Genomic DNA, 144,179 nt, shown 5'->3' on the forward strand with positions numbered 1-144,179 from the left:
TGTTATATAATGCAAACCAAAGGAAATAAACCTTCCTTGAAGCTGTAAAGGAATTACAAATACCTGCAGTCCATGTTCATTACTGGTTTGCAGGACATGTAAAGACTTGTAGTCAAAAACAGCTTAAAGGTATCCAGCATGATTGACGGGGAATACTATATGTAATGTCATATCAGCTTGGAGCCTCAGCCACAGGCTCTGCACAGAGCTCCACCTGCCTACCCCTTTTTGAATGACTAATTGCTGTATCACTTACCCCTGATTGTCCTATGGGAATATCTGTTTCTTTTACCAACACGTGTACAGCTCGCTCCTGGTGCGGCAACAGTACATTGCAAGTTATGAAGTTGGACAGTGTATATGTTAAGTGATTGGTGTACAGTAGTTCACTGTGCAATCGCTTTTGCATTGTAAAGATGCAGCTGATACAGTATCGTCGCCATAGTGTGTTTACCACATACTATGATGCAGTTGTAACAAAAAAAATTGTTTCTACTCAGTGTTTACTGTTTTTTTTTATTAATTGAAGTGACACAACTTGCTTAATAGGATGTGTTTGTTTAGCTAATTAATGTTGTAGAGTTAGTTTAGGTCACTCAGCTGAAGGTGGTCATACACTGCTCCGACTTCTTGGAGGAGTGTATGACCATCCGATCCCCCTTGAGCTGCCCGGGAAGGAGCACGTGGTCTTTTCACATCTGATGTATTGCATGTGAATGGTATTGCACAGCGCCGGCATCGGATCGATGTCAAAACACATCCGATTTGGCCAATTTCCATCCGATCTGTTGGCCCTATCTGCCGGATTGGATGAAAACAGGTCAAATCGGACCTGTGTATGGGGACCTTTAAGTACTGATTATTCTCTGGGTTAATTTTTTTTTTGTTTATATTTTTTCTGATCAGGTTCAGCCAGCCAAAGACATACACCAAAGCCAGAAATAAGGCTTCCAGCAATATAATGCCAAATATTACTGCAGAAGTAATAGGATTTAGAAATATACAGAACATACTAATACACAGGTTATAGGGTTTGTAAATATTAAGGACATATGGCCTTATTCTAGTTCACTCTTAGAGGCAAATTCCTTCTCAGATGAACAAAACCATGTGCACTGCAGGTGGGCAGATGTAACAGGTGCAGATAGAATTAGATTTGGGTGAGTTATTCTTTTCTGTGCAGGGAAAATACTGGCTGCTTTATTTTTACACTGCAATATAGTTCTCACTTTGAAGAAAGACCCCACCCAAATCTAATTCTATCTGCACAAGTAACATCTTCCTCAACTGCAGTGCACATGGTTTTGTCCATTTGAGAAGGAATTTGCCTGTAAGAGTGAACTAGAATAAGGCCCATAGTTATAAACCTTTGCAGATGGAAGTACAAACTAGATCATGTTCCTAATATACTCCAATTGTATTTGTATTTGCCAATTCTCATCTTTACGATGCCACAATTATTTTTGCAAGAGAATGCCCATTATGGCTACTGCAAATGTTATTCAACAATTAAGACGTAGTAAATTTACTGATATTGCCCATAGTAACCAATCAGATTCTATCTGTCATTTTTCTGTATCTGACTGGTTATCAGATATAGGGTGGGATGCGTCAAGCATTGCATTTTGCATTTAATGCATCTCGCCACTCTCCGCATGTATATCAGCGTCTATTAGGCATGAATATTTTCGCGAAGGACACCTCTTATGATAAGCGCTGCCCTTTGCGATGTTTATGAACTGGAGTACTAAATGGCATGCGTCTAGTGGTGCTGGAAGGGTTCAGATGTAGAAGTTATACAAAATGCTCACTGTTCACATATGTTGTCACAATTCTGGTAAGAAGAGGGATGTATAATATACTGTTTTTTTTTTAAATCCTTAAAATTGCAACATACATGAAATCAGAAGTGAAACAGCTGTCAGATATTATGCCTGATTCAGTGATAGATGCAAATTTGGTCAGTGCTTTATGGTTGCAGCGTACAGAGGTGTCCTCGCTCTTATATTGTTCCTGCGTTTAGAACCTTTATATAGTGGGCAGTGGCGGCTTATCTTACTTTGTTGGCAAGAGGGGCTGCTGAGATGCCGGGCCCCCTCCCTCCGGTGCCGCCGCTGCTGGTCCCTGCAGCCGCTGCTTATCCTGATCACCGTCGTGGGACCGGCGCATGTGCAGTAGCCTCTTCGGTAGTGCGCATGCGCTGGCCCCAGCCTCTATGGGGCTGCTTCGGGAGCAGACCCATAGAATTGTATTGACAGTCGCAGGTCCAGTGTATACGCAGTATCGTTCGCAGTACTGCACATGTTCCCTCTCTGCAGCTGCCCCTGAGGGAGGGAACACCTCCCAATGGGACTGGCTTGAGTGATTGGCAGGTCGGACTTCCAATAGGAAGTCACTGCTAGTCACAGTAAAGCCAGAGCAGTCTCGCAGACTACATCTGGCTTCACACATTGGCGGATTTTACCTGAGGGGGCTGCAGCCCTGTAGCCCATAGGTAAAAACCACCACTGATAGTGGGTATACTACGCTTTATTGCACCCGTCAGTTGGCCCATTGTATACCTCTCAACATTTGGGCTGCTGGACCTGCGACTCCTGTGCAGTGAAGGCTCCAAAAAGGGGCATGGTTTCACAAAAGGGGCAGGCCCCATCTCCTGCTGTCATCACTATGGGGGCATGCCCAATGCTCTGTGAGCTGCTCTCCATGCCCCTGCCCTTCTGTCTCCCTGAATAGATTTATTTATTTTATTATTTTATTTACAGTTTCTTATATAGCGCAGCAAATTCTTTTGTGCTTTACAATAGTAGACAGTGATAAAACAAACTGGGTAACAACAGACTGACTTGGAGGTTAGAGGGCCCTGCTGCAAAATGGGTTTAGGCATCTCTAGATGCGGGAGCACACTTGAGAACAGCTGAACGGCACACTGGTTGAAAAACACTGATCTATAGGAATATAGGAGGGAAACACAAGGACAGGCACCAGTAATAGCATAGCTCAGTGGTTCCCAAACTGTGCGCCTAGGCTCCCTGGGGTGCCTCGGAGCACTTACTGGGGTTCCTCAGGTTGGTTGTCCAGAACCAATTCAAATTATTTATGGCCAATGAAACAGGTAAAATCAGTGCTTGGGGCTCCCAATTATAAAATATGTGGGGAAACTGAAGTGAATCGTGTTACTCAGCACATAACTGGACCTAAGGATGACATTTAAGCACAACTTATTTCATTTAAAAAAATATATATATTCTTGGTGACAAACTTTGGCCTAGGGGTGCCCTGAAAATATTCTGATACTTTAGGGTGCCGTGATTCAAAAAGTTTGTGAACCTCTGGCATAGCTTGTAGGTCCAGAAGGGAAGCTATATAATACATAAGTGCCTCAGAGGGTTATGCGTGTAGAACTTAAATATGATGGGCTTGCCTGGAGAGGTGAGTTTTCAGGGAACACTTGAAAGTTTGGAGGCTAGTGGAGAGTCTTATTGTGCGTGGAAGGGCATTCCATAGGGTGGGAGCAGCCCGATGAAAGTCCTGTAATAGTGAATGGGAGAAGAGAGATGGTGCAGAACAGAGTGATCGAGATGGGAGATATTTTGTGATAAGTGCAGAGATATATGCTGGTGCAGTATGGTTAATAGCTTTATATGCAAGTAGAAGTGTTTTATATTGAATACGGTAATATACAGGCAACCAGTGGAGGGACTGGCAGAGTGGATCAGCAGACGATGAGCGTCTTGCAAGGAAGATCAGCCTAGCAGCAGCATTTAAAATGGATTGCAGTGGGGAGAGTCTGTTCTTGAGAAGACCAGTAAGGAGACTATTACAATAATGAATGTGGGATATAATGAGTGCATGGATAAGAGATTTAGTAGTGTCTTGTGTGAGATACGGTCGTATTATGGATATGTTTTTTAGATGCATGTAACATGATTTGGAGACAGATTGAATGTGAGGTATAAAGGACAGTTCAGAGTCGAGGATGACCACTAAGCAACAAGCTTGTGGGGTAGGGTAGATTGTCGAGTTGTCAACAGCGATGGAGACTGCTCACTGTACGGAGGACCCGGAGGGAGGGAGGCACTTATTAGTACAGTGATTAGCACAGTGTCTCCGTCAGTCTCTCTCCGGCTCACACACTGTGATGAGCGCAGGGAGGATCTGCGCGCCACTCAGCTGCTGGGTACACAGCAGCCAATAGACTGTGTGTGTGTGTGTAGAGTAGCCAATGGGCGGGAGCCGGCAGCAGTGAGCTTGAGCCATTTCCGGAAGCGCAGTGGGACCGTCGGACCCAGCCACTAAGCGGTGATGTAATGTGCATGGCAGAGTGGGTGGGCAGTGGCGGGTAACGAGCGGCGCTGCTGCTGACATATGATAATTCATGTCTGCAGCAGTGGTGCTCATCACTCGCCGCTGCCTACCCGCTGTGCCATTTAAAATAATTTCAGCCTGACTGCCGCCCTTAATTGGTGCCGCCCTGAGGCCGGTGCCTCACGGGCCTAGGCACAAATCCGGCCCTGGGTCCCGCAGTGGTAGGGGGTCCCAGCTGTCTCCCACCACCATGGAACACTGCTAGCCACTGGCGGGACAGGTGGACAGTCACAAAAAAGTGACTGTCACATGGAAATGGTGACAGTTGTTGTACTCGTGCTCTTTGCTATGACTGCTGGGACAGCAACAATAGTTGGTACTTAGAAGATATACAAATGCCACAAATGTCTTTTGTAAAGACGCCCAGACAAGGCAAAACCATGCCTTGTAAACGATTGTCCCTATAAAGGAAACACCTGTGTTCGGCCAGCCCATGTTGTGTTCTAGACACAAAGGGCCAAATGTAATAGGGTGAGAGTTTCAGAAAGTGAAAGATTTTGGGAGCGTTTTCCCATGTTTTTTAAAGCAGCAATCAATTACATGGCAAAATCAAATAGGGAAAAGGTTAATTCAAACACAGAAACTTAAATGGCATATATGATTACATGTGGCGGTTACTCCGCGTGCATTACCAGGTGCCACAGTGTAAACGGTAAATGAACCTGTGCTGCCCGGATCATGAAAACATTAGAGATAATCAAATACTGTATATCTTAAATAACTGAAATAAAACAGAAATATAATCAACAGTGTCTAGGTGGACAGTCAAAAGGTCAATCAGTATTGGTCAACAGCCAGAAGTGCGCATACAGAAACCCTGACAATCTGAATCTGACTCTGCCTTGAGGAAGGGAATTATGTCACAAAAAGCATTGTCAGCAGGTGACAGGGGTGCTAAGCTATACCCATATTAATGGAAAACTTTGATTCTGGAGGCAAGCAGTGCCCAGAGACTGGATCCAGAGCCTGTGTCATCAATAACAACTGTTGAGCCTACTTTTCACCAGATTAAATCCTCTGCTATGCACAATTGTATTGTTAAATCATGTTGCTATACTGTGTTTATGGAAAAAAAGAAATTGTTGTTTTGGATAACATTATGTTCTGCTATTGATTGTGTCTCTGTACAGTATGTCACAGATTTCCGGATGTGGGTATGGTGAGAAGACACGAAACAACAGCATTACTGATACAATAAAGGGAAGTGGTAATTATTTATTTATTCATTTTTTATGTTCTATATGAACTCTGGGTCCTGACCCCAAAGTGGGTCCCGACCTTCTCAGCATGGGGTCGCGACTCCATGTTGCTGGCCATCAGGCTGATGACTTTTCTTATCTCAGTCAGTGATTCAAGGAGTCCGAAAAATCTGTTGAATTGTCTGTTATGTTAGACTCCTCCCATCACTCTGTGCCTCCACAATGCTCTTGCGATAAGAGCTGTCACTTGCGATGCGGTGCCGGTGCTGGACTTCCGGGTCTGTGACCCGGGAGTCCATCTGCGCATGTGCAGAGTGATGTGCCGGCCGCAGGGCATGCTGGGAGGTATCCGTGACGGATCCCTCAAACAGCGCTGCGGTAAGAAGCCCATAGGCTTCTGCAGGGATTCACCAGCTTTTGCTGTAAAAACCCCGATAACTGGGTTTTTACTGCATTTCTGTGATAGAGAATCGCCCCCTATATGGTTAATGATGCACGCACCTGTGGGTCATTATCAAAACCTTCTTTGACTGTGCATACTGTATAATCCTGACTATATTGTCAACAAATGCATGTGCCTGGATGTGGCTACTGGAGGATATCATAAACGATATTGTTTAATGTATATAATTTATTTAGCTATTACCAGTTATTTATACAGCGCACACATATTCTGCAGCCCTTTACAGAGAATATTTTGAACATTCACCTCAGTCCCTGCCCCAGTGGACCTTACAATCTACACAAGTCACAGAACACACACAAGGACAGAGCACACACTGCATGCCGTAAGACTCCAGTCACAGAGAACACACAAGACAGGGACAGAGCACACACTGCATGCCGGAAGACTCCAGTCACAGAGAACACACAAGATAGGAACAAAGCACACACTGCATGCCGGAAGACTCCAGTCACAGAGAACACACAAGACAGGGACAGAGCACACACTGCATGCCGGAAGACTCCAGTCACAGAGAACACACAAGACAGGGGCAGAGCACACACTGCATGCCGGAAGACTCCAGTCACAGAGAACACACAAGATAGGAACAAAGCACACACTGCATGCCGGAAGATTCCAGTCACAGAGAAAACACAAGACAGGGACAGAGCACACACTGCATTCCAGAAAACTCCAGTCACAGGGAAAAATCAAGACAGGGACAGAGCGTGCTATGCATCCCAGAAAACTCCAGTCACAGGGAAAACAGAAGACAGGGACAGAGCACACACTGCATTCCAGAAAACTCCAGTCACAGAGACAGGGACAGAGTGCACTATGCATACCAGAAGACTACAGTCACAGGGAAATTTGTTGTTACACAACCATACAGTATGTTACTTACAATCATTATTAATGCATTTTTTTCTTAATAATTATTTGTCTTCATTCATTATCATTGTGACAAATGAAAGTGAAATAAGACAAAAGAAGCATTGTGTGGGCAAAGCAAAAAAACTGGTTTCTCAACAGCTTGGAGTCTTCAGAATGAATTATCTGCATAACAAATTTTCTAGGTTTGAAAAAAATGTTAAGGTGCCTAGAGAATTATGCTGTTTTATCTTATACCTTTATCTAACACTTAAGCCTAGAAATAACTGACGCTGACACCTTAACACTATAAATAAGACACAGACACCAACTGCGTAAGTTTAAAGGTCATCTAGAATATTTATTGAAAAGATGGTATGACCCTAATTGTTTAGGGATGGCTAGAAGAAGCACTTGAGACCAGCACCCTCACGCGGATGTCACTCATGGCGGCGACCAGGTCGCCCCACTCGCTGACATCACTTAACAACATGTGCGTACAGCCTGCTCCGCAGCGGCATGCCACGCCCCTCCTAGGGCCAGACGCGGGCACTTCCAGAAAGTGTCCAGCGCCCCACCGCGTTGAGTCGGGACTCGCCTACCTTCTTGGCAGAGGGGCGGGCCATACCCCACGAAGACCACCTGACACCACACCTGAGTGCTGGTCGAGAGCGCTCAACCGCCGATTGTAATAAAATCTAAAATCAAATTTGGTGAAGGCTCGAAAGCCAAATAGCACGTAGAAAGGGAAGGGAGGGTGGGAATCCAGACTCAAAGAGGAAGTTCTTCCTGTCTGCTTGCCTATAAGTACCCCTCTCTAAGCTGCCGCCCCCCAGCCACCTGATAGGGCAGACCTAACTGCCGCTCACTATTTCCTTTCGGCCTTATCATATTCTCTATAGCTTTATTTAACCCTGCAAATTCACAGGCTCTTAATTACACTCAGGCCTATGCGGGCTTTGTTACATCTTCCTCCGGTTTGCTCATGTACACTACCATTTACATGTCTATATGGACTGTATTCTGGTTGATATGCAGCGATGCAAAGTTCGCAGTACTGCGTGTCTTTTTAAGCGCTCCTGCCGCCTACAGGGATGCCCGCCCCACCCCCTCGCATGTTGCAATCCCCGGATGTTTTGTATAATCATCCATTCACATCATTTAAGGCAGGCATGTCCAACGTTGGCCCTCCAGATGTTTTGAAACTACACATCCCAGCATGCTTTGCAATAGTTTTAGCATTCTCTAATAGCAAAACTGTGGCAAAGCATGCTGGGATGTGTAGTTTCACAACATCTGGAGGGCCAACGTTGGACATGCCTGATTTAAGGGGAGGACCATATTATTCGATGGTCACCGGCCATCAAATTATGTGGAACATGCATGAAAATCTAAGACACTCTCAGGTGCCTTAGGTTTGCGTGCACCCTGTGCGAGGACGGGGCGGTCAGCTGACATGCCCACCCCCAACAGCTGTGTCACTGCCTCATTACTATGGGAACGGCCAGTGTTTTCATGGGAACACCCTTGAAACGCTGGGTATTCCCATGTGCAGTGTTCCCTCTAAGCTGTGCGCGCGTGCGCGCGCACACAACTTGACGAGTGTGCGCACAGACATTACAACAGAGCGTACAAAGCAGCAGTGGTCCCTTTTTGCAGTTGTGGACTCAATTCATGAGTGTTTCACCCATTAAATGCATTGTGTGCTGTGTTTTGAATGTTCAAATGTTTAATATTATTTTGAAGTAAAGTTACCACAAATGCTGAACGTCATTTTCCAGTTATATATAAGTGACGCACAAAAATTTAAATTTCCTTCCAAAGTTGCACAGCCAAAATCTTTTGCCGCACACAGCCTTCTCAAAATTAGAGGGAACATTGCCCATGTGTGCGTCTATCTGCTACCGCCCCACACCCTCCACCCGTCCTGTTGCAGACAGAAAAAAGGCACTATGTCTGGAGCAGGCGCACATGCAGGGGGGTTTTCTGAGTACCTAGAAACCCCCTCCCCTGTCCGTCAAGCGGTCACTTGTTACAGCAGTTACAGCAGGGGAACCTAGCTGCAGTGGCAGTATGCAGCTCCTCCAGCGGCGTAACTAGATTTTCGGCGCCCCCCTGCCGACAATGCAGGAGGCGCCCCCGGTAAAAAAAAACGGAGCGGAGGGGAGCCGTGGTACGGCGGTGGGGAGGGGGGGGTTTGTGTTTCTGTGTGTGTGTGTTTGTATGTATGTGTGACGTGTTTGTGTGTATGTGTGTGTGCGTTACCTCTGGCCGGCGTGGCCGCATCCGTCTGCGCCGGGTCCCGGGCGGCTCTCCCGTTACTGCTGCTAATGAAAAAGTGACACTTGGAAAATGGCTGCTCCCATACTGCAGACGAAAAACTGTCTGCGGTATGGGGGCAGCCATTTTCCATGTGTCACCTTTTTGTATTAGAACAGCGCTGCGGCTGCCGGGACTCGGGAGAGCTGGGACCCGGTGGTGCACTTAAAACCACCGGTCCGGCGGCAGAAGGCAACTATCATCCCGCAGCCCCCCCGGCGCCCACATACCCTCAGCGCCTCCCCGCCACCGCGGGGGCTGCGGGACGATAGTTACGCCACTGAGCTCCTCCCAGTCAGTCAGTGCTCCATGTGGCTATGTGAGAGCGAGCCGGGGGAGGCTGGGATTTGTCCACAGCAGCTAAACATGTACATTCCTCTGATGCATGAAGGAGTGACTGGGGGAGCGGGTTGTATGTTGTGTGTGTTTTTGTGGCTATGAGGGGTTATTCTGGTCTGTTCACACGGGGACTGATGTTTGGCGAATGCGCAGCTGCATTTTTGCCCATGTGCATACACCAGGTGCATGCACCCAACATTGCGGGCGGGGTGCATAGGGCGGCGGCGGATAGTCACCCCTATATGAACGCACAGCGTTTCATGGGCATTCCCATGGAAATTGCCCGGTGACGTGGGCGCTAGACATCACCGGACGTCAACTGCCTGCCCACTTCCTTCCGAATGCCCACGCACATCTAAGGTTACCTCAGAGAAACCTAAGATGTGCGTGTGCCTTCCACTTTATTCAATGGTTGGTGATAATCCATTGATATGGGTATTCCCCCACAGCCTGCAAATTTATATTTATGTAAATCAACCGTTTGAAGCCCGTGCGAGCGTACGCGGTGGTTCCGATTTGACCCGGCATTCGCACGGCGGCGTTTGGTGGACTCACAAGGCAAATCGCAGCCTTGCAAATCAACCAGAATAAGGTCCATGGTGTATGTGTGCATGTATGCTGTTGATGTGTGTGTATGTATGTACAATGTTTGTTTGTTCATTCTATGTGTATGTACAGTATGCTGTGTGTGTGTGTGTGTGTGTGTCTGTGTACCTGTCATGTGTATGTATGCTACTGAATGTTTGCATGTGTTTATATATGCTATGTGTGATTGTGGGTACATGCTTTCTGTATGCAATGTGTGTGAATGTATGCTGTGTGTTTTTGTGTCTGCAGTGTGTATGCATGCTATATGTGTGTGTGTGTACAGATGAATGTGCGTATGTGAAGGGGCTTAGGGAGGGCGGAGCACGAGCTCCGGGGGCTGAAAGATCACAGGGCGCCGGAGCCATACACCGCAAACTGTGCCGCTGGCTACCCTGCCCACTCCCCCACCCTCTCCCCGCTTCTCAGCGGGGAGCGGGCGGGGGGCTGCAGTCCCCCTTGGCAATGAGCTATTTAGTCCCCCTTGGCAACCAGCTATTAAGTCCCCATTGGCAACAAGCTATTTAGACCCCTTTGGCAACAAGCTATTTTAGTCCCCCTTGGCAACAAGCAATATTAGTCCTCCTTGGCAACAAGCTATTTCAGTCCCCCTTGGCAACAAGCTATTTCAGTCCCCCTTGGCAGTGAGCATGAAGTTCCTAATAATGAGCATGTTTATGTAAGTGGCACTTATGTGTTATATGTGTAATGGGCATTACGGTTTGTTATATAGTATGTAATGGGCAGAAGGTGTGGCCTTATGTGTAACTGGCATTACGGCATGTGGCATTGGAATAACAGAATGATTGAGGACAATGCAGGTAATGAGTATGGTGGGCTGTCTGTCATGTGGGGCTATGTCAACAAACGAAACAGACCTCCTCGATATATCAACCCACAGGGAATCTTCCCTGGTGGCTCTATGGCCAATCTGCCCCTGCATTCTGTATAACACGTATACCAGAAGTTGCTGTACAATGTACACTTATACAGTGGTGTTACCGAGCATCACTATCTGATGGGGTGACACTAAAATTCTGACCAGGAATTCCTGTCACTGGAGGGGAAACCAGCATTGTAGGAATAGTTGCTGAGGGCAGCCAAGCATTTCCAGGGGTGCTAGGAATGCTTTAAGAGCAGTGTCGTATTTATAAAGGGGGTAATTCTTACCGCTCAGGAGTTCCGCAATGACGGCATCACTAGCAGCATGGAAATCAATGAAAAAAATGGCTCTGCAACATTTTCCTGGAAATCTGCGCAGGGCCGGTGCTAGGGTGTCCGGCGCCCTCCTGCAAACCATAAATTTTGCGCCCTTTCACACTGCCATTGCAACAAGCTGCAGCCCGATTGTGGGAGCGTACGCAACATACGATCCTATGGAGGATCTCGGGTGCATGTACATGTATGCATACACCGTCTCAGTGCTGTATTCGCAAAATGTTGCAGGCACTAAAGATGCCCATACACGCTGTGAGAATCGCATACGTTATGGGCTAAATCGCATCGCACGGCATGCATGCAATGTGTGTGCGATGCGATCCAAAAGCAGTACAAAAAGTATGTTCAGCACATACTTTTTGTACTGTGCAATGCGATGCCCGCGAGAGCGTACATCGCATCGCACGCTGCTATTGCAACGTGTATGGCCACCTTTAGGCACATAACCCAGCCCATTATTAAAAAAGTGTCTAAATTAGTATAAAAAAATCTACAATTATTACAAAAATTGTTATAAACATGTATAATAAAAGACTTACTGTTCTTTTGCTGTTTAACTCTTGTGCAGTCTCTCCTCTTCTATCTGCGTAGGCAGGGCGCTGAGGATGCCATTACACCCCTCTCGTGACTGAGGGGGAAAGGAGGGGAGAGAAGGAGGAGATGGAAGAAGAGGAGAGGAGATAGAGGGGGGCGGAGTGTTGAGGACTGGCAATGGCACTGGCACAGCTCACTGAGAAGAGGGAAGGAAGGGCGGCGCTGCTGCCTGTTTGTTCGTCATTTGATTGACAGCTGACAGGCGCAGGAAGCAATGGGTAGGGGGCGGATCCGGACATGACAGGTCATCCAGGCATTCACATACATGCCTCAGCGCAAGTGTCCGTGAGTAAGAGGGGGCAGGTCACAGGAGGAGGACAGTGTGTGCGCGGTGCAGGGAGCTGCTCAGCCTCTCCATACTGCCGTCCACTATCAGACAGGCACTGCGGGCGGCATGCAGGCTGTGTGCACTTGCAGTGCAGGGAGCAGCTCTTTATACTGCCTCCCGGCCGCTGTCAGACAGGCGCTGTGGGCGGCGTGCAGGAGGCAGTGACAGTGAGGGCTGAGGCAGCTTTAGCAGAGCAGGAAGGGAGACAGCGCCTTTTCAGCTTGGCGCCTCCCTGCTTTGCAGGAGCTGCTGAGTGGGTAGCGCCGGCCCTGAATCTGCACATGCTCATTAGAGTCTGGGCCCTCTAGCACTCAGCATCTAATGTGCAACATTGTGCGGCTGCTGTCAGAGACTGCACACGGGCCTGCTCCTCTCTTAAAACTCCCCTGTTCCCCTGAGTGATGAAAATGAGGGAGTTCAACGAGGTCACGCCCCTGACCTTGTGATGCCACTCCCCCTATATGCCTGGAGAAGGGGTGGGCAGGGGTCCTGGGGAAGTGGAGACCCCCCGAAAGAAGGGGTCCCCCCCCCTCCAGAACTTACCTGCCCATGCTAAAGCCCGGGGCTGTCCTCGATGCCCATGGGCGGTGGGCATCAAACTGATTATAGTGTCAAAAAAACAATATACCATTGTGTATTGCTGTGGCATTACAAGTCCCAGCAAGCCAGCACCACATGCAGGGACTTGGAGAACCACAAGTCCCAGCATGCGGGGCAATAAAGGGCCCGCTGGGACTAATAGTGCCCCAGCAGTACAAATAGTTAAAAAAAAAAAACTTTATCGTGCTTTTTGCAGCGAATTCGCATCTCATTAACTATGCGGATTACAAGGGGAAAATGCGATTTTAAAAAGTGCGAGGTGCGGCGAAATGGAAAAGTGTGATAAAATCGCATTCTATTAAATGTCACCCTTTATGTCAGAAAACCTCTAATACAGTAGTTTTTAAAGTTCTAGGGTGATCAGTAGCAAAGATGAATACGGTGCCTCATGTCATGGTTTCCACTGCATTATCCAAAAAATAACCTGTTATTTACCAACATACTGTATTACACAGCACTGTAGTCAACTACATTGCAAAAAAAATATATTTTAAAACCTTTTTGGCAGGCACTGCTAGTCTGAGACATATATCGTTGTCAGGAAACATTTGGCAGGAGCTACAGTGGCAATGACTACTCAACTTGTTGATGTGTCATAACGGGCCGTTGTGATGTTGGCATGGTAGTTTGAGATAATAGTATTATCTACTAGCATCACCTGTGGACACATATGCATATTCCCAATGTGATGTCGGTTGATTGGTTACACATGCAAGGCAAAATAGATAAGTAAAACACTGGGTCAACTGAGTGCAAATATTCATATATGTTAATAAGCATCTTTCAGAAGCATTGGTCTGTCAATACACTTAGGGAGAATAGAATGACTTGGTTGATCTCTATATACAGGATTGCCATACTTAAACTTATTGTGCCTTTGCTAGACCTTTGCTGTCTTCTGCACCTTTGCTACAGTATCTACCAGAATGTCACTGAATGTCACTGGAAAGATGGCACCTCCAGCAGTAGGTTACTGGAAAAGTCCAATGTGGGTGTGCTTCTAAGTATGGTAAGTATGTACTGTATGTTGGGAAACAAATGGGCACTGTATATTCTGGTTCATCAAAATGACAGAATAACAGTAATGTCAGTGCCAAAGGCAGTGCGCCCCAAGAGTGTGACACTTAAATTGCTCTGTCAGGCACCATCTAGAGCAGGGATGGGGAACGTTTGGCCCTCCAGCTGTTGCTGAACTACACATTCCAGCATGCACTGCTACAGTTTTGCTATTTGGCCATGCTAGAACTGTAGCAATGCATTTTGGGGATGAGTAGTTCAACAACAGCTGAAGGGCCAAAGGTTCCCCATCCCTGATCTAGAGGCTGCTGTTGCGCAAAACACTTGGGGCCAAATGTAATAGGGTGAGAGTTTCAGAAAGTGAGAGATTTTGGGAGAGTTTTCCCATGTTTTTAAAGCAGCAATCAATTACATGGATAAATCAACGTGGTTTTGGAGTGTAATTGATTGCTGCTTTAAAAAACATGGGAAAACTCTCCCAAAATCTCTCACTTTCTGAAACTCTCACCCTATTACATTTGGCCCTCAAATTCTGTCCATATAGGTGAGGAGCATTATTATCCTTTCATTATATAGGATTATTGCAAAATATTTTAATTTTTATCATACTGTAATTGTCCTCAATCTCAATAACCCAGAAAATTTACCAACAATTTTGTAGCTGCAAATAGTCTCACTGAAAGAACTGTAAAACTGCTGATAACTTTCCTTTATTTGGACGGTATATCCTTGGAAGTTTAGGTGGTAGCGATGTGCTGTATTTCAGACTTTAATGTTCCCCGTCTCCAGCATGTGTTTAAAAGCTCATCATATTCACACAGGGAAATATACATTGACCTAGAGAATGGAAGGAAATGACCTGCCTTTTTTCCTTTTGCGAATATCAGACGGAGGGCAGGAGTAATAAATGGCGTTCATTTAGGATGTAACGTGTAACAAAAGCAGCAGAAAGACATCTCGTCTGCTTGTCAGTTTGGGATGCAGATAAAACATCATTATCATCTCTCCTTATGGGATTCAGTGGAATGTGGGAAGCTAATATGATAATGACTTGGATTACAACATGCCAAAGAATGTATAAAAATTACACATTAAAAACAGCCAATGCATGGATAACACAAAAATGTTACTTAACATGATAATACAAAAAAAAATGAAAGTTTGTGTGAATTCCATTTGTATATTTCAGGTTTTAAAAAAGATAAATATTTATTGAAATATAAAGCCCAAATACCTTGTAGCAAAACTGCCAATCGGGATCGCCGTCCCTAGAATAGAGACTTAGGGCTAGGGCCCCATAAAAAAAAAAAAATATATATATATATATATATATATATATATGTATATATATATATATATATATATATATATAAACCCGTCCTCATTGCCAATCGCAGCGCTATTTGTCTATAACTCCTCTCAATGAGTAGCAGGAGGGTAGGGGTGGAGAGTATACGGAAAGGGGAAAAAAGCAGAAGGGATATAGAGTAAGGCCAAGAGACAGAGCTGCAACACTGCATTGTGTGCATAGTTACCTACGCTCCTGCACTGGCAATAAAACACAAACACAATGATCCCACAATGAAGGCTACATGCATTCCTTGTGGCTATTTATATGAAACAATCCCTGATACGTACCAGTGACTTTTCTTTAGCAAGTATAGTAGCTCTTACTAACTGCTTTAGGGCTCATCCACATTTGGATAGAAGTCATTAAAAAGATTCCTCTCAGATGCAGCAGTCCACACCCACGCTTCTAGGTGCCACGTTCACAATCTCTTTTCACAATCTCTCCACATATGGAACTAGACACGCCCTTTGGGTGGAGCATGACATGCCCCCACAGTGGGGCGCTGTGTAAAATTCTACTACCAACTATAATCTCCCGGAAACTAGTTTTCAAAAGTAGGCAAGTATGATTATGGGTAATATAATAGATGTCAGCTACATGCTGGGACATTACAATTAGCCTTCACAGTTGGATGTCAGGATTACCTGGAGAGTTTGGACATTCACAATGACCAGAAAATTGCAGACACTGCTTATTGTTAAATACAAAGCCCATACTATTTGCATGGATGGCAATTTACAGCCAATCACTGTTTGCCGAATTAAAATATAACAAACTCTGGTATCTTGCTTAATAGATGCTGGAAGGGTGATTGTGCATCTTTTACTATAAGGAAAAAGTGATAAAATGCTATTCAGTCATTGTGAGACTCAAAATCAATAATGAGTGATAGGGCGGGATGTATTAATATACATGGCCGCCCTTCGCATGGCAGCCGCCGCAATGCTGCCGCATATGTACTAACGGCTAGTATCAGGTTGCGGTGACGGAGACTCCCGCGATACCTTTGATGTGGTCTGCGGGGGTCTCCATCACATCCCAGCTGCTGCCAGTGTCCCCCTGCGTCTCCTCCTCCCCCCTGCAGCTGGCTGTGACACCTGCTGGGGGAGGAGGAGATCAGGAGGACGGAAGGGGGGGGGGGGCGTGCGGACGGCGGGCGGCGATAGAAGCCCATAGGCTTCTATGGCGATGACCTGCCAAGCGAAAACGGGGCGGACGGGTGATGGTAAATAGGAAAATGCGGTAAAACCCCTGTTTTACCGCATTTTCCCATTAGTACATCCCGCCCAAGGAGGGACCTTATGTTCTGCCTCCATGGCTCAGCTTATTTGTGCCCTCTTTGTACTGCGCATGCACATTAAAAAAAAAGCTCTCTCCCCCAGCCATCTCACTGGGCACGCACGAGATCTCGCTATTATTGTGAGATCTTGTGCCTGAGCTGGCGAAGTGGCTGGGGTGACTAAATGGGCATTATATACCTGACAGCCAGTCATACATTGCCTGAGCTGTAAAATGCAGGGGGTTTGAAGGGGACAGCCGTGCTGAGCATTAATTGGCGGGTTGTCCTTAGTGCACGCTAAGTCCACTTTTCATACATTTAAAAAAATTTTAAACTCCCCTCCTCCCACCCCCAGACAACCAGTGTTAAGTGCAGCATTTGCACTTAATGCTGGTTAATGCATCTACCCTATGTTATTATTAACATTTACCTTTAAAAGTACTATACCACTGGATATTTGTGTTAATTTGAAATAATGTTTGACATATTGTTTGACATATTGTCTGTGTATGAAAAAACATATTAGAGCGGATGGTAGGTTGGTTAATCAATGCTAACCTTGTATGGTTAACTGCCAAAGAGAAAGTACAAATGGGGCAGGCTACATCCTGGCTGGTGGATCGCCAGAACGTCCCCGCTGGCGATCTCCAGCAGCCTCGCCATCCATCAGACTGAGACACGCGTGCGTCTCACGCGCACGCGCGTCTCATTCTCTGGCGACGGGGCGACGGAAACCTTGTCCATCTCCGCCTCAGGGAGATGGACAGGGTTAGGGGGGGTGCGGGCAGGAGGCGGGGACCCTGGGTGACCGCCGACAAGCCGGCGGTGACCCGGGGGAAGCGATGGAAGCGCCGTCGGAAGGGGACGCACGCGCCTCTCGTGCGTGCACGTCCCCTTCCTGCCATCGATATGGCTCTGGTGGGGGATGGCGGCTGGTGTCACCAGCGCCATCCCCTGCCAAGATGGGACCTGCCCCATCTGTAGTGTTGTTATTATTTTTGTGTGGACTACAAAGCTTACATGTGTTTAGTGTATTTGTAGAGTTAGGGATTAGGGAAACTGAATTTACCAGATCTCTGAGGAATCATGCGACTCCTCTGGAACGGATGGTCACATGACTGTCAGGACCTGGAAGCAGCCACTGGAGATGTCCTTACAGTAACCATGATCATGTAAGTGACCTCCAAGCCACCCAGGACGATACGATGTTCTATCATGTCAATATTTCTTTAGTGTTGAGATGGTCATGTCAACATTATTAATGTCGATATATTTTACCGAAACCATTGCTTACTGAATACCATTTGTTTGAAACATAAAAGGAAGCTACACATTATTAACTTTGTGATATAAATTGGGTATTTAATGCAATATCACACCACACTTAATAAATACATGGTTGTAGTGATGGTGGTTAGAAGGCTCGATGCATGAGTAATGTGAAAAGGGTTTAAAGAGGTGTTTGGATTGGAGAATGGGGCTTGGGGAATGGAAAAAACATTGCAATCATAAGATTGTGGATATGCCATGGTGGATTGCTAAAAGGATAGTTTGACAGTGTCAACAGCTCTTTATTTCAGCAGTATTTTTGAGGCAATCATGGGGAATATTTGGGTTTTCATCAACTGTTTCACTTTCTGGGAGAGTTTTTAAGGGCCATTCATTTCATTACTGTGCCTGTACTGAGGCTGCAGTCAACAGTAAGTAGGGTATTCAATCCCCGCCTCTATTTTCAACGTGGGAAATAGGGGCAGGCGCCTATTCAATAATGACTTGACCGACAGCATTGAAGAGGCAGATAGACAGAACTGGCCCGGCTTTAAAAGCTGTCGGGCCCTTTTTGCCGAGAACGGCAGTGAATTGTCGCGATCATGGCCAGATCTCGACAATCCATGGCTGGAACGTACCGACAGTCGTGACCTGGGATTGAATACCCCCCTAAGAACCACAAAGTACAGTATTTGTTGGTGGTGAAAAAAATGAATACTGTATGCACGCATTTCCTTTTTGGTTCATTTTCTCGTTATTTCAATAACAAATCACTTTTCTTTTGTGTGTGTTTTTGTGCTATTCTGGATACATTTCCTTTGACGTATAAAGAGATAAAAAATTAATTTTCTGAAAAATCTAAGAGCAGGATGCATCAGTCATCACATTTTCAATGCAATGCATCCCACCACTCAAAGCATGCATATTGGTGTTTACTAATGCCATATGCATGATTAAAAATCACAAAAGATAGCTCTCGGAAAAGTTATCATTGGCAATGATAGGAGTTACGAGTTTATGACCCGGTGTCCTATCTGCACATGAGTTGAATGATGTATTTGCCAGGGATGCGGTCATTCGTCAGAATGCATTTAGGTCTACAGTCATTAGGTCGACCCCACTAGGTCGACTGGCAGGAAGGTCGACCTGACTTAAGGTCGACATGGGCCAAGGTCGACATGACTTAAGGTCGAATTTGCATAAAGGTCGACATGAGGAAGGTCGACTGGTCATAAGGTCGACATGGGTTTTTCACTGTTTTTTGAGCCGACATGTGCCGACAGGCGGTATTTCATGCCCTACCATCCACTAGGGCGTGGTGGGAGAATAAAATAGTGTGCCGAGCGCAGCGAGGCACCGTGCCCGAAGCATCGCGAGCGAAGCGAGCGATGCGAGGGTCCGATTCTCATTGCCAACTGTGTCCATGTCGACTGTGTCGACATTCGGATCAAAAAACAGTGAAAAACCCATGTCGACCTTATGACCAGTCGACCTTCCTCATGTCGACCTTTATGCAAATTCGACCTTAAGTCATGTCGACCTTGGCCCATGTCGACCTTAAGCCAGGTCGACCTTCCTGCCAGTCGACCTAGTGGGGTCGACCTAATGACTGTAGACCTAGAATCATTCTGACGAATGATCCCAACCCATTTGCCAAAAGGGGTGCTGGCTAAAAGCCGATGCCTCTCAGTGAGGGATAAGAATCTCATTGGCTTCAATAGACCAATGCCATCTGAACATTGTGTTGCCCATCGCTTCCAGGCCCCAGGAATATTGCATTCCATTGCATTCCATGGCTTGGTACAAACAAGGTAAGTGGCCAAACATTCAGAAACAGCATTTCTGCCTAAATGGTAGATTTAATAAAGCTTCTAAGAGTGAATAATTGTGTTGTTCCCCTAGGCAACCAATCATATTCTAGTTATCATTTGTCTATTGATTAATGGAAAATGCTAGTCATTGGTTGCTATAGGCAATACCATCACTTAGAATTTGGTACTTGTGTATTATCACAAATTGCTTAGTGGGCGATTCTGTGTAAGAAAATCGCATCGCATGCGTTTTTTTGCGTGCGATGCGATCACATGCGATGCGATTTCCCTATGTAATTTACTCACTGCTCTCTGCCCGCCGGTGGTGCGATATCGCATTGCACGCAAAATCGCACCGCATGCTAAATCACATAAGATTGCATGTGATTTTATAGGGTGCGATGCCATTTACTTTACTATACACTTCTATGAGATGCAATGAGATTCTAGGCATCCCCCCACTGTCCACACCACCCCGAAGTGTGGCGAGCGCAGTGAGCCCCGTGAGGGGCGGTGGAGGGATGCGGTCATTTGGTCTACTGCATTATGGTAGACAGTCATTAGGTCGAATCCATTAGGTCGACATGCTAAAAGGTCGACATGACTCTAGGTCGACATCGGAAAAGGTCGACATGATTCTAGTTCGAAAGGTCATTAGTTCGACAGGTCATTAGTTCGACAAGGTCATTAGTTCGACATTGTCTATGTCGACATTCACAAGGTCGACATGGAGTTTTTCACTGTTTTTTGAGCCAACATGTGCCGACAGGCGGTATTTCATGCCCTACCATCCACTAGGGCGTGGTGGGAGAATAAAATAGTGTGCCGAGCGTAGCGAGGCACCGTGCCCGACGCATAGCGAGCGCAGCGAGCGATGCGAGGGGATGCAGTGCACTTTAAACTGTGTCCATGTCGACTGTGTTGACATTCAGGTAAAAAAAACAGTGAAAACCCCCATGTCGACCTTGTGAATGTCGACTTAGACAATGTCGAACTAATGACCTTGTCGAACTAATGACCTGTCGAACTAATGACCTTTCGACCTAGAATCATGTCGACCTTTTCCCACGTCGACCTAGAATCATGTCGACCTTTTAGCATGTCGACCTAATGGATTCGACCTAATGACTTTCTACCATAATGCAATAGACCAAATGATCCCAACCCCCTACGGAACACGTCCTCCCGAGCTTTTCATATCCCCAATATCTACGTTGGTGTGGAGTTGATTTTATATAGTGTGGCGAGCGCAGTGAGGCGAGCGCAGTGAGCCCTGCGAGGGGACGTGGAATACATGTCACGTAATCAGCATCCCCTCGCGGGCGCTGTGCTCGCCATGCTTCAGGCTCGGTGGCTCGCTGCACTCACCACACTATAAAGAATCAACTCCACGCTGACGTGGATAGTGGGGGTATGAAAAGGTCGGAGGACACGTTTAGCCACCCCTCGCGGGGCTTGCTGCGCTGCCTACAATCTCATTGCATCTCATAGAAGTGTATAGTAAAGTAATTGGCATCGCACCCTATAAAATTGCATGTGATCGCATACGATCTAGCGTGTGGTGCGATCGCGTACAATGCGATATCGCATTGCACCGCCGGCGGGCAGAGAGCAGTGAATAAATTACATAGGGAAATCGCATCGCACGCAAAAAAATACATGTGATGCGAATTCCGTACGGTGCCGTACGTATGCAAATAGGGCACAAGTACCTAGAATTTTTTACTATTTGATTCAATCTACCCTTAAGTATTGTCTAAAATAAAACAGGTCAAAAATGGGTACTGAGCAAAAATATTACTGATATTGATGTTGGAATTTAACTAGACAGACAAAGCTAAAAAGACAGAGGATAAATTGTTGCAACATCAAAGTAGGTAATACATTTACTGCCATTAAAGTTGCCAGAAATGTTTAGTATCTAATACTACTGTACTTTAAAATAAGCACCCAACACTGCAGAAGATGTGGTGGCATTAAAAAGCACATGTTAATATCTACCCCCCCTCCACATTTTTTTGTGTTAGATATGTAAGTGTAATAAATGTTTACCATATTGACACTGCAGTGCAAAGTCACGATGGGGCTTCATATTGTATTTTACCTTCATACCTCTTATGTGGAAATGTAAATTTTGTATTTAATTGCCCTTCAGTGCATGTCAATTTTAAGTTTAACACCCTAGGCCACTTTTGCTGCACCATAGTACCCAAAATAGTATCAATTCACATTACACCACACAATAGATAGTGTCCGCTATTCACATTACACCACACAATAGTACCTCTTCAGTAGCGCACGCAGGGGGGTTTCTGAGTACCCAGAAACCCCCCCCAGGAGTCCAATTGCCCTAGGATGAAAGCTGAGGTTCCCCTATTTCCATGGGTATAAGAATTTTTAAAATCGGCCCATGGGAACCGGAGATATCTGACTTCAAAGCAGTGGCCCCCATCCAAGCCTGTTAATTGCTCTTCCCAGTCAGATATTTCAAGTTTTGTGTGACTTAGGGCCTTATTTTGGTTCATTCTTTCTGACAAAATCCTTCTTAGATGGGCAAAACCATGTGCACTGCAGGTGGGGCAGATGTAACATGTGCAGAGAGACAGGGCCGTTTCTAGAGGCGGACAAGCCGTGCAGCAGCCCGGGGCGCCGCACGGCTTGTCCGCCTCTGTTAACAGCCGGGGCGCCCGTCAGCTCCCCCCAACGCTGCTGCCTCCCTTCTTCCCCCTCTCCCCGGCCGCCACAAGCGCCGCTCAAGCGCCCAGCTGATTTCCCAGGGAAGGGGAGCGCATCACGCGCCTCTCCTTCCCCTCGCTCACTGGGCTGTCAGCCAATCAGTGAGCTCGCGGGCCGGCAGCCAATCAGGAGCCAGCCCGCGAGCTATGAATGTCTGACGGCTCAGCTACACACAGTGAAGGAGAGGCGTGCGATGCGCTCCGCTCCCCTCCCCTCCCCAGGAAAGCAAAGCAGCAGCAGCAACAACAACGATGGCAGCGGAGGGGGAGACCCAGTCAGTGAGTTGTGCTGCTTCTAGCACTTTGGGGCATATGTGTGACACTGTGGGGGCATATGTGTGGCACTTTGGGGGAATATGTGGCACTGTGGGGGCATATGTGTGGCACTGTTGGGGCGTATCCGTGGCACTGTGGGGGCATATCCGTGGCACCGTGGGGGCATATCTGTGGCACCGTGGGGGCATATGTGTGCCACTGTGGGGGCATATGTGTGCCACTGTGGGGGCATATTTGGCACTGTGGGGCATATATGTGTGGCACTGTGGGGGCATATGTGTATGGCACTGTGGGGGCATATATGTATGGCACTGTGTGGGCATATATGTATGGCACTGTGGGGGCATATCTGGCACTTGGGGCATATTAGTAAACGGCATCTGTTGTGCGGCAGCGGCGCGTGGGTCAGAATGTGTAATAGGCATTACGGTGTGGGGAGTAATTGTTTAATTGCCATCACAGTGTGGGGTCTAATGGGCATCATGGTGTGCGACATAATGTGTAATTGTCATCACGGTGTGTGTGACATAATGTGTAATTGTCATCATGGTGTGCGACATAATTTGTAATTGTCATCACGGTGTGCGACATAATGTGTAATTGTCAACACGGTATGCGGCGTCATGTGTAATTGGCATCATGGATAAATAGTGTATAATGATTTAAGTAGCCTGTCATTGTTTGGCCTTGATCTGTGAAGCGTACTAGGGGCGGGATGTACTAATGGGAAAATGCGGTAAAGCACCCGTTTTACCGTATTTTCCTATGTATCAATACCCGTCCGCCCCGTTTTCGCTAGGCACGGTATCGCCACCCTCTGGGTGGCGATACCCTATAGAAGCCTATTGGTGTCTTTCGCCGCCCGCCGTCTGCCGTCCGCGCGCCCCCCCCCCCGTCCTCCTTTGATCTCCTCCCCCAGGTGTCACAGCCGGCAGGACATCCGGCTGCAGGGGGGAGGAGGAGACGCAGGGGGACACTGGCAGCCGCCGGGATGTGACGGAGACCCCCGCAGACCACATCACAGGTATCGCGGGGGTCTCTGTCACCGCAACCCGATGTTAGCCGCATATGTGTACCTATGCGGCAGCATCGCGGCGGCTGCCAGGCGAAGGGCGGCGATGTATATTAATACATCCCGCCCTACGTCACTGTATGGGCCTTTATATTTTTATGTCACTGTGTGGCCTTCAGCCCGCCAACTTAAGTGCGGGAGGACAATGACAATTCCTGCGGTAACCAATGTCGGGACATGCAGGTTGCAAAAGTGAGATGTAAGGTAATAGTTTTCCTGCTAGACCACGACCCTTATATTAAACCACACCACTTTTAAAATAAACCACACCCCCTACTCCGACGCGCGCGCCGTAGGCGTGTGCAATTTCTTCTATGTCATGTTATGTATTTGGGGGGGGGGGCGCATTTTTCTTTCTTTGCCCTGGGAGCTAAATTGTCTAGAAACGGCCCTGCAGAGAGAATTAGATTTGGGTGGGGTTTTACTTCAAAGTGAGATCTATATTGCAGTGTAAAAATAAAGCAGTCAGTATTTTCCCTGCACAGAAACAAAATTACTCACCCAAATCTAATTCTCTCTGCACATGTTACATCTGCCCCCCTGCAGTGCACATGGTTTTGTCCATCTAAGAAGGATTTTGTCAGAAAGAATGAACCAAAATAAGGCCCTTAGAGTTTTTCTGAGGATATATTCCAAAAGCAGGGACTCTCCCCCTTTGAAGCTTGTCTCTACTGTTCCCAGAACCGGAGATATCAGCCTTCCAGGAGCTGGTTACTGCTCCAGCTCCACACAACTTGTATGTAGTTTTATATACTAGTTGTCGGATTGCTCTGCCTCCCGAATTCTGATCCCCTAGACCCCAGTATCATTTGGTAGGTGGGATTCTCTAGTTTTTAATTCCATTAAAATCTAAGAAATCTGTTTCTGGAAACTCTAGATATCTGCAGTCAAGCAAGCTGTCCTCCCACCAAAAAATTATGAATAATAAGCCCACTCCACAATACACCCCTCCGCTGCATATTAAACATCCTCTATCACCATGGAAGTTATGTATCAGGACCCCTTCATTTAGCCCAATGCCCCCTTCTCCCACCATCTGTGTGGTTGATATAATACCCCCTACCACTTGCGGGACATCAAATCCTCCGCTCATAGCACCCCCCACCCCTACCGCTGGAGGATCGGTAGGGGCCCCAATACATTGCTATTCCCAGGGGTCTACACTGCTGTATGTGTGTGTGTGTGTGTATATATATATATATATAAACGCAGGTGGCCGCACTCCCAATAAGTAGTCAGGAAACAGGTCTCAAGTGGAATAACGTTTCAAGGTCTTTAATGCCTCTTCATCAGACTCAAATAAGCAATAACAAGTAAGTGATATTTATACTCACAATCCCATACAGCACGACCCACCGGGCGCGGGAGCAACTGCCAGCGTCTTCCGCAACCGTCATCACTGAGCGCCGTGTGACGTCACCGCGCTCAGGCGTAGAGGCGGTCCGACGGACCGGCGGCTCCGTTGCCACGGAGATCTATAAACAAAAACACAGCACACATATTAAATCACCAAAGTGACAATGAAAAAGGTACAAAAAGGTACAGAACAGATTAAAAACAGCTAGCATGATGAAAACAGAGTTGAATAGCTCAAGAGACAATAGCGGCATAAAGTAATGTTGATATAATCAGAATATGCCATTAGCGCTAAATGCTGTTCGCGCTATGTAACTCTAAAATCTACTCAAAATAAATCAAATATCAAAGAAAGCAGCGGAGACCAGAATGCTCATTAAGTCCACGTGGGGACAGAGTCCCCAAACGGTGGATCCAAGCGGTTTCACACCTCAGTAGTTTAAGGGACCTGTCACCCCGTCTGATAGTTGCTGGAATATGGTCTATTAGAATAAAACGGAGTGCAGAGACCCCATGGGAGGCCTGCAAAAAGTGGCGAGCCACCGGCTGGTCACTAACCTTACTCTCAATCGCATTTTTGATTGAGTGCCGGTGGGTGGCCATTCGATCCTTAATGGTACGGTCCGTCTTGCCGACGTAACCGTACCCACACGGGCAGGTCAAAAGGTACACCACGTATTTAGTAGTACATGTTAGCCTGTGTTTGATAAAAAACTTTTTACCAGAAAAAGGATGTATATTTGGATGCATTGATCCAACCATGTATTACTGCTTCTCCTGGACATATCAGGGACACCACTGCATTTCTTAATTTGCTTGCCTCTATTGATCTTGTACCCACAGGTAGTGTGCTTGTGAGCTTGGATATCACAAGCTTGTATACCGTCATTCCAAATGCTGATGGGTTACATGCCATGGATAAATTATTGAGGGGCAATCCCTTGTACTGTGGTCCTCCTTTAGAGCTTGTCTTGGAGTTGTTAGACTTGTTACTTACTCATAACTACTTCATTTTTGACGGGGAATTCTACCTGCAGCTGTCGGGGTGTGCGATGGGGTCCAATGTGGCCCCATCGTACGCTAACTCCTACATGCTGCAGGCGGAACGTGGAATTTTCCTTGATGTGCCTGGCGTACGTGAAAACATCATGGCGTACGCCAGGTACATCGATGACTTGTTTTTTATCTGGTCAGGGCCAGTGCTGGCACTTGAGACACATCTGAAAGAACATAATATGTCTGGCAGTCCGGTCAAGCTTACACACTGTATACATCCATCTAGTGTAAATTTCTTGGACGTACAGGTGTCTGTACTTGATGGCCATATTTCCACTGATCTGTTTACTAAGACCACAGATCGCAACACCATACTTCATGCAAATAGTTTCCATCCCAAACCGCTGAAGTATGGGTTGCCCTACTCGCAATTTTTGCGAGTCAGAAGGATTTGTAGCTTTGACCGTGCTGCCATTATTCAAATGGACAAAATGTCATTAAAATTTGAGGAACGTGGCTATGAAAGATCGTTGATTCATGCTGCTAGAGAAAAAGCCATGTCCAAGAGTAGAGATGACTTACTCACAGTACACCCCCGTAAGACCACCGGTGATCGTTTACCTTGGGTCAACCACTATAACACTCAAAGCAATGAGATCAGTAAAAAATCTAAGAGATGGTGGCCCATTGTTACAAATGACTCTAAAACAGGCCTTGCCGAACAAAAATTGATGCCATGTTATCAAAGGGGCAGAAATATTTTTGATTGGGTGGTCCACACAGATATCTCGGGGGTTACCAGCAGCCAGGCCCATTCTGGTAATTTTCTGTCCCGCAAGAATGGTTGCTACAGGTGTTTGGGGTGCCTCACCTGTAGATCCATGACAGCTTCCCAATTTTTTTGTCATCCTTTTTCTGGTAAAAAGTTTTTTATCAAACACAGGCTAACATGTACTACTAAATACGTGGTGTACCTTTTGACCTGCCCGTGTGGGTACGGTTACGTCGGCAAGACGGACCGTACCATTAAGGATCGAATGGCCACCCACCGGCACTCAATCAAAAATGCGATTGAGAGTAAGGTTAGTGACCAGCCGGTGGCTCGCCACTTCTTGCAGGCCTCCCATGGGGTCTCTGCACTCCGTTTTATTCTAATAGACCATATTCCAGCAACTATCAGATGGGGTGACAGGTCCCTTAAACTACTGAGGTGTGAAACCGCTTGGATCCACCGTTTGGGGACTCTGTCCCCACGTGGACTTAATGAGCATTCTGGTCTCCGCTGCTTTCTTTGATATTTGATTTATTTTGAGTAGATTTTAGAGTTACATAGCACGAACAGCATTTAGCGCTAATGGCATATTCTGATTATATCAACATTACTTTATGCCGCTATTGTCTCTTGAGCTATTCAACTCTGTTTTCATCATGCTAGCTGTTTTTAATCTGTTCTGTACCTTTTTGTACCTTTTTCATTGTCACTTTGGTGATTTAATATGTGTGCTGTGTTTTTGTTTATAGATCTCCGTGGCAACGGAGCCGCCGGTCCGTCGGACCGCCTCTACGCCTGAGCGCGGTGACGTCACACGGCGCTCAGTGATGACGGTTGCGGAAGACGCTGGCAGTTGCTCCCGCGCCCGGTGGGTCGTGCTGTATGGGATTGTGAGTATAAATATCACTTACTTGTTATTGCTTATTTGAGTCTGATGAAGAGGCATTAAAGACCTCGAAACGTTATTCCACTTGAGACCTGTTTCCTGACTACTTATTGGGAGTGCGGCCACCTGCGTTTATTATTGGGATCCAACATTGTGGAGTCTCTGGACCGGCACCCTTACAGTTATAAGTTTGGCGGAGGTGCTGCTTCTAAACAACGATTACTATTTTGGATTTCTGATATACAGGCATCAGTATCCTGGAGCTTGAGCACCCGCATTTTGAACTAACCCTTCTATCAGCACTTCCCTTTTGTGAACCAGCATGGATACCCAAGAATCTTCTGGAGGTGACATGCTGGGATCTGTAAATTTGGCATTACAGACACACGGGTTAACCCTCTCTATCACAGCTGAGCATGCTGATTCAGTGTTGTTCACTGAGAGACTTATGGATGAGGCTGAAGCCCGTCCATTGGAATATCTGTACAAAGACTGGCAGAAGTTGAAACAGAGGGAAATTGACTTCCTATACCACGGGATCACGCTCAGTGATTATCTTAAAGAAAAGCGTATTCCTAGAGGATTCCGTATAAGGAATGCTCCCACCATTGGCAGACATAATGTGGTGTTCTGCCGCAAATGGATTTCTGTATTAAATAAATGCAGTTTTGATTTAATTCTTCTAGTCATAGAGGAATCTGGACGGGAGTTGGCGATTGTCCGAAGTAAAATTGCAGAGTTTGAACTGCAGCACAAACAGTCATGTGAAACGGACACCAACTCTAATTGGATTGAAAAGCTATCCCAACAGATGTCTGCATATAAAAGGGATCTAATTTCTTTTAAAAAACAGAAGCTACAGAAGGTGAACAATGATTATGAAAATAATCAGGTTTACAATTGGGTGCATGGTGGACGCCCTGATGTATCGTTCAGGAACCGTGAGAGGGGCTCAAACAGGAGACGTTGGAAACCCCCCCAGGACCATGGCTCATCCTATGAAGCTATAACCTCCAGTGACTCTGATGCCGCACCAATGTCACGTAACATCCGCGGTCAGTCCCCTTTAGGGGTACAGACCTCCCAGTCGGGGGTCACCGCAGACGCAGGTATACCCGCCGTGGCGGCTACAGGCAAAGGCAGAGGTCGAGGCAAAGTGGGACGTCCACCTCTCAACCGCAACAGGCGTCCACGGTGATAAATTTATCATCACACATTTTATCTGAAGCAGAGTCCAGGGTCCTCAATCGGGGTTTATCGTATGTTCCCTCCACTTGTCTCAATGAGCTCAAATGGGAAGTCGAGAAATATCGGCTACAGCGACAACTTAAACTTAAGGAATATTTCTTCAACAACCCCCAACCTCCTGAGATCAATCCTTTGCCCACTCAATTAAAAAAAGTCATACCACGGTCGACATTCGACCCAGTGTCGTACAATACTTCGATTAAGTCCTTTAGTAACATGCTTGACAATGACATCCATCCCCAACCAATGCAACATACATCTGGGAACCTGAGCACAGCTGAATTCCAAGCACTTCGTGATTTGTCATCATATAACAATCTTGTCATACGCCCCGCTGATAAAGGCGGGGCGATAGTACTACAGGACATTGATCAGTACAAGAGTGAAATTGTACGCCAGCTTTCGGATACAAAGGTCTACTGTAAGCTATCAAGGGACTCGACTGATCAATTCAGTAAGAAGTTGCAGGACATTCTAACTACCGCTGTAGCATCGGGCAGCATTGACCAGAAATTGGCTGAGGCGTTGCTCCCTAAAATCCCTGTGGTTGCGATTTTGTATACCCTTCCAAAGGTGCACAAGAGCCTGGTAGACCCTCCTGGCAGGCCTATAATATCTGCCAGGGGGTCGCTCTTTCAGGCCTTGTCAGTATATTTGGATGCATTGATCCAACCATGTATTACTGCTTCTCCTGGACATATCAGGGACACCACTGCATTTCTTAATTTGCTTGCCTCTATTGATCTTGTACCCACAGGTAGTGTGCTTGTGAGCTTGGATATCACAAGCTTGTATACCGTCATTCCAAATGCTGATGGGTTACATGCCATGGATAAATTATTGAGGGGCAATCCCTTGTACTGTGGTCCTCCTTTAGAGCTTGTCTTGGAGTTGTTAGACTTGTTACTTACTCATAACTACTTCATTTTTGACGGGGAATTCTACCTGCAGCTGTCGGGGTGTGCGATGGGGTCCAATGTGGCCCCATCGTACGCTAACTCCTACATGCTGCAGGCGGAACGTGGAATTTTCCTTGATGTGCCTGGCGTACGTGAAAACATCATGGCGTACGCCAGGTACATCGATGACTTGTTTTTTATCTGGTCAGGGCCAGTGCTGGCACTTGAGACACATCTGAAAGAACATAATATGTCTGGCAGTCCGGTCAAGCTTACACACTGTATACATCCATCTAGTGTAAATTTCTTGGACGTACAGGTGTCTGTACTTGATGGCCATATTTCCACTGATCTGTTTACTAAGACCACAGATCGCAACACCATACTTCATGCAAATAGTTTCCATCCCAAACCGCTGAAGTATGGGTTGCCCTACTCGCAATTTTTGCGAGTCAGAAGGATTTGTAGCTCTGACCGTGCTGCCATTATTCAAATGGACAAAATGTCATTAAAATTTGAGGAACGTGGCTATGAAAGATCGTTGATTCATGCTGCTAGAGAAAAAGCCATGTCCAAGAGTAGAGATGACTTACTCACAGTACACCCCCGTAAGACCACCGGTGATCGTTTACCTTGGGTCAACCACTATAACACTCAAAGCAATGAGATCAGTAAAAAATCTAAGAGATGGTGGCCCATTGTTACAAATGACTCTAAAATAGGCCTTGCCGAACAAAAATTGATGCCATGTTATCAAAGGGGCAGAAATATTTTTGATTGGGTGGTCCACACAGATATCTCGGGGGTTACCAGCAGCCAGGCCCATTCTGGTAATTTTCTGTCCTGCAAGAATGGTTGCTACAGGTGTTTGGGGTGCCTCACCTGTAGATCCATGACAGCTTCCCAATTTTTTTGTCATCCTTTTTCTGGTAAAAAGTTTTTTATCAAACACAGGCTAACATGTACTACTAAATACGTGGTGTACCTTTTGACCTGCCCGTGTGGGTACGGTTACGTCGGCAAGACGGACCGTACCATTAAGGATCGAATGGCCACCCACCGGCACTCAATCAAAAATGCGATTGAGAGTAAGGTTAGTGACCAGCCGGTGGCTCGCCACTTCTTGCAGGCCTCCCATGGGGTCTCTGCACTCCGTTTTATTCTAATAGACCATATTCCAGCAACTATCAGACGGGGTGACAGGTCCCTTAAACTACTGAGGTGTGAAACCGCTTGGATCCACCGTTTGGGGACTCTGTCCCCACGTGGACTTAATGAGCATTCTGGTCTCCGCTGCTTTCTTTGATATTTGATTTATTTTGAGTAGATGAGTTACATAGCGCGAACAGCATTTAGCGCTATTGGCATATTCTGATTATATCAACATTACTTTATGCCGCTATTGTCTCTTGAGCTATTCAACTCTGTTTTCATCATGCTAGCTGTTTTTAATCTGTTCTGTACCTTTTTGTACCTTTTTCATTGTCACTTTGGTGATTTAATATGTGTGCTGTGTTTTTGTTTATAGATCTCCGTGGCAACGGAGCCGCCGGTCCGTCGGACCGCCTCTACGCCTGAGCGCGGTGACGTCACACGGCGCTCAGTGATGACGGTTTCGGAAGACGCTGGCAGTTGCTCCCGCGCCCGGTGGGTCGTGCTGTATGGGATTGTGAGTATAAATATCACTTACTTGTTATTGCTTATTTGAGTCTGATGAAGAGGCATTAAAGACCTCGAAACGGCCACCTGCGTTTATTATTGGGATCCAACATTGTGGAGTCTCTGGACCGGCACCCTTACAGTTATAAGTTTGGCGGAGGTGCTGCTTCTAAACAACGATTACTATATATATATATATATATATATATATATATTTTTTTTATTGTTGTTATTATTATTATTTATATACATTTGGTCTACCTATAATACTTTAACTGACCCGGCATATACTGGGTCACCTAAGCGTCCATCTCCGTGCTTTGCTCCGCCCGTCTGGAAACCCCCTTCTGAAAATCCTGCGTTTGCCCCTGCTCTTATACACGTTATGCCACACAATAGTGTCCCTTATACAATTTTCACCACAATAAAGCTGCTCCTCCTCATTCCTACTCAACTTATTCCTCCTCATTCCTACTACTTTGCATTTCTCCTCCTCATTCCTCATCACCCCCAGCAGCTGCGTATGATCATCATGCTTCTGCATTATTATTCCTCCTACACATTGCTCCTTCTATTCATCATCCAAATCCTCATTCCTCAATACCAATTCTACTCATTTAAACACAACATTCCTTCTGGTGATTCCTGCACCCCAGCTGCTATGACTCATCATCATTCCTCCTGATCATTGCTTCTTCTCCTCCTCATCATTCCTCTTTTCACAACCATCCTTCCTTCTCAAGGGAGCTGCTATTCTGCTTACAGTACCTTTGATGTTGCGCCAGATCCTGAAGCATTTTCACTGTCCACTATTGCCGGCAGCCATTACTATCACTGTAGGCTGTAGAATGTATCATAACAATTCTCCCATCCGACTGTGAGAGCTGAGGGGAGACGGGTCATACACAGCCCAGCCAGGTCTGCCACAAAGAGATTGTGGCAGCTTGTTCATCCACACAGCCACTACACTCTGCAGGGCCTGCCACCCCACCGAAAATCCCCCCCCTCCAACGTTTCCACACGCAACCATGAGAAACTGTACTGAAAACACATTCCCTCGCATGCCGCCACTGCAGAAGAAATCATTCAATGGTCCCCGACCATTGAATGATTTCTCCTGCCATCGCAAATAAAAGTCAGTCTGAACTGACTTTTATTGTGGGCGTCGGAACGTATACAGGGCGGGCGGCTGACATCATGTCACGTCAGCCACCCGCATCCGATATGCATTGGCTCACCTGAATACCCATGGGAAAACCCATAAACCGCTGGGTGTTTCCATGGCCCAGTGACACCACCACCTGTGTCCGCCCCTGGCCCTCCCTCCTCTCTGTGATCTGCCTGACGAGTGAGCAACTCCTTGCAGCCATTTGCAGTCTGGGTTTTGCACATGCGCAGGAATGTGCATGCGCAAACCCCGACCATCGGAGCAGGGGCCGAATTCGGATCACTATGTGTGATCCAGAATCGGCCCAAACATCTGAACCATTAGGGTACCTTTAGAACCACATTTGGAAACCTCTGCACTTGAGGTAGACTACAGGCTCTGTAATTCTATTTTCTCAGTCCCAAACTAATGTAGGTTTTTCAAAAATCCAGACCAACAGCAAGGTTAATATTGTGAAATGTTGTGTTCTCTGAGGTAACAAGGATCCTTTGGAATGGTTAATGTGATGTTAACACAGAAAAATTGTGATTTGGCTTATTTCCTAAAAAAATAAATATACTGTGTGATGAATGATGACAATGTGAAAGGACAGATAAAGTCGCTCACCTATTAATGCTGAGATCATGCCACTAATAAAATAACAACATCTTCCAGCTGTGCCTTGTTCTGTTGCCTTCTACAGTGCTGTGACTTCTTAATTGCTTCCATAAAATGTACGAGCATGAAAGTAATGGTTGGTGGTGATTTGAACACTACTGAAATCCGAATCACAGACTCAAACTGCGCTCACTGAAAAAAAAATGCAACTGCAGACATATATAGTTTCAACTATAGTGCGATGCATGCAACAGTAATGTATGGATCACATACAGTACAACTGTTTTTCACAATTTGCTTTGCATGCAGTATAAAGATGTGTGCTACTAGGTTGTTGCTGAACATAGCAGCATTCTGCAGTGGGACAACATTTTGTACGAGTCGTGGCATGCCATTGCTCATGCAGTGATAGCCAGCACTCATTATGAATGGGCCATGGATGCATGCGCCCACGGTCTTCCATTCAAGTCAATGCATAGCATCTGCCCTACTCTGTGGCTTGTTGTATGGCAGCAGCACATGAGGACACTTTAATGAAACTTAAAATAAAACTGTCCCACACTTCTAGGGTTTATGTTCCAAACTGTGAACTAGAATTATACATGTGTTGCAAAGAACTGTGATATATTTTTTTAAAGTGCATTGCTGTTCTGTTTCTTTACAAAGCATGCATTGGCAGTATTCATTATATATTTATTAAAAGGCCTGGACCATGTAGTAGTGGATTTACCGCTCTGCAACCAAAGCGGTCCCTTACGGCCTGGCAGATCCCAAGGTCCTGCTGGTAGGGCTGAATCTAAGGCGGCCAATAGAATCATTCTCAGGAGAGGCGCGGAAGATGAAACATCTCTTAACATTAGGAAGGGCCCCTGGGCAACCTAGTTCACTGGACCCCCCCCCACCACAAATTAGTTTGCCCACAGTCACCTCCCCAACCCTCACCTCTCTGGCTCCGTGCGGCAGCCAGTCAGCTTCCGGCGGCCGGGGATCCGATCATCTTCGCTGGGGGATCCGGGCAGCGGGATCAGGGCAGCGGCGGTAGCTAGGAGCCTGCCCTGAAGTGGCAAAGCGCTATTAACTGGCGGGGCGGGAAGCGCTGTTGCATTTGAAAAGACTGGCCAGACGCTGATTGGCTGAATTCAGCCAATCAGCGTTCGGACAGTCTTTTCAAATGCAGCAGCGCTTCCCGCCCCACCGACAAATAGCGCTAATGGGAAAGATGGTGGCCGGGTGGCGGGGATCCGACCATCCTCGCTGGGGAAGGGGATCAGGGCGGCGGTGGCGGTAGCTAGGAGCCCGAAGCGGCGAAGCACTATTTGTCGGCGGGGGCGGGAAGCGCTGTTGAATTTGAAAAGACTGGCCGGATGCTGATTGGCTGAATTCAGCCAATCAACATTCAGCCAGTCATTTTAAATGCAGCAGCGCTTCTCGCCCCCCCTGCCGGCAAATAGCGCTTCGCCGCTTCGGGCTCCTAGCTACCGCCACCGATGCCCTGATCCCCCTGCCGGATCACCCAGTGAGGGTGATCAGAACCCCGGCACACGGACCCCCCCGAAATTAAATTCACTGCTAGCTAGGAGGTGAAGCGCTATTTGCCGGCGGGGTGGGAAGCGCTGTTGCCTTTTCAAAGACTGGCCGGATGCTGATTTTCTGAATTCAGCCAATCAGCGTCCGGCCAGTCTATTCAAATGCAAATTCAAATTCGCCGAATTAGGCTTCTAGCTACCGCCACCGCCCTGATCCCCCTGCCCGGATCCCCCAGCGAGGGTGAGCGGATTCCCGGACCCCGGCCACCATCTTTCCCATTGGGCTGGGCCCGGGGGCCCCTAGGTCCTAGGGCCCCCGGGCAACTGCCCATCGTGCCCAATGGGAAAGACGGCACTGTCTCCAGTCCGTGAGCGGGTACCAGCCGGGAACAGCGCGTCTGCTGGAGAAGATGCCGAGGTCATCGCCGGGGACCAGGTGAGTAGGATTTCCTACCTTAGGTTCCCCTTTTGGACTACTTCGGATCCTGGACCCCGGAGACATCAGCCCTGGAGCCCAGGACCCCGGACCAGCCCCGGAACCAGGACCAAGGCCCCGGAACCGGACTCTTCTGCCCTGGAGCCCCGGACCCCGGACCAGCCCCGGAACCAGGACCAAGGCCCCGGAACCGGACTCTCTGCCCTGGAGCCCCGGAACCAGGACCAAGGCCCCAGAACCGAACTCTACTGCCCTGGAGCCCAGGACCCCGGACCAGCCCCGGAACCAGGACCAAGGCCCCGGAACCGGACTCTTCTGCCCTGGAGCCCCGGACCCAGGATCCAGGGACCGACCTACGGGCTCAAGGTAGGTAAGTATCAGTATGTGTGTGTTATGTATGTATTAAACTTTTATTTTTCAGGATGTCAGTTTGTTTTATTTAACTATTTTTTGTACTGTAGAACTACAAGTGCCAGCGGGCCCTTTAATGCCCCGCATGCTGGGACTTGTGGTTCTCCAAGTCCCAGTATGCGGGGTAGGCTTGCTGGGACTCCGCCCCTCCCGCAGCACCATCAGCCTGCGGGCGGCCCCCTTTAACCCCCGGCAGTGAACAGGAGCTGGATGGCCAGAGCCCAGCAGAGCGACGGTTCCCCCCTCGCAGCACCATTAACCCCAGAGACAGCGGTGGTCTGGCCTAGCAGAGGCCCTAGCGGAGGCCCCACACAGACACCGGAAATGCGGCATCCAGGCTCCCGGCGACCATCGGAGGGAGAGGTGAGGGGAAGCTGCATGAGGGCCCCAGTGGTAGCCCCCACTGCTCAGCGCTGGCAGGATCATGTGCTCCAGCTCTCATCCCCAGGAGAGAGACTCCAGTCTCGGCCCAGGGCCCAACTCCATCCCCCAGGCCTCACTGACCCTGCCCAGGCCCCACTGACTCTCTCCCCCCCCCCCTCCAACTCCAGCCCCAGTCCTGACTGACTCTGCCCAGGCTTTGGTGACTCTCTCTCTTCCCCCAACCCCCCATCGCCGCCACCACCATCCATGCCGCCCACAGCTCTCCCTACAGGAAGATTCAAGATGGCGCCGCAATGGCTGCCTAGGAACTGTGCACTCAGCCATATGTATCCTGTCTCTCCTTTGTGTTAACTGTACTGTCTCTGTTACAACTGTGCTGTCTTTGCTCATACTGTTACCTCACACAGTTACTCACCTGGCTGCTGCAACGACCAGTGGCGCCGCTGATGGCTGCCTAGGCGCTGTGCAGCTCGGCAGGTATGTGTTCCCTGTGTGATAACTGTACTGTCCCTGCTTATATTGCTACCTACCTGGCTGCTGCAACGACCAGTGGCGCCGCTGATGGCTGCCTAGGCGCTGTGCAGCTTGGCGGGCATGTGTTCCCTGTGTGATAAATGTACTGTCCCTGCTTATATTGCTACCTACCTGGCTGCTGCAACGACCAGTGGCGCCGCCGATGGCTGCCTAGGCGCTGTACAGCTCGGCGGGTTCATGTCCCTTATGTGATAAATGTACTGTCCCTGCTTATATTGCTACCTACCTGGCTGCTGCAACGACCAGTGGCGCCGCTGATGGCTGCCTAGGCGCTGTGCAGCTTGGCAGGCATGTGATTCCCGCAAGTGATGTCTTAATGCTCTCAATGTAATGCGTTTAATGTCTCAATGGAATGTGTAAAATGTCTCAATGGTATGCATGTAATGTGTCGTCGTCGTCCCCCCCCCCCCCCATATTTCATCCCTGCTTGATGCTGCACTGTAATCCACAAAAAAATCCTAGTGTGCGCAAGCACACATGGCCAATAAAGTTGATTCTATTCTCTATTCTATTCTAATAGTTTTTATTCTTTTTTTTACACTTTGCATCAGCCCGATGCCCACCGCCCAGGGGCATCGGGGACAGCCCCGGACTTTCAGCATGGGCTGGTAAGTCCTGGAGGGGGAGGACCCCTTCATTGTGGGGGTCCCCACTTCCCCAGGACCCCTGCCCATGCTGACCAGCCACGGGGATAATGCTTTGGCCGCGGGACCTTATATAATAAGTGTCCCCCGGCTGTGGCATTACCCTGCTGGCTGGTTGGGTCTGGTGCTGGTTCTTAAAATATGGTGGACCCCTAGTCATTTTGTCCCCCGTATTTTGGGAACCACGCTGGACCTTGAGCCTGGTGCTGGTTTCATTAAATCAAGGGAACCCCTATTTGTTTGTCCCTCTGATTTTATGATACCAGCACCGGCTTTTTGAGCCCGAGGCTGGTTATGCTTAGGAGGCCGCACGCCGTTTTTTTTCTTTTTTTTTTTTTTTTTCAACACAGCGCACTGTACTCAAAATGTGCCGATTTTCATGACTGAAAATCGCACATTTTCAGGACTTAAAAAGCGCCCGATATCGCACCATATCGCACTTTTTTGCCGCAAATTCGCATCTCATTACATATGCGAATTCGCAGCAAAAAACTCGATTTTTAAAGGTGCGATTTGGTGCGATTTTTTTCGTACCAAAAAAATCGCACCCTATTACATTTCGCCCAGGGAGTTTACATCTAGAGTCAGGAAAGAGTAATTTTCTTTCCAAATAACAGTTTGAATTTTATTTAGTAAATCCGTAGTGTCCTTTATGTAGGACTTAAGGAGCGGAACATAGGGTTGCAAATAAAAATCAACATATTGTGATAAATTAGCTGTGAGGGAAGTGTTGTAAGTGACTTGTGAATTTTGGGGAGAAAATAAAAAGTGGGTGTGATGGGATGTGTGGGTGAAAGAAATTTGTATTCGTCCCTTGACGTAACCCCCGAGACCAGGGCTCTTTTCAATAATTTGTTGAGCTCACATAAGAAATCTTTTGTTGGATCTTTTGTTAACACCATATAAAAGTTTTTATCCAATAATTGTCTATATGCTTCTGACAGACAGTATTCCCTTTTCAAAAGGACAACCCCCCCCCCCCCTTTATCGGCTTCCTTAATTATAAATTGTTCATCTTTTTGTAAATCCTTCAATGCCTCCTTCTCTTTTCTAGTTAAGTTGGATGGTTTAAAGGATTTATTTTGTTCTTTGGTACTTGTTTCCTAGCACGGCCACAATCGTAACTAATCGTGTCCCTTAATTAAGGGACACGATTAGCCCGATGGACCCGATTTCCTTTGAAATCAGGTCCATTTTGCCGGCTAGGAAACAAAAATCGGGGGCATCGCGTCGGTCGGGACCATTAACATTGGTCCCGACGCGACCGACGCGATGCCCCCGATATTTGCATTGACTTCAATGTTAAAAAAAATTTTAACATTGAAATCTTGTCGGGAACTGTAAAATATCGGGGGCATCGCGTCGGTCGGGACCATTAACATTGGTCCCGACGCGATGCGACGCGATGCACCCGATTTTTACATAGGATTCAATGTAAAAAAAATTTTTAACATTGAAATGGTGTAAAAATGTTAAAAAATGTGAAATGGGTCAATATGACCCATTTCACATTAAAAATGTCCCCGTCGTCGCCCCACGATAGACGGCAACCCGAAGCGTGGCGAGCGCAGCGAGCCCGCGAGGGGCGGCGGTACGCGTCCTCCGACCTTTTCATGCCCTACTATCCACTAGGGCGTGGAGTGAGAATAGAATAGTGTGGCGAGCGCAGCGAGCCACCGAGCCCGAAGCGTGGCGAGCGCAGCGAGCCCCGCGAGGGAACGCGGATACCTTCACAGGTAAACGCGTCCCTTCGCGGGCTTCACAGGTGTCCGTGGCGACGCCGACAACTGTGAAGCCCGCGAAGGGACGCGATTACCTGTGAAGGTATCCGCGTCCCCTCGCGGGGCTCGCTGCGCTCGCCACGCTTCGGGCTCGGTGGCTCGCTGCGCTCGCCACACTATTCTATTCTCACTCCACGCCCTAGTGGATAGTAGGGCATGAAAAGGTCGGAGGACGCGTACCGCCGCCCCTCGCGGGCTCGCTGCGCTCGCCACGCTTCGGGTTGCCGTCTATCGTGGGGCGCTGTGTACACGCTTCAATTTGGGGGGGTTTGGAATTTTTTTCATTCAATCCAATGTAAAATTGGGTCCCAGGGACCCAATTTACATTGGATTTAATGAAAAAATCGGGTCAAAAATCGGTCGGATCGGTCGGTCGCATCGCATGCGACCAAATCGCATGCGATGCGACCGACCGATTTTTTTCAGCACGACCACCCCGATCTTAATCGGTGTGGCCGTGCTAGGAAACAAGTACCTGTTCTTTTAAGCATAGCAACTTGAAGTCTTCTAGTGTAATCTTATACAAAGACTGGGAAGAATTTATAAAGTTTGAGGTATGGGGTCCCCTTAGGTCAAAAATTGTTTTTTCGGGACTAGCGGAGTGGGTATGGTTTTGTGCCCATAATGTTTCTAAATCGGACAATAGAATTTCGTCAGTTTGATCAAGAATAATTGGTATTGCGCAGTGGCGGAACTTGTGAGTGGTGGGCCCAGGTGCAAAAGAACAATTTAGGCCCCACACCAGTGGGTGACAGGGGTACAAGCTTCTGGTCTAGACAGCAATGGGCCCCTTAGTCCTCAGGGGCCCCGGTGCAATGCACCTGCTGCACCAATGGTAGTTCCGCCTCTGGTATTGCGTCATCTTCTTTCTTGTTAAGATGCTTAGTTGCGAAATACCGTTTACGGCACAGAGTTCGCACAAAGCGGTTTAGCTTGACAAACATTCGAAAATATTGGGTTCACTCATAGGGCAAAATTTAAGACCCTTCTGAAGAACAGAAAGGTGGTTTTCATCCAATTTTTTATCTGACAAATTGAACACACATGGAATTTTTTGGGGCTTATTATACTCTTTAATTTCTTTTTGAGGCATTTGCCTCCTCTACTTCCCCGATACTTCCTTCTCTTCTTCTTTTGGGGGAGTCCCTGTTGTATTGGGAGTAGCTTAGGTCCCATCTGGATGTTTTGGGGCGGGCCCCCCAAAAAGAAAAAGAGGGGTCTCGATGATCCCGTTGTTCAGGGATCGATTGTCTGTGGTCATATTGTCGACCCTAATCTTGATTGTGGGAATTATTATTTTTTCTATAATGGGGGGTATCTCTAGGTGTTGTCCCATCCTGATATGATTTAGAAGAATTAGGTTTATTGTTATATGAATTACGTGGAGAAAATTGGTTCCTATCTTTAAACCTATTCTGTTCTTTCCTAATTGGACGATGTCTCATTTCTGTCTCATTTCTAGTATTATCTACATGGTTTTTAAATGATCTGACTCTCATTTTGATAATCATATAGGTCACGTTTAAATTTCTTCTGTTTGGTAACCACCAGATCTTTTTCAAATTTAAGCACTCTGTCGTTAATTGATTTATCCTTTTCAATGAAGTTTTCTTCTGTTTTAAATTTGTCAAGGGATCTTTTCAGGTCTTCAATATTTTTTTCTAGCTGATTGACCTTATTCATCCTATATTTGACCAATAATTTCATGAGTGAAAAGGAACACGAGTCCAGAATTTGATCCCATTCTGACTGAAAGTCAGAATCATTTTGGAAAATAGAATTTTTGAAAATCTACGGAAAGAGGAATGACCACGACCCATTTACCAGAGGACACACCCCCTTTACTCATGGCCACACCCCCTTTCTGGGTGTGTACTGATTTCCACCCTTCAGATGTTGGAGGGTATGAGACTGAGTGCACAAATGTGCAGTGCATTACTGGGAGTTGACTGTCTCACTATACTTTGCACAAGACATTAAAGACTTAGAGCAGTGATTTTCAACCTTTTTACCTTGCGGCACACTAAATAGGACTTTAAAATTGCAGAGGCACACCGTAAGATCCCCACAGGCCAAAACACATTGGCCACCACAGGAAAAAAACAAACCTATTGGCCCCCACATTAAAAACAATCACACTGATCCCCACAGGTAACAAAAATAAAATACATTGGCCCTTTAGATAAAAAGAAGAGACCAGTAAATAAGATTTGAACTGGTGGTATCTGTAAATGGGTTTGGGCATCTCTAGATCTGGGGGCACACTTGAGAACAGCTCAAGGCACACTAGTGTGCCACGGCACACTGGTTGAAAAACACTGACTTAGAGGCTTGCGCTGAGTTCTGATTGGTGGAGTTCATCACATGCTTTTTTAATCAGAGGCACTGCTGAGCCTGTGTGGTATCCTACAGATCTAGGTTCAGAGGGACAAACAAATGCTTTTCATGTGGTGTGTATATATATATATATATATATATATATATATATATATATATATATATATATATATTTCTCCCCCCCCCTGCAGTTACCCATTGACCATTGATCCTTTGAACTGAGCCCCTTATAGGCACTTCCCCATTAGTGCTTTCAGATTATCAGTCTGTTGTACATTCTAGATCATGCAAGACATTTAGTACCAGCAGGTTTTTATGTACTCTCACATTTCATTTTTCCCTATTCTTTCTGACCACCTCCAGATGTAGACCACACATATTATGGTTACAACTCTCTGATAATCCAGAGGCCCTGACTAGAATGCTTACCCATGCAGTTTACATGTACTCTCTTAGCGCAATGTTCCTACCTTTGCTATATAACATGTCCCTACATTTGAACTAGTCAGTAACATTATACATACAGTATCTATGATCTACATGCAAAGCTTTGCTGCTAATATTGCCAGTTATCTGCTATTTTAGCGACTCTATGGACTGCCTTTACTCTGTGTTTTGACAGTGTAATATTCTCCCATGCAGTTTGCGGCGAGTAATGACAGGAGGGAGAGGGCCCCCTCTCTAAAGTGACCCGGGCCCCCCGAAGGCTTAATCCGGCCCTGCACACCACTGTTGGGATGTTACATTTTAGGGCTCCAATATTTCTTAAGTAGAACTATAGGACATGTGACATTACATTTGCACAGACCAGGAAATACACACATGCTTTCTAATTCTGTTAATATAAGTGTATCCAAGATCTTACTTGTAAGATAACAACTATTCTAATTTGTATATTATGTTCAGATGTTAAAGCACTCCAGTGAAAATTTTGGGGGAGATTTGGATTCTCCCCTAGTGTTGGCTACAACATTTATTTATATATCTGTATATTTGATTTATATGCACATTAAAGTGCATTAACTTTGCCTTTTGTTGCAGCATTTTCTTAATTGATTTGTGTATTTTAAGGCAGAATATACAAAAAAAAGTAGTTTACTTCTCTGTAGTTTGTTATGTTAGTAATAAAACACCTCTGTCTAAGTGACTGAACAAGCTCCCATGCCATCTGTCGGGTCCCAATGACATAATCAACGTGCACTCTTTAGCATGGCTGAACAGTCTGGTGGTCGCCTACTATCCAAAATCCAACATTGTTGAAGTGCAATGCAAAGCAGCACTAGAAATGTGGAAAAGTTGCTAATTCATATCAATACAGGGGCATAACTCAGTATGGGTTGTAGTTTTGCAAATTATCGCAAAACTACAACCTGTGGCATTTCGATTTGATTTCAATTAAATTTTGCTTATATAAGCAAAATCAAATAGAAAAATAGACCACATTGAACCATGTGTACGGGGCAACAGACAGCCAATAACCCTTTTCAGGTCACAGACACCACAAGTAAGTATATGTATTGTATGTATTAATAACAGTCCTCTTACACTGATGGTACTTTGATGGTGTGATAATAAATGCTGCTAAAGACGATTTTCTCTTGCTCAGCTCACCAGTGTCAAATGGGGCTTGTGGTCATGTGGGAAGAACTAAAATAGAACCCAAAACACTACTCCGAGAACATGACTTTTTCACCAGATTCTGGGATCCGAGAGTTGTGGGAAGAACCAGTGTTCTAAACTGTGCATATTTGTGCGTGCACCCAAGTTGCAGATTTTAAAAAAATCCAAACCCTACATCTCTAATATACAGATGGAGCCTTCTTCAACTAGCCTTCTCTAGAGAGCCATGGCTCACCAAGGCTTATTATCATCTATTGTTCTCAGCTGCAGTGCAATGCATAGAATGATACAGTAGGGGATTAGAAAAGGATTAGATTTGACAGCTCGGGATTACTTAATCCTAAATCCTATCTGGAACCGTCCCCCCAAAAAATGGGATGGTACTGTGAAAAGCAGGACAGTTGGGAGGTATGATTTATCAAGCACCTGGGCAACATCTACAGTTCTAAAAACCTGCACCTTAGTAAATATACCCCTAACAGTGCATGTTTTCCATATCTTCTTACTGTAACACAGGTGTTCTTTTCCATGCTTGATACTCACCTACATTTATGGATTAAGAAGCAACTATGCTGTCAAGAATTATATTAAAAAAAAAAACCTTTCCTTCATTTCATGTTTATTTAGATGCACTGCAGTTTTGTATATTGCTTTGAATGTGTAAAAATGGAAATGGAAATGTGTAAATGTCTACGCTTTGGATATGTGTGTGTGTCTTGCTCTAAGTAGCTCTCTACTATGCTTTAAAAATTTTTTAGGACATTTCAGTAACTTACAGTATATAAAAGAGTGTAATTTTGTGCTTAATAAAGCACTAGAAATAAAATTGTATTTATGTAATAAAATAACATGTGCATTGCATAAAAACAATACTCTGTATAAAAATATATAAAATAAAGATTATAATAAACACACAACACAGTGGTAATGTTCACAGCTCTCTTCGGAATGATGATGCGGAGATGACAATGTCGGGAACTGATGGGACTTGCAAGATTGCACGGCCCAGGTTTGTGGCACTATAGGAGGTTGGCAGGCTATCTTTCTCTATTCTGTCCCTAACTAACCTCTGGCTCGCAATCCTGGTGCCAGATAAGATAGTCCTTCTTCCGTCTGCGGCGGCGTGTTTACTCTGTGACTGAAAGTTTGGGTGGTAACTTCCAGTGAGCACGAGCATGTAAGGTTTGGGGCATTCCCCTCAATCTAAAGCGTTTTGAGGCACTTGGCCTCTTTGTAATGGATATTGTTGGTTCTTCTGGCTTCTATTTTTATAGTGGTCCATTGCAGAAAAACTTTTCAAAAACGTTATTGTCCAAAACAGAAATGTCTAAAAATGTGGCGGCATGCACATGTTAAGTATGTCTATAGGGAAATGTACTGTAAGATTATTTTTTAAATGCTGCACATTTTGAAATATATATTTAGACCTGTAGGTAGTTGTTCTTAATTCATATATCCATTTGGATTCTCTTTTCTTTAATGATATTATTGACTTTCCTTCCCTCCAGTTTGCGGTGATTTTTTCAATGGTTCAATTGTTTATGGTTAGAAGGTTTGAATTTTTGTTATGTTGTGAAGCAAAGTGTTCTGACTAGCTGTGAGTTTGTAAACCTTTCTTGATGTATTAGATGTGTTACACTGGTCTTACTTTCGTTTGGCCCACACACTGTAGACTGCAAGGACATTCGAGTAAGTAAATTACTCCTTTTGTTTCACAGGTGAGTTTCTTCTGTTGAAATTCTTTTAAATTCTGATTGGATCTGATAGAAGTCATTGGTTTTGTACTTTTTTTTCCCAGTAGTTTTACAGCTGATACATTTTAGGTATGGTTTGAATACCGCAGTTTGTATTAGCTTTGTCTTTTTTTCTCCTCCATGGGGATATAAATATGAGGCAATTGTTGTTTTAGAATCTTTACACATTTAAAAATGATTATGGGTTTTGGTTGTATGATGGTTTTAAGTTCATTGATAAGCATATGAACTGGCACAGTAGAACTTGTGGTCTACAGTATGTGGGCCAAACGAAAAGTTGTCTGAAAGTAAGAACAATGGAAAAGAATAGTAAGTAAGTAAGAACAGTGAAAACATACAGTAGTTTTCAAAGTCCTATGTAATAACGTCAGCACAGTCTTTGCTAGTTTCTACTTGTGATGGACAAATTACAGCAGCTGAACTTTTACTCCCAACTCAGACTCTCCAAGAGCACTAAGCAAAGAGAAAATGTCTTATACCTGCTGTTAAGTGATGCACATAAAGTTGCTTGAATCTAAGGAAGCAACACAACTAGACAGAAATGATTACATTTGTTTCCCGCTCTCTGTGTAAGTGCTCTGGAAATAGAACTACAATCAGTGGAACAAATACTGGAATTTAATCCTCAAACTGAACAAGAGGCGGAACATGCAGACTCATTCCTGAAGGTACCAAGTCATTACAGATTTTATTTCTTTCAATTGGAGCCATTGATGTCCAAGTATAATGTAGCATAGAACTATTTGTATATAGACTACTTTTCTTTCTATCTCGTCTGAGATCCCAATAACAGACATCAGTACACTATAGTTACTTTAAGTGGAAATATTATTGGTCTGTTTATCATCCAAATAGGGTGTCATACAGGGTTTATTTAACAAACTGTCAAGTTACATGCTTTGTTTGAAAAATGACAGTTATGAACTGATTGTCTGGTGTGTTATCACTTTTCACTTCTTCAGGCTTAATACATCTGCTGCTGTGCTTGAAAAAATTAGTTAGGAACTGATTGGTTGATAGTTTATCTCTCATCATGAGGATTCTCCCTAATCTCTATAGCAGTCACACTAGAGACCTTGAGGGTGGCCCACCCCTTCCCTTCTATAACTGGTTGCCAGCTGTGCCAAGCTTCAAAAAGTTATAAAGTGGAGTGTGATAAGCAATCAGCTCCTACAGGTGCCCATACACGGTGCGATGATCGCACCCATTATGGGCTGGATCGCATTGCAACGCATGTGTTTTGCATGCAATTTGCATGCAATTTGATCAGGAGGCAGTACAAAAAGTATGTGCAGCACATTGCATTGCACAGTGCAAACGCACTGTGTATGGGCACCTTACCACTTTAATCACTTTTTGAAGCTTGGTGCATCTGGCCCTGGATGCCTGCACACAGCCTAACTTCTCCCAACTGACACTGTAGGGAAGGAAATGAGGACAAGTATGAGTTGTGGGGTTAGTTATTTAAAAATATGGAAGATAGTGGAAGAAAGAGGAGTAAAGGAAAAAGGTCAGGGAAAGAACACAAAACAATCAAGCCACCCAAAGGAGCCCATATATCTTTGCGCTCAATCCTGTGAAAGCCAGAACCACCGTTCTGCTGACCGTATGCACTGATCGGTCGGCTTCAATGATTGGCAATCCGTCTACGGATCTGGGACATTAAGCATGTTATAAAAAGTCCAGATTCTGGGATCCTCCCTGGGATTGGGGAATGTGGACTTTTAAGCATGTTTAATATCCCCAATCCCCCAGCGTGACTGTTAGGGGATGGGGGAAGTGCCCCCACGGAACACAGTATTAATCCCTACTGCACTCAATTCATATTATTCCTACTGGATGGTGTGCTTGATATTGTCACGGCCTGGACTATCTGTGTTCCCGGCACTGACCTGGGTGCGCCAGTGAAGGACGCAGAGAACCGGAAGTGGGGAGGCTTGAGGTAGCTGGAGCTCATGCACGGAGGATAGCTGTGAATGACCTGCCGGGGACACAGAGGATTGGCTGAGACCTAAAGCAGAGGCGCGGGGTCTAAGCCGTCAGCGGTGTTCACCAGGGACCCCCGCAAGGGGATATGGACTTATCTACAACTGCCGACCAGGTCGCGGCCCTCTGCCCAGGTTCCTCTGTGACTTTGGCAGGATTTGATACTCTGGAATCTCTAGAGCAATGATGTTTGTTGCGGTACTAAAACCATTGATGGGGATCGATGGCACTGAATGCTTGGAAGCAACACGGAGGGCACAGAGGATTATGAGTAGCAGGATGTACACAGTATTGGGGACTGAGTACCGTGAGATGCGGCCTGGGAGCCGGTCGATGGTATTCGATAGTGATCACTGGGGATCACTGGAGATCACTGGGGATCGCTGGGGCAGCCTGAAAGCCAAGAGGTATCGGGCATGGGAACCCACTAGTATCCGGACGCTGAGGAGATAACCTGGGCTGCACAGAGAAGGCTGGATCACACGGCAGATGGAACTCGTGGAGGCTTCTGGCAGGAGTGGAATAACCAGGGACGCTGAGGATGGAACAGGCAACAGCGGACTCAGGTAACCGGACCTCTGGAGCAAGTGGGGAGTCTTGACAGTAGCTGAAGCTGGAAAACTCTCAGGGGAAACTGACGAGTTGCTCAAGACTGGGAGGAGACTGTGAGACAGGCTTTAATCCCTCCAGGTAATGAGGGAATCAGACGCAGGTGTGGGAATTAGCCGCAGCAGCAGCACACAGACCAGGAAGTGAGTTGGAGCTTATCTGGATCATGTGAACCACAATCTGATCAGGGAATACACCTGGAGCTCTAAGTGACGCAGGGGATGACTTGGAAGCAGGAAACATCACGCCAGGGATTACAGACTGTACCGGCAGCAGATCTGTGGAGTATATTACCCCAGCGTGCCGGTAAGGGGCGCACGCGAACGGCATGAGAACCGGGGTTCCTGACAGATATAATACATACAGATGTAGCGGGATTCATCTTTGCAAGCGTCGCCATCGCCATCCCCTGCCCCGCCGCCATCTGTATGCCGGAAGGGGACGCGGTGCGCGCGCGTCCCCTTCCGACGGTACTGCCCTCGGTCGCCCCGTGCCCACACCGGGCGACCGCACCCCCCCCCCCCCGCAGTGCCCTCGGGTCCCCCCCAGCCCCCTCGAGCGGGAGGCGGACAGTTTTGCGTCCGCCTCGCCGCCCCGCCGCTCATATACTGAGACGCGCGTGCGTGGGGGACGCATGCGCGTCTCACTCAGATGGAGCGCCGTGTTGCTGGCAGATCGCCAGCAGCATGCTGCTGGCGGTTCGCCAGCAAAGATAAAACCGGCCCCATCTGTATGCAACTTACTGCACTGCTATAGCACCATCTTTTCCTCCGCAGGTGCAGAAAATTAGGTCACAAAGTGAAGGGATTGGCACTGCCACTCACTTAGTGAGTCGTATATTAACACCTATGTCTAACAGTAGGGTGCACACCCTGAAACCTATATGCAAATGCTTAAGCAGAGAGAAGAGAAGTTGTGTTTCCAGAGAAAGTAACTATAGTCTTAGTCTGTTGGAGTGAAATTGTTCCTTGCAACATACACATCTGATGAAATGTTTGCACCGGAGCTGGCAGAGATTGACTCTGTATAAGATTTCTACTGTAAAAGCAGACACATTTTTTTGTTACTTAAACTTGGATATTCTTTTATTTTTCTATAACCTCTTCTCTATACTTGATCTGCTGGAAGGAGCAGTTACTGGAGGAACTTATCACTTGTACTTTGTGCAACAACATTCTCTAATACCAGGAGTGGCCCTTGGTATAGTCATCCTAGAGTTGGCACATGCCTTTGATGATCAAGCTCCAGGGGGGTACATCGGGTTTCCATTCATCCAGGATTACTCTGGACAGTCCGTAATCTAACAGACTGTCCCATTGGGGACACATTTGTCCCTGGTATTTAGAGCAGGCACTGGATTCCAGTACCAATGGAGGAGCTGCTCCTTCTTTTGAAAGTTAGCACCAGCTGTAAGCCATTCATGGCTTGAGAAACAGCAGTCAGCTAAGAGTTGCCATGGTGAAACCATTGAAGATTGCAGCATCCTCACTCCACCTACTGACTTGTTTTTTTTAGGGGGTTATTCAGACCAGATCACAGGGCTGAGAATTCACAGGCCGGGGAATAATCGAAAGACTGTGCTTGTGTAGTAATATGCATGCGCGAGGCCATCCTGTGATAAGATCCGGACACTCTTTTAGTACTGGCCATATGCAAGGTGATTGACAAGAAGTCGGCATTTGGCAATGGTAACCAGCCGTTTTATGGGAGTGTCTGGGAAAATGCAGCCATGCCCAGGCATTTGAATGTAAGTTGTTTGACATCAGCTCTGGCCCTGATCAGCCTGTTCCTATCCCAGCCACTGAGTAAGTCTTGGGCTACGCCCAAACTGCACACACTGAAAATGTTGAGCGATTGCGAATGGATGTTCTGCTAATCCCAGGGCTGCAGTATTTTCACAAACTTTGCACATCAATTTGCAGGCTTGCACAGAGAGAGATATCACTCTGGCATGGCAGTGATTACCTGAATTAACAGCCAAGCGATCAGGTCTGAATGACCCCCTTTTTCAGTAAGATAGGAAAGGGAGTTTAGAGGAGCTCCCGAAAAGGCGCAGAAGATGCTGGATAGAACAGGATTCCAGTAGGAAAATCTGAAAGGTGCCAGAAGACCAGGAAAAGGAAGTCAAGAAGCCATTGCCAAGAAGCAAGAGCAGATCTGGTGCTTGTTCAGCTAAGTAGGGTGTAATGACTGATGCAGAGGGTACGACTCTGTGCCTCTGAAAGATGTTTGCCTTATTATTCCTGTGCTGAAATAGACATGTTTTAAGAGCCAGCAAAGTACAGTATATGGAGAGTCTCCTTGTTCAGGTTAACATGACATGATGGTACAGATGAAACATTTCAGTGTGGACACGGACACACAAACGGGAGTGCTGGCAACAAGTATTTTGCTGTCACAAAATGTTCACACAGGCCATGAAACTGCACAAGCATACAGAGCTGCATTACTATGTACCTGTGTACCTCATAATCTATATCTGTAAAGGGCAGAGCCCCAGAGCAGTCAGTAGGTTATGTGGCTGTGCGGCTATTCTAATCACACAGCTTATTAAGTGGCAATGTACAATGTGTCTCTTATTGCTATTCAGCACATTTGTATAGCTACTGTATACTTTTATTTATAAATAAAGTTTCTGTAAAATCTGTAAAAAAAGAAGCTCTGTAGTAGAAGCATAAATGGATCTAACTTCTGCCCTTCGGTTTGTTTTGTTAAAATGACTGCGGAACAGTAAGCATCATACTGTACAGGGGATGTTCATACAAGATGCTGGCAAAGGTTCTCAACTCTGATCTCCTAGATAAATGCCCCAGACAGGCTTTTATATTGGGATATGGTCATTGGGTCACCAGCATGTCGGTCGACAATCATTAGGTCGACACCATTAGGTCAACATAACTTAAGGTCAACATGCAGGAAGGTCGAAATGACTTAAGGACGACATGGGTTAGGTCGACAGGGTCATTAGGTTGACAGGGTCATTAGGTCGACATGGGTAAGGGCGACAGGGTCATTAGTTCTACATGTTTTTTTTTACTGTTTTTTTGTGCCAAAATGTGACAACAAGCTTTATTTCATGCCCTGGCGATGTCAGCTGGCCGTCACCCGCAACCACGTCATTGGGGCATTTGGATGAGAACGCCCACCCGCTACATCCATGATCTCATTACATCTTTTAAAATATCTTTCATATTTAAAAATCCGTGGTACAGTATATATTGTATAAAGATAATATAATATATACAGATATCACTTCACCAATGAAAAACACTAGGAGACAAGTTTTTAAACTCAATCTTTATTTTATTTTCACATCTGTACTTTCTAGTTGTATTCCACTAATTTCTTCTATGCAATACATTATAATAGTAATTATTTAGAATATATAATAATTTTATTTTCTGAAACAATAAGGGTCCGGTTTTAACTATAAAAGATACTTATGTATACCAGTTCTGGATTTCTTTCTTCTTCTAATGTAAAAAAACTGAGGGGAATATCCAATCCCGGGTAACGACTGTTGGCCGGCCCGACAGCCGTGACCCGGTCCCATTCTCAGCTGGCTCGACTGCAGCTCGGTAGGTGGGATTCAACGTTCCGCCTGCCAAGCGTTGAAAAGGGGGCGTGGTTGGGAGATACACTGTGGCCGGGAGCTTGACAATTCCTAACCATTGTTGGCAGAACGGGTTGTAAAGTCAGGCCCATTCTGCTCAGATCCCTGTTCAATGCTGTCGGGTAGGACAGCATTGAATAGGGCCCCGCTGCTGTTTCCCCAATGGGGAATAGTGGAGGAGGATCGAATAACCCCCGAGTGTCCCTCAAGAATAGGTGAGTTACCTATATTAATGTTATCTAATGTTATTTATAGAGAAGGTGGATGTATTATTGTTATGTGAAGAAGGTGGGTGTATTCATGCTATACTGTATATCATAATTTCCTACCCTATTTAACCTGGTAAAGTCATAAGCAGTGATAAAGTAGAAAGTGATAACGCAATAGCCAATCAGCTGTGTTTGAAAATAGACAGTAAGGAGTTGATTGGCTGGTGCGTTATCACTTTCCACTTTATTACCGCTCTTATATAACTTTACAAGGCTAAATACATCTCCCCCAGTGTTCCCTATGCTACATGCATTTTAAGTATGGTTTCTCATGGTCACTTATATGGAACCATAGGTGCCGATTTATGTTTTTGCTGGTGGATGCTCAAGCTAAAACTATAGGGGAGTGGCTTAATGGAGGAGGGGCATGGCCACACAATAATACCTGTTATTAGTCATAAAGCCAGATTCCATAGAACAAAAATATCTTTAGCAACAGTTATCTGTGCATCATTTCTCACCCTAAGACTCAGGATGAGAAATTTTGCACATATAGTTGTTGCTAAAGATATTTTTGTTCTATAGAATGATGATTCATTGATCAAATTCAGCAGCTGCAGTAGTAGTACTAAGGCGATCAGCGGGACTCAGGGGGGGGGGGGGGGGCGGCCAGTGGGTGCTCATGAATTTCAGTGGGTGCTCAAGCCCTTGAGCACCCACGGAATCGGCGCCTATGTATGGAACCACTTGTAAAACACAATACACGAACAAGCCCTGCTATTTTCTTCAACAAACACAGTAGGTCTTACTAACTGCTTTGGGGCTCGTCTACATTTGGATGTAAGTCCTCTTATGACATGCCTCTTAGATGTAGCAGCACATATCCACGCTTCTAGGTGCCACCTTAACAATCTCCCTGCAGCGCTTTTTCAAAATAAATAAAATAAGATTGTGCGCTAATGTTTAAACTCTCTTGAGTGGTTATTTTGTAGGAGGCAGCAGTCCAGAGTATGTCGCTAACTGTGCTAGTCTGGCCCGGGCATCTAACCTGGTAACAGGGGAAGGCAGCGGCGTATCGCCGGTCTGTGTCTTCCGTGTGCGGCGGGCGGCTTCCGGTGACGTCACCTTCGTACGGGACTTGCGGCATGTAGCTGGGGGTGAGCGGTAAGGCACCCCTTGATAGCTGTCCTGCTCCTCTTCCAATCCAACAGGATGCTTTTTCAAGGATGGTCTGGTTAAAAATGATTTTTTTATTTATAGAGACTTTATTGATAAAAACGGAAGTTGTCACTGACAGGTGACTTCCGTTATGGTGGCAACCTCATGGTTTGGATAATCCATTGGAAATGGGGTATTTTTGTTATTCCCATTTTTGCACATAAAAATAAATAAAGAAATTAAAAATAAATATATAGATAAAAAGTAAAATATAGCTGAAAAAAATATAAATAAAATAAAAATAAACAAAAATTTTTTTTTTTTTGAAGATAAGATATAAGTATAAGATTTGAAAAGTAGAGTTTATTTGCTCAGAGTGGCAAGGGATTGCTGAAGATGGATGGGAAATGGGGAAGGGCGGCTGAATGTTTTTTCTTTTTTCTTTTACAGGAAGACTTTTAGTGCAATGTCTATATTGAGTCCTTTTGGCTCTAGGGTGTCCAACAGGAACATCCATTTTGTTTCTGATTTTTTTAAGGATGTGACTAGGTCTTCTCCTCTCCAGTGTGGTTTGACGTTTTTTGTATTCCCATAAAGATGAGACCTTTTGGGTCTTTGTTGTGTCTTTCTGCGAAGTGGGCTGACACGCTGTGTGTTTTCAATCCCTTTTTTATATTGTAGAGATGTTGATGTGGAATATTGTTTTTCCATTGATGGTGATGGTTACTGTTGTGGGCCAACATGTTGTTGCCATTTACATTCTTAATGTGAGATCGTGTGTTGATCTTGTTTCCTTTGATATATATTTCTAGGTCGAGGAAGACCACCATATCTTTACTGTCAGTTGTTGTGAATTCTAGATTCAAATGATTGTTGTTCATGTGGTTTTTGAAGTCTAGCAGTTCTTCTTGTGTTCCGTCCCATATAAAGAATAGGTCATCTATATAACGTTTACAGCATTTGATTTTTGTCAGGTATTGATTATTAGTCCATATATTGGTATCTTCCCACCATGATACAAACAGATTCGCATAGCTTGGTGCGAAAGATGTTCCCATGGCGGTCCCCTGTTCCTGGTTGAAGAATTTGCCATTGTACCAGAAGTAGTTGTGTCTTAGAATGAAATCAATGCTGTCCATGAGAAAATGTATTTGACTGTTTGAGATATTGGATTGTTCGGTGAGGTAATGTCTTGTCGCTTCACAGCCTGCTTCATGGTTTATCACTGTGTAGAGGGATTTGATGTAACTGGTGCAGAGTATGTATGTTTCCTTCCATTAGGTCTGTTCTAGGGTTTGTAGGATGCTCATGGTGTCCTTCAGAAAACTTTTTTGTTCTTTTACCAGGGGTTGGAGGAAATGATCAATGTATTTTGAAAGGTTTGATGTTAGGGATCCAATTCCTGACACAATTGGTCGACCGGGTGGGTTATTTTTGTCTTTATGAATTTTGGGTAGATGGTAAAAGGTAGGTATTTTCGGAAAGTCTGTAAAGATGTAGTCATATTCTTTTTGAGTGATGATGCCTATTTCTAGGCCTTCTTGAAGTTGTTCCTGTAATAGTTTCTGATATGTAAAGGTTGGGTCTTGATCCAGTTTTTTGTAGGTATTGATGTCGAAGAGGAGTTTTTCTGCCTCTTTTTCATAGTTTTCTCTATCCTGGATCACCACGCCTCCTCCCTTATCGGCAGACTTTATTACTATTTTTGTATCTTGTTGGAGATTTTTCAACGCCTTCTGTTCTTCTTTTGTGAAATTGTAGTTTATTTTTGTTTTTTTGTTGATATTGTTGATGTCCTTTTCTATTAACTTCTGGAAGGTTGAAATGTGTGGTCCATTTATATGATTTGGAAAGAAGACTGATGTTGGCTTGAAGTTCGTATGTTGGAATTCCGTAGTTTGGTTTTCTATTGTTTGTTCTTCTTTGGTTGCAAAAAAATTTTTAATACAAAGTTTGCGGATTCATTTTTGAGTATATATATATATATATATAAATATATAGTTCGAATTCATCTATTTTCGAGTGGGGCGCAAATTTTAGTCCTTTTTTAAGAACTTGTAGTTCTATTGGATTTAGAGTTCTCTTGCTTATATTGAAGACTGTTTCTGTCTTGTCTTCTGGTACTGTTTCTGTCTTGTCTTCTGGTACTGTTATTTTTTGTTTTCTTTTTTTGATTCCTCCCCTTGTTCCTCTTTTCGTTTTTCTTATGGGTTGTTTTTTCTCCTTTTCTGTGCTGACTGTACAAAATCTGGGGGTTGTTCGTTCTGCCAGATTACCACTAAAAAAGCCGCATCTGCTTCTTCATCATCTTCATATTCCCCATCAGTTTCGATTTCCTCAGTGTAGTTTCTTTTTCGTGAGTGTTTTCTTCCTTCATTTTTGTTTTTTTTCGATGTGGACAGCATTGATTTCATTCTAAGACACAACTACTTCTGGTACAATGGCAAATTCTTCAACCAGGAACAGGGGACCGCCATGGGAACATCTTTCGCACCAAGCTATGCGAATCTGTTTATATCATGGTGGGAAGATACCAATATATGGACTAATAATCAATACCTGACAAAAATCAAATGCTGGAAACGTTATATAGACGACCTATTCTTTATATGGGACGGAACACAAGAAGAACTGCTAGACTTCAAAAACCACATGAACAACAATCATTTAGAATTCACCACAACTGACAGTAAAGAGATGGTGGTCTTCCTCGACCTAGAAATATATATCAAAGGAAACAAGATCAACACACGAACTCACATTAAGAACGTAAATGGCAACAACATGTTGGCCCACAACAGTAACCATCACCATCAATGGAAAAACAATATTCCAGGTGGCCAATTTCGACGCCTAAGACGAAACTGTACTGAAGACCAGATATTTGAAATACAGAGCAAAGACCTAGAAACAAAATTCCTACAGAAAGGATATAAAGAAAATTTCCTAAAAAAAACAAATCGACAAAACAAAAACACTAGACAGAAAATAACTCATCACATACAAAACAAAAATGGAAAAAGAAATGCCAGTGACCTTCATCACGAAATACAGTAGCAATCACAAGAACCTGGAGAATATACTAATCCAACACTGGCATATCCTGATGCTTGATGAACAACTCAGCCAAATACTACCGACAAAACCGAAAATTGTATACCGGAAAGCAAAGAACTTGAAACAAACACTAACGAATAGCTACATTCCAGTTGAATAGAAAGAGAAGAAAAAAACAACAAAAGGCTTCTTTCACTGCATGCAATGCAAGGGATGCAAGAACCAAAAAACAAATACCAAACCAATAAAAAGCTTTGTGTCAAACCAGAACAAAACAAGATTTCAAATAAAAAGTAACTTTTCTTGCGAAACAGAAGGAGCCATATATCTCCTGGAGTGCCCATGTGGGCTCCAGTACGTCAGCCAAACAAAAAGGAAACTGAAAATCCGAATTGCAGAACATCTCTACAATATAAAAAAGGGATTGAAAACACACAGCGTGTCAGCCCACTTTGCAGAAAGACACAACAAAGACCCAAAAGGTCTCATCTTTATGTGAATACAAAACGTCAAACCACACTAGAGAGGAGAAGACCTAGTCACATCCTTAAAAAAATCAGAAACAAAATGGATGTTCCTGTTGGACACCCTATAGCCAAAAGGACTCAATATAGACATTGAACTAAAAGTCTTCCTGTAAAAGAAAAAAGAAAAAACATTCAGCCGCCCTTCCCCATTTCCCATCCATCTTCAGCAATCCCTTGCCACTCTGAGCAAATAAACTCCACTTTTCAAATCTTATACTTATATCTTAAAAAAAAATTTTTTTGTTTATTTTTATTTATATTTTTTCAGCTATATTTTACTTTTTATCTTTATATTTATTTTTAATTTCTTTATTTATTTTTATGTGCAAAAATGGGAATAACAAAAATACCCCATTTCCAATGGATTATCCAAACCATGAGGTTGCCGCCATAACGGAAGTCACCTGTCAGTGACAACTTCCGTTTTTATCAATAAAGTCTCTATAAATAAAAAAATCATTTTTAACCAGAACACAATCTTATTTTATTTATTTTTATTTTTTTTTTATTTATTTTTTTTACTTTTATTTTTATTGTTATTTTTATTTTACTTTTATATATTTGTTATTTTATTTATTCAATTTCTTTTATTCAATCTTCTGTTCTCAAACTTTATTCCCTTTACTCTCAGTCCATTAACTCCTTTACCTACCCTCTCCCCTCCCCCTCCCTTCAAGCGCCCAGTAATTTCTTGCCTCACAGCAAACACCTCCGCAGTAACTATCCACTACTACAGGGCTGCTCAAACATACTAGCGCAATATCGTTCTTTGGAATTTTTTTCCAAAAACCCCCCACATTGTGACATCTGTTGAAGGGACCGTGACAATTTCTGTGTTACAATTTCTGGGGTGTTTCTGGGCTGCACTGGGGATGGTGGGGATATTTGTGATATTCATGGAATTCTGGTAATGAGTTATTTGTCTGCTTGTAGGAGGTTTTGGGGTCTGTGTTCAGTCTCAGTGGGGGGAGGCGGGGTAGTATGTGAAATGTGGAGGTTTCTGGTTTGGTCACTGCAGCTCAAATGTCTAGTCGGCTACTAGACTGCCACGGCTTTCACACAGGTATAGTGAAGGATTAATCCCGCCTCTTTGGTGTTAGTCCCACCTACATTTTATTTGGTGCCGCCCATGTGAGGCCACTTCTAGAAATTTGTCCAGGGCCACTATTATTTCCCATTCCACCCCTTAGTCAGTGCAAGTGTCTTGGCAGCTTCATAAAATGTTTTATTGTGCAGCCCACTTGACATTGTGATGTCACTTTGCTAAACGGAAGATTACTCTTTATTAAGACACCAATTCTAAAGAAACTATATTAATGAAACAGCTGAAATTAGCAAATACAGTTTAATAACACAACATTGTTTAATTGTTTCTCTAGAACTACTTATGCCCTGGGTGTTATAATGTTATCCGGGCAGAGATAGGATGTATTAATGTTATCTTTTTTTTTTACTTCTCCTTTCCTTACTTCCTATATTACTGGAAGCTGTTAGATCTCTTGGATCAATTTCCAGTTTCACTAAAGCCACATACACACTAGACGAGATAGTAAAAGATATCTCTCAGAAGATGAGCGATATCTTTTACTATCTTCTCTAGTGGGTACACTCAATAAACTTAACAACGTGGGTGACTAGTGAGGCTTGGTATATATCTGCCATTACAAAGTGTCTTTAAACCCTGCACTGACAGTGTCCACTATGGAGAATACAGTGATGGGTCGTCACCAGCAAGATTACCTGCTCTATAATGCTGTGCTGAAGCTCAGGCATCAGAGGGCCCAGCGTAGGAGAGGAAGATCATGCTGGACAAAGTAGTGGCTACTGAGTCATCAGACTCGGTCTCACATACCACTGCCCAGGGATATCAGGGAAAATAACCCAGATGACTACAAGAATTTTTTGCAGATGGATGACGCCACCTTCCAGGAATTGCTGCGTCTGGTTACTCCCCACATCGAGAAGCCGTATACCAAGTTTCGCATGGCCATCCCTGCTGAGGAACAGCTGGCGGTGACTCTGAGGTTTCTGGCGACAGGACGGTCTTTTACTGAACTGAATTTTGGATGCCTCATCTCCCCGCAAGCTTTGGGCCTCATCATCCCGGAGATCTGCAAAGCCATTGTGAAGGTACTACAGTACCAGTATTGCAAGTTAAGGAGGAAAAATACACTGTACACTTTATTGTGCAAACAAAACTGTTTTATTGATAATTTAGGCCTAGGCCCATAATTCTGAAACTTTGGTTAAAAATGTAACAACCTGCCCACTGTCACCTAGCTCTGTTTCTGTCTCTTTTAGAGCCAAGTGCCTACAATCTCCACTACCAACATCTCCATTGTCAGTATCCTCATTCATAAGCGCAAAGGAATATGCTGTGCTATGTAAGAAACCGTAAATAAATAAATGTTCAGAGTTGTCCTGCATCCAATTTAATAAGCACTACTGCTGCTGCTGGGAGCAGATCTTCATCCCAGATGGGGACCAGGAAGAAAACAATTTACTGTTAAACAGTCCTTTACAAGGGAACCAAGTATGACAGCAGTCACCCAGTTGCACAGCAGATTACTGATGCCATAACAGCTACAGTATGCTTGTATTAGATGGTATTAATGCAGTGGGTTTTAAACAATTAACTGAGGTCATTTGTCCCCATGGGCAGATTTAGGGGGGGGGCATCCGGGCACATGTCCCCTCTGTCAGAGACAGCCGTGCCGCTGCCAGGATGGACTGTATGCATAATGCTCTGACAGCCGGGCAGACAGAGACCCGGGGGCTGCCCCGCTGTATTCAAACAGTGCTGCACATCCCGGACTCCCGGCTATTTCGAATCTCGTGCTGCGGCAGTGTGAGATTGTGGGATGTGCAGCACTGTGAATACAGCCGGGCAGCCCCCGGCTCTCTGTCTGCCCGGCTGTCAGTGCATTATGCATACAGTCAGAGGCAGAACTCTGGGAGGCAATGGAGTCATGTGCCGCCGGGCTCCTGCTCCCAAGGGGGCACCTCTCCTCTCCTACAAGCTTAAATCAGTTAACTGAAAACCATCAATATCTTTTTCATAATGGAGCTCTGAAAAATGTGTTTTTTTTCTCTCTCTCTCTAAATGTATAGGTATAATACATACAGATGTAGCCCCTGTCATCGTTGGCCGGGACTCGCCAGAGCCCCCCCTCTGGCGAGCGCTGGCAGACAGGGGCTACACTGAACTGCAGTGTACACTTATCATGTAAAATTTAAGGATGTGTGTGTGTGGAGGCACCATTATTTATCTTGCCTCCGGGCAACAGGAACAAAGTTACGCCACTGCATACAGTCCTTCCCGGTGGCGGCTGTCCCTGTTGGGGGGGGGGGGGAAAGGTGGGATGTCAGAAATAATGGGGGGGGGGGATTTGGATTAGAGGACTGCAGCCCTGTGAATACAGCCGGGCAGCCCCTGGCTCTCTGCCCAGCTGTCAGTGTATACAGTTCTTTCTTGAGGCAGCGGCTGTCCCCCATTACTGGGAGCATATATTCCCCCATGGCAATGAGCATTTATTTATTCCCACATGGCAATGGCCATTTAACTCCCATGGCAACAATGGAGATGACCATCTCTGGGCTCCAAGCCCTGAAGGGGCACCTGCATATACAGCAGCACCTGTGTGGTTCACAGCTGGATCCAAGTGTGACCACTGCTCTTCCAATGGAGCTTTGTGAAGCACCCACTGCTGTGACAGCCATGTAAACACCTCGAATAGGTAACTTTCAGCTGGCACTGCAGAAAGAAACGGTGAACCTTGCGCTACTGCTAGACTGTAAGATTACAAGTATAACTCAGACCCACCATTGGTTGCAAACCTTTTTTAAGGGGAGGGGGCACCAAATTCCTTCTTGACTCCAAGGAATGGGATGAACTTATATCTCTGCTAGGGATGCAGTTAGTATCCCGGCGGTCGGAATCCCGGCGGTCGAAATCCCGACCGCCGAAATCCTGGCACTTTGTCCCTCTATGGGTGTCCACAACACCCATAGAGGGAGAATGAATTAGTGTGGCGAGCGTAGCGAGGCACCAGACCCGCTGCGTGGCGAGTGCAGCATCCCCCCCCCCCCCTTGTCGGAATTTTTACTGCCGGGAATTTTAAAACCCCATGTCGACCTTTTGACTGTCGACCTAGCCCATGTCAACCTAATGCTTGTGTCGACATAATGTCATGTTGACCTAGACCCATGTCGACCTTGGTCCATGTCGACATTGACCCATGTCGACCTTAAACCATGTCGACCTTGCTGCATGTCGACATAGTGGTGTTGACCCAACGATCCCAACCCGCACTCATTATATCATGCATTGACAGAGCGGTTGATCCGCCTGTATAGTACTGTATTCAATATCAAATACTTCTACTTACAAAACCATTACTCTGACTACACCGACTTATATCTCTTCACTTATCTCAAAATATATCCCCACCCGACCTCTCCGCTTTGCACAAGATCTGTGTCTCTCATCCACACTCATTACTTGCTCCCACTTACACTTACAGGATTTTTTCGGGCAGTACCCACCCTATGGAATGCCCTTCCAGGCACATTAAGACTCTCCTCTAGCCTACAAACTTTCAAGCATCCCCTGAAAACTCCTCTTTAGGCAAGCCTATCATATTCAGGAACAGCCACATAACCTCCAGTAGCATTTATATCTAATTGCATCCCATCAGGATTGTGTTATAATCTGGTAGGACTGCCATGCTATGGAATTCTATCCTAATGTATCCCTCCTATTATCCATATAGATTGTAAGCTTGCAAGCAGGGCCCTCCTACCTCTATTACCCCTTTCACACTCGCAGAGTCGGGTCATACCCGGGAATGTGTTCCCGGATGCTTCCCGGGACTCTACCCGGTAATGTACCCTTTCACACTGCACTCAGACCTGGGATCGACCCGGGACAGCCCCACTCACACTGATCCTGGGAAATCCCTGCAAATACATTTGCATGTCATTAGAAATGGACTCCAGGGCTCTGAAAGATGACATCAGCATTTGTGAGCCCAAGAAAGCTCCAATCAGCAGATTTTTTAAAGTCCCATGTACCCAATCCCGGGTACGGGACTATTCACACTGACATCGATTCCGGAATCTACCCAGGTCAGGATCTGGGTAGAAATCCCGGGATGTTCATCCCGGGATAGTCTTTCAAGACACTTTCACACTGAGCTAAATCCCGGGTTGATGCGCGTTCATGTGCAAAAACCCGGGATATTTTTGCAAGTGTGAAAGGGGTATAAGTCGGTTTGTTTCTACCCAGTTTGTTTAATCACTGTTGTTTCCACTTAAAAAGCGCAACAGAATATGCTGAGCTATATAAGAAACTGTAAATAAATAAATAAAATCCATGCTTGTATAGCGATCCTGTAATCAGAGGATGACTGCTATAAACCTTGGCTGTCACAAAGCCTCACCCAGACTTGGAGATATACTGTAAATGCTAGATTTAAGAAGTGAGGGTATTTGCAAGCTTGGTACTTGGCGTTTTTGACCTTGAAATGCCAAACTAAAAAAATAATTAGAGCAAGACATCCTATGCTTTAAATTTCGAGGGCAAACCATCAGAGTAACAGTCAACATCATAACTTCAGTCCCCTGTATCCATGTATTTATACATTGCATTTAATTTATAGATCAGAGAAAATTCACAGAATTTTTTGCAGAATAAGAAAAATAACAATGACATTACTGATTTCAAATAAAATCAATGACAGGATTGTAAAATAATAGTCTGTAAATGGACAGCAACTGTGTAAGAAAATCGAAAGGCAGAATACAGAGCTGGATGCTTTGAATCTGCAAAGAACATTTCTCCTGCTGTGCGCTCATCCCTGAACACAATACAGTGTAATTGGATGCAGCAATTTAAATCAAGTGGGTCTGCATAGGACTTTAACAAGCTGACATTATCTATAGAATGCTGTGTTCCAGTCACATGACTTTAGTGAGCAATATCCCATCTATAGCGTAATAAAGAGTAAGAAATTAAATACCAGGGCTAGGGTTGGATAAGAAGAGACAGAGGCAGAGGAAAACATATGGGCTGCTATTGATAGAAGATAATAAAATATTTAACCCATCAAGCAAACAAATAAGAAAATTGCTAATGTTTACTAGATCAGTACTGATTCTGGAGGCTAGTAAACTCTGTATTCTCCAAGAATACATTGCGGACACAGAGGGAGGCATTCTGGAGTCTTATGTTTCCTGCTGGCAATGAATGCTGCAGTGTCTCTTCCTCTGTAGTCCAGCAGCTCTTGCCATTAAGTCTAGAAGTTCAGTAGTGCCTGGAGCAGTCATAAACAATTTGTAGAAAGCACCTGACATATTAATGGGCATATGTATCAATTATTGGGTTTTGGTTCAGATTATTGCAACTTTTTATTGCAAAAATAAGAAATGACAATTCTCCCCAATGAACTGTATTTTAAAGTCACATGCATGGATAGCAGGTGACTTTAAGCAGTCAGTAGGCCGACTTTGGAATCCTGACTGGTAAAATCCTGACAGTCGGGATCCCGACAGGGGCAATCTCCCTCATGGGGGTCAACTACAATGTAGGCTTCAAATCTAGGATCGAGCAAGGTGGCCAAAATTTGGTATTCTGATTTCAACAGAATGACCACCCTTGAATGCGGACAAAGAGAAGGAAGGCACAATTCACAAGTCTCACATACTTAGCGGCATCGCTGCGTTTTATCTCCTTCACTTTCTCAAAGCCTGATGAGTGGAATGACCTATGTCAAGCTGGCAGTGTCTGAACTGACTTCATGTGTGGCAGGTTGGAAGGGTTGGAGAACTTTTCACAACACCGAAATCATTCTCCACTGTGCTTGAGTCACATCCATTTGCAAGCCACTGGTTTGGTGGACTTGCAAGGCTGCAATTTCCCAGCCTTGCGAATCAACCAGAATAAACCCCTATGTCTATTAACTTCAAGAAGGAGCTACTGTAACTAAATAATTCGATTCTGATTGGTTGCCTATAGCAATATCTGAAATATTACTCCCATCTTAGTAAATAAACCCTTATCAGTTCATCTGTTTGTCCAAGTGCTACAAATCAGAGTAGATAATAGAGCACTTAACAATAACATACTTTATCAGAGGTAAAAGCATTTATGTCTGGGATTCCTGTAAGTACCTGTAAGTACATTTTGCCACTTCCCCACAAATATTGCCATTGCTCAGGAAATACTCTCCCCACGTTGCAATACGCTTTCATCCATTTTAACAATTATGTTTTCTCCACCAATTTTTTTCTCTGTGGCATTTTTACCAGAGATGACGCACAGACATCTCTCAGATAGTTATTCTCATCCATGACTGGAAGTTGAGAAACAGCTGGTGTCTGGAAGTCGATCTTTTTAGATGTCCTTAATGAGCGTCCATCTTACAGTACTTGAGTCTTTATTTTCTGTGGGGCAAATATGTAATTAGTGTTCGACCAGAAAAATATGCTGTATATATTGAATATATAATGAACATATATCAACATAAAAACTGTTTCTATGGATATATGCCAAAGATAACCGGATTAGCATAAAAAATAAATGTATAAAGATGACAAAATTAAAAAGAAAATATGAAAATAATATAATTATAAAAATTAATATAAAAAATAAAAATAAATGAATATAGATGTGTCCATACAGTATGTGGTTTTATTATTGGTAACTGTTGTTATAGAAACCATTTAAGTTCTGATAGAGTCCATGGGGTGCAAGCAGTGTCGGCTCTTACTGTTTTGGAGAGGGGGGGGGGCTGCCGCAATTCTGCCCCCCCCCCCCCCCCTCCGCTGCCACTGCCACGCTCCCAGTCTGCTCCCAGTCTCTGGCTGTAGGTGTGTGCTGCTGCTCGGGAGAGACGGAGGGGGAAGTGGGGGGAGTCGGACCAGAGCCCCCGCCAGGCCCCTCCAGCAAGCCTGGGCCCAGGTAATTAGTACCCGCTCCCCCCCTCTCGGCTGCCCCGTGCACAAGACTGCACAGTCCATAAAATGCCCACATCCTTCTACAATGCCGAAAAAATGGATGAGTAACAATATGGCTAGATGTCTTTCCCAGGATGATTTTAAAGTAGCATGGGGGCAGTACGGACAGTGTAATGGTTAGCATTACTGCCTCACAGTACTGAGGTCATGGGTTCAATTCCCACCATGACCCTAAATGTGCGAAGTTTGTATATACTCCCCGTGCTTGCTTGGGCTTCCTCCGGGTACTCTGGTTTTCTCCTAGATTCCAAAAATATACTGGTAGGTTAATTTTCTCCCAACAAAATTAACCCTAGAATGAATGTGTATGCATGTACATGTGTTAGGGAACAAGGCCGGACTGTCAAATGTACTGTCAAATGCCAGCGGGGCCGATGGCCAGGTGGGCCAATTTCCTTTTGCAAGGTGGAGGCTTCGGCTCCTGATTGGCGCACAGAGAGAGCTGCTGGAGTCACGGTGGGTCGGGTGTCTCTCTCTGTGTGCCACTGATGTACAGGAGAGAAGGGGGCATCACACGCCACTATTCCACTCTCTCCTGCAAGTCGGGAGAGGCAGCACATGCATGCTCGGTGCACAAATACAAGGTCCGATTCGGTAGTCCAGTCTGTCGCTGGTAGGGAACTTAGATTGTAAGCTCCACTGGGGCAGGGACTGATATGAATGTTCCAATATTCTCTGTAAAGTGCTGTGGAATATTTCATAAAATAGATCAGCTCATTATTTATTTCCTGTCCTATATATAAAATAAAGTTTCAAAATCATTGTTATCTTATTACTGACTTTTAGTAAAAATAAAGAAGTCACTTGTGTTCTTTCCACACAACTTCTTTCTGCAACTGTGTTCAGTCTGATTTTATCAAGCGAGTCTGAAGGGTAATCTTGGATTTTACATCCACTTCCCTTCTACAAGCTCTGACTCATCTATTAGAGTGAAACATGGTATCTCAACATTTGAAATTCATTAAATCTCTTTGGTGTTTACAGTAACACAGTCAATGCATCCTTTAAGCCTTACACAGGCAGATGCATCCACACATCATTCATGCCAGCTTAACTAAAATAACGACTTGGTCAACTGAATTAGCGTGAAAGGTATCAGCTATTTATATGAGGAAGGCCTATTTGAAGTAACTCTGCTAAAAACATTTCCCTCCTCAAAACTATGGTGGTGTGTAGAAGATATAAGGTTTCATTATAAAAATACACCATTCAATTTTCAAAGGTAAAAATAAAAATCACCAAAGGGCCCTCTGCCCTAATGCCCTAATGGATAAAAATTGTTGCGACTATCCTTAACCAAGACTCAAATCGCATTGCAAGATTAAAGCTCATCACCCCACCCTTACGGCGACTTGATATAAATCCAAAGAGGGCAACATGGATGTGACAGCACTGGGCATATCTGTGCCCCTTCATGTCATCCTGTGAACTACTGTAACTCTGACCAAAAAGAAAACAAACAAAATGGCCAATCCTGCATCCATTGCAGTCAGGCCTGCACAACTGCTGGTCACAAAAGATGATACGTCTGTGTGGAATTGCAATCCATCCTCCTGACAAATTGCCCTGAAAATCACAGAATTAAACATCCCACGCACCAAAGTAACTGCACCCAGCCCAACTGAGCTCAAAGGATGAACTAATGTGAATAGGTTATCTCAACCACAAGCTTAAAGCAAAACTTAACAAACCTGACCAGAGATGAGAAGGGAATCTGGGTCTCCCATCTTGACTTGAGGCAAAACCTGAAAAACTTCCAGCAGCCGGTAGAAACTTGTTATGAATTTAGCTGTGAACCTACAGCTGTGACCGCTGTTTAGAATGGCCACAGAGAACCATACTCTGCCTCTGCTGCTGACCTTTCCTGAAGGATCGCTAGTACTTGCAAAAACGAGAACTTTAATAACCACGTTTGAAGGGGCAAATTAGGTCTGCCCTAACTCCGGTGCCACCAGGTCACCAGGGTAAGGAAATGGTCAAAAGGTGAAACTGTCTAAAGGAACCTAACTGAATAAACAACTAACCATAGGCAATCTTCCCACTTCAGGGTGAAAGACGAAAAAATGTATGATCGACTTTGTTGCATACCTAGTCACAAGCATAAGAAAAATAACACCACACAAAAGCACAATATTACACCACACAAAAGCGCAGCAAAACCACACAAAGGTATGGTAAAAGTACCATATACAGGAAATAACTCTGCTGGAGTTGACATAAACAAATGGCGGAGCCGCAGATTTGTGGCAAATTCTGGAGATCCCAGAGGTACAATAAGTAGTATGGACTTAGAGAAGAAAAAAGAGAACACTGTCCACAACATTGCAAAAGTATTAATGCCAAAGAAAAATAACATCTGGGCTCCAACATGGAGCACTTATGGTATACCAGCAGTTTCACTGGACTGGATTTCAACTGCAGTATCAATGGACTTTATGGCAATACCAATGGACTTTAACGGCAATATCACTGGACTTTAATGGCTGTATCACTGGACTTTAAAAGCAGTACCAATGGACTTTAATGACAGTACCACTGAACTTTATTCGCAATACCACTGGACTTTACTTATGCAGCAGTATCACTGGACTGGACTTATGCAGAAGTATAACTGCAATTTAACGGCAATATCACTGGACTTTACAACAGTAATACCAATGGACTTTAACGGCAGTACCACTGCACTTTAACAATAGGACACTGGACTTTAATGGCAGTACCACTGGACTGGATCTTTGCAGAAGTATCACTGGACTGGACTTTAACGGCAGTACCACTGCACTTTAACAACAGGACACTGGACTTTAATGGCAGTACCACTGGACTGGATCTTTGCAGCAGTATCACTGGACTGGACTTTAATGGCAGTACCACTGGACTGGATTTATATACAGTAGCCCTATCACTGGACTGGAACTCAGCAGTATCACTGAACTGGACTTATATAGCACTATCACTGGACTGGAACTGCAGCAGTATCACTGGACTAACGGCAGGATCGCTGGACTAGAGTTATGCAGCAGTAGTATCACTGGAATGGACTTTAATGGCAGCAGTATCACTGGACTGGACTGAACAGGAAACTACCACAGCACAGAACACCCACAAATGGCGCCGGACGCTCGCATATATATATATATATATAGAGTCCTGATCTCGCAATGTCCCTAGACTCACACTCCAAGCCTGGGTGGGAAATCCGAGCCGAATCCACAAATAATAACATATAATCCACAAATAATGTACAGTTTAAATTTTAAATTCACAGTTTAGATTTCAGTTTGCTTGCATCTTATACAAATCTATATATCTATGAACATTTTAAATCTGCCCCATGTGCAGCTTAATATGGCTTTTCGAAGCATTATTAGCTCTTGCATTATTTGCTCTTGTTTACTTAGCCCCAACTCAGAATGCGCCCCAATGTACAGTATTTCATGTTTTGAGACTGGCATTCAAAACTAAGGCCATCATGCTGGTTGACTCGGTAAGCTGCAAAGCTTGCAGCTTACCAAGTCCCAGAGGGGCCGCTCTGGCGAATCACCACTCCCTGCTGCCATATCTGAACGCAACCACGTGAGGGGATACGAAAAACACATCCCCTCGCATGTCACGCTGGTGGAGAAATCATTTGATGGTCGCCGACCAACGAATGATTGCTCCAAATATAAGTCAGTGGAGACTGACTTATTTTTGCGGCCATCCAGCCGAAGCGTTACGCCACAATTTGCATGGGAACGCACATGAAACGGTGGACATTGGTCACCTGTGCGAATGCATGTGGGGGGGGGGGGGCGATTAAACAAGAATGCGGGCCTAAAACTCATATATCAAAGTGTGTATGTACTTACAGGATACTAGGGTAAAAGCCATAGCAGTATTTTCATGCAGAAAGCAACATCCGCATTCAGAGATTGCTTTGATGACTACATGTTTACAGAAAAGAGAAGATAAGTGGCAAATGAACGCTTTCTAGACAGTTTAATCCGTTTGTTAACTCAAAACTCTGGAGAGAAATATAGCAGATTGGGCTGTCCTATGTCAATGGTCATGGCTTCCATCACACACTTGGAACTACGGTAGTTGTGAACATGTGTCCATATGAGTTTCTGTCACAGGGTTCTGTGAATTTATCATCTTGTGGCTCATTTTTCTTTTTTGAATTAAATAAAATGTACTGTAATTTAGCCGAATAACTGAAGTATTTATTTTAATTTTTTACATATTTGGGATCTGCCTGCTGATTACCCAGATATTTAAATCCAATATGACATCATTTTGAACTAACTTTTAGCCATTAATAATAGATATACGTTGGTTAAGGGGTATGTAAACATTCAGAATGTCAACACTGTAATATCAAATGTTTCAGAATGTTAACATATGTCAACATATTCCATCAGATTACCGACATGTTCATAATGTCAACCGTATGCATATCTATACTATGAACATACTGTATGAGCATTAGGGTTACTTTAGGACAGTGATGTGCCAGTATACATCATACAGTACTTGCCCAGAGCATAAAAAGCAAGTTGGCATGGACAGGGCTGGGCTTAACATGCTGTGTAGGCCTGGCCCCTCATGATTAGCTTATTATTAACATAGAATTGTGTCGGAGAAAGAAACGGTATGAACGGGATCTGCCATTTCCGGCCCGAAAACACGAATGGAGAATACGGAAAATTAAGAAGCTGCTGTATTCTCCAGATTCATAATTTTTTTTTTATATTTTAGCAGTTAGACGTTCGTATATGGCCACCAAATCCGTACCATGCCCGGGACTGTCCCGATGCCCCTCGGTGGTGAACTCCGGGTTGATAACCAACACTAAGTAAAAAATAGATCTTGAAACTATTGTGTTAAGCTGTGGAACTACAAGTCATGCAAGCCTCCCCTGCATGCAGGGACTTGGATAACCACAAGTCCCAGCATACAGGGCATTAAAGGGCTCTCTGGTACTTGTAATTATACAACTTATCCAATAGTCTCATAGAAACACAAAGAAAAACAAAACTTTAATACATTCTACATTCACTCATACTTACCTATAGGTTCCAACATAGGCCAGTCCTCTTCTCCATGTAGAATCAATAGGTGTACCTGTGGAAATAAATTATTCTCACCATCCAACCCCGCATACATTGTGTCCTCTTCGGTCCATGTAGGCATCCAGGGGTTAAAAAAAAAACTGCTGAACTGATACCATTACGAACTGGAGAAACCCAAAGTGTAAACTGGGTGAGCTCCGTGGCTGATTGGCTCTTTGCAGCTCTATAGAAGCCCATGTTAGACGCTCATGTTAAATATTTTTTATTCAGTTTTTTTTCTATTTTTTTACACTTGGAAGCCTGCATGGAGGCTTCAGTCAACTACAAATAAAAAAAATCATGGTCTATTTGACATTCAAATTTACTGGTGAATTTGTATTCAAATTCACCTGCAAAAATTATGATAAATCTGTCGATCAGATAGAACACTATGGCTGCATACGGCCGCGTTCTATCGATATCATAGCCGTTCGTAACAACCGAATAGATATTACATACGGCTGATTGTAAATCATCTGGTCCCAAGGACCCGGCCGTATGTAACATCGGATGGGTACGAATAAGTGCATTTGTACCCATCCAATCTTAGTAAATTTACCCCTTAATTACTTTGACATACTGTAGGGATACTTGGTAGAGAAGAATCATGTACTATTGGCTGGCTTACACCCTTATGGACCATACCATTTGCATACCCCTTTGTGTTACAGTCCAGCACTATAAGGATACAGTCTGGGTAAGGGTAAAATAGTACTACTAACATACAGTAAACAAGGTTTACTGAGTAATTATAGACTGTGATTGAGGAATTAATTTAGGTACATTACTGTAAATGTTTTGCAAGATATTTTTGTCTAAATGGCGTCAGAGCATCATTGCAGCTTTCGAGCACCTGCAATTGTATCATACAGTAAATGTAGCCCATTCTACAGAATTCTCTGTGAGTTTATGTTGTGGTATAGAGTAGAAAGATCCTAATAGCAATAATTTCTTATTTTGTAAAACATGCCATCCTCGTTACATTCTTATTTACAGTATACTGGCTTCTTGCCAATAACCACTATTTCTAAAATTCTAAATACAGAACTTACACAAGTTCCGTCATATTTACCATGGCAACCAATTGCACCACAAGTGAGAGCAATCATTTCAACTTAAAGTTTATAAATATATATGGTATATGTACTATATATATATATATATATATATATATATATATATATATATATATATATATATATATATATATATATATATATATATATATATATATATGAAAGAAGAAGTCAGACAGATGAAACATATTGAAAAACCTACAGCCTACTACTGAAAAGATAAGCTATTGCTACACTTGTCCTCTGATTGATTCATGTTTTTATCTATCATAATATACACAGATAATCTGGCACTCAGGTCTGCTCAATGGGAGCTTAATAATGCAGAGAGGACAACTGCTGCGGTGCCTTCCTATGTAGGTCCTGGATGGGGCCTCCAAACACAAGTACAAGAAACGAGGCGGCACTCAGCAGGCTGTAAATATTAAGTCCTTTACTCCAACAGTTTCGGGGCAGGTACCCCTTCGTCAGGGACAGACAGCATACAATACTGTTGGAGTAAAGGACTTCATATTTACAGCCTGCTGAGTGCCGCCTCGTTTCTTGTACTTGTGTTTGGAGGCCCCATCCAGGACCTACATAGGAAGGCACCGCAGCAGTTGTCCTCTTTGCATTATTAAGCTCCCATTGAGCAGACCTGAGTGCCGGATTACCTGTGTATATATATATATATATATATATATATATATATATATATATATATATCTATATCAATGTTTGACTAAATGTCTACCTAATTTCACCTCATTTAATAAAGACTAAAATGTATGTATTGTTTCTACAAATTGTCCATATGCATTAAAATGTTTGGTAGACATGATGTATCAAGAAAACAGATCCGTCTAGTGCACAATATCTAATTATCTTCCAAATCCCTGTGAACAAAATACAGTAAGCAACAGGTCTAAAATGTAATAAAGATCAATTAAACAGAAAATTCATATAGTCCCATTGGCCAGTATATTATCACAGCCCCATAAGCTAGTACACTAATACAGTCCAAACTCACAGACTACACATTTTAATATTAAGAGCCAATCCTAATGCTTTCAAATAAAAGGAGCCATATTGAAACTTAAAGCATAGGTTGACTGCATATACTTGCGGCAAGTGTATTTGGCAGGCAGCACAGATGACTTGTCCTCCTCCCTATTCCCACGGAAATTTAGCCAAAGAAAACAATACTAGGAAGACATGATAAGAAAAATTATAGTCGCTCACCTCCCTTGGGTTTCATTCATGGAATTATTCAACTATATGCTGTCTTTAATCTAATTACTATATTAATACAAAGGTGTTTGTTTTCTGTTCATCACATGTACAATTGGCTACATTTTATTCTATACACTTAAAAATCCAGAAACCAACACCTGACCCAGAAATGTAGTCTCTTGAGGTTATTTCAACTCGGTATCTTCATTGTTGGCCTTTTCACTCCATTAGGCAGACCAGCATCTATTTTTAAAATGGTGTTAGCAATGTCACTACAATGCCCCTTAGGCAGAAGAAAGAGTGAAGGGAGTGAGTGAAAAAGAGTGTCAGGGAAAGAGGGAATGAGAGAAATAGAGGAGCAAAAAACTGGAGTATGAGCAGGAAAGAGAGATAATATCAGGGTGGGAATGAGGGAGAGAGAAAGAGGGGAGCAAGAGAGATTGTCAGGGAGAGAAATTTGAAGAGACAGAGAAAGTGAAGGTGTCAATGAAATAGAAAATTAGAGATCGAGGGTGTCAGGGAGAGAGAAACACTACCAGGTAGGGAGAGAAAGAGAAGAAAGAGAGCAGAAAAAGAATAAGGACAGCAAGAGAGATTAAGAGAGGTGAGACATAGGAGGAGTGAGAAAGGGTTGGGAAAAAGAGAGGGGGCAGGGGGAAAAAAGCAGGAGAGATAGAAAAAGATAGGAGAGCAGGGGGTGAGATAAAATGAGAGAGGGGTGTTGGGAGACAGCACAGGAGAGAGAAAAATAGAGAAGAGAGGAAAGGGGGAGACCACAAAAAAAGAGGAGTGTGTGTGGGGGGGGGGAGGGGGGGCAAAGAACACCAGTGAAAGAGAGGGGTGCTGAGGAGACAGAGGGTGGTTGGATAGGCAGGGTGGGGAGAGAGTGGTGGCTGGGTAGACAAGGAATCAGAGAGAGGGGGGCTGTGGAGAGAGGGGAGGAAGAGAGAGATGGAAAGAGAGGGGGAAGACAGGGATGGGGAGAGAGGGGGGCTGGGGAGATGGGGATAGGGAAAGAGAGGGTGCTAGGAAGACAGGGATGGGGAGAGAGGGGGCTGGGGAGACAGGGAGAGTAGAGAGGCGGGGTGGAAGGAGAGAGTGGTAGATGGTGAGACAGGTATGCAGAGAGAGGGGGCACAAGAGAGGGGTGCTGGGAAGAGATGGAGTGCTGGGGAGAGAGAGGGGGCCTATGGATAGAGGGATGGGAAGAGAGATGGTGGTTGGAAAACAGGGAGGGCAATAAATAGAAAAAAAAGGGAGAGGGTAGGGAGGGAGGGAACATAGGATAATGAGGGGGACTGAGGAGACAGATTGGTTAGAGAGGCAGGGTGGGGAGAGAGGGGGGCTGAGGAGAGAGGGGGGCTGAGGAGAGAGGCTGGGTGGAAGGGGAGAGTTTTAGATGGGAAGACAGGGAGTGGGAGAGAGGGCTGGGGCACAAGAGAGGGAGTGCTGGGGAGTGAGAGGGGAGTCTGGGGAGAGAGGGATGGGAAGAGAGAGGGTTGTTGGAAGACAGGGAGGGCTATAGAGTGGTGCTGTGGAGACAGTAATTACTTGTACAGTTCCTCCTAATACCCCCATGCCCTTTGATCACCAGCACCTGCGGTTATCACTTTCAAAGGTGCTGGAAGCTCCATGTCTTCCAGCATTGGGTCGTCCGCTGAGCGGCAGCTCCATGTCTCCCAGGGTTGGCCCTTCCGCTGAGTGGCAGCTCCATGTCTTCTGGCGCCAGGCCTCCAGTCAACCCGGGCCGCCCGCTGAGCAGCAGCTCCATATCTTGAGATCCCTGACACCGGGCTGCCCGCTGACAAATGCTGGCAGGTCAGGTGCCGAGAAAATAGAAAAAGAGTCCACAGCAGCTGCTGAAGGGGGGTATGGGAATGCAGGGGACGGTGGGCCAGCTTCTGCCCCTGCGGCAGTGGTTTATAAAATATTAAAATACAAAAAAAAACTTCACGAGGGTGCAGTAGATAGCTTGTTGGACTTTGGGGCCCCCCAAACTCCTGTGCCCAATAACAGCTGCATCCCCTGCACCCTCTATAGTTATGCCACTGGGTGACATTTCAGTGAACATGTTTTCATGTTTATTAACGGATCCAAAATTGTATTATACCTCACTATTGGCCTTCAAGCAAGAATTTAACTCAAATTGCACCAGAAAAAAAATGCATCCATATTTACAGTATTAAGTAACTCTAACATGTGGGGTCCCACGGGAAGATTTACTGTAGCTTCCCATACCACTCTAATATTCAGGTTTGAGCTATCATTTCTGTATTGCATTCTAAAAAATGCTAGATAAAATCTTACTGGTTGCTATGGCAATACCACCACTTGCCTGCTTTAGAAGCTTTAGTAAATCTACCTGTAAGCAACTGGCCCTTTTATTTATATATATATATATATATATATATATATATATATGTGACAATAGGTAGTGAACCAGCGGCGCTGACAGGTGTGACTACTCCAGCCAATTAAGGAACCTTGATGACCAGAGCGATCTAGCAAGGGAGCACTAAATCCAATTAAGGACTGCAGCCTCCTCCAAACTCCCTGGACTCTGGGAGAAACAATGGATATGTCAAAAAAGAGGACAGGAGGGGCGCTCCATAGTGCATAAATGACAATTTTCATAAAATGATTATAAAACCAAATCCATATAGAGCAAACAAATGCCCGTACCATAAAAGTGAACGCTGTGGGCTGGGTACCACAGTTTTTTTGTATATACAAACGACCCAGCAACCTCCTACCAACCTTCCGGAGTGCTAGCTCCATCCACGATCACCCGCTGGGAACACCAAAGGTAAGAACAGCGTGCCATTGGAAGCCCTAGGGACAGAGGCGTGCAGGGGAGCCAGGCACATGTGAAGTGCACGGTCAGGTTCGGATCTTTAATCCGTTGTAGTGAATGGCAACTGTTGGGTGAGAATTAGATCTGAGGCAGAGGATATGCTTAAACAGGGTTAATTTTTATTACTCGCCCTCTAACAAGAGGGTAGGTCACAGCGGTAGGCAAAACAATTTACTGTAACCACAAGGTTACCGACACAATGCAGCGTAATCAATATCACACTTCAATATGACAGGATTTACATAACAATGATGTCCTATATAGTGCAATTTAACCTAAACAGAGCCTTAGTGTATACTTCTATATCCCTAGGACAACTTGTATGAGGTTAACACACAGTAATGTACCTTTAACGTACTAAGAACACAACTCCACTTATTCTGATAACCACAATGTCTGCAATACCCAACAAGGGGTGACCTAAAGGTACCCGTACCAGATTACTGCCCTGGACCCGAATCTAGTACTCGGCCTGTGCACAGGAATTAATGTCTCAAATGAAACGACCCGACCTTCCTACGGATCAATAGCAGTGGTCTCACATTACTTAGGCCTTCCTACGGATCAATAGCCTAGAGAGTACTTTAAGCAGGGGAATGAGGCTGCTGTATCTTGGGGCAAGTGAGGTCACTCTTACACGATACGGCAGTGACTCCAAACAACTCTAATACACAATACAGGGCAAATCTTCCAAATGATCCAACTTTAGGAACAGAAAATATGTATGTCTATCACCGGACTATCCTTATTGTCCCGATGGATTTGGTAGTGACTAGATACAAGACAGGGGCATGAAGAAATAGGTGAGTCCACTGGTTCTGTGAGGTACTCCAAAGTACCAGGGCAGTTCAGAGCCCCATGACCCTTGAGGGAATCGGTAAGGGGTTTGGAGGTCAGCTGACCGGAGGGGCTCCGCAGGCAATCCAGGCCTTTTACCAACGAGGTAGCCTGACTGGGAGTGAGATTAAGGAGCTATCATTGGGGAGCGAGCTGCTGGCATGGGTCACCTGAAGGGGCTTAGGGTACCTGTGGCAGTTGCAGGCTCCCGCCCGTTGTCTCCCGATGCGCACTCCTCCCGGCTCTATCTGGATGGTGCTGGGGCCTCCCGACTGTGGTTTGCCGAGCCACTGATGTGGGGTGATGCCACCACCGGCTCGGATCTCTTGCTGCCGGACACCTCCATCCTCGCACACAAACTTCTCTGCCTGGCTCCATGCTGCTGCGGCCGGTCACCCCTGCACAGTTCTCTGTCCCGGTCAGGAGTACTGCTGCTCTGCTGCGGGTAAGCGCGTGGCTCAATACAGGGCCACCCGCTCGGCTATCTTCTCATCCCGCTCGTCACGTTGCCTTTTTCCCTCTCTCCATGCTGGGACCTCTTTCCCCTCTGCATCCACCCACTTTCTTCCTCATTCCTGCGTTCTCCTTCACGCCACAGCCTCCTCCAAACCCGGCCGGACTCCTTCCCCTGTTCCTCACCCAGGGGAGTCCTGCCTCCTGTCTCCTCGGCGTCAGCACCTCGAGAGGGGTTAACCCCTGCTCTGCCGGGGTGCCCGCTGCGGGGTGCCACACACAGACAGAGCGGACGTCTGCTAGAACCATGGTGGGAATTGAACCCATGACCTCAGTGCTGTGAGGCAGTAATGCTAACCATTACACCATCCGTACTGGCTGATGTTGGATAACTTTTTTTTTACTTCAATCATGGAAATGATAAAATAGAAACAGGTTGTCTTTGTCTTCTATTCAATTTAGTTTGAAGAAATGAAACTACTAAGTGTGACAAATAGACAAAAATAGACTAAGGGCCAGATTCTCTAAGCTTCAAAAGTGATAAAATAGAGAGTGATAAACAGCCAGCCAATCAGCTCCTACCTGACATTTTTCAAACACAGCCTGTGACATGGCAGGTAGGAGCTGATTGGCTGGCTGTTTATCACTCTCCGTTTTATCACTTTTGAAGCTTAGCGAATATGGCCCTAAATCAGGAATGGGACAAAACTTTTTTGCTCCACTGTATGTCAAATTGCAACAATCATTCGTATCAGCGGCAGCTGCTACCTGTGGGCTGCATCGCCAATGAAAGACTGCACAGAGAGCAGACCAGCGCATACTTACATAATTGTAAAGTTGTATGTAAGATATGTGCTGGCTGTATTAAGGGGGCCGTACATCTACAGATCAATTGTCAGATTGGACTGGTTGGAACAAAAACCTGGTAATTTCTGAATGATAGTTTTTGCCAGTTTTCTAGCATTTCAAAGCAAATGGTCAACTGTCATTTGCTCTCATCCATTACCAGGATTTTGTTCCAACAGCCCAATCTGACAATCGATCTGTAGATGTATGACTACCCAGGGATCAGCAGCAGCCGCCACAGCAACACAGGACACAGCTTTCCAGCATTCAGTCTATTATCAATAAGCCCGCCCCTGACTTCCATTGGCTAGTTTCACAGGAGTCAGGAGGCGGGTTTATTGACAATAGGCAGGCTGAATACTGTAAGCCAGTGTCCTGTGTTACAACATTGATCACCATGTAAGGCAGCCAGCACATATCTTACATACAGTACAACTTTTACATGTATGTTGATATGTGCTGTACAGCTACTCCTTTGCAGTCTTTGGTCGTAGCAGCAGATGCTAGTGATTCCTATGGATGTTATATTAATATACCTTATATATTGGGTTAAACCATTGTACCAGGTAAAAAGAATGATTTCTGTGTGACGCAATTGTGCTACACTGAAATCATTTTTTTTTCCTGGTTCCATTGTACAGGAGGTGGTGTACCTCCTTTTTGGTTTAAGTGGGCTGCACCCCCTTAATTTGGTGCGCCACAGCACTTCACAAAAGAAAAGTTTTTTCTTGGCTTAAACCATTGTACTTGCAGAAGACATGGTAATCAACTAAGTAGTAAAGTTTGTTTTATTAAATGTCATACTGTAGTTTTCTGTGGTTTTTTTGAGGTAGCCAGACACAGAAGAATTAATTTTACAAAGATTCCTTGCCAGTTTTATACATAAAAGAGACACGGTAATGATAATGTGCAAAATGATAGCACAATTAACTAAATGAGATTAATTACACAGGTGTGGTACTAATAATATCTCTTGAAGTTTAGGTGCAGTATAATGCGAGGACACAAACTTCCAAAGTATTTGTTCATTGCATAGCAACACATGGCTGGTTCAGCATTTTGTTCTGTCAGCAAAGCCAGGTTTTATAATGAGCAGAACAAAGGGTAAAAATATGCACTGGCCGCTGTCATGGCCACGGGTAGAACCATCACCCCATTACATATATTCCACCAAGATGAGCGTATATGTATGGCCACAAGCCTCTGCTTGAAATCGCGACAGCCAGGGGCATAGCAGCAACAATATGCTTTATTTCATTAAATAACACATTTTTATTAAACTATTTTTAATTATTCCTTTAAACATTGTATTTTATTTACTATTTTAAGCAAAAGCCCTGACCAGGGGTTCTCAACTACAATTGTCAAGGGGATGCAGTTGGTGCTCAGAATAGAAGACCGGGGCTGGAATCTCAACAACTGTAGCAATACTGATTCTAGAATTCTGACAGCCAATATCCCGAACATGGGTCCTTATTCAGGTCCATTCCCACAAGGAGCTCGGTCGCGCGGTCACCAATGTTTCTTCTATACGCATTTCTGCGCATGTGCATGCACTTGTTGCGTGCGGCCACGGCAGACAGATAGTTCGCTGGGTGCATGCAAGCTTGTGGGCGCCTACATCACCACAAGTAGACACGCAACCTTACATAGGTGTGAGCCTTCGCCATCACTCTATGGTCGGCGACCATCGAATGAGGGGGGCAGATCCACCAGGCTGTGAATGGATTTTACTGTGTAACATCCATTCGTATGCCCTGTGTGCGAATTTGCCTTGCAAATGGGTGGCGGCCAATCACCATTTGCAATACAGGGTTTGGTGGACTAGCAAGGCTGCTGCGAATCAACCAGAATAACCCCCATAATGTATCAGGTAGGTTAGAGTTTGGCTGTGTGGGGAGGGTTACTGGGAGTGACTTCATTTGAGTTTTTACTACAATGATAGTAATTGTGTAGTGAAGGTGCCAGGAGCCTGAGTGCTGTCCTGGCGCAAAGTCTGGTGAGAGGTCATGCTCAGGGCCAGATATACCACTAGGCCCCTGTGCTGTTATGAGGTACTCGCTCCCCCCTCTCTCCCACTCTCTCTCTGTCCCTGTTCCCCCTCTCTGCCGCCCTCACTCTCACTCTCTTCCTTTGTCTCCCATTGTAATACCCACCCTCACACTCTTCCCTTCTCCATCTACCCTTATCCCTTCCTTTCTCTCCCTACTCTCTCCTTCGTGCTCTCTCTCTCCCCCTTTCACTCCCCTGAGCACTCCCACTTGCTTTATTTACTCTCCTTCTACCACTGACTCTTTCTCTCCCTGATGCTGTCTCTCTCACTTTCTGATACTGTTTCTCTCTATCCCTGATATCTCTCCCAGATTCGGTCTCTCCCTGACAATCTCTCTGTCTACTTGATACTCTCTCTCTTTCTCCCTGACATTCTCTCTCTCCCTGATACCATGTCTCTCCCTGACAATATCTCTCTCCCTGACATTGTCTCCATCTCTTTCTGACATAGTTTCTCTATCCTTCTCTCTCTCTTCCTGTCACTGTCTCTCCATGACACCATCTTTCTCTGTCTGACACACTTTCTCACTCGTTCCCCCTTTATCTTCTGTTTCTCTCTATCTTCTTTCTGCTATCCTTCCCTCTCCCCCTTTACACTCCATCTCTCTCCTGGACACTCTCATTCTTGTTTTGTTCTCTCTCTCGCTCTCTCCTTAACATTGTCTCTCTTTCTCTATCTCTCTATTACATTTTCTCTTTCACTGTTCCTCACTCATTCTCTCACCCTGAAACTGTCTCTCTATCTGAAACTGTCTCTACCCAACCCCTCACTCACTTCTATCATTAACAATGGGGGGGGGGGGGGTTCTTCTGGATCTTGCTGAGGGGCATACAAAGTTCTAGTTGTGCCCCCTGGTTACAATACTTACCCTACAACTATCAGGATCATGGCCATAAGAATTCCAGGGTGATCTTCTGTCCACCGGCATTCTCATCACCAGGATTCCATACCCAACACTCATTGAGTACCACTGAAAGGTCAAGTTTTGTGGATTTCTGTCTGTAAAACAGAAGGGATAATTAATGATAGATTATCTTGCCTGTGTATGATTACAACATTCCTCAGATCATGGTGGTCCTGTTCAGTACATAAAGATTAGGGTTGAGAACCCCTGATTTGCACCATCACATACGGACATTAGTATAATACTTTCCTAAGCATGACTGCTGACAGAGGACATGCCTGACCCAGCCAACATTGAAAGGTCTAGTATCTGAAACCTCATCACCCTCCCAGCATTCTCTGAATACTGCGAACACTACTGTTTCTCCTTTGTTGTTTGATTCAACTCATTGTTTGTCTTATGGCTGATACAGAGCTGTTTTTTTTTTTTTTTTCAATGAAGAGGTGCCAGCTGCAATCTGCATTATTCTATATTTATGATCTTTTCAGAAACATTCTTATTGAATTATACTTAACGTTTTAAAATCCTGTTATTGTATCCAAATATGATAATTGATTGACCCTTTAGAGGGTACATAAGAAGGGAACCTGGCCAAAATATGATCTCATTCATGGAAAATGTTTCATTGCTATAGAGTTGAGGCAACAGAGCCGCAGATCTCTACACAGGAAGGAAAACACTGTTATCTCTACATTTACTTTATAAAAAGATAAACTACATTTTTTGTATTAGTGAGTACAGCTAAGTAAACTCAAGAGGGGAAAAAACTATTACTCTTCCAGAGGCTTTGAAGCATTGTACTGCACAGCGTCAAGCTTTATAATTAGCGAGCAAGCACTCGCTTTTTTGTTATGAAACAACATTTTTTCTATCTGTAATGACTTTGCTGGTTTCTACAGGTAAAGAGTAGCGAAATAGAGAATTTAATGTACAGCAAAGTGGCATTTGCATCTGTGTCCCAATAGACTCATTGCTGTCTTATACTTTGTGAGTTTGATCAAAGCAATGTTGCTGCCATTTTAAAAATGGATTTTTAGGAGAAACTGAAGAGCAGCCCAGGTTGGAACTGTGTGGGGTGTGCTGGGTGTGTGGGGTGTGCTGGGTGTGTTGAATATTCCTCGCACTCCTGTGAACCTAGCCAATTGGAGTCCAGGGGTGGGCCTAACAGTGTGTACAAATCTATCCTGGTTCCTGGTGGCGCAAGTTGTCTGATGCACTCAGTGCTGGTAATCCCAAGGAGATTGATCCAGCACATATATTACATAAATGATTGATAACATATATATATATATATATATATATATATATATATATATATATATGTGTGCTAGTGTTCAGTCTAGCACCCGCTATCTTTGAAAACCAATGCAGTTCCTCTTCTTTGCCTGGGATGTCACTGTGTGCTGTAGTGCTTCTAGCACTGTGTAGTCTGTATATCAGCACTGATATGTAAACCAGACCTGTGCTAGAAACACCACAGCAGACAGGGACACCACAGGCAGGGAACAGGAACTTGATGGGTTTTCAAAGATAGCAGGTGCTAGAGTGAACACTATGTGCTTAGCCACCCCCCCCCCCCCCCCCATTCCCCTGCACTTCCTGGTCGCCACTGAACACACTGCATTTTTGTTAGTTCAATTATGTATATTAGTTTAAATAGCCACATAGTTAAAAATACTAAGGGGGTATTCAATTTGGGATTCTGACTGTTGGAATGTCCCGACAATTGGAATCCCGGGCCATTTTCGTTTCATCCGACAGTAACTCAACAGTCGTAATTCAATGTTATGGCTGTTGAGTGTCGGAAAGTCCATGGATCAGCGAAAACGGCTGCGCATTGTCGAAAAACAACCATGAATTAGATAATCCGGGACCGTTTCCGACAAAACAGATCCAGTTGGATCTGGCACCCTTCAATGCTGTCATTAACTGCAGCATTAAATAAGTGCTTGCCAATATTTCCCCCATATTGAATACCCCCTATACCCGCTAAAATGTAAATTTCTAAGTTATGAAAAGGTTAAATTGTCTTCTTTAATTGCTGCTCTAGTATTAAAAATAATAACTAGCGCCAGGCACATTGCACATCATTTATTATTGTTCAGATGATTATCTGTTGTACAACTGAACAGCTATTTGAGGCTATGAACTGAATCTGGTGACCTCTTTGTAGAAATAATAAGTCAATGCTTTATATGGAATACTTGGATAGACTGAGACATGTTCTTTGTCATGTCAACACCATGAGCCAATTTGGAAGACCTGCAAGCTTCAGATGCACCTGTAAATTCATCACTTGCCCAGTAAAAGATGTGCAGGTCTCACATAAATATTTGATGCTGGCATGTTATAAAATATGTACATCTGGTAAATGTTTTTTATTTTTTATTTTACAGCTCTTCATCTTTAGTGCCTGACTTCACATAGCTGGCGTAATTGTTCTGACAGTAAATAAGCCTCTTCCAACAATGTTGTATAATCTAGTTTTCATATTTTAACACTGACTCCAATAGTTGGAAATAGAATATTATTTGCAGAAACTTTTCTTTCAATTTATATTGTAAGTGCAACCCCACATTTTATTTTTCTGTAAACTGCCCCCATCATACCGCGTGCCTGTACAGTTGTAGAATGGCATGGCCGCATGAGAAAACACAGCACTTCAAAGTCTGCACTCAGACTTGTACCAACCAGCGGTGGCTCCATTTCTGGAGCTGCAGCGCGGTCAGAACTCAAACATCCCCGGCTGGGACTCACTGGCAGGGGTATGGGTCATGAGGTCGACATGGTCTAGGTCGACAGTCATTAAGTCGATTACTGTAGGTTGACAGTCATTAGGTCAACACAAAAAGGTCAACATGCATCAAGTCGACATGGTCAAACGGTCAATATGAAAAGGGTCCACGTGGGAAAAGGTTCACATGAGTAGAGAAGTTGCCCATGCCAACCAATCAGCTGATCTGTTTGGCTAATTTCTCCAATATCATTGCTTAGTACATCTACCCAGTGGCATAACTATGGTGCTGCGCACTATTTTCCCAGGGGGGAGCAAAATTTATAGTTAAGCCACTGCATGATCTACCTCTATATCATTGTAGTTAAACATTTGTGAAAACAGTGGGAAAAGACAGAATAGTGTCAAGGACAGCATACCATAGATGAGAGGGATCAAACGGTTGAGGGAGATAAACTGAAAAGTTGGCCAAAGCAACCACTCAATGATAATTACTAGCACAGACAATGAAATGAGTTCTAAAATGAGTGCGAAGGGCAATGGGCCGTATTCAATGCGGTCGGCATGGGAGTTAAATGGCAAGGATCGCTGAAAACAGGCGACCCTTTGCCGTTTAACCCCCGTGCCAGCCGCTCATCCTATTCAGAGGTCCAGGGGGAATCCTCACTGTCAGAGGACGGCGAGGATTCCCCCAAACGGCGAGGTTTTGCGGCTAATGCAGGGATCCCGCTGCATTTACCCGCACGCCTCACTGTTTTGGCGGCCGCACACACCATTTCCTCCTCACTGTAAAACCCAAGGAGGTGGAAGCGGCGTGTGCAGGGGGATCAGTTGAATACTGACCTGCGAGCTGTGACAGCGAGCAATCAGCACTGCTCGCCGTCACAGCCCGCAAAAGGGCATTGAATACTGCCCCATATGTCTTCATTTTATCTCTCTATTATGATTTATGCATCCCACCCCTTAGTATTATTTGTAAAATCTGTCAGAATATAATCTCAGTTTAGATGTTGGACCTGGATGGCTGAAGTGTCATTAGTGTTGTCATCGCTGTGATGATCTGTGTTGCCTAATTCATGATGGCAGCAACTACATCAACTCATGCAAGCATGGAGAACATGTGTACTGGGGGAAACGGTCATCTGTCAGATCAGACTTAGGTCGACAGTTATTAGGTCGACCCCGGAAGGTCGACTGGCCCCAAGGTCGACATGGTTAAAGGTCGACATGGGCCAATGTCGACATGGGTTTAGGTCGACAGTCATTAGGTCGACATGAGTTTTTCACTGTTTTTTGAGCCGACATGTGCCGACCATCCACTACCATCCACTAGGGCATGGTGGGAGAATAAAATAGTGTGCCGAGCGTAGCGAGGCACCGTGCCCAAAGCATTGCGAGCGAAGCGAGCGATGCGAGGGGCTGCGGTTCAACTCCAACTGTGTCCATGTCAACTGTGTCGACATTCGGGTAAAAAAACAGTGAAAAACTAATGTCGACCTAATGACTGTCGCCCTAAACCCATGTCGACCTTGACCCATGTCGACATTTAACCCTGTCAACCTTGGGGCCAGTCAACCTTCCAGGGTCGACCTAATGACTGTAGACCTAAGTCTGTTCTGACAGATGTACCGCTTCCGTGTACTGGATATGTATACAGAATTATGCCAAAAAAAGTCACACGCACACACAGCCACAGTACACCATTCTGGTGAATAATCACTCCTCTTCAATATCATGATATGAAACAGCTCAATTAAAATACATAATGAACAATCATTATTGCCACTCGGTCTGCTCGACAAAGATTTTGCAGGTGGGATTCAATGTCCCGCCTGCTGAGCGCTGAGAAGGCGGTGAGGCCATGAGAAGTGTCTGGGAATCGGCAAATTGCGGCGGCAAGCTTGTCTTTTCCCGGCCCGTTGGAAGTCGGGCACGTTCTGCCGAGATCCCTGTTAAATGCTGTAAAGGAAGACAGCATTGAATAGGGCCCCACCACAATTTCCATCATTGGGAATGGCGGCTGGAAATTGACTATACCCCAAATAATGCTTCAATATATCTTAGACTGTGTACCCATTTGGGCAGAGCCATTCTTACCATCTGCTTCATGTCAATGTATGTTTTATATGTGTATCACAAGCTCCTCCATAGATAACATTTTGTAATATGTTGTCTTTCTGTAACTAAAGGATAATATAAATACCAATAATATCAATGTTACGGGATAGACAAGTAACCAGGACATGTCAAATGAAAGCATATCCATTGCACTGTATTCCGTAGTAATATCACAGGTACATTATTTTTCTTAGGTTATTGTCATTGTAAAATATCTCTATATTAATAACAGCGAGAAAGCGCAAACGTGATTTTATTCATGTAGAGATTTAATCCTGTTTACAACAACTGATGTACATCCCCAGAGGCAAAGATTTTGTATTTGTGTAATAGATCCATTGATCTCCCAGGCTTAGTAGCTGTAATAAATCTGAATGAATAAAATGATTAAATAATATTTTACAGTGAGTACATAAAGCCCCAAGGCAAGCACACAAAACTAAAAAGAAAAACAATTTAAATATATAACAAGCAAACTACATACTTACACGTAAATTAATATTGCAACATTTTGGGGATGCAGTGTTTCTCTCAGTACTCAAAAACAGCGCAGTATGATTTACTTGCTACTGCCATTTGGGGGGAATGACAGGCAGCGTCAAGAAGAATTCCAGGAAACAGGGAGTTGTGGAGGAGTTGTGGAGGAGTGGGGGGTGTTGGTCCGTTTTTTTGGTGCCCTGAAGCCAATGGCCAGATGGTACTCGGACATAGGAGTTTACAACAGAAGCCTGCAGTCCTGCAGCTTCTGTATGTATTCACACTGCCATTGCGTGCAAAAACGCAACAGCGGTACAATTAGCATCCGACTCGGAATAATCCACAGTATGGGTTTTATTTCCTAAGATGGGCGTTTTATTGAAGATGGAATGTTGCTATGGGCAACCAATCAGATTCTATTATCTTCTAAATAAATAAAAAAGGCGTAGATAAGAACTGATTGTTTACTATAGGCAACATCCCATATTCATCTTACTAAATAAACCCCTATATGTTTTAAATGCAGTAGTATATGAAAATGCAGCTGGTTTTTAGCTTTTCCTTGTTAGAACAACTTTTAGGCCAATGTTGCTGATCGCGATGTGCAGAAAATCCTGTTTAGGATTCGCTGCACATTCACTACCAACTCTCCTGGTCACCCTATTCAACACCGCAGGAGCTTGCTGCCCCTGACTGCGATTTTTAACCCCTGCGGCGAATGCTGCAGGGAGCCGGGGGGATGGCGCAAGGTAAGGAGATGGAAGCCTACCTGCCTGCGCCGGAATGTGTGGGGGAAAAGGAGAGTTCCCGGGGACACAGGCAGCAGAAGCTGGCAGGGGACGCGTGCAGGGAGCCGCTGCACTGGTCCCACTCATGCATATGTAATGAGTGGGACCAGTGTGAAGTGAATATCTAATGAGCGGCTCCCCGCCCCCTGCTGGCGAATGCTTAAAAAAATAATAATAATAATTTTAAAAATTAAATATATATTCATGTGCTGCCAGCACATGAATACAAATAGCATGCCCCTTCACAGAATAAAGTTTCTGATTTTTTTACACCAAAATAAACCACATTATTTCCAGTTCACCTTAAAAGATGTTGAATGCCAAACGGTGAATCATAGCGAAAATCATGCTAAAAGCAGTTCTCCATCCTAGCATTGAATACACTCTCGGCGAATCCCGGTGAAATCCCCATTTAAATACACCAGCGAATTGCAGAGAGCATGAAACTGTGAACTGGGCGGCATTCACTGGTCGCTTTCAGCGAACAGTGAACATTGAATAGGGTGAATCAGATTTTCAGTGAAAAAGATTCACCGCAGGGAGTGAAAACTGCCCGAAAAAAGGTGAATCGGCAGCATTGAATACTGCCCTTAGAGTTAATTTTAAGACTATGGCCCTTATTCTGATTGAGTCGGACGGATGCGCGTGCGGTCGGACGGCTGATGTTTGGTATTTGCACATGTGCAGAGGCGTATCTGCGCATGTGCGAACACCTCGCACGTCCGAACACGGTGTGAGGTCCGTGCAGAAAACGAATGTACGGAACCATCCGAGCAGGGGGTGGAGAGGGGGGCGTGAAGGGCTGTTTGGGCTCATTACCATATGCATACGCCCCGTGTTTCTTGGGCGTTCCCATGAAAACGCTGGGCATATGTATGGTAATGCAGCCGTGTCGCACGTGTGGGGGGCGAACATCTGACATAGCCGGATGCCAGCTGCCTGCCCATATCCCTGCTTTCATACGGAAAAATGTCTGAGTGGTCTGGAGCACTTGGTGCTGCCTGACCGTTCAGTCCATCATTCGATGGTCGGCAACCATCGGAGGATGGGGGAGGTTCCCACAGATGGAGGAGGTGCTCACATGAAACATTCACTCGCTGTCCGTACGCTCCGCGTCTTACCGCATTCGGACAGTGTTAGCGATCCGTACGGTAGGTGGGGCTAAGAACAATCGGTTCCTGTCCGAAATACGCATCTGTCCGAATCAACTAGAATAAGGGCCTATGAGTCTAATTCAGCGTGGCTCATTAATCATAAAATTTGTGAAGCAAGCTGTTATGGAATGACTGTGCATGTTAATTTTTCCTTTCTGTCTAAGCGGTGGCTTTCTGCTTGCAGTCCACTTTGAAATCTCTGATTAGGGATTCATGCTGAGTCAATCCATTTGGATGTTGTCCAATTAGGTGTGATCATTTTTCAACTGATAAAAACAGCCTGATAGCGTAATTTTTAACCAATGATCGTTACCATGCTATCCTATTACAGGCTGTTTTTATTGGCCGAAAAATGACTTTCGATAGTTCAAAAACACATGGGATACGAGATAACTCTCTGATCCCATGTGCTATTATGGCTCCGGATCCTAAGGCACCCAAAGCATAATCCACGATATGTACCGCATATCGGGAATAATTAGATAGCCTCCTCTGGGAATTCATTAGCTTGGGTAAAGCTGGCCATACATCAAGATTGATTGTCAGATCTGGCTGGTTGGAACAAAAATCTGGTAATATCTTAATGACAGTTTGGCAGTTTTCCATAATTTTTAAGCAAATAGTCAACTGTCATTTGCTCTCATCCATTACCAGAATTTTGTTCCAAATAGCCAGATCTGTCAATAAATTTGTAGATATATTGCCAGCTTTAGTCAGTAAAGTAGATCCGGACAATTTATGAGATGAAGAGCTTAATATAATGTTTCACTTCACAGTTACATAGGGCCTTATTTTGGTTCATTCTTTCTGACAAAATCCTTCTTAGATGGACAAAACCATTTGCACTGCAGGGGGGGGGCAGATGTAACATGTGCAGAGAGAATTAGATTTGGGTGAGTAATTTTGTTTCTGTGCAGGGAAAATACTGACTGCTTTATTTTTACACTGCAATATAGATCTCACTTTGAAGTAAAACCCCACCCAAATCTAATTCTCTCTGCACATGTTACATCTGCCCCACCTGCAGTGCACATGGTTTTGCCCATCTAAGAAGGATTTTGTCAGAAAGAATGAACCAAAATAAGGCACAGTGTTTGCTCTTTGTCAGGGGGTTCTCCTGCCACACAGTGCTTGCTCTTTCTCAGGGGTTCTCTTGCCACACAGTGCTTTCTCTTTGTCAGGAGGTTCTCCTGCCACACAGTGCTTGATCTTTGTCAGGGGGTTCTCCTGCCACACAGTGCTTGATCTTTGTCAGGGGGTTCTCCTGCCACACAGTGCTTGCCCTTTGTCAGGGGGTTCTCCTGCCACACAGTGCTTGCTCTTTCTCAGGGGTTCTCTTGCCACACAGTGCTTTCTCTTTGTCAGGAGGTTCTCCTGCCACACAGTGCTTGATCTTTGTCAGGGGGTTCTCCTGCCACACAGTGCTTGCTCTTTGTCAGGGGGTTCTCCTGCCACACAGTGCTTGCTCTTTGTCAGGGGGTTCTCCTGCCACACAGTGCTTGCTCTTTGTCAGAGGGTTCTCCTGCCACACAGTGCTTTCTCTTTGTCAGGGGGTTCTCTTGCCACACAGTGCTTGCTCTTTTTCAGGGAGTTATTTTGCCACACAGTGCTTTGTCTTTGTCAGGGGGTTCTCTTGCCACACAGTGCTTTGTCTTTGTCAGGGGGTTCTCTTGCCATGGTACTTGATCAAAATATTTGTTATCTTTCAAAAACGAACAAAGTTTAAAGTACAAACATTAGGGATGATACAGTTTGGCAGTGCAAGTTTGCTGCTTACAAAGTGGTGAAACACCACCCGTTGGCGAGTGAATTCTTACTCTCTTGTCTGAGCAAATGGCCACATCAGCATGCCAATGGATGTTACATAGTAGGTAAGGCTGAAAAAAGACTTGCGTCCATCTAGTTCAACCTGGTATAGATATCCATTGCTGATTTGGTAGGTTCTGATATTTTACAGACAGATTATATTTCTTATTTGTACCCATGGATGTTTTTCTCCAGTAAATGTTTGTCCAACTTTGCCTTGAACGCATTTAATGAGCCAGCCATTACCACCTCTCTGGGGAGAGAGTTCCAGAGTTTGACTGTTCTGACCGTAAAGAAATTCTTTCTTTTAGCTGAATGCAATCTTTTTTCTTCTAATCTATACTCATGCCCTCATGTCCTAGATTCCTTTCTAGTACAAAAGAGGGTGTGTGACAGTTCCTTATATTGGCCCTTGATATACTTTTATGTATGTGAGACACCCCCATAAATGATGCCATTTCAAAAACTGCACCCCTCACAGTATTCAAAACAGCATTTTGGAAGTTTGTTAACCCTTTAGGTGTTTCACAGGAATTAAAACAAAGTGTGGGTGAAATTTCAAAATTTCATTTTTTTGCAGATTTGCAATTTTAATACATTTTTCTAAGAAACACCGTAGATTTTACTAGAGAAATGTGACTAAAAATTGATTCCCCCAATTCTTTTGTTTTCATAAATATCCTATATGTGGCCCTAGTGTGCACGTTGACCAAACTACAGGCTTCATAATAGAAGGAGCACCTACAGTACTTGATTTTGGAGCCTCCTTTTTATGAGATTCTTTTTTAGGCACCATGTAGGTTTCTAGGCACCATAAGATGCTAAAATTTAGGAACCCCCCCACAAGTGACCCCATTTTGCAAACTACACCCCTCAGGGAATTCATCTAGGGGTATAGTGTACATTTCAAACCCCCAGGGGTTTCACCAATTGTGGTACAACTGGGCAGTGAAAATGAAAAATTAAATTTTTTACACAAAAATGCAGTTCTGGCTCAAAATTTTTCATTTTCACAAGGAATGAAGGAGACAAAGCACCCCAAAATCTGTGCCCCAATTTCTCCCGAGTACGGCAATGCCTCACATGTGACCAAAAATACCATTTGGGTGCATGGCAGGACTCAGAAGGGAAGGAGTGATTTTGGGATTTTGCAGCTCAGATTCTGGTGGAATGTTGGTGGGTGCTATGTCGCATTAGCAAGACCCCCCAAGCACCAATACAGTGGAAACCCCCCACAAGTGACCCCATTTTGCAAACTACACCCCTCAGGGAATTCATCTAGGGGTATAGTGTACATTTCATACCCCCAGGGGTTTCACCAATTTTGATACAACTGGGCTGTGCAAATGAAAAATTACATTTTTTACACAAAAATGCAGTTCTGGCTCAAAATTTTTCATTTTCACAAGGAATGAAGGAGACAAAGCACCTCAAAATCTGTGCCCCAATTTCTCCCGAGTACGGCAATGCCTCACATGTGACCAAAAAATACCATTTGGGTGCATGGCAGGACTCAGAAGGGAAGGAGTGATTTTGGGATTTTGCAGCTCAGATTCTGGTGGAATGTTGGTGGGTGCTATGTCGCATTAGCAAGACCCCCCAAGCACCAATACAGTGGAACCCCCCCACAAGTGACCCCATTTTGCAAACTACACCCCTCAGGGAATTCATCTAGGGGTATAGTGTACATTTCATACCCCCAGGGGTTTCACCAATTTTGATACAACTGGGCTGTGCAAATGAAAAATTACATTTTTTACACAAAAATGCAGTTCTGGCTCAAAATTTTTCATTTTCACAAGGAATGAAGGAGACAAAGCACCTCAAAATCTGTGCCCCAATTTCTCCCGAGTACGGCAATGCCTCACATGTGACCAAAAAATACCATTTGGGTGCATGGCAGGACTCAGAAGGGAAGGAGTGATTTTGGGATTTTGCAGCTCAGATTCTGGTGGAATGTTGGTGGGTGCTATGTCGCATTAGCAAGACCCCCCAAGCACCAATACAGTGGAACCCCCCACAAGTGACCCCATTTTGCAAACTACACCCCTCAGGGAATTCATCTAGGGGTATAGTGTACATTTCATACCCCCAGGGGTTTCACCAATTTTGATACAACTGGGCTGTGCAAATGAAAAATTACATTTTTTACACAAAAATGCAGTTCTGGCTCAAAATTTTTCATTTTCACAAGGAATGAAGGAGACAAAGCACCCCAAAATCTGTGCCCCAATTTCTCCCGAGTATGGCAATGCCTCACATGTGACCAAAAAATACCATTTGGGTGCATGGCAGGACTCAGAAGGGAAGGAGTGATTTTGGGATTTAGCAGCTCAGATTCTGGTGGAATGTTGGTGGGTGCTATGTCGCATTAGCAAGACCCCCCAAGCACCAATACAGTGGAACCCCCCCACAAGTGACCCCATTTTGCAAACTACACCCCTCAGGGAATTCATCTAGGGGTATAGTGTACATTTCATACCCCCAGGGGTTTCACCAATTTTGATACAACTGGGCTGTGCAAATGAAAAATTACATTTTTTAACACAAAAATGCAGTTCTGGCTCAAAATTTTTCATTTTCACAAGGAATGAAGGAGACAAAGCACCCCAAAATCTGTGCCCCAATTTCTCCCGAGTACGGCAATGCCTCATGTGTGACCAAAAAGTGGCAGGACTCAGAAGGGAAGGAGTGATATTTGGATTTTGCAGCACAAATTCTGGTGGAATGTTGGTGGGTGCTATGTCGCATTAGCAAGACCCCCAAAGCACCAATACAGTGGAACCCCCCCACAAGTGACCCCATTTTGCAAACTACACCCCTCAGGGAATTCATCTAGGGGTATAGTGTACATTTCATACCCCCAGGGGTTTCACCAATTTTGATACAACTGGGCTGTGCAAATGAAAAATTACATTTTTTACACAAAAATGCAGTTCTGGCTCAAAATTTTTCATTTTCACAAGGAATGAAGGAGACAAAGCACCTCAAAATCTGTGCCCCAATTTCTCCCGAGTACGGCAATGCCTCACATGTGACCAAAAAATACCATTTGGGTGCATGGCAGGACTCAGAAGGGAAGGAGTGATTTTGGGATTTTGCAGCTCAGATTCTGGTGGAATGTTGGTGGGTGCTATGTCGCATTAGCAAGACCCCCCAAGCACCAATACAGTGGAACCCCCCCACAAGTGACCCCATTTTGCAAACTACACCCCTCAGGGAATTCATCTAGGGGTATAGTGTACATTTCATACCCCCAGGGGTTTCACCAATTTTGATACAACTGGGCTGTGCAAATGAAAAATTACATTTTTTACACAAAAATGCAGTTCTGGCTCAAAATTTTTCATTTTCACAAGGAATGAAGGAGACAAAGCACCTCAAAATCTGTGCCCCAATTTCTCCCGAGTACGGCAATGCCTCACATGTGACCAAAAAATACCATTTGGGTGCATGGCAGGACTCAGAAGGGAAGGAGTGATTTTGGGATTTTGCAGCTCAGATTCTGGTGGAATGTTGGTGGGTGCTATGTCGCATTAGCAAGACCCCCCAAGCACCAATACAGTGGAACCCCCCACAAGTGACCCCATTTTGCAAACTACACCCCTCAGGGAATTCATCTAGGGGTATAGTGTACATTTCATACCCCCAGGGGTTTCACCAATTTTGATACAACTGGGCTGTGCAAATGAAAAATTACATTTTTTACACAAAAATGCAGTTCTGGCTCAAAATTTTTGATTTTCACAAGGAATGAAGGAGACAAAGCACCCCAAAATCTGTGCCCCAATTTCTCCCGAGTATGGCAATGCCTCACATGTGACCAAAAAATACCATTTGGGTGCATGGCAGGACTCAGAAGGGAAGGAGTGATTTTGGGATTTTGCAGCTCAGATTCTGGTGGAATGTTGGTGGGTGCTATGTCGCATTAGCAAGACCCCCCAAGCACCAATACAGTGGAACCCCCCCACAAGTGACCCCATTTTGCAAACTACACCCCTCAGGGAATTCATCTAGGGGTATAGTGTACATTTCATACCCCCAGGGGTTTCACCAATTTTGATACAACTGGGCTGTGCAAATGAAAAATTACATTTTTTACACAAAAATGCAGTTCTGGCTCAAAATTTTTCATTTTCACAAGGAATGAAGGAGACAAAGCACCCCAAAATCTGTGCCCCAATTTCTCCCGAGTACGGCAATGCCTCATGTGTGACCAAAAAGTGGCAGGACTCAGAAGGGAAGGAGTGATATTTGGATTTTGCAGCACAAATTCTGGTGGAATGTTGGTGGGTGCTATGTCGCATTAGCAAGACCCCCAAAGCACCAATACAGTGGAACCCCCCCACAAGTGACCCCATTTTGCAAACTACACCCCTCAGGGAATTCATCTAGGGGTATAGTGTACATTTCAAACCCCCAGGGGTTTTACCAATTTTGATACAACTGGGCAGTGAAAATGAAAAATTACATTTTTTTACACAAAAATGCAGTTCTGGCTCAAAATTTTTCATTTTCAGAAGGTATGAAGGAAAAAAAGCACCCCAAAATCTGTGCCCCAATTTCTCCCGTTTACGGCAATGCCTCACATGTGACCAAAAAATACCAGTTGGGTGCATGGCAGGACTCAGAAGGGAAGGAGTGATTTTTGGATTTTGCGGCTCAGATTCTGGTGGAATGAATGGTGGGTGCTATGTGGCATTAGCAAGACCCCCGAAGCACGGTGAAATTATGAACCTAATAATCCATAGATGTGTGGTATATTTTAAAACACTCCTTTATACATAGGCCGGGTTTGTCGGGGCAAGTTTCACAGTGGAAAATATTCCCTTTTTATAGCAAACTTTGCACCTTTTTTGTGTCCTGCCCTTTCTTGCAGTGGAGGGGATTTCATCAGGAAAATGCTGCCCTGGTACAATACGGGGGCCAGTACTAGAAGTACTGGGGACCTCTGCCTGCTGGTTCCCAAATATTAGGCCCTTTATGACTTCCTCTTGAAAGTGCATAAATGTCCCCCTCTGGCCGGTAGAACGGAATAGCACGTAAGCGTTATACAGTGCCATCTGGATGATATACACGGCCAGCTTCTTGTACCAGATTTTTGTTTTCCGCAGGGCACTGTACGGCTTCAGTACCTGATCTGAAAGATCCACTCCGCCCATGTACCTATTGTAATCCAGGATACAATTAGGTTTTGAGGTGTGGGTACTGGTACCTCGTACAGGGACGGAGGTGGTACTGTCTCCGTGAATTGTTGTCAGTATAAGGACATCCCTCTTGTCCTTATATTTGACCAACAACATATTTTCGGTGCATATTCCCCTGCTTTCACCCCTTCTCATTACTTGGGCAATGTGCGTTTTTGGGAGGCCTCTTTGGTTCTTGCGCACAGTACCGCAAGCTGCTGTACCTCTTGAACCAAGGGCCTTAAACAGGGGGATGCTAGTGTAAAAGTTATCCACATAGAGGTGATAACCTTTATCCAGGAAGGGGTGCACTAAATCCCAGACAATTTTTCCACTAACACCTACGAGGGAGGGGGGGCATTCTGGCGGTTCAATTCTTGAATCCTTCCCTTCATATACCCTAAACATGTGGGTGTACCCTGAGGTGCTTTCACACAGCTTATACATTTTTATGCCATACCTTGCCCTCTTACTGGGAAGGTACTGGCGGAATTTAACCCTTCCTTTAAAATGTATAAGGGACTCGTCGATACAAATAAATTTTTCAGGGATGTACATCTCTGCAAATTTGGCACTGAAATGATCAATGACCGGCCTGACTTTGAATAGCCGGTCAAAGGTGGGATCATCTCTGGGTGGGCACTGTGCATTATCGTTGTAATGCAAAAATTTAAGGATCATCTCAAAACGAGCCCGAGTCATGGCCATACGGTAAAATGGGGTGCTGTACAGAACATCTGTACTCCAATATTGCCTAATTTCTGGCTTTTTTACTATGCCCATATGAAACACCAGACCCCAAAACGTCATCATCTCTACTGCATCTACAGGGGTCCACCTAGCAAATGATGACGTGGGGTTTTGAGCAATAAACAGCTGGGCATATAAATTAGTTTGGTCCACCATTAAATTTATAAAATCATCAGAGAAAAATAATTTGAAAAAGTCAATTTCTCTGAGACCTGTGGAATCAAATTGGATTCCTGGCATGGCCAAAAACTCAGGAACCTGGGGCTCAAAATTGTCTGGTGGTGGGGTCCATACGAGATCAATTATTGGGGGGGGGGTCTCAGCTGCTCTACGGGGGCGTCTTTGAGGGGGTCCCTCATCACCAGAGGAGGAAGAGGAGCTTAAGACGAATCCTTTAAATTCCCCGCTTGCCTCACTGGCTGTGTCAGAGTCAGAGGCAAGCATGGCATATGCCTCCTCCGCTGAATACATTCTTCTGGATGACTGGGATGACATTTGGGATGACATTTGGGATGACATTTGGGATGCCATTTTTATTTTTGTGTTACTGGTAGTGAAATGTTTCAACACGTGTATAGTGTAGGGGGGGGTACAAACTTTATTTCAACCCGGGGGGTATGTAGTGTGTAGTGTGTATGTAGTGCAGAAAAAAAAATACTTTATACAGGAATTTGATCCCAATTAAAAAAAAAAAAATTGAAGGGGTTAAAAAAAAAAAAATTGAAGGGGTTAAAAAAAAAAAAAAAAAGGTCCTGCGCCAAAAATTGAGCACAGATGTTGGTCAGTAACGTCCGTCACTGAACAGCGCTCAAAGGCAACAGGAATTTGATCAAAAAAAAAAATATAGATCAACCCTGTGCCGAAAAAGCTGATCAGTGATGTACGTCACTGATCAGCGCACAGTGGCCACAGGACACCCACAAAATCACAGTGTGTGTAAAAAAAAAATTAAAAAAAGACCCCACAGCACCCTCTAAAAAAAAAGGTGATCAGTGATGCGACACTGATTACCAGTGAGGGGCAGCAGGTGCACAACCTTTGGTGCAACTGACAGTGCAACTGGCAGCAACTGACAGGTATATATATAAAAAAAAAACCTCTGCACCCCCAAAAAGTTGCTGATCACCTCAGATATAGTGATCAGCACAAAAGGCGGGGGCAGCAGACACAAAATATAGCACTCTCTATCACTCTCTGTCACTATCTCTCTCTATCTATCTCTCACTATCTATCACTCTATGACACTGCAGCAGCAGCACTGACAGTTATATATATGAAAAATAACCCCTGCACCCCCAAAAAGTTGCTGGGGGTGCACAAAAGGGGGCAGCAGACACAAAATATAGCAGTCTCTATCACTCTCTGTCACTATCTCTCTCTATCTCTCTATCTCTCTATCTCTCACTCTATGACACTGCAGCAGCAGCACTGACAGGTATATATATATAAAAAAAAAACCTGCGCCCCCAAAAAGTTGCTGATCAGTTAATTTATACTGATCAGCACAAAAGGGGGGGCAGCAGTCAGTTATATAAAAAATATATAGCACAATCTGTCACTATCTCTCTATCTCTCTCTATCTCTCTCTATCTCTCTCTATCTCTCTCTATCTCTCTATCTATAACTCTATCACACTGCAGCAGCACAAAATATAGCACTCTCTGTCACTAGCCCTCTCTATCTCTCTCTATCTCTCTCTCTCTATCTCTCTATCTATAACTCGATGACACTGCAGCAGCACAACACAGCACCACACAGCACAGGAAGTCACAAGAAGTAGCAAGATCCAGGCAGTGATCAGGTAAGTATTTTGCAAGGTTCAGGTCAGTATACTGCGGCAGCTAGGCACGGTGACCGCACTGCACGCAATTCCAGACCGGAATGGCGTCTGCAGTGCAATCACCGTTAGTTTAAACCCCCCTCCATGGCTGTGATTGGTTCGTCGGTCCGACGAACCAATCACGGCCTTTGGGGGCGGGCGGGGTGAGGTGGGGTGACACCAGTGTCACCCTTACACCCCGCGGTGATTGGTGCTGTACTTTACAGCACCAATCACCTCCGATCCCTGTGTCACCGGCGAACGTTATTCGCCGGTGACACAGAAAACGCTGTGAATGGCTGTTCACACTGAACAGCCAATCACAGCGATCGCCGACGGGGGGGCGGCATCGCAGCCCCCCCTGGGCATGCAGGGACATGTCTGCTGTCAGGGACAGCAGACATCGTCCCTCTGTCCCCGCGTCTATAGACGCGGGGACAGTTTAAAGTCATGACGTATATATACGTCATGTGTCGGGAAGTACATCCCGGCCATGACGTATATATACGTCAAATGTCGGGAAGGGGTTAAATTCTCCATTTCCCTAATAAGCTTTGTTGCTCGCCTTTGGATTTTTTCTAATTCTATGATGTCCTTTTTATAGTGTGGGGCCCAGAACTGCACTCCGTACTCGAGGTGAGGTCTCACCAATGCTTTATACAGTGGCATAATTACCCTTGAGTCCCTAATTTCCATTCCCCTCTTAATGCCAGAATTTTGTTGGCCTTTTTTGTAGCTACATTACAATGGGCACTACATCCCAGTTTGCTGTCTATTTGGACTCCTAGATCCTTTTCAAGTATGGAATTACCCAGTTCCTTTCTGCTAAGGTTGTAACTTGCACACTGGTTGTGTCTCTCAAGGTGCATAACCTTACATTTATCTACATTGAACCTCATCTTCCATTTTTTTGCCCACTTATCTAGAATTGCAAGATCATTTTGAAGCATGGTGACATCTTCTGATGATTTGATGACTTTGCTAAGTTTTGTATCGTCCGCAAAGATGGATATATTGCTGAGTAACCCTATCCCAATATCGTTAATAAAAATGTTAAACAGAATGGGCCCCAAACCGGACCCCTGGGGCACTCCACTTAGTACCAGTATTGTATCTGATACCGCACCATTCACAACCACTATTTGTTCTCTATTACATAGCCAATTCCCTACCCATCTGTAGATATTTTCACCCAATCCTAGGTTCTCCATTTTATTAATCAATCTCTTGTGTGGGACAGTATCAAATGCTTTAGCGAAATCTAGGAAAAACACATCTACAGCATTTCCATTATCGAGGTTTTTGCTAACCTCTTCATAGAACCCTAGTAGATTAGTTTGGCATGAATGATTTTTCACGAACCCATGTTGGTTAGTACTGAGTAGACGGTGATGGTCTAATATTCCTGGATACCATCCCTTAAAAATCCTTCAATTAGTTTACCCACAATTGATGTTAAACTAACGGGTCTGTAATTAGCGGGATCTTCCTTTTTTCCTTTTTTGAATATTGGCACTACCTCTGCTATTCTCCAATCTTTTGGTACTATACCTGACGATAGTGACTTGCTAAAGATATAATGTAAATGAAACACATATATGTACATGTACATCATTTTAACATATATTGTTATATTTAGGGGCATATTTTTAGGGGCATATATTTAGTGGCTCCAGTGGAACGCAAGCTCCAGGAGCTGAAAACTGTAGAGGGCACCACAGACCCTGTTGCCTTCAGTCTCTGAAGTGACTAGAGTGAACAACACGCTTTTGCTAGTTGTCGCTATGCCATTTCAAATGTGGGGCCAGCCGCCAGCCAATCAGAGCTTGCGGACCGGCAGCCGTGATTAGTGATCGGCTGCCATATCAAGAGCTCTGACTGGCACACAAGCCAGCACCATATATAAAATATCTTAGTGACAAGTAGCAGAAGTGCACTACCTCCTCTTGTCACTTCAGATACTGGAGACGCTGGGTATGTTGAGGATGTAGGGACATTACAAGCGAGTGGCATTACTTACTGGGGGCCTAATGTGTGATGTCAGGCACCACTAGGGGCCATTATGTATGAGGCACTACTGGGAGCATTATGTGTGAGGCAGTACTGGGCATAATGTGTATTTGGCAGTATGGAGGGCATTATGTGTGTAAATTGCATTACTGGGGGCATTATGTGTGTAAGAGGCACTACAGGTATACTCATGCTGGGATCCTTATCTATTCAGAGTTACGGCGCTGGTGTTGTGAGGGCAGTCGGCTTGACGGCACCGGTATACTGAACGCCAGCATCCTGACCGCTTGGATATTAACCGCATCCCGCATTACTGTGGGATGCTGTATAACTGTATAATAAACTGTAGTACTGTATAAATAATCCATGTAGTGTAGGTGATTGTATGATGTGCAGTAGTATAACTGCAAAGTGTGAGCAGCTGGATGGATATCTGCACTCTTCCAATACTGTATGTGTGCTTGTATATATGTTATACTTGCCTACTTTAGATTTCACCTCTCCAGGAGAAGCCCGGGGAGGCAACATGTCAGGGGGGCGGGGCAAGGCTGACATCACTTGGCCCCACCCCCATGCCAGAAAAGGCTGGGATTCGCAGGCAGTGAAGAGGGGGCGGGGCTTAAATGACGCAAAATGCAGCGGTCGCGTAATTTAAGCCCCGCCCCTCACCACAGACCTGTGATTTACGGTAATTAAACCAGCGGGCAAGGGGGAGCGGGGGCTATCACCAGAAATCGGGAGACTTGCCCACCTTCCTAGGGGGACCGGGAGAAGGACCCCATTTTCGGGAGGCTCCTGGCCATTCCGGAAGGGTAGGCAAGCCTGATACATGTATGTGAGTGTGCGTGTGTGCGGGGGAGGGGGGATGACATGAGCTTTCTCCAGGAGCCATGGATCCACGCTGCACCTCTGGTTATACTATATGAATATTGATTCTAGATATCACAACAAATGATGTAATATAATTTTTTGTTGTATCATTTCAATTATGCAGTAATTATTTGTACTTTCTGTTTTGTATTGATTACACAGCTTTGTTAAACTGGCAGATGCTTTTATTTGATTATAGTTCTTAAACGTAACTATTTTTCATACTGTGTATTTCATTAGCTATTTGAAGCACATTCACATTAGGGAAACTACATATGTAGGCTTTTACCACATTATACTTGCCTGATTTTTCAGGGTGACAGCAGCACAAGGTTAATTCTTATCTTGAGGAAATGGCAGAAGTTTGTCATATCATCTGGTAGCCTGAAGTGTTAAGCACTGTACAGCGGCGTAGCTTTGTTTGGGGCGCCCCCCGCCATTAATGGGGGGGCGCCCCCCGGCCGCCCATGCCCCCTCCCGTGCCCCCTCCCCCCATTGCCGCATGCTTACCTGTCCGAGTGTCCCGGCTCCCCTCCTGGCTTCAATTAATTCTATGCAGACGGACCACGATAAAATGGCCGCCCCCATACCGCAGACAGTTTCAGAGAACAGTCTGCTTTATGGGGCGGCCCTTTTTATTGTGGTCTGTCTCCATAGCATTGATTGAAGTCAGGAGGGGAGCCGGGACGCGCAAACAGGTAAGCCTGCGGGGGATGGGGGATGGGGGGATTACTATAGCACCGCAGCCCCCCCGGCACCCCCATATGCACAGCGCCCCCCCCCTTGTGCGACCGCGGGGGCTGCGGTGCTATAGTTACCCCACTGGCACTGTACACATTAGGCCAGTGTCAGACTGGGGCATGAAGGGCCCATGTTTAGGGGTGTGGCCAGTCTCCTTAGGGGGTGTGTGTAGCAGAATGCAGGAGGGTATGCAACTATGCAGTATACTGCTAATGCATGCATGGTAATGTACCAGATTAATAGCAGCAATGGCATGTAGAAAATAAGGTAACATGTACAGGTGGGGCCGCTCTTATCTGAGCGGCTCCAATTGTGCCATCCATCATTGTGCACCGTCCGCCAGAATGGGGCGTGCGCACATCGAGACGCTTGCGGGCCCCATTCTTGCTAATGGACACGCAAGCATGTGAGATGCTCGCACTCCACATCCACCTGGTCTGCCCTCTACCAGCACTCACCATCTACTGAAATCTGGCGCTCTGGCAGCAAGGAGGAAGAGCGGCTCCTACTGTATAATATATAATTTAAGTGCACAGCCTGGGACTAACTGTGCGGAGTTTGTATATTCTCCCTGTACTTGTGTGGGTTTCCGGAGGGTACTCCGGTTTCCTCCCACAATCCAAAAATATAATGTTAGGTTATTTGTCTCCTAACAAAAATGAACCCTAGAATGTCTGTGTGTGCATGTACAAGTAGTAGGGAATATAGATTGTAAGCTCCACTGGGGCAGGTACTGATGTGAATGTTCAAATACAGTATACTCTGTAAAGCGTTGCGGAATATGTATGCTCTATATAAATAACTGGAAATAAATAAAACAATAAGAAGTGGGACCCATTGGGTGTTTCCTCTGTACCCCCATGGCCCAGTCCAACCCTGCACTGGGTAATAATGAGCGAAATCACTCATATTAACCATTCTGAGCAAAATCCTTCCATTTTGACTGTGCAAATACCCAGTTTGTTGTATCACTGTTTCCAATTGCAAAGTGCAATGGAAATTGCTGCGCTATATAAATAAATAAGTATATCACCCAGTTTGTATGCACCCGCTGATCCATGCTCCTATGGGTCTTTAAGGAACCCCTCCATATTCTGTGCCTGTACGGATGAGGGAACAGATCGTTAATGAGGGCCATAATGCAAAATGCAGCATTGCCCCTGCTCCCCCTGCCGTTGATTGTTGCCCGCCGGCATAGGCAAGTGTGTATGCATTTTCCAATGCCGATATAAGTGGCTGCGGGGATCGTACAGTGAATACGCACCTTAACTTATGCTTCAGCCTAACACGATCTATAGCTATAGTATTAGAGCCAGGTAGAAACCAGTAACTTCAGCTTGTAAAAACTTAAATGTTTTCTGCCCCTTAATAGCAGCTCATAGACACCCAACACATATAATATAAAGACAAACAATAAAGTGACAATAATGCAAACAAATTTCAGTTAACATAATATAGATTTATAACCATTTCTATATATATAAAATAATATTATTAATAATATATCTTCTTTCAAACAAACTGTGGGAATGTCATAAAGTACAATAAAAGCCCTAATAACCTGGGTATGTTGTATAAATATTCAGGGGTATGGTGACTTGACAGGGGTTCTCCTGCCACACGGTGCTTGCTCTTTGTCAGGGGGTTCTCCTGCCACACAGTGCTTGCTCTTTGTCAGGAGGTTCTCCTGCCACACTTTGCTTGCTCTTTGTCAGGGGGTTCTCCTTCCACACTTTGCTTGCTCTATGTCAGGGGGTTCTCCTGCCACACAGTGCTTGCTCTTTGTCAGGGGGTTTTCCTGCCACACAGTGGGCCTTATTTTGGTTCATTCTTTCTGACAAAATCCTTCTTAGATGGGCAAAACCATGTGCACTGCAGGGGGGGGGGGGCAGATGTAACATGTGCAGAGAGAATTCGATTTGGGTGAGTAATTTTGTTTCTGTGCAGGGAAAATACTGACTGCTTTATTTTTACACTGCAATATAGATCTCACTTTGAAGTAAAACCCCACCCAAATCTAATTCTCTCTGCACATGTTACATCTGCCCCACCTGCAGTGCACATGGTTTTGCCCATCTAAGAAGGATTTTGTCAGAAAGAATGAACCAAAATAAGGCCCAGTGTTTGCTCTTTGTCAGGGGGTTCTCCTGCCACACAGTGCTTGCTCTTTCTCAGGGGTTCTCTTGCCACACAGTGCTTTCTCTTTGTCAGGAGGTTCTCCTGCCACACAGTGCTTGATCTTTGTCAGGGGGTTCTCCTGCCACACAGTGCTTGATCTTTGTCAGGGGGTTCTCCTGCCACACAGTGCTTGCCCTTTGTCAGGGGGTTCTCCTGCCACACAGTGCTTGCTCTTTCTCAGGGGTTCTCTTGCCACACAGTGCTTTCTCTTTGTCAGGAGGTTCTCCTGCCACACAGTGCTTGATCTTTGTCAGGGGGTTCTCCTGCCACACAGTGCTTGCTCTTTGTCAGGGGGTTCTCCTGCCACACAGTGCTTGCTCTTTGTCAGGGGGTTCTCCTGCCACACAGTGCTTGCTCTTTGTCAGAGGGTTCTCCTGCCACACAGTGCTTTCTCTTTGTCAGGGGGTTCTCTTGCCACACAGTGCTTGCTCTTTTTCAGGGAGTTATTTTGCCACACAGTGCTTTGTCTTTGTCAGGGGGTTCTCTTGCCACACAGTGCTTTGTCTTTGTCAGGGGGTTCTCTTGCCATGGTACTTGATCAAAATATTTGTTATCTTTCAAAAACGAACAAAGTTTAAAGTACAAACATTAGGGATGATACAGTTTGGCAGTGCAAGTTTGCTGCTTACAAAGTGGTGAAACACCACCCGTTGGCGAGTGAATTCTTACTCTCTTGTCTGAGCAAATGGCCACATCAGCATGCCAATGGATGTGTTTGCTGACACATCCATTCAGATGTTAGCCACTCGCAGATAAAAGTCAGTCTGATCTGACATTTATCTGGGCTGCAGATGGCCGAACAGGGGGCGAGCGCTGACATCACTTGAAATCAGCCACCTGTCCTGTGCAGGCTCCCACCCACCTGTATTTGCATTTTTGGAAATGCTGGGTGCCCACCCCCTGCCCACACCCCTCTGTGCAAATGCCTTCGCTACTGTGATAGTCTATGAAGGTGTTCGTATAGTGGCACTGCAAATGCATAGATTCGCCTCTGCGGAGATCCACTGTGGGTGAGATACCTCCACATCAAGTGTATGCCACACCAATACATCTAAATGCAGTAACCCTTGAACTTACAGAGACTTGGGGCTTGGCTTATAAGTATATACCATTGATATCCAGGTCTGCTTTTATAAAGCAAAAATATTGCCACACTTCTGTTACACCTGTATGGAGAAACTATAAATATGCTGATTTCCCTCTGAAGGATACTCTGGGGGAGATTTAATAGGATGAGATATTCAGATGTATTCAGAAAGTGAGAGATTTGGGAAGAAATCTCCAGTTTTTTTAAAGCGGCAATCATTTACACTGCAAAACCAGTTTGATTTTGAAGTGTAGATGATTGCCGCTTTAAAAAAACTGGAGATTTCTTCCAAAATCTCTCACTTTCTGAATATCTCATCCTATTAAATCTCACCCAATATTTCAAGTGCTTACTATCCTTTTACTGTGGAATTGACTCAACATTTGAATTAAAGACTCATTGGATAAATATAGCGCTTCATAATTGTAACTGCTGGACAGGCTCGGCTATATATGTGTACTAGTGAGTATAATCGGGTCAACACTAGTTTTTATCTGTTGTTCACGAAGAATACTTGAAAGCTGTTGTTTATTAAATTGATTTATTATTATGTATTATGTATAATTAAACAGAGTACGTTTTTTATCTGAGTGCTCTCTTTGCATTACTAATTGTTCTGTAGATATGTGGGGTGATATTCTATGGGATGAGATTTGTGTTTTTTGGCGATTATTAGTAAAAAAAATTGCGACATCGCATTTTTTCTTGAAATCGCATATTTAATAGGATGCCTAAGGGCCGGATATCGCATATTCTGTGCGATAACTCACGCGTACTGAAAGTGTTGAAAAAAATCGCACTTTTATCGCATCCAGATGTTTTCGTACAGAAAAGTATGCAAATCGCTTATTTAATGGGATGCGTTTTCGGAAATCGCACTTTTAAGGTGTCTAATAATCGCACTTTTTTCAGACCAGGTTCTGTTGGGCGATTTGGCCCAGAACTCACTTTGGTCAAGTGCACAAATGATTAATTTCAACACAGGTGGCCTCAATTTCCCTCAGAAACACCCCTACATATACCCCAACATCATTAAGGACACCTGTGAGGGTTTGAGACATGGAGATTTTGCAGAGTGGTTTGGAGTTGCTGATTTGTGATGTGGCCCATTTGGAGGAGCTGCGCAGGAGGGTGGAAGCTGCGCACCAGATCCAGGTACCTCGACTACTGCGTGCTTCACGTATGTATCGTGCTAGGCTGTACCTGGACTCCCTCTCGTATCAACAGGTTGTGGGGATGTTTAGGCTGAACCGCAATAACCTGTTGGACTTATATGAGCAGGTGAGAGATGATTTGGACCCTTTTGGGGGGGGGGGGGCAACTATGCAGTGTCTGGGCTGCAGAAATTAATGTGTACCCTCTACTATTTGGCCACAGGCTCCCCTCAGTCTGTGACCTCATGGTCCTTGGGGGTATCACAAGCCACTTTCTCTAAGCATTTTGCTCAAGTGTTACTTGCTTTAAAGAATTTGTGGCGGACATACATCAGATTCCCACGTTCTGAGTTGGAGTGGCAGGACCACAAGGTGGCTTTCTATAGACTCTCAGCATTCCCTCACGTGCTGGGAGCTATAGACTGCACACACATTGGGATTAGGGCACCGCACGTGCGGAGATACGTCTATGTCAATCGGCGTGGGCAGCACTCTTTGAACGTGCAGGTGGTATGTGATGCTCATCTCAAAATCCGAAGTGTAGTTGCAGGCTTCCCTGGGAACTGCCATGACGCCTATATTCTGAGGCACTCAGCCCTCTGGAACCGATTCAACCAACAACAAATGCCAGAGGGCTGGCTACTTGGTAAGTACATTTTTACATATTACCCTCTCTGTCTTTATTTGTACTTGCTCTAATGTGTGTGTTTCCAGTTTCACAAGCATATTGCTCTTGTCCCAGTGACTCCTGTTTGCACAATGCACATACCTTACCATATAAGGCAATAACTTCCTATCTTTGTTTTAGGTGACTCAGGATATGGGTGTGTTTCCTGGCTCCCCAAAGGGCCCTGCATAGCACCGGCATAATGAATCCCATATTGCAACCTGCAATGTGGTGGAGCATACATTTGGAGTATTGAAAAGTAGATTCCGGTGTTTGGACTGGTCATCGGGTATGCTGCTTTACCACCCAGAAAAAGTAGTGATGATCATCCAGGCTTGCTGCATGTTACACAACATAGCCCTGTCCCAACCAGCCTATGTGGAGGAGGAACATGCAGCAGTCGTGCAGGAAGCCCAACCTACCACACCTTGGGCAGTGATGGGTACGCAGAGGGGGAATCTGGGGCTTCCTCCGCCAGTCTTGGTTGCCTCCTCCAACTCCATGGCCATTTTACTTTTGAGGTGTCTCTTTATGTCGTTGAACCTCTTCTTGACGTTTCTGACCAGGCGCTTGTGGTGACTTACAGCGTTCACCGCCTGGATGATGTCCTTCCACATAGCCCTTTTACACTGTGCAGTGGGCTTGTGGTGACTTTTCCCCAGTAACTGTCAAACAGGGGTATGATAGCCCGGGCAAGCGCAGCATTCTCCTCGTAGGAGAATCTCACATTTCTGCCACTTTTTGTGCAGCCAGCTTCAACCTCCTCTTCTTCCTCCTCAATTTCTTCTCCAGCCATGTACCCCTCCTCCTCCATGCCAGTGTCTTCCTCCTCACGTCCATCTTCCTCCACCTCTGTGGCCCTCCTGCAGCTGCTCTGGGGTATGGAATAGGTCCTGGGTATAGGATGGGGATGCCAGCGGATCCTCCACCTCCTCCTGCTGGGGCTGGTCTGCCAGGGCCTGGTCTGGGGCTGGCCTTGCTGTGGCCATGCTGCCTGCCACACTGCTGCCACTCCCTGTAATGGAGGATGACCTCAGCAGTTCTCATCTGCCTCTCTCACTGGCTCCTCTTGGCTGGCTGCTGCCACTGCTCCCTCTGCCACTGCTCCCTCTGCCAATGCTCACTCTGCCGCTCCTCACTCTGCCACCAACACCTCTTCCTCTGCTCACACTGCCACTGCTCCTCTCCATGCTCCTTACTTCCTATCAAAGAGTGAAATGGCGCCAGTGCCCCTTTATATAGGGGGTGTGATGCATAATGGAGGGGACTTAGGTGGGCCAATAGGTTAAGGGGTTCTTAGTCATGCGGAGACAGTCTTGTAAATCGTACTCCGGTTGGTCCAAAACTCGCACATGACCGGCAGAAGAAATCGCACTTTTATGTGTCATAAAATCGCACCACTTCGCCGCAAATCGCACTACATCGCACTTTTCAGCCTCCAAAGCGCATCCAATTAAATATGCGATTTATTACTAAAAAATGCGATTTTAGAAAGTGCAAAGAGCGGCGATGTGGAGCGAGATAAAAAAATGCGCTTTTATCTCATCCCATAGAATGTCACCCGTGGTCTGTCTACAAGAATGACTGAAAGCAGATGTAGTAAGTTTTTGAGAGTTAAAGTACCAACCAATCATATACTAACTGTAATTTTTCTAGATAGTATGTAACATGACAGTTAAGAGCTGATTGGATAGTACTTTATTGTAATCTTGCAGCAGGTTCCTCTTACCTCCAAGTCTGTCTGTTGTTACCAAGTTTGTTTTAATATCTGTTTGCAATTGTAAAGCGCAACGGAATCTGCTGTGCTATATAAGAAACTGTTAATAAATAAATAATAATAACATGGTAAAAAAAGAAAACCCCCAAAGCTCATCTGTCTGTCTAATCTCAAAAACCGATGGGTGAATTTTTGTGCAGTTTTAACTATTATGTAGTGCAGTTCCCGAGGAAGGTGTAAGTATATTAACCATATATATGGCCTATACCATATGGGAGCCGAGCAATAACGATTTTTGTGAATCAAGTTGAAGCAAAGTCACTGAGGCTGGGCCAGGCATTGTGTGTGTGAGAAGACACAGCGAGGGGCGGGGCAGCCAGCTGACGTGCGCACCCATTGTAACAGCTGTGGTCTGAACTCTCCCTCTCTGGCTGCTGCTGGGATAGAATCGGGAGAGGGGGGTGACACAGCTTATTGGACAGCGCCGGTCACGTAGCACGGTGGTGGTGTCTTTGGCTGCGGCTGCCGGGGTACTCACCCATGCTGGCCATAAAGGGGAGTCACGCTCAGGCCTCCCACTCCCTGCTGGCACAGACAGTGACGATAGCCCATCCACTCGGCCCATCCACTGTTCTCCTCTGCCCAGGCCCCTTCCCTTCCCCTCACCAGCTCCTGACTGCTCTCCATACTGACTACTACTAATACTGGGCTATTGTCACATCTGTGCCAGCGGGAAGTGAGAGGCCTGAGAGTGATTTCCATTTCAGGCCAGCATGGGTGGGTTCCCTGGATACCAGGCCCTGAAGTTGGGAGGGTACATACCTAAAGTTGGGTGCTCTATTCTGTCACTGATACCCAAGGGGGTGAGCCCCCCCTTACTGAGCCATCACTGCCATTTACATAATCTCTACATAGTATAAAAGAAAGTCCCTGAAGTATGGATTTTTCATAGGTGTCTGTTGTGTTACCATTAAATGTACCCATGCTAACAGGGCCTGTCACTAGTATCTCTATACTTTATGTCATTCCAAGATTTTTAACCCCCCCTAAGTGCCTTTAGTGAGGAAGGTAGTATGGAGTCACACAAAGTAACGCCCTACTGTCTCATGTCAGAAGTATCCCAGCTATTTGTAGTACTGTTTTGGGCTTTGAATTGAGCACTGGCTTTGGCACAGCTCTTGAATTAGAAAAAAATATATCAGTCAAGTAGATCTACAGGATTTCTTTTGTTTAGTTTCAGGAACAAAACAAGATGTTTCCTTTGGAATTCATAGGTCCTTTCTCACAATTTATCCTACTTTCCAAATTAGTAATATCGGAGCAACGATAAAGCTGCTTTTGTGTAAATATTTAAAAAGCGCAGCCAAACACGATTTCACTGAACTGTACAGTATGTACACTAAATATTCGTTAAACTGGATCTATATATGTACAAACCCTTCTCATTTCACTAATTTACTATTCTTCCAATGACCTATCCTTAGTACTTCAGTATTCCTTCGGTCACACTACATTATCTATCAAACTGTAAGCATTCCTATAATGGGTGTAGTGTGTGTGTGTGTGTGTGTGCGTGGTGACCAATTTAAATATCAGTGATATTGTCCATCTTTCCTTTTAAACCTCACAATTTTGTAAGAAGGGATGAAGCCCCTGACTGGCACTTAGGACCTTATTCTGGTCCACACGCAACTCTGCAAAATTAGCAGCATTGCGTGTGGATGTAACGCCACATGCAGTGGCGTAACTATGGAGGGTGCCGGGGGTGCAATTGCTATGGGGCCCGGTGGCTTGGGGGCCCCAAGGCAATCCTCCTGCACCCTTTTGATTATTTTCCCCCCAGCTGGGCATTTAAAATGCCTGCAGCCTTGGTGAGAAACCGCACCGGGGAGAGGACTGCGCCGTGGAGAGTGAAGCGATGAGAGCGGGTCGGAGCAGGAAAGGTTTTCCTCTCCCCAGCGTGGTTAGTGGCACCAGGGGTGTGCGCCCTGGAGTGTGAGGCTGGCGCTGTGAGCAGGAAAGGTCACTCCAGCGAGAAGGAGCCCGGGCACGGTGAGTAACACCAGGGTACTGCGCCATGGAGCTGGAGTCGCAGTGAGCAGGAAAGGCCGCGCCGGGAGACGAAGACCCGGCGCGGTGTGTGACACCAGGGGTCTGCACTGTGCAAGATTAGGAAGTTTTGCGCAGTGACGTAAAACAGGTGATGCCGCACGGGGGAGAGGAAGGCTTGGCGCATGAGCGGTACCAGGAAACACTGCACTAGGTAGCAGAAAAGGCCATGCCGGTGAGCGGAAGACCTGAATCCTGCACTCAGCACTGCCTACTTGGACTGAGAGCTAGGTACAGTACATGCAGCTACACACTCCCCCTGTACTTGGGGGAGGTGGGGTGGATTAGGTGGGACAAGCTTTCAATCCCCTGCTTTCCCTTCTCTCCTCCTCTACCTTCCCTTCTCTACCTCCCCTCCTCTATGCCTATCCTGGCATCCTCTACTCACCCCCCCCCCCTCATCCTTTACCCCATCTCTCATCCTCTACCTCCCCCTCTCATCCTCTACCCCCCCTCTCATCCTCGACCCCCCCTCTCATCCTCTACTCCCCCTCTCATCCTCTACTCCCCCTCTCATCCTCCACTCCCCCTCTCATCCTTTACCCATCTCTCTCGTCCTTCACCCCGCTCACCATATTTCCTCTCTTTTTCTCACCCCTCTCTCTCACCACTCTTTCTCTTTCCCTCCCTCCGACGTTCTCGTTCACTACAGCTCGCAACTCTATGGGCGGCTTCACACATTCCGGCTCCTGCCGGGAGGCGAAAACCAGCACGGTCAGGAAGCCGTGCTGCACACATCAGTTTATCATGGAGGGGATGGCCACAGCCCGGCAGCCGTCCCTTCCAGTAGCGGTATCCGGCTGCAACCGGGCGGCCAGGCCGTGGCCGTCCCGTGTGAATGGACACAATAGTGTTCATTTACAACTACTGTGAACGGCACGGCTTCCTGGCCGTGCGGGACTTCGCCGTCCGGCAGGAGCCAGACAGTGTGAAATAGCCCTATCGCTTCCTTCTACCCATTTCTCACTGACACCCTCTTTCTTTCATTCCTTTTTTCCCATGAAGCAGCCTCTCTTTTTATGACCACCCTCTCTCTCTCTTGCTCGCACTCTCTGACACTGTTTGTGGTCGAGTCAATTTATCACACTGTGAGTGGCGTTGTGAGAGTTCTTGGTGAAATTCAAATAAGCGCGTTGCTAAGTCCAAATCTGACAAAACTATCTCGGTAATGCTGTTTGTGGCCTGATGCGGCACAAACATCATCGCAGCAGGGCACTTTAGTCGGACAATACCAGTACTTGTGACTAAACACTCACAAGTTTCAGAAGTTCTCCGACATAACAGTGCACTGATTTGAATAGCCCCAGGAGCTCCCTCCCATCATTATTCACAGGGTGCTGAATTACATAGACCTCTTTGTTGCTCACTCTCCTGCCCCCTAATGGGTATTTTAGTGACAATGGGGGAGGGGCCCCTTTCAAGAATTTGCTATGGGGCCCTCAAAGTACTAGTTACGCCCCTGGCCACCTGCATGACCGAGACCCCACCCCCTCCTCGCTCACCAAGTTCCCTGCAAGGCTGTGAATGTATGTTTAGCATAAGCATCCATTCACAGTCTTGGGTGTGGCGGAGAAATCATTCAATGGTCGGCGATCATCAAATGATTTCTCCAGCGCTCGCAGAGGTAAGGCACCTCTCTGGTGTCTGACTTCTGTGAACGCCCTGTGTGGGAAGTGGCTGGGCAGCTGACATTCGCTGATGTCAGCTTTCTGCCCCCGGCACCTGCATCACTAGGACATTTGCATGGGAATGCCCACCGTTTTCATGGGAACGCCTATGAAATACTGGACATTCCCATGGGCGCAGCCCATTGCCACAGCCCCCGCCCGTACTGCTAGGTGCAAATGGGGAGGCGAACAAGCAGTTTCCCTGGGGCCTTATTCAGATCTGAGCTCAGTACAAATGTGTTTGGAAGATGGGAAAAACCATGTGCACTGCAGGTGGGGCAGAAGTAACATGTATAGAGAGAGTTAGATTTGTGTGAGTTGTTTTGTTTCTGTGCAGGGTAAATACTGGCTGATTTATTTTTACACTGCAATTTAGATTTCAGTTTCAGCACACCCCACCCAAATTTAACTCTCTCTATACATGTTACATCTGCCCCACCTGCAGGGCACATGGGCATAAATGCACATACACAGATGCACATCATCGATCCCCTGCGCAAACACACAGGGGAGCGAGGCAAAATAAGGGCCTTCGTGTAGATACAGATGTGTTCAGTGGCATAGCTTCCATGTGGCAGACCCCGCGGCTGCTTGGAGGAGCAAGCGCCAGTGGGGTCTGTGGTGGGCGCCGGCGCATTGACATGCTGGCTGACTGCCCTGCCAGCACGGCTGATGGAGCACCCCTCATGGGCTCACTGCTGCGAGATTGGAGCTCCGATTGGGCAGCATTCAGATAGAGCCTCCCCTGCTCCCTAGCTTCAGCACCTTCTCTAGTTCACACACACGGGCTGAGAGTGGGCTCAGCCCAGTCTCCACTTCCTGCTCCTCGTGTGCCCGACTGTGCTGCAGCTGCTATGGGGGCATGACCCAGAGGCTCTGTGAGCCTCTAGCCATGCCCCCAGCCCCCTGTCTGCGGGAATAGACGCTGTGCGCATGCGCACAGCGTTTATTCCCCCGCTGCTTAGCAGCTGACAGGTGGGACTCCCAACAGCCCCCCCACACCGTGGGACACTGCCGCCCGTGGGTGGGACAGCGGGACAGGCCCTGACAATCGGGACTGTCCCGATAAAATCGGGATGGTTGGGAGGTATGTAAGTGTGTCCTAGGGGGGGTAACATGGGGAGGGTGTTATGCCCATAACTGGTAAGAATTTAGGGCCTTATTCTAGTTCACTCTTTCTTACAAAATCCTTCTTAGATGGACAAAACCATGTGCACTGCAGGGGGGGGCAGATGTAACTTGTGCAGAGAGAATTAGATTTGGGTGGGGTTTTACTTCAAAGTGAGATCTATATTGCAGTGTAAAAATAAAGCAGCCAGTATTTACCCTGCACAGAAACAAAATAACTCACCCAAATCTAATTCTCTAAATCTAATTTTACATCTGCCACCCTGCAGTGCACATGGTTTTGTCCATCTAAGAAGGATTTTGTCAGAAAGAGTGAACAAGAATAAGGCCCTTAGTAACTGGATATATTCTTAGTGTTTGTAGCTTCAATTAGCATAGACCGGATGGTACTTGAAACAGGTAAGTATTTTTATTTGTGGGCTATTTCTTCTTTTTCTTTAAATCCAGGAAACACAAACCCCTTCCTAGATGTTGAACTTCAGAACTTAAGTACATACGTATGAGACGTTCAAATCTAGCTTCACAATTACCAGGACATAACAATTGCCAGTGAACAATTTAGTTATCTAACTAGCAATTACATATATGTACTTTACACGTATAATCATTTATTAGCAACAGTATCACTTACAATTTATAATAAACAACGGTTAACTTCACCAATGCTCACAACACATGTTCGATATATTATTTTTACAGGAACAATCGTTGTCACTAAAAGTACTAATATCTACGGAATAACATGGGGGAGGGGGGCTGTGTATAAGGCAGTGTGTCCTGGGGGGGTAACATGGGGGAGGGGGGCTGTGTATAATGCAGTGTGTCTTGGGGGGGGGGGGGTGGTAACGTGGGGGAGGGGCTGTGTATAATGCAGTGTGCCCTGGGGGAGGGAGGGGGGCTGTGTATAATGCATTGTGTCCTGGGGGGGGGTAACATGGGGGAGGGGGGCTGTGTATAATGCAATGTGTTTTGGGGGAGGGAGGGGGGCTCTGTATAATGCAGTGTGTCCTGGGGGGGAGGGGGGCTGTGTATACAGCAGTGTGTCTTGGGGGGTAACATGGGGGAGGGGGGCTGTGTATAATGCAGTGTGTTCTGGCAGGGGGGCTGTGTATAATGCAGTGTGTCCTGGGGGGGTAACATGTGGGAGGGGGGCTGTGTATAATGCAGTGTGTCCTGGAGGGGGGTAACATGGAGAGGGGGGCTGTGTATAATGCAGTGTGTCCTGGGGGGGGGGGGGGTAACATGGGGACTGTGTGTAATAAAATGTGACCTGCCTGAGGGGTGGCATGGGGTATATATATATATATATATATATATATATATATATATATAATGCATGGGGGGGGGGGACGCCACCAACTTTTTGGCAGGGGGGAGCAAAATTTATAGAATCGTATTAAATCCATTTCTGGCCTTGTGCTTTTGCTCTCTGCTCTGCGCTGGCTGGTGGTAGTGACTACGTTGGAAGAAACAGTGACATCTAAAGATGAAGGGCTGAGTTTACCACAGAGAGAGTACTTTAGTTTAATTAGAAAGACTGTTATGAAGTATTTTGCATGAACAAACTTTAGTCCCTCGGAATCCCTCGGGATGTGTATCAGAACCAATAAGTGTGAAGTCCAAACAAAACTTGAATTGTTTCTATGCTGAACAATTCCACAAATTCCATCAGAGAAATGCATAATATTTTGACAGCCAAATGCAATCATTAGAACATTTTATAAATATCTACTTAACACATGCAGTATAATCTTGTTTTTATATGTGCGGAACAGTCTGACTGTTAGAATGGCTTTGATGCATTTGGCAGAATTGTGGACAGTTGTATTCAATATTAGGATTACAGTATAAGGATGAGTTATTGAATTTGTTGGACTTTTTTATTTTTGTAATAATAAATGTAATTTCAGTGTCTTTACTGAAACGGGTAACACCACCACTATACTACATTAATACATTATTAATCTAGTTTAAAAAACTGTACATATAGTACTGTGAATATCCAATAGAATGTGGCTCAAACACCGATATTTCACTGTGCTGAAAGCAATAATAAATAGTAAGCAAATACGGTACTTGTTTAGTTTCATGGCGGCAGCAGCGTCTGTGTCCTCTTGCAGGGATCGCTTAGCTCGCCCACGCTACGGGCTCGGCGGCTCGCCTCACTATCTAAATTCAACTCCATGCCAATATGGATAGTGGGGGTATGAACTATTCACGTTCACATGGACTTTATTTTAGAAAGTTTGCCGAGCGCTGAACCCGGAAGTAGCGGGCGGTCATGCTGCCGCCGTGAAACGAAAAAAGTACCGCAAATACTTTGGGGTGTATTTAATGCGGCCGGCAAAGTGGTTTTTATGGCGAGGATGGCTTGTTATGGTACTCTTTACCTAGCACGGCGCCCACGATCTTGATCGTGGGCATCGTGAGGTAAAAAATCGTGTCGGTCGCGTCGTATGCGGGCTAAAGATGCCCGCACGCGACGCGATGTCCACGATTTCCCATTGAAAACCATGTTAAACATGGACATCGTGTCGGTCGCGTCGCGGCCGGCCATAAATGTGCACACGATGGCCGCGACGCGATGCCCACGATTTGCCATAGGAATCAATGTTAAAAGGCCCGATGGACACGATTTTAATGTTAAATGGCTCAATGGACCCGATTTTACTATAGCAAACAATGTTAAATGGGCCTTAGAGCCCAAATACTTACTCTGAACTCTGAAATGGCCCCCCCAATTGTTTACGCCACCCCACGATCAACGTCAACCCGAAGCGTGGCGAGCGCAGCGAGCCTGCGAGGGGCGGCGGTACGCGTCCTCCGACCTTTTCATACCCCCACTATCCACGTCGGCGTGGAGTTGAGAATAGAATAGTGTGGCGAGCGTAGCGAGCCACCGAGCCCGAAGCGTGGCGAGCGCAGCGAGCCCCGCGAGGGGACGCGGGTACCTTCACAGCTATACGCGTCCCCTCGCGGGCTTCACAGGTGTCCGTGGCGACGCGGACACCTGTGAAGCCCGCGAGGGGACGCGTTTACCTGTGAAGGTATCCGCGTCCCCACGCGGGGCTCGCTGCGCTCGCCACGCTTCGGGCTCGGTGGCTCGCTGCGCTCGCCACACTATTCTATTCTCAACTCCACGCCGACGTGGATAGTGGGGGTATGAAAAGGTCGGAGGACGCGTACCGCCGCCCCTCGCGGGCTCGCTGCGCTCGCCACGCTTCGGGTTGACGTTGATCGTGGGGTGGCGTAAACAATTGGGGGGGCCATTTCAGAGTTCAGGGTAAGTATTTGGGCTCTAAGGCCCATTTAACATTGTTTGCTATGGTAAAATCGGGTCCATTGAGCCATTTACCATGAAAATCGTGTCCATAGGGCCTTTTAACATATATTCCTATGGCAAATCGTGGGCATCGCGTCGCGGCCATCGTGTGCACATTTATGGCCGGCCGCGACGCGACCGACGCGATTTCCATGTTTAACATGGGTTTCAATGGGAAATCGCCCGCGATGGGCGCCGTGCTAGGTAAAGAGTACCCTTGTTTTTAGTGAGGATCACCGAATACAAGCCATCCTCAACTTTTAACCCCCTTGCCAGCCGCTCGCCATATTCTATGTTTCGGGGGAATCCTCGCCATCCTCTCGACAACGTTCACGGCTAATGCAGCGAGCAGGGCTGGATTAGCAATGGGCCTGATGGAGCTACAGCTCCAGGCCCACTCTCCAAATATGCCCATTTTGTAGCTGAGGGCCAGAGCTTTCCAATGAGCCTGACCCAGCATCGCTAACCCCCCGGGAACATTTTCACCTTAGAATAACATGGAACCCACTAATTCCGACCTCCACCTGGTTTCAAAGGGTGCCAGTTCCCCCTATGGCATCACAGAAGCACGAGGTTGATCTCAGTCGAACATAAATAGCTGGGCCTTCAATCTGATACCTGGTCCATATGGGTTCATTGGTTCTAGAGATATTGCGGGTAAACCATTTTTTTTAAATGTAATTTCATGGCTGTTCATGATGTTTGAGCCCAGTTTCACGGGACCAAAATCATTTGAAGCACACATGCAAATGGATCAGTTGGTTTCGAAGATATAGCTGGTGAAAAAAGGGGCCAGCCCGGGAATGTCCCTGCATGATCCTGGGATCGTATTCCTGGGTAATTGCATTTTCTGGTGTGAAAGGGGTATTATTTCAAATAGCTGGGACCTGGAGTGCTCTAAATACAGCCGGGCAGCCCTCTGCTCTCTGCCCGACTGTCAATGGCTGTAATCCCCCTTGGCAATGAGCATGTAATCCTACATGGCAATGAGCATGGAACCCCTGGCAATGAGCATGGAACCCCTGGCAATGAGCATGTAGGTAAGCAGCACTTATGTAGCATAATTTTTAATAGGCATTATGGTGTTTGGCATAATACGTAATCTACATTATGGTGTGTGGTTTAACATGTAATGGGCATTATGGTGTAAATTTTTAATGTGCGCAATGCCCCTGTTTGTGAAGCATAGTGTGCATTATTGCTCGATCTGTTTGGTATAGTGTGTATTTTGGCTCAATCTATGTGGCAAAATGTGAATTTTTCCTTAATCTGTGTGGCATTACATGTATTTTGACTCAATCCTTGTGTCATAGTGTGAATTTTGGCTCAGTCAGTGTGAATTTTGGCTCACTCCATGTGGCATAATGTGTAAGAGGCAAGTACAGTATAAGGGGGTTACTGTTGTGTTGCATGATTTATATAAGGGGTTTATGGTGTGGTAAACTTAGGTGACCACATAAAAGGTGCTGAAATGTTGTCTACCAATTTTTGGCTTTCCATATTTTTTTTGTCTGGAGTGCCGCCTCACCCCACAAGTATCTTAGGACATCGGCATCCTGCGGGTGCACCTTTGGAGGGCATTTTTCCTATGCCAGCCCCCTGCCTTTTCCAGGCATATATAATTAGTTGAAAGCATTTACACAAATAGAGACACACCCATGAGCATACCACCCAAACAGAACACTGGTCACGCCTCCCACATTATCAGGTGGTGGCCACAACCCCTATTATTGCGCATAATAGGTCCTTGATAATTTTAAACTCCAGGCCCATTTAGACCTTAATCTGGCATGCCGCAAGCCTCACCATTTTGATGGCCGCACACACCGTTTCCACCTCACTTTTTAGAAATAGCGTGGTGGAAACGGCAAGTGCAGAGGGTCAATTGAATGCTGACGGCGGGCTATGACGGTGAGCAATAGGCACTGCTTGTTGTCATAGCTCGCCAGATCGGCATTGAATATACACCAAAGCATAAAACTCAATAATCTGGGATATAGAACATATGTGTGACAAGAATACTGGCCAACTAACAAACTGGGATTACTGAACCACCAGTTTTTAAAATGAAAACATTTTGTGCATTCATGCTGTGAATAAGATATAATCATTTATCAGCATAACAGAACAATTATGTTTAAAGCTTATTCTTAGAAAGAAAATTACAGGAATAAATTTGTGACTACATAAATGCACACAGGCAGAGCAAATGCTCTTACAGGTATATCAACTCTCTCTCTCTCTCTCTCTCTCTCTCTCTCTCTCTCTCTCTCTCTCTCTATATATATACAGTATACTGTATATAGGTGAGCAAGAGACCGGCACTCGGCGGACTCATTTGGTATTTTAAGAACCAGATGGCTGCATATTAGGCTTTGCAATGTTTTGGGCTTTATTAACCCGTCGTCAGGCAGTACAGAACAACTTACAAAATACTCCACACATACCTTAAATAACCCTTGCAGCTCACTCCACGGGCCCCCGGGCCACCAGGCACTTTCCCCCACTAGAACCAGAAGTTAGGGAGCAGATAAGAACCACTTCGCTCATCTAGTCTGTCCCTTTTTATTAGCTCACTCGATTAATCCGTCCCTCCATCACCATGGCTACCTGCACTTGCACTGGGAGACGGTATACATGTGTCACTACATACATAAAAGTTCATCAGATACTTGGCTAAAAGTGACCCTTTAAACCAAAAGTTAAAGACCTGTTTATGCATTATACTAAAAACTATTAAAAAAACATGGAGTTACTGTATAAACTATATCATAATAAGCAATATATATATAATTAAATGCTAACACTGCTCCTCACCTATATTGGGGCAATTCAAGTGTTTTGTGCACAGGCAGCTACTAGATGGCGCATGACTGAACAATTAATTTGCTGTTCCATTTGGGCTTGTACAGCTGTCATTTCTAACATTACTGTTCTATTGTTTGGACAGCACAGATGGTGCAATTTATTTATTAACAGTTTCTTATATAGCGCATATATATATAACGCAGCGCTTTACAGAGAATACTTGACCATTCACATCAGTCCCTGCCCCAGTGGAGTTTACAATCTATATTCCCTACCACATGTACACGCACACACATTCATTCTAGGGTTAATTTGTTGGGAGCCAATAAGCCTACAAGTATATTTTTTGGAATGTGGGAGGAAACGGGAGGACTCAGAGGAAACCCACGCAAACACGGGGAGAATATACATACAGTACTCCACACAGTTAAAAAAAAAGAAATATGCAATTCATTATTTTTACTAAATCATTTTCCTTTGAGCACATTTTCCCACCTAGTCAGGTGGTTTATCTTTTATGTGCTATGTATACATTTTTATTTGGTTACTCTCTAGTACTGTAGATGTTTTGCAAGCCTTTATACTGCTACAATATAATCATTGAATCTGAGTCATGCAAGTGCTTGAGTTAAATAAAAAATTCATGAAATAAATATGACCATGTTTGTGAAACAGATTTGCAAAAATAAATAAATAAATAATTAAAGAACATGCATAACTGATAGTCATAAAGATTAACTATATGAAGAACATGCATAACTGATAAAGTCAGAACAATTTCCTATATGGTTTATGTTACAATAACTTTCTTTTTACCTATGCACTGTATAGCAGATAATTTTAAAACAAAATTATTTGAGCAGACCTTAAAGTTATCTGTTATCTGTTCAATGCAGGTTTTCTTATTTGTATTTATGCAAAAGCTGTAATTATCCAATGCTTGTCTTACAGTATGTTATATACAGCCAATAGATTATTTCTATAGTATGTACTGTATATGTTGGATTTTATACTAAACATTTTTGTTTTTTTGTTTTAGCTAACTATTATGTCAATCTCATGCCCCATACACACTAGAACAGTAATTCTCAAACTCGGTCCTCAGGACCCCACACAGATCACCTTTTCCAGCAGTGATGTAACTTGAATTTCCCCCCCCCCCCCCCTCCCCCCGCAAAAAAGTTCTGCAGTATCACACACACACACACACACACACACACACACACACACACAATACATACATGCGTATTGTACACACACTACAAACATGAGCACTGTTATACAGGATAACATCACCCATTTGTATGGGGGTAAAAGTGCAGGGGGATAGTGGCATTTCCCATTGGGCGTTAGTTGCTGTGGGCACTAGGGGCAGGGGCGAGGGCGCGCTTAGCTCACCTTCTGACCACGAGATGTGCAGCCGCAGTAGTCCCACCGGTAGCTGTAGCATGCCACCACTGCCACCACCCTGCTGCTGACCATACAGTGAGCAGTTATCACTCCCGCACAGCCACTTCCTGCACTGCGTCCCCGCTAGAGACGCCACTGGCCTAGGGGGAGACAATTGCCAGCCCCATGTACCCATCCTGTGTCAGTGAGACAGCTGTGGGAGGCATGTCTCCCGGCTGTATGTAGCTATAACACACGCGGCTGTCTCTGGCTCCCACAGGTTACAGCTCCGGAACCCTGCGCCCCCATGGCGCCTGCTCCTCCCTGCCATCGCTAGGGCTAGAGCCATAGTTACGCCAGTGATTTCCAGTTCACCCGAGGTGCAATCATTACTGACAGACACATTTTAAAAGATCCACAGACAGAGCTAATTCTTTCACTTGTGATTCTGTGAGAAGACCTGCAAAACATGCACTGTGTGGGGTCCTGAGGACTGACTTTGAGAACCTGTGATCTAGAGGATATTGTGAAAGTGCCTTCTGAGTGATATCTTTCACAATATAATCTAGTGTGCACTTTCAATGTCATAAACAATGCGAACTCCCATGTGTCGCTAACATCCCTCGTTATCTGCTGAACACACAGCTCAATTTGGCAATATGGCCAAATGACTCACATGTTCAGTCCCAATGATGTCACTGAACAATGATATTGTTTACAGATATCATATAAGCCCCTTTCACATTGCAGTTTTAACACGGCATATTGCCGATTTTTAACTGCTTTATGCAATATGAAAGCTCCACAATCAATTTACCGGTTACAAAATACTGGTATTTTGAAACGTGTTAAAAGCAGGATTCTACACGTTTCTGAGCCGTTTTCCCTGCAGTCTGAACAGCTCAGAAACGGTATTTGCTATAAATGATCACCACACATGATCCCCGCCCACAAGCAGAAAAAAAATATTTAAAATGACATTGTATGGCTTTCTATGGGTGAAACGGGTTGAATCTGAAGGTACAAAAATGGTATTGAAACTGCAATATACCTTTACAACATCTAGGGTGACATTCTATGGGATGAGATAATCTGACTTTGGCGAATTTTATCGGAAAAACGGCCGTTTTCGCACTTTTTCCCTAATTCGCATATTTAATGAGATGCGAAAATCGGCAAAAAGTGCGGTTTTGCAGCGAAATCGCACTTTTTAGAAGTGCGATTTTTAGTTTTCGCCAGAACTCGCATCCAGATGTTTTGCCATTGAAAAGTATACAATTCGCATATTTAATGAGATGCGAATTTTAAAAATATGTCTAAAAATCTAAAAAAAATCAGACCAGGTTCTGATATGCGATTTGGCCAGAACCCTGCACAGATCATAGAGATCTAGAAGATCTAGAAAGTGCCCGTGCCCGAAGCATGGCGAGGGGACACGGACACCTGTGAAGCCCGCGAGGGGTGCGTATACCTGTGAAGGTGTCCGTGTCCCCTCGCGGGGCTCGCTGCGCTCGCCACGCTTAGTGCTCGGTGGCTCGCTGCGCTCGCCACACTTTCTATTCTCAACTCCACGCCGATGTGGATAGTGGGGGTATGAAAAGGTCGTAGGACGCGTACCGCCGCCCCTCGTGTGCACGCTACGCTCGCCACGCTTCGGGTTGACGTTGATCGTGGGGTGGCGTTAACAATTGGGGGGCCAATTTCACACTTCAGGGTGCCTATTTGGCCTCTGTGGGCCATTTAACATTGTTCCCTATGGAAAATCGGGTCAATTGGGACATTTAACATTGTTCCCTATGGGAAATCGCGGTAATCGCGTCGGTCGCATTGCATGCGATTCTTTGGTCGCATGCGATGCGACCAACGCGATTTTTTTTCCCTTACAATGCCCACGATCAAAATCGTGGGCGCCCTTCTAGGTAAAGAGTACCAAAAAAGTTTACAAAAACAAGTTGAAAGCAGGTTTTTGCAATGTGAAACCAGCTTTAGTGTGCAAGCTCAATATCGGCCACGCGTGGCCTAACAATATCAGATGTGCCAGGGTCACCTAGTGTGTATGTGTCATTTCATTCCAATCCTTTTTATATTTCTACTGAACATTAAATATTAGTATTTTTAAAGATTAAGTCCATATCTAAATGGAATAGGAACAGGGATCATTGCTGAGGAATTTGTTTAAAAAGCAAAAGTACTGTACAATGTAATATATCCTGTTTTTCGAGCGGTTAAAAAACGATTTAAGCCATCAGCTATAACAATTACAAGATATTTTAAATAACTAAATAGAATTCAAGATGTTATAAATAGACATTATTCATGTAAGAAATGTTGGGGGACATTTACCAAAATGGATTCGTAGAAAAAAGGTGTATTCGTAGGGAGAAATACACCTTTTTTTAACGAATTTGTATTTTCGGGATTTACAATCCCAAAAATACAACAATTCGTAGTCCTAAAGATGGAACATTCGTATTTGTAGTTACAAATACGAATGCCCTACACCATCGACAGGGGAGCCGAGAGAGGGGGGGAGCGGGTACTAATTACCCGGGCCCACACTTGCTGAAGGGGCCCCGCATGTGCTGTGCTGACAGCAGGCTCAGCATGAGTGTCTCACTGACAGCGTGAGAGGTCATGCTGAGCCTGCAGTCAGCACAGCACATGCTGTAGGTGTGTGCTGCTTCTGAGATTACAGTTTTCTTTCACCCTCCTCAAAACATTTTGGGGGCGTGGCCTAAGTGTGGGAGGTTCCCACAACACACACTTAGGCCATGCCCCCAAAATTTTACCGGGGCCCGGCATTCCTCTCGGCTGCCCTGACCATCGATAGGATACGACAGAAATCCCCATTCAAAAGAATGGTGGTTTCTGATTTACTAAGCAGCCGTACTGATAATACGGCTGCTTTGTGGTGTAAAACACCCACGCAAATACGACAGGAAAATAGAACACCATTTTCCTGTTCTATTTGCGTTTTAGCCTGCACGGATCAGTCAGATCCGTGCAGGCTGCAGTGTAAAAAAATAGAAAAAAAATTAAATATAAAAAAAAAAAACGGCGTGGGGTCCCCCCCACAGCCGAAACCAGCACCAGGCTGAAGGAGCCGGGGCCGGTAATTAAAAATCAGGGAACCCGACAAATAGGGGTTCCCCGATTTTTAACAACCAGCCCCAGGCTCCAGGTCCGGGGCTGGTTCCCAAAATACGGGGGACAAAATGACTAGGGGTCCCCCGTATTTTAAGAACCAGCCCCAGGCAAAACCAGCCAGCAGGGTAATGTCACAGCCGGGGGACACTTATAATATAAGGTCTCGCGGCCAAAACATTCTCCCTACCGACCAGTCAGCCTGGCCAGGGGCCCTGGGGGAGTGGGGACCCCCCCAGTGAAGGGGTCCCCCCCCTCCAGGACTTACCTGACCAGGCTGAAGCCTGGTGCTGTCCTCGATGCCCCTGGGCGGTGGGCATCGAGCTGATAAATGGTGTAAAAAATAGATAAAACTATTGTTTTTTACTGTGGCACTACAAGTGCCAGCAAGCCTCCCCAGCAAGCTGGGACTTGGAGAACCACAAGTCCCAGCCTGCTGGGCATTAAAGGACCCGCTGGCACTTGTAGTTCCACAGTTAAAAAAATAGTGCACAAAACACACTGACACACTTTTAAAATAAAACTTTAATACACACATTACACACATACTAATACTTACCTATCTTCTTCCCGTAGGTAGCCCTGGTCCTGATGTCCTCCGGTCCTGTGTCGGCGTTCCTCTTCATGTCGACGTCCTTCTTGAAGTCGACGTCCCTGTCGGCGATGGCGTCCGGTGTCCGGGTCCGACGAAATCCATGGAGGAAGCTGTGGAAGGAAACCATACTCACCTGTCCCAGCGCGACGTAGTCCAGGTAAGGGTCTTTGCAAAAAAACAAACCGACAGCCCGAAACCAAGCGGACACGGAGACGCACGGTGTTTGTTTACATCGTGCGGCTCCGCCTCCCGAATGCCGCTATTGGCCGCCTTGCGGCCTAGCGGCTCCTGATTGGCCACTAGGCCGCAAGGCGGCCAATAGCGGCATTCGGGAGGCGGAGCCGCACGATGTAAACACCGTGCGGCTCTCTGTCCGGCTGGATTCGGGTGTCGGTTTGTTTTTTTGCAAAGACCCTTACCTGGACTACGTCGCGCTGGGACAGGTGAGTATGGTTTCCTTCCAGAGCTTCCTCCATGGATTTCGTCGGACCCGGACACCGGACGCCATCGCCGACAGGGACGTCGACTTCAAGAAGGACGTCGACATAAAGAGGAACGAAGACACAGGACCGGAGGACATCAGGACCAGGGCTACCTACGGGAAGAAGATAGGTAAGTATTAGTATGTGTGTAATGTGTGTATTAAAGTTTTATTTTAAAAGTGTGTCAGTGTGTTTTGTGCACTATTTTTTTAACTGTGGAACTACAAGTGCCAGCGGGCCCTTTAATGCCCAGCAGGCTGGGACTTGTGGTTCTCCAAGTCCCAGCTTGCTGGGGAGGCATGCTGGCACTTGTAGTGCCACAGTAAAAAACAATAGTTTTATCTATTTTTTACACCATTTATCAGCTCGATGCCCACCGCCCAGGGGCATCGAGGACAGCACCAGGCTTCAGCCTGGTCAGGTAAGTCCTGGAGGGGGGGGACCCCTTCATTGGGGGGGGTCCCCACTCCCCCAGGGCCCCTGGCCAGGCTGACTGGTCGGTAGGGAGAATGTTTTGGCCGCGGGACCTTATATTATAAGTGTCCCCCGGCTGTGACATTACCCTGCTGGCTGGTTTTGCCTGGGGCTGGTTCTTAAAATACGGGGGACCCCTAGTCATTTTGTCCCCCGTATTTTGGGAACCAGCCCCGGACCTGGAGCCTGGGGCTGGTTGTTAAAAATCGGGGAACCCCTATTTGTCGGGTTCCCTGATTTTTAATTACCGGCCCCGGCTCCTTCAGCCTGGTGCTGGTTTCGGCTGTGGGGGGGACCCCACGCCGTGTTTTTTTTCATTTATTTATTTTTCTATTTTTTTTACACACTGCAGCCTGCACGGATCTGACTGATCCGTGCAGACTGCTAGAAATAATTTGTATTAGCAGCCGTATATACGGCCGCTAATACGGATGGCTACACCATCGGAGGGTTACAAAGCAGTCGTATCTGATTGCTTTGTAACTGACCCTCCGGAACACGAGTTTGCATACGACTTAAACAGTCGTATGCAACCGTAGGGAAAATACCAATACGAAAAACTAGGTTTTTCATATTGGTAAATTTCCCCCGTTATAACTAAAATATGTTATTTGTAAAATGTGGTGTAGCAAATTTTCACAAAATTTTGGCAATAGGAAAACTTACAGCAACATAATACATTTATTTATTTTCATTTTATAATATTGTGATGTCAGTAGAGTGATCTACTGTATATTCAGGTGAAAATATACTAGCGACAGCAGTACTAAGGTCAAGGCCACTGGTTGTAGATCACAGCTACTCTATAAGTCATTCATTTTCTCCTATTAAACAACTTCAACTGCTCTATCAATTGTCCTGTCTGGTAGCACACCGGTTCTCTGATAGATCAGGAATATATCTACTGTGTATATAAAAGGCTAACTACGCCTCACCTCTATGAGATGAAGTACTTCTACTGACCGCTACAGTTGTTTCTTCATAGAACAGAGCAGACAGAACTTGCAGGAAGTCCCAGTGGCTTCCAGAGTGTACACACTGGTGATCCTGACTATTGGGGAAGACTGGTTTTGTTCATTTTAATTGGTAGTAGTAGACATGAAGATGACAGGTGGGGCTCATTATCCACAGCGAAGGGGCTACATTACTAATTACTAATATTTCTCCATTCTATATGTACATCTGTTTATTGGGATTCGGCATGAAAAGCCGGCGGTCGGGATCCCGGCGTTCAAAATCCCGACGCCGGAATTCCGAACGCCGAAATCCCGACAAGGGGGGGACGTGGATCGCCCCCCCTTGCGGGCTCGCTGCGCTCGCCACGCAGCGGGCCCGGTGCCTCACTACGCTCGGCACACTAATTTATTCTTCCTCCGAGAATGTCGTGGACACCCACGGGGGGGAGAAAGTGTCGGGATTTTGAACGCCGGGATTTAAACTGCATCCAGTTTATTGATTGCATGAATCACACATTTTAATATATTGGCTCAATAATAGTTGTAAATTCAGTTTTTTCATGATATCGATGGGTCAACAGTGGCCATATGGTCACCATGCGCAAAGTCGACATGGCAATGGTTGACACATGAAAAGGTCAACATGAGGTTTTTAGATTTTATTTTTTACTTTTTAATCATTTCAAATGTTCTATTTTACTATCCTTGTGGACTCCAATTGGCAAAGGTAAACTGATGCCAGCCATGCAAGGGGATGCGGTACAATAATTTGGAGTCCATCTGATGATGTCTACAATTTTACCCACCACAAAAATAGTGGGAGTTCTATTGGAGATGTGATGTTGCCAAGGCCGGTGCAAGGGTTCTAGGCAACCTAGGCAAAACCTCTGCCAACTCCCCCCCATCCCCATTAACCCTTAGGAAAGAGGTATTTATTTACAGTTTCTTATATAGCGCAGACGGGAGAGAATATATATATATGTATATATATATATATATATATATATATATAAGCCTTCAAAATACATTTTATATATATATATATATATATATATATATATATATATATATATACAGTATATATATACTATATATACAGCAATACACGAGATCTGTCATACACAAATAGATTATAACCCCCAGGCAGCCACTGCTGCAAGTGCCTTACTTTGAGAAGCTTTTAACTGTTGGTGTGGAGGGCTGACAGGGAAGCGCTGCTCTCTGTTGATTCTGCGGGTGGAGAGGGAAGGCTGGGCGGGCAGCTGCTCTCTGATGGATGCCCCAGTTTTGTTATGGCGCCGCGGGTCCCCCCTCCCGGCTTCCGAAAACCGCGGAAACAGTTTTTTTAATGCCAATTCAATCAGTCAATTGTTGCTGCAGCGCTGACCAGCGGGGATTGCCGCTGAACAGCTCGGGGGGTGCCCACCGATTATCCCACGGGCAGGGGGGTGGGGTGTTATGCGGGCGCTGCCACCCGCCGATGACACTGACTAGGTGTGTGTGGGGTGGGGGGAAGGGGTTTTGCGGACTCACCTGCTCTTTCCTGCAGGCTGGGAAAAATGGTAGGCGGCCACTTTCTTCCTGTTCCTCTGGCAACAAGTGCGTCCATTCTGCTCCTCGCGCAGCCAGCAGCATCTATCATGCAGCTCGGTACCACCCTCCAGTGGCCGCCGCCCTAGGCAAATTGCTGAATCTGCCTAGTGGTGGCGCCGGCCCTGGATGTTGCTCATAGAAACTAGATAAGGGGCCAGATTCTCTAAGCTTTAAAAGTGATAAAATGGAGAGTGATAAACAGCTAGCTCCTACCTGCCGAGTCACAGACTGTGTTTGAAAAATGTCAGACAGGAGCTGATTGGCTGGCTGTTTATCACTCTCCATTTTATCACTTTTGAAGCTTAGAGAATCTGGCCCTCTATCTGTTATCTTCTAGAAATATGAAGTAGAATATGATTGGTTGCTATAGGCAACATCCCATCTTCAATAGAACTCCCATCTTAGTAAATTTGCCCCATGGTCCTTGCACATTTGGAACACAGATGTTTACCATGGAAGGGTATTTGCATAAAGTATAAAATGGGTGATCACCAAAAGACGCAGATACAGATATGGATGTTTCCCTATAATGTCCTTTGGTTTACAGTACAACTAACCTGTATATTATTATTATTATTATTATTATTAATATTATTATTATTATTTTCTCAGCACCCTCAATTATTGCAAATAACAAAAATTTGAGACAGAGAAAACCTGATTTTTTCTAAATTTGTTATTCTTCTGAAAAATCAGCAGGATTTGTCTGGCACCCTTACAGCCAGAGGGCGTTTTAGACCTCATTATACCAGTTGGAGACCCCCTTCCCTCAAATAACCCATAGGTATATTCCAATTGTAAAACGCAAAGGAAAATGCTGCGCTATATAATAAACTGTAAATAAATAAATAAATAAAAATAAATATTATTATTCCTGATTGCAGCTGGTATCCATCGAGTACCTTGACACGTGCACAGTCTACTGATAAATGCTCAGCTGTGTGAACATCAACATTGTGTACAAATCTGAATCTGGCTCTAGGCCTTTTGGAAGAAGGCCTCATACATGTGTCACATTTACAATAAACTAATTATCCATATACAGTGGATAACACCATTTTGTATGTCCAAACATTTTTTATCCAATCTAAGAGACTTTGGGAGTTTGGCATCGGTAGGTTTGCAATGCTCCTCTGGGAACATTTTGGACAGCCGATATAACTTTATGGGGTCCTTAGGGACCTGCTGTGCCCTAAGCATGTGCCTAGGTGCAAAATCCTCCTCTGCTTGCAGCAACCAGCCCTAAGGACTAATTAGGCAATGGAAGTTTCCAATTAGTTGAAATAATTTGGTAATTACTCACCTTCCAAGGTGGTGTCTTTTCCTCTAGTGCAGCGGTCCTCAAACTATTTTGGGTACTTCTTTACTTTCAGGGCGCCAGCATGGCGCCGCGCGTACTTCCGGGTTACGCTCGCCACTAACTAAGTAAAAAAAACGAAGTTAACGCCAAGCCAACATGGATAGTTCATACCTCCACTATCCATGTTGGCATGGAGTTGATTTTAATTAGCGTGGCGAGCGTAGCGAGCCACCGAGCCTGCAGCGTGGGCGAGCGAAGCGAGCCCCGCAAGGGGACTCTGACGCGCGGCGCCATGCTGGCGCCATAAAAGTACAGAAGTACCCTATTTTGCTCTGGGACCCCTTCAGGACAATAAAAATTATTACGGGACCCCAGCAAGTTACCACATAATGGACACACACATGTGTGGTCAGCAGACAGCACATACATGACAGTATGGTGGAGGCACCTAATTATGGGAGGAGTCTGAAGCAACAAACAATTCAACTGATTTTTCAAACTACTTGGATGAGTGATTAGAGAAGTCATCAGCCTGATGGTCAACAATATGGAGTCGCGACCCCATACAGAGATGGTCACGACCCACTTTTGGGTCAGGACCCACAGTTTGAGAACCACTGCTCTAGTGTCATGTTCCAGTCCTTTGAAACCAATGTGTAGTACATGTGAGAGTCTGTGACCCCAGTGTCTATATAAACCCTGTGGAGTCTTCTAGTTTCTGGGTGTTTCTTCAGGGGGAATGGTGCGCGGCCCTGTGGCCCCAGTCGTGGATTTCCCATGGCTTCATGGTTAATCTGCTTCTGTTGGAGCTTTTCCCAATTATTGTGGCGGTCGAGGTGTGGTCTGGCAAGTTGGCTAACTGGATCATAGTGTTCTAGTGTGACAACTTAGGGGTCGTGCAGGCTGTTAACAACCAATGCACCTCCTCCCCACATGCTTTGCTGTTGCTTCAACACCTTGTCTTGCACTGCCTGCGTTGGAACATACATTTCACTGCACAGCAAGTCCTCAGTGTTGATAATGGCATCACCAATATTCAGATGGCCCTGGAGGGCAGCGGTAAGTCAGTTCATGACTGTTTGCTGGCTTTTGTGTGGGCTTACTATAAATGCAGTAGGTTCAAATTGCCCATAGCGGCTACCTTGGCTGATATCTCATTCTATGCCCGGTTGCGTTCGTAACACGATCGTATTAGATCTTTTGTGCTCACAAAGGCTCTAAGGGGTTGGACTAGGGAACAGCTAGTTGCCGCAGAGTCTCCTAAGCCTATCAGTTTGCAGATGCTGTGTAATTTGATTGCATGCTTACCCGGGGTTGCTGAGAGAAAGTTTGAGGTGACCCTGTTTCAGGTTGCTTTCGCATTTGCTTTCTTCGGCGCATTTCGCATTAGAGAACTGGTGGCGGCCAATAATTTGGGTCTGTTGTTCGAAGACATGGTCTTCCAGGACGGTCCGGTGATGTGCAAGATGTGCAAGATCCACCATTCTAAGGCCGATCAGTTAGGCAAGGGTTGCTAAGTGTCTTTGGGAGCTCAGGCTTCCAGTGACATCTGCCCGGTGCAGCTGGCAAGGGCTTATGTGCCACATAGGCCAGTTGTAGCCCTGTAGCTTTTGGCACAATCTGACACTCTTCCTTTAATGTGCTTTAAGTTTACAGCTGTGTTTATGTGTTGTTTGGCTGCTTTGGGCTTTCTGGCCGCCGAATACGGTACTCATCCATTCCATATTGGTGCGGCCACCAGCGTGGTGGCGGTTTTTCTTCAGGATTTCTTTTCTTGTTTAGGTTAGTTAGATTAGCATAGGTTTATATTTGTTTGGGTTGGTGGGCTGTGTTTCTGCAGTGGTTACCCAGAGGGTTAATTTTAGAACCTGGCTGTGACGGGAAGGCGCTCTCGACCAGCAAACATGTTGAGGTACCAGGTGGTCGCGGTGCAATATTGCTATACCTTTAGACAGCTGGTTGGGGGGTTCAAGTCGCCTCCATTATTAACACACATTGATCGGAGCTGTTCTCCAAGTGCTTTTCTAGCCATCCCTTTACAAATAGGGTCATAGCAGTTAATATATATCCATGACCTTTAATTTATGCAGCTGTTGTCTGTGCCTTTATTTTAGTGATAAGATGTGCCCGTGTGATTTATTTCTAGGGGTAATATAGAGTTAAGCTGGTGTTAAAGGTCAATTGCTATAATTCAATAGGTGGCTTATGAGTCACTTCCATGTATGTATTCTGAAATGTAATTTATCTGATTGAAGGTTTGAAACACATGTCACTGCAAAGTCTGTCATATCCATGTATGTACTTTCACAAGAAACGTATCATATTTAAACACATCATATCCCAACTTAGGCAATTTATCTGATTGAAACACATCGTATTACAGTTAACATCTGTCTTTACAGTATGTACTCACAGTTTGCCAGAAATAGGTATACCTTATGGTAAACTCTTGGACAGTAATGCAAGATCTTTTAACCGAAACCTCTGAATTTATTATATTCCCCTGATCAGCTGACCAGTCATCTCATATATGAGTGTTTAGTATCAAGGTGCAGTTAAATGTGACTTTTATAGCCGCCACTTAGTGAAAGTGCTTTTTATTTCAAAATATCAAGATTTACTGCAGTATGTAAGAGTTTGGAGGCTGAAAATTCAAACAGCATTATACATGTGTGCTGCAGAGTTGAAGAAAAGGGATTGATTATTTGGTATTAGGCAAGTTTCGGATATTTGCTTTTGTGATTATGTTATCTTATTATTTATTGGTATGTCATTATTTTATTTTTGATCATTCTATTCTCAAAACATACTACATTTCCTAAATCTTCAAGACACTACATTATACTGGTTCTCATCCTACTTACTCCTTTTCTGTTTCTTGTGTTTTTTAATGGTTTGTCTCATCATTTATGTGTAAAGGTCCATACACACTGGGCGACTATGCGACAGCGATGATAGCGTTCATCGCTGGGGGAAAACCCGCTCAGTGTGTATGCACTGAGCGGTTTTCCCCCCCAGCGATGAACGCTATCATTCATTTCCCCTTGCCTGCCGCCATCAGAATGGAGAGGACGGCTTTGCATAGTGCAGCTCTATGCAAAGCCGTCCTCAAAGCTACTCATCTGCTGGTATTACCAGCAGATGAACGGCTTTCCCGGCGATGTTGCGGGAGCATGCAGCAGCGCTCACCGCTCATTGAGAGAAGTGTCTGGGGGGTGGGTTGGGCGGCGGCGATTCAGAAGATTTGCCTAGGGTGCTTAAATGGCTCGCACCAGCCTTGACTGTGTGTGTGTATGCCAATGTAACCTACTGATGGAACCGTTACTTTATGTACATTGTGCTAGAGTGCCAGCTGGGCAGCCTAAAGCCAAAGTCTCCTTCACACGCGACAAGCATTAGATCCTACATGCCAGTTGTGTAACCTTTACTTGCATACACATGGGAAATACTGTATGAATGGCATGTCCCTAAGAGCTCATACACATGTTTAGCAGCATTACAAGGGGAGCTACTGTACATGTGTATTAGCCCAGGGCATCTGGAACCTTTTTATCACTCCCTGCTTTTAGGTTAGAAATTGTTATGCAAAGTACTGTGTTTCACTGCTCTGCTCAGGGTAGAATTTGCTGGAATTGCATACAGTAAATGAGTTATAGAGACATAGCCTAGGTTGCTAAGATAAGTCATGTACAGCACATTATATTACAACTATTGGCAATATGAATGCTAGTAAAACTGTCAAATACACTTACAGCAGTGATATACTATGGAAATACATTATGTTTTCTGTACAGTACTCTCCAGTATTCATGCTGTATTCTGTAAGTGTAATAAAGTCATGTACATACTGTTACTTCGGAGTACATTTATTAAAGCTTCTTTATGCAATGCAAAAAATGATAGACATAATCTGATTGATTGTTATGGGCAACATCACCTCTTTTCATTTTTTAGAAGCTTAAGTAAATGTTCCCCTTAGATACCCCTCCACTGTCTATTTCATGTGGACATTTGTGCTGGCAAAATTGACACTCTATTTGTTCATCTCTTATTAATTACTCCAAACCCCACTCCCCTGGATATCTGTGCCATTTTTTTGCATCGAGAGTGAGATCCAAGTACTCCAAACTCCAGCAAAGGCACCAGCTGTTCTGGGCAGCCTGATCCTGGTTTTCTCTTAAGTGACCATATGCTCTGAGTCTATATACAAACCAATGTAGGATGCCCAGTGCAGGGGCTCGCTGAGTTTTGTTCTAGTTTATTCATCTTTAAGTGCTGCCCTGCGTATCTGACTGTTTTATGACATGTGATTATTTGTGTGCAATGTATTTCTAATGCACTTCAATGAATACTGTCGGTCTTATTAAAGCATGGGATTAGACTGTATCTTTGGAGAGAGGAATTTGCAGGAGTATTCTGAGCAATTTTATAAACAGTCACACACACACACACACAAAGGTTACACAGATAATAAAATAGAAGGCATGCGGTCCCAATCACTCATTATGTACTAAGGTAATAAATAAGGCTTAGCCAAGAAAGGTTTATTTATTTAGAAGTGATATAACATTCTATTCCATTCTTCTGAACATTTTGAAGTTGATTGTATAACTTTCCTTATGGGCTATTTTTATTATACATGCTCCAGCTCCTGCCGCGCATCGAAACCCTGCACTACGAAAAGCCGTTCCGCACACCATAGTTAAAAATGGACACAATTGTGTACAATCACACGGGATGGCCACGGCCCAGCCGCACGGCTGCAGCCGGATCCCACCACTGGAAGGGACAGCTGCCGGGCTGTGGCCATCCCCACCATTCTAAGCTCCTGAGTGCGGCATGGCTTCTTGGCTGTGCGGGGTTTCGCCGCCTGGCAGGAGCCGGAACGTGTGAAATAGCCCAATTGCTGTTGTGCTGAATAGTTCCTAAACAGGTGCATAACATTGGGAAGTGTGGCCAGCTATTTCCTCACCACATCACCAGGTTGCCTTGGATTTACAGTATAGCTGAAGTCACTGAAATGGATGAGCAGGTGACTGCTAGCAGACCTCATGCAGCCCACACACTGTGCTTCAGTTATTTAAGCTCTGCTGTGGTTTAAAAGCTGCAAAACTGCAGGAGGCTAGGTCTATCATGAGGAAATCTGACTGTCTGTTCTTAGGCAGCATTTATGCTTGATGGGGGAGGAAGGGGGCGCAGGTTGGAAGTTTAAATAAAAGTATTATTATTATTATATTAACAAGGCGCCACAAGTGTTTTGCAGCGCTGTACAAACGAACAGTACAGAGAGACAAAACTTAGCATAACATAGAATAAATAACAAAAATAGAGTACAAATAAAGAGCACCACAGTTCAACTAGGGGCTTGAGGCCTGGTCACTGAGTGTTTGAGTATAGGAGAGCTGTGAGTGAAATGTGAAGAAAAGAGGGCTTTGACAATAGGAGGGAAGAGGGCCCTGCTCTATTAGGAAGGGGAGACAGACAGATTACATGAGGTGCAAGCAAGTGGGTGGTGCCTAGATAGCAGGATGTAAACAGGCAAGGGGTCGGAGAACCAGCTAGTTTATGCAGTGGAAGGGTATGCTTTGATGAATAGGTGAGTTTTCAGTGCCCATTTGAAGCTTTGCAAGGCCGGGGAGAGTCTAATGGTGCGAGGGAGTGCGTTCCACTGAAGGAGTGCAGCACAGACAAAGTCCTGTACTCTAGCCTGGGAAGCAGTGATCAGGGTGGAGGAGAGACGACAGTCGTCGGCCGACAGTAAAGTATGAGAACTTATACTACTATTGCTCCAATTATCTTGTACAACAGTTCATATTTTTTGTTCTAGAGTACCATACTGAAAACCCACCTAAAGTTTGTAGGGAAAAGGGAGACCATTGAGTTTATTATTGAGTATTAATGGCTAATAATAAACTAAAATGTATGCATGCGAACAAGATATAATGAAAAATGTAGATCAACGAGTAATTTTCTTGGCATTGAAGCAAGTGGAATGGGTTTTCTGACAGCCAGTGGTGGTTCTAGAGCTGGGGCTGCTGCACAGTTCTAAATTCAAATAGGGGAGCCCCACCACCTGCCAGTGATGTGTGCAGGGGTTGGCTGGCAACTTTGCCCGAAGCACGGTGAGTGCAGCGAGCCCCGCGAGGGGATGCGGAAAACATGTAAAGTTATCCGCGTCCCCTGGAGGGACTCGCTCTGCTCACCACGCTTCGGGCTCAGCACTATATACAATCAACTCCACACCGACGTGGATAGTGGGGGTATGAAATGGTCGGGAGGATGCGTTCCGCCAGCCCTCGCATCGCTCGCCATGCTTCGGGGTGCCATGGATAGTGGGGGAATGCTGTGCTCCTAAGGCTTAGAGGTGACGTACATAGTGGGGTGTACAAATTATAGTACAGTTAATGCCAACATACCCTAAAAAATTGCATGCAATCGCATGCGATTTTGCATGAGGTACAATGGCATTAACTGGTCTTGAAGTTCTAATATATATAGTACGACATTAGTTTAAATCTTGTGGGTAAAGGAATATGGATCATTGGATAGACATCAACTAGGCCAACAAACACTAGGTCGACATGACTGAAAGTCAACATGGGGTTAGATCGACAGGGGCATTAGGTGGACACAAGCATGGGGTCAACATGGGGAAGGTCGACAGTCAAAAACTCGAAATGGGGTTTTTCACTTTTTTTACCTGAATGTTGACACAGTTGACACGGATACCAAAAACTGTGCTCCGCATGCTTCGGGCCTATTTTATTGCCCTAGTGGATGGTAGGTCGTGAATTACCACCTGTCGGCACACATCGGCTCAAGAGAAAGGTGAAAAACCTTTCTGGACATAGTGTCCGTATCCCGGGTTAAGTATATCCAATAAACATTCAACTTAGCTTGCTTCTTCTGTCATCAAATACACATTTAAATAAAGTTGCTTTTAAAAAGCTTTAGAATGCATCTTTTATATTTGAACAATTACAGTGAAAAAGTAAAACATAATAACATGATGCCATCTAATCCCAGAGCAACAATAACCCATCCTGTTTTTGTACCCTCACTTGCTGCTATTTTAAATATGCCTTTCATTCGTATCTGGACGGCCGGTCCTCCCCATGATATAACAGACATGGAGCCAGTCCGCTGGCGTTGTACTGTGCCTCATTTCCTGTTATAGGACTTCAGCAGTCAGATTTGATATGAGTTTCAATTGACCACCGGAAAATATTTTTCTTTTGATGAAATCATTGATGTCTCGTTCTGAATGGCATATACATAAATAGAAAGAGCTTGACTGTTTACAATAAGGTGCCATTGAGAAACATGTGTTAGTGGTTCAATGTTTGAACATAAACAATATTATATAAACACATTATCTGGAAACCACCGGCATCATATTAAAATAAAAATACCTATCTACTGTAGCTGACTGATGAGGTGATCCAAGTGTTTTGTCTTCAGTTACTTTGTTATATATGTACTTCATGAGGGACCATAACATCAGACTGAATGGTATTACACCAGGAAGGGTTTCCTTTCTGAGTATTTATATGTAGACAAACTGCTAAGATCTGCCTTCTCTCATTCATACGCCTTGCCTGTTGTATAAACACACCTTAAATAATATAGAAAACACTTCTGCTTCCTGCCTATGGCAATGTTTCTTAAATAACAACATACCATCCATCAATCATAATATCTACTCAGAGCCACTAAGACAATACTCAGGTCTTACACATATACTGTACTGTAGGGGAGCTTGGACGTTGTTATGCGCCATCAGATGCCCTTTGCAGAAGTTGCGCTGAAGAGATATGAGCATTACAACATGGGATACATACTGTAGTTGTATCTCCCCTTGCTGTTACTGGGACAATTCATCCCCATATTATACAAGTTGGTTCATACTTTTAAACTTTGCATTGACATTTGTTCTTTCTCCATTGGTAACATGACATGTTTTTTGCTCTGGAGAGATGACAACACACTGCGTATCTTTACAGGTGTGCACCCAGGTAGGTGTGTAACAGGAGGAGGCTGAGGGCAGGGTTATAACTCCCATAGGCAATGGAGTTACAGTACCTGCCTCTGGGTTCCAAGCTCTGGGGTAAGATGCAGAAAGTATGCGCCCAGTAATGTGATCGCTGCCGGGGATGCTGGGATGGATCCGCATCTATGGGCAATGCATATTTTAAAATCGCATTGCCCTCCGCATCCAAACCCTGTAATGTACAGCTTTCCAGGATTGGTGCATATGGAAGCTGTGGTCAAACCTCAGAAAACTACATTTTCAGAGATTTAATCACATTTTTTAATTTGATACATCTCACTCCTGAAGTATCTCACTGTGTGTATTCCAGGGTTGCCGACCCTCCCGGAATTTCCGGGAGTCTCCCGAAAATCGGGTCCCCCTCCCGGCCCCCCGGAAGGGTGGGCAACCCTCCCCGATTCAGGGGGGACCCCCGCTGTCCCCCGGATTGCGGCATTAAAATGCCGCAATCTTCGGGTCTCAGAGGAGGGGGTCACAATGACACAATCGCGTCATTTTAGCCCCGCCCCCTCCACGGAGATCACTGAATTCGCTGGTTTACCAGCATGGGGCGGGGCTTAGTGATGTCACGCTTAAGCCCCGCCCCCTGAGCGGCTACTGAAACTGAGCGGCTACTGAAAGGATTTTGTCAGAAAGAATGAACTAGAATAAACCCCACTGTGTGTGTGTCAGTGTCCTGTAAGTGTCAGATAGCACTGATCATATGCATTGGCACTTACTACCTCTATTTACATCTACCGCTAGCTGTCACAACCTAACACACCTGGAAATGTGCGATATGTGAGACATTATAAAAATAAATAATTATCTCTTACTCATTATTAAAAATAAAAATACTGATACCAAGGGGGAAATTTAATAGGATGAGAGATTCAGAATGTGAGAGATTTGGTAAGAAATCTCCGGGTTTTTTTTAAAGCAGCAATCATTTACACTGCAAAACCAGTTTGATGTTGAAATGTAAATGATTGCCACTTTAAAAAAACTGGAGGTTTCTTACCAAATGTCTCGCTTTTTGATTCTCTCACGCTATTACATTTCACCACAATATTTGGCTTTTAGTTATTTTCTTACTAAGCAAATATTCAATTAAAATCCAAAATTGTAATCCTAAATAACCTTTACACATGTAGCATTAAAAATAATACCAGCACTATTTGTCATATGAGTCATTTAACAACACAAAGTTCACAACAAACTTTTACAAAGAAAATACAAAGAACATTATTATATGTGCATTATGTGACAAGTAATTGCTTGCGCAATCGGTGCCCTGAGGGAAAGCTGGATTGTTTGGACAATTGCTGTGGTGCTGGCTGATCACCATACAACTGACATTTTACTATTTAGACATTTGCTTTTACATTATCAATGCCTTAGCTAGAACTGGTTAACTACATATTTAATCAACTAAGGGTACACACATCTGAGTATCTGGCACTGGTCCATAATAAGGCAGTAATGGAAGGGTAGGGGAGTCTCCCCCATCCCTCTGATTCCTGCCCAGTTTGTAGTGAAGTGGGCATGATGACTATAAAAGCAGTGAAATCCCTGTGGCTGTGCAGAGGGGTGGGGCTAAATATGGAAATGGTCTAATTTAGCCCCACCTCCTACACACAGACCTGGGTATTTGCGGGCATTTTCTCCAGTTTGGAGGCAGGGACTGATGGCACAACAATCCATGCCCTGAAGTGAAGCTCTATCTCTGGGGAAAAGGAGGTCTAAAAAGTAGGTAAGTAGGCAATAAAGGAGCACAATAATAGCAACAAGCAAACCCTGTCCGCGTTCTGCCAGCATACCGCACACCTGCTGACCTTGGGTGGCATAAGATCCCGCTGACCATCGAATGATTTTTTCTTGTTCACAGATAAAAGTCAGTCTAGACCACTGACCGCCCACCCCATGCAGGCATCAACGCTCCTGCATGTGCATGGAAGAACAACGGAATGGCTGCATAGGCATGCAGTGGCTTAAACAGTCCAAGCTGTGTGTGTGCCTGTAGTTTGCATGTGACTCGGAGTGACCAATAAGGGCATAGGTGAAAGCAAGTTAGCTGAGGTAATACTGCAGGAGTGGGAGGAGTCTGCCTCTTCTTCCTGTGAAGTTTGTGGTGAGTAGCTGTGTCCCTGCGCTCTGCTCTTTCAGCTTGTGATTTTAGTTTTTTGAGGGTAAAATTCGTTTGTCAAGCACAGCTAGGTAGCGTTGCTTAGTTGTTTAGAGGTGGTGCTAGAGAATTTTTCCTCACAAAATGCCCAGAGTCACCCCCCAGCGTCCGAGGCGCTCCACCAGGCCCCCAGCTAGGTTTCTGGAAGATGGCGCTGACCGCGCTGAGCTGGACTTACCCAGTCTCACTGTCCAGCCCCCGGTCCTTGTTGCTGCTCCCAGGGTGGTCCGGGCGGCGGTAGTAGCTGCTAGAGCCGGGCGCGCTGTTCGCGCTGGTACGGCTCGGGTGGCTGCTGCGGCTAGGCCTGTGACGCCGGTCACTGCAGCCGGGCGGGGGAGGATGATGTCACGCGGTGGGCGCTCGTCCTTAGGACGCGCTCACCGCGGAGGGACTGTGGGAGGCAGCGGCGGGTCTCCGCTGGTGTCCCCTGACTCCGGGCGGCGGCCATTAGCCGCTGGTGTTTCAGGAAGGAGCAGCAGACGGCCTGGAATGGCGGCGAGGCCCGGGCAGCAGAGGGGGCGGGGCGGAAGTGCTGCGCTAGGCAGAGGCAGATCTGGCAGGCTTAGCAGAGGTCTGCACGCTGAATTTCAAGGGGATGCTGTGTTAGGTGACCCTGCGCCTGATCCTGAGACTCCCATGTATGGTTATTTACCATCTTGGGAACGGCAGGGCGCAGTGAATGAAATGGAGGGCGGTGAGTCGGCAGCGGCTGCTGCCAGGGTTGCAGCTGGTAGGAGGCGGTCGTCCCGGGGAGGCCACCATGGGGCTGCTACTGCACCCAGGGGGGCCGGCAGGGATGCTCCGCACGCCCCAGCTTTTGACCCGGCACTGTTGTCTGCGGCGCTGTCCTCTGTGGCAGGCGCGCTGGCCCCACTGGTGGACGGGGTGCCCGGCGGAGAAAGTAGTTCTGGCAGGAGAGGTCGCAGGTCAGGGAGAGTGAGCAGGGAACCCATCCCTGGGTGCGCGGAGTTTGTGAGGGCTTTTGGGGGGCCCAGTGGCTCCGCATTCCAACCAGAGGCGGAAGAAGAGCATTCTAATGTCCCGTTAGCTGGGACTAGACGTAGAGCAGCGCAGGTCCCTAGGCCCCCTCCTAATGTTCCTGCAGGTACAGATGAGGTCCCGGAGGACATGGAAGGTGATGATTGGTATGAAGATATGCCAGATGTGGATGATGATGACGACGACGATGAGACTTGGGTCGAAAAGGCGGAGTCGTCAGGTGAGAATACCTCAAAGGAGGAGAATACGTCAGTTGAGGGTTCCAGTTCTGATGGTTCAGGTTCATCTCATTACTCGTCCTCCTCTTCCTCCTCCTCGGTTGGGGGTTCTGACACGGGCAGCAAGGCTAAGGCTCGTAAGAGGGCAGCCAAATATGCCAAGAAGGAGGCGAGTAAGCACACCCGCAGCAGTAAACGTAAGCGGGCGGTTGCAGTCTCACGAAGGGAGAGAAAGAGGAGGAACTTGCCGGGTGTCGTGCATTGTGACTATACTCGGGTTCTCAGAGGCCTGAGGGAGAGTTGTAGGTCCAAGATTAAGAAGGGTGATTTTGTGGACCTATTTGGGCTGACAGATGAATCCAAAAAGGCCTACAAAGCGGCTAAGGGAAAAGGGGGCATAGGGGCCGAAGCATACAGATCATATGATAACTGGCTGGCAGGATTCTGCGTATTCGCAGCCTGTTACTTGGAGGATAGGCCCGAGGAGCATATGAATATTATTAGGTATATTCATATGGTCCATGACATGTACAGAAGGTACGGGGGTGTAGCATGGAGAAATTATGATGACCAGTTCAGGCGGAAGCAGGACTGCTTGCATGTGATTGACTTCGGGTGCAAGGATGTTGAGGTTTGGATGGAGGTAGCAAGGACTCATGCGGAGGGCTTGGAGTCGGTTCGCACAGCTGCCCCCCTTCCTTCCGCACCCCAACAGCCACAGCGGGCCATTACCGACAGTGTTCCACAGAAACGTTTCACACCTGGGGGTAGGTCATTCACCCCGGGCACAGCTAGGGGTAAATGCTATGCCTTTAATAATTCTTCTTGTAACTTGGGCAACCGTTGTAGGTACAAACACGTTTGTATAAACTGTTCAGGCAATCACCCGGCATCTGGTTGCTTTCGGGGAGGCCGCCCCGGCAGAGGGGCGGCTACCTCGGCGGCCTCTAGAAACCCCACTCCAGGCCCCGCTCGCTAGAGCATCCACCCCGGTACAGGTGGCAGCCATGGGACCATGGCTGCAGTTGTACCCTGATAGAGAGGTTGCCGAGTTTTTGTACAAAGGTTTTAGCGAAGGTTTTCACCTACCTATACGGGGTGAGGTTGTTGGAGGAGCTTATAGAAATTTGTTATCCGCTCGTTCATTTGCGGCAGTTCTAAAGGAGAAGGTTGTGAAGGAAGTTCAGTTGGGTCGCATGGCAGGGCCTTTTTCGGAGCCTCCACTTCCAGACCTGGTTATCTCACCGGTGGGGGTGGTGCCGAAAAAGGCTCCAGGTAAATTCAGATTGATCCAACACCTGTCTTATCCTGCAGGTTTGTCGGTTAACGACGCCATCCCTGACGAATGCTGTTCGGTTGCGTACCAGTCATTTGATGATGCACTGGCAATGGTGCAGGCATTCGGGAGGGAAGCACTGATGGCCAAGATTGACGTAGAGTCAGCTTTCCGTCTATTGCCTCTGCACCCTGAAGCATTTAAGTACATGGGCTTCCGCATTGGGAACGAATACTTCATCGACAAGTGCTTGCCGATGGGGTGTTCGGTTTCTTGTGCCTTTTTTGAGAAGTTCAGTACTTTTCTTCATTGGTGTGTAGAGAGGTCGGCTGGTGTGGTGGGCATTGCCCACTACCTCGACGACTTCCTATGTGTTGGTCCGTCAAACACGGACCAATGCATGGAGCTGCTGGCAACCGTCCGTGCTCTCTTCGGTCAGTTTGGGGTCCCAATTGCCGAGGAGAAAACGGAGGGTCCAGTCACTTGCTTGTCATTTCTGGGGATCCAGATTGACTCAAGCTCGGGATGCTGCAGTTTACCTCAGGATAAGGTGGCTAAGCTGAAGGAGACGATCACAGCCTTTCAGTCTGTGCGGAAGGTAACACTGCGCCAGGCTCAATCACTCTTGGGCCAGCTAAACTTTGCCTGTCGTGTGATCCCTATGGGTAGGTTGTTCTGTCGCAGGTTGGAGCGTGCAACCGCGGGAGTGGCCAGACCTCACCATTTTGTGCGTCTGTCTGCCGAAATTCGGCGGGACCTTGTAGTATGGTCCTCCTTCTTGGAGGATTTCAATGGGGTACGCATTTGGCTGGCTCCCGTGGTTGACAGCTCCAGACTGCAGCTTTACACGGACGCGGCGGGATCTACTGGTTTTGGTTGTTACCTCGACGGCAGCTGGTGTGCGCAGGCTTGGCCAGATAGCTGGGTGCAGGAAGGCCTCATTAGGGATATGTTGCTTCTTGAGCTATTTCCCATTATGGTGGCAATGGAAATCTGGGGCTCCCAGTTGGCAAACCGCAACGTGCTGTTTTGGTGTGACAACTATAGCGCAGTGCACGCGATTAACAACCAAAAGGCGAAGTCACTGTTGGTGCTAAGGGTTTTGTCGCAGCTATACTTACAGTGCTTGCGGTTTAATATACTGTTCAAGGCTAAGCATGTTCCTGGCGTGAAGAATGAGGTGGCTGATGCGTTGTCGCGATTCCAATGGGAGCGTTTTAGATCGTTGGCTCCGGGTGCTGATACTATCGGGGTTTCGTGCCCACTTTATATTTGGCAGGTCATCAGGCCGGAATGGAGGGGTTAGCCGAACTGTCGTTGGCGCCGGCTACGCTTAGATCTTACCGCCAGGCTTGGTCGGAATGGGAAAAAATTTCCGGAGGGTCAGCGCAGCCAGGTAGGCAGGGGCAGCAGCTCTTGTTATCTTTTCTCTGGTCAATCTACAAGTCAGGCAAATCCAGGGCGCTAGCTGTTCGGTATCTAGCAGGCATATCCTTCTTTGCGCAGCTAAAGGGACTTAGCGATTTTACTAAGGGTTTTTTAGTGCGGAAAGCTATGAAGGGATGGCTGCGGACTGCTCCCCCTGCTCCCGACGGTAGGCGCCCGATAGACAGCACCATGCTTCCTCCTTTGTTAGGTTTGGTATCCAACCATGCAGACTCAGAGTTTGAGTCTTTGTTGTTTAGATTAGCTTTTTCCATGGCGTTTCATGGAGCTCTGAGGGTTTTGGAGTTAGTTGCCCCCTCCAAACATAAGAACGCGACCTTGCTGGCGTCAGATATTCGCATTGATGATCAGGCGCTTTGGTGCAGAATCAGGCGGTCAAAGACAGATCAGCTAGCTAAAGGTACATGGGTGCCAATGTCCCCCGTTTCGCCAGCATCAGTTTGCCCGGTCACGCTGGCCGGTCAGTATGCCCTAGTGAGACCAGAAGTTGGTGGGTCTTGGCTGCTGCATTATAATGGGTTGCCCTTAACAAGGTACCAATTTACCTGGATGATGCGGCGTTGTCTGAGCGATATGGGTCTGGCACCGGAGGAGTTTGGCACCCATTCCTTCAGGATAGGCGCGGCTACATCAGCAGCTAGGGCAGGCTGGCCAGTTCAGGAGATAAAGACACTAGGTAGATGGCGTTCTGCTAGCTACAAGAAATACATCAGACCGCATCTTTTGTCCTGATTTATATGTGAATGTTTGGTTTCCAGTTGTTTGGTTGTACTCCTTTGTTACCCCATACCGCCTGTTTCCTACTCGGGGATTAGCCACGCTCTGTTGTTGGGCCAGCGTCCGGAGTTTTCACGCTTTTTTGCCTGACCTGACGGACTGAATTCGGCTCAATTATAATTCGGCTAATTAGGCACCAATTAAGAGTCCCTCAGCAGGTTCAGACGTTTTTTCCTCCGGCCGAGTAATCCCCGGTTTACCTATATTCCCGTCCATTACCCTTACCTCCCCTGGTTTGTCATCTTACCTTTTGTGTCTAGGAGTGGCTTCAATTGGCATTGAAGCATTATCAAGCACCAAATTTGTGCATCATTATAAATTTTTTCTTTTTGGCAGATCCTCCTATTAATATGATTATACCGGTCCTTATTAAGCAAAGACTAATCCCACTTCATTCATTCTCTTCCCCAGGTGTGGGCTTCGACAACCTAAAGGTGTGGGTAGTAGGTCATTCTTTCATATTTTGGTCAGCAAAATTGATGGCTTCAGGGTGTGGTCCTGTATTTGAAGGTTGCCATCTTGTGCGTTGGCTTGGAGTTCGAGGTATGTCCTGGCGCAAGCTAAGGTCATTTCTTCTCGATAATGTGAGGTCGTATGGCTTACCTGAGGTGTTGGTCATACATTTGGGAGGAAACGACCTCGGGAAAATTTCCCAGTTGGAGCTGAGGGCCATGATATTGGAGGATCTGGCGGCCATAAAGGGAGAATGGCCTACATGTAAGTTGATCTGGTCATTTATTGTCCCACGCCTGTCCTGGAGGGATGCTAGGGATTGTAAAGCTATAGATGAGGCTAGAAAAAAGCTGAACACTGCAGTTGCTCGTTGGGTTCTGCAGGCTGGTGGGGCTGTGGTCCCACACGAGCGCATTCGATATAGGTTCCACCAGCTGTACAGACCCGATGGGGTTCACCTCACGAGGGCCGGATTATTCTTCTTTGTGGAGGATCTGTTGACAGTTGTTGCCTCATTACGTTAGTTTGGTGGCGGGCGGAGCCTCCGGCGTCGGAGTCTCCGCTTTGGCGGGAAAGAACGGCAATTTCATAGATTTGAAGGCTTGATGTAAGTTATGTTTACTGCAGATTTGGCTTGTTTTCGGTGCGCTCGCCTCTCATTGGCTTAGGCCTTCGCTGGACCACCCGCTCGGGAGCTGCGACCCCACCCGGCTGGGTGGGGAGTCAATAGTAGGTTGAGTGGAGACCGCTGTTTGATGAGTTTGCTGAATCATGCAGAATAGTTTTGGGGTGGGCTTAGTTTTAGTGCCGTTCTTTCTGGCCACCAAAAATTTAATTAAATTAAAAATAAAATAAAATAAAATAAAAATTAAATAATTAAACAAAACTAAAAATTAGCTTAAAATCCTTTTAAATAAATTTCAGCTGACATTATTCTGCCAAACCTATGTCTCCGAGTCTTTATTTCAGGTGTCTCAATTTATTGTGTCAAGTTATTATTATCTTAATGCACACTAAGGTCACACATCAGCTGTTAGAGTGTTTAGAACAACGGAATGGCTGCATAGGCATGCAGTGGCTTAAACAGTCCAAGCTGTGTGTGTGCCTGTAGTTTGCATGTGACTCGGAGTGACCAATAAGGGCATAGGTGAAAGCAAGTTAGCTGAGGTAATACTGCAGGAGTGGGAGGAGTCTGCCTCTTCTTCCTGTGAAGTTTCCCACCCTCCCTTCCCTATTATATCAATGGGTTTTTTGGGTGGGTTTTCTGGTTTATCTAAGCGCGTTGGCTGAAGGCGGGAAAGAACGGCAATTTCATAGATTTGAAGGCTTGATGTAAGTTATGTTTACTGCAGATTTGGCTTGTTTTCGGTGCGCTCGCCTCTCATTGGCT

The 144,179-nt window shown here is 45.4% G+C and overlaps 1 long non-coding RNA gene across 1 annotated transcript; it reads right to left on the bottom strand.

Moving 5' to 3' along the window:
• Positions 1–61,453: 61,453 nt before the first annotated feature.
• On the bottom strand, positions 61,454–117,221 carry LOC146072356 (uncharacterized). Its single transcript, XR_014473087.1, has 3 exons — positions 117,113–117,221; positions 79,148–79,278; positions 61,454–63,282 (listed from the first exon to the last, which is right to left on the bottom strand). It is a non-coding gene; the product is annotated as an uncharacterized LOC146072356 (long non-coding RNA).
• Between the last annotated feature and the right edge of the window lie 26,958 nt (positions 117,222–144,179).

Source organism: Crinia signifera, chromosome 4 (genome assembly GCF_055691185.1).
Source record: "Crinia signifera chromosome 4, ASM5569118v1, whole genome shotgun sequence".
NCBI classification, from domain to species: domain Eukaryota; kingdom Metazoa; phylum Chordata; class Amphibia; order Anura; family Myobatrachidae; genus Crinia; species Crinia signifera.